We start from the raw sequence: 144,179 nt of genomic DNA, 5'->3' as shown, positions 1-144,179 counted from the left end.
TGGCTTATATTTTAAGTGGGAGTGGTAGCCAATCTGGGTTTCAGCTCCCTCTGATCTGGATCAGGTGGGATTAATACTAAATGCAGCTGAGGAAGGAGCACTGAGGGACACTGCAGCAAAAGTGACTGGTCAAGGTCCATTCCATCACCTGGTCCAAGCAGTTCACAAGCTGACTGTGATTTTTTGGTATTACACAGGGAACTGAAGCTTCTAAGTGATAAAAATCTGTATTTCTGTGCAATGAATATGTTGGCTACAGCACCTGCAGCCTGTTCTTTTTGGTAAAAGCCAAGCTCTGTGATATTTCTCTTAGTTATTGATAATAGTTTCTGCTTTCTGTCCCTGCACAGCAGTGAGATTTTCACATCCTGCCTGTATTTGATCCCATTTTATTTTTCTGGATGTAGCAGGGTTATGCAAGACAGGTTTCTCTAAAGGAAAAGAGTTCTGGTAAATGCATTACTTAAGGTACTGATCTAAAAAAAACAGGTGAATAAACGGTGTTTTGGTTTTGGCAGTGGGGATAAGGTTTTGCATATTGGTTCAGGTAGAATCGAACTCAAACGTTTTAATAATGGCACATTAACATAACTGTCTTTGGCAAAATATTTCTGGCTACTTTTAATGAAAATAAAAAGACACTGATATATCTGGATAAGTAGGAGCAGATGGTAATTTTCATTCTTCCTTTCCCCTCTCCTTTTACTAACAGCCCAGTGAGGGAGAACTAAAAGACAAAAAGTCCTCTTAAGAGAATTTGGAACAGAAACTGCAAAATAGATATCCCAACTTATGACTTAACCTTTGCCCTGTAGGGTTGTGCACTTGAATGCTCTTAATCTACTTGATTAATAAAGTCAAAAGCTTTTCATCACTGAAAAATAATGTTCAAATGTGTTTGCCAGATTTTACATGAGTTAAGGGCTGCTTTGATTTGTGAAAACTGCATTTTCGGTGAATTTCAGTTCTTATTCAGGAAAAGTTCTCCATCGTGATAATGGTTATCTGCAAGTCAATGTTAACTTGGCAGCCTTCATGGTTTGGCAGCAGATTTAACTTTACATAAGACTGAGTTATTATTAATGTACCATATTGCAGCTTTTATGAAGGAATCAAGTTTTCAAATGTTGAGGGGTTTTTTTAAGTCAGGAAATGCAACTAATAGACTTTTTAAAGGTGTATGTGACTTTATGTTCTACATATCTTGTGCATTTCATGATATTTAATTTAAAATACAAATCAGGTCAATGCACGTATCTAGTAATCAAAGATATCTATTATACCACCTGAATACAAAAAGTGTAATTTTATGCCTCAAGGTATTTTTAATTCCCCACATTCATAAAATGCCCAGTGTTAGTATTGCACTAGCATATTGTTAATATTGTGTTGGGGTTTTTTATATTTGACACACGACTGAGGATGTCTGTCTGATCTTGATTCAAGGTATCTGTCCTGTGAAGGACAGAATTTCTCTCAGTAAAGATGCTTTGTTTTAAAATCAACTGAATCAGGAAAAAATACCTGTAAAAAGCTAAAAGGTCCTTAAGGATAGTGGAGGATGCACTTGGTGACAACAGTTCATACAGAGTAAGATCTCCAGCTTACATCATTGTTCCATGGAGCTTTATACAAAGAGGGTGTTTTTGTTTAGCAAGGCTGATGAGGTCCTATAGCAAAATGATACACAGTATCAACAAGTAAACACCTAATCTGGCATAAAAGCTCAATGTCTTGATTCCTTTCTAAATATATATTGATTTTGCATAATTTTCTCATCCTTGTACTGGAATTGAAGTAGGACATCTATAAGCCCAGTAATTAAACACCTATTAAAAAAAAAAAACAAAAAACCCAAAAACAAAATAACTTTGCATGGCAGTGTTCCTACATCTGTTTTCCAAAGATGAAGTTGATTCTGCTCTAATGTGTATCATGATCCCATGTCTCTCACATACCAGCAGTAACAAGAAGATTCACCATTTGCCTTGTTAGCACAAAAATCAAATGCTTCTGTCACAGCAAAACTCATAAGTATTTCTGACATTTCTGTGATCCATCAGTATCATCAGTTTTACCACCTTTTTTGGAGGACACAAATTAAGTTTTTTTGCAGTTGGAATTGAGGGACAAGACAGCTCATTGCTACGTGCAGAGGTAGTGGAGCTTTTTAGATCAGAGATGTTTCTTACAGGCCTACATTAGAAACTTCTATTCACACACTGATGTTAGCCTGGATCTGAAAATAAAATAAATATTACCTTCCCAGTGGAGCTCAGCCAGCAAAGTTCCTGGTGTGGACACAGCTGTGCTGCCAGGAAAAGGCTGCTGCCAGATTAACCTGTTGGGTTTAGAGCCTGGTGTAGCTGCGATGGGATAAAATCTCTTTCAGCTGGCAAACACTGGACCTCTGCTGCAGAGCTCTGCTGTTGAGGCTCTGTAGTGCTCACAGGGACTGTACCTGCAGACACAGCCCTGGTGTGAGAACAAGAGGGACACAAAGATATCAAGAGTCATTGCCAGGGCTGCTAGTTGGTGTCCCTTTGGACTGTGGCAGCCCCTTTGAAGACTCCCCACTCCATAAATCCACTTTTTTTTCCCTGGAAGATACATTTCCTATGTTTGCGAGTTTCCACTGGGTGCAGAAACATCTGCTGATGTGTCTAGACTTTTGCACTTGCACTGGCAGCTAAATGCTAAAGAATCTGACCCAGGAGGATTGCTCTGTGTAGTAGAAAAGAGTTGGATCTTCAGCCAGATCCTACTGGAACTGCAAATTACTCTGGTTCTTACCAGATACTACAGGAAGACCTCTCTGCCTGCTTCACAGTCACAGCAAGAAGACTGCACAAAACTGTAACCCAGCAGTACATCAGGTTCAAAGTGTTTCTTCTGTCATCACATGCATCTGCCTTAGGTTATCAGAAAACCACAGAGAATTACAGCAGTAAGGAAATATTCAAAGGTCAGCCTAGGATCAGTCTGAGTGACAAGTGAGGATTGTGTTTTTACTAAGTTTTCTGTCTCTGATACCTGTAGATGTAGGAATGATTGAGTTCATGAGGGCCAGCAGCTTCAGGACTCTAGTGTATGTGGACTTGTTTGATTACTCTTTGTTCCTCAGGTGAATGTGAGAAAGCTTGGATAGGTTGCAGAAGTGGTAGAAAAAGAAATGTGACTGTGGTGGTCTTTGACCAAATTTAGTTGTCCAAAGCCCTTTAGCATGGAAAAAATGTCACTGGACAGTGACACAGTAAGAGTTAGTGGAGTGAAGAAGCTGAAGAGGGAGGGATTGTTCACTTTTTTCTGCAGTATGAGAAGTAGAGGGCATCAAATAGAGTTTAAATTACTCAATACTTCGAAAATATCTCTACTGCCTGAGTAAAGGTGTTTGGAGGCTGGATGAGCAAATACCAGAGCACTGATCTTAAACACTTGGCCTTTGTATGGCAGCAGTTTCTACTGTTATTTCCCCACATCAGGAAATAAAAATCTAAATGCCTTCCCTCTCTGCCCCATTTGGAAGCTGACAAAGAGCTGCTCTGAAAAGGAGGTGAGGCTGCAGATAGGGAGGATAGCAAGAATAGGAAAAGGGAAGGACTGCATCCAGAATTCTGGAGGGAAATGTAGCTGCAGCCTAGCACATGTGGTGCACTATGTGCACCCATTTTCCCTTGTATTGACATATTAAAAACATTTTTGGTTGAATATTAGGAACTAATCATACTGGTTATTATTATCAAACAGATTTGATAAGGTGGCTATTTAAAATAAAATAACTGTGAAATTCCAACATGATTGAAATGAAAGTGTTAGTGAGTCAAACACAGTAGCTTTGACAAACTGTATGCTATAGCAAGCTTCCAGTTTCCTATTCCAATTGAAGAAAAAAAAAAATAAAAGCAATCCTTGTATCAGAACTTCTAAATTAACCTTCTGAAAAATCAGTTGTTTCAAAGCAATATCTGAATCATAATATACATCAATCAAACAGAGTATTTTAGTGATTCTTTTATTGGAACCAACCCGTTTGTTGGCCAGAGACTGACACACCAGCAAATATGCCTTTCCCTCACACTGGTGTTTGGAAATGGGCAGGGAACATGGTGTAAGGCCTGCTGCTTTCCTGCCATGCAGGGAATGGCCTAGCACCAGTCTGGAGACAACAGCACGTCTTAGAAGCTCAGAGATGGAAGAATTAGCCACAACAGAACCTCAAACAGTTTTCCAAACTAGAAAAGCCTTTGCCCCAAGTATTTTTAACCCACATATTTCAGAACATGTCAGATAATTGATTAGCAGTCTGTTGCTGAAGTGATGTATTTATCTGATGCATGGTTTCACTTAGCAGCTACAACACATACAGCAAAGAGTTGGAAAAAAAAAAAGAACTGGAACTCTATACAACATCTTTTATTCAAAACAGATGTATTCCTTGGTATATGTTTAACATTCTCCTCATAATCCCAACTTGATCCTTAACCATCATGCATTAGAATGTTGCTTTTAAAGAAGATGAAAATGGGCTGCTAAAATGCTGCCCATATAATCTGAATTATTTTCAGCCCTGTTGTTAAAGCTTAGAGATAAAATTCTCTTTTGAACTAAGGTTGAAGGCATTGTGTTTGATATATTGGTATAATTCCTTCAATATAAATACTCATAAATTAAGTTAGTGGTGTGGTATGATTTCCTGTAATCTGTTTCCAGAATCAAAATTTTATTGAATGAACTTCTTATTTTAACTTCTCACTTACTGACCCAGTGGTGCAGCTGTAATGTGTGCTTGATCACTCACTCCTTTATTTTTTTTTAAAACAGACCTGACTCTGCAGCAGTGTAGATGGGGCAGGTTTTTGGAAGCATTGCACTTAATATTGTGTGGAAAGAGATTGAAAATAACACTATCATGCTCTAATGTAGAGACTCCCATTTAACATCCTGTAGTAATTTAGAAAGTGGCTAGGTAATGTTACCCCCATTCCATAGGCAGGAAGACTGAAGCCTTATTAGGCTTATTTCCTTCCTAAAGGATGCCTAACTTTAAGCACCTCCTATTATATTTACTTTCCTAAATGTGGATTTTATTTTTAAAAGTCCTTTATACATAGCAATTGTCATTTAGTTAACTACCCACAATTTATTTCAAGCTTCTGCCAATGAGGATGTGATATCATACATAGCAAAAGATTGTTTATTCTGAGCAGGTAGAACTATCTCACCTTTTGAGAATGTGCTAATGAAGATGCTCAGCAGTAGCTGTGATGGCTGTAGTCCATTGGCAGCTCAGCCTTCTGCTCTGGGTTTTAGCCCTCGTGACTTCCTGAACAAGCCAAACTTCAAGCAGTGGGATTGCCATGTGCTGCTCTGGTTTTAGCCTCTTTCACTTCACATTACAGTAGCAATGAATTATTTATTATTAGTAATCATATTAGTAGGGTTAACCCTTCTGCTGTATATTCTCCCCAGCAGGCAGTCTTTGATCTGTTCTGAGGCAGAGGTAGTGACAAAGATATATGGCAATTTGAAATTGTTCCCTTGGTTGGCTTTTGACAAAACTATGACTGCAGAGAAGCAGATTTGTGTGCTTTCTTTCCCTCCCTTGTACATAATTATACAATTCCCATATAACTCTCTTCAAGTCAACTGTTTCCTGGAGGTACCTGCCCTTTCTCAGAAAAACCCAAAGAGAGATCAGCTTTCTGGTTAAAAATATAGAGAGGAAGAGACAATGACATGCATTTCAGGAACATTTTAGAGGTTGGCTAAAACAAAATACTATAAAAATTGGAAACCCTACAACGAGCACTTGAAAAGAGCAAACAAAAATATTCAGTGTTTTTGATTCTTATGATCTTACACTTGATGATTTTCTATGAAAGAAACCTTGTTCTGAAAGCAGAATTGCAGCTTTCATCATTTAACTGCTCCTGATAGTAGCGAGAAGCTGAAAATAAGAAATTTAACATCTGAAAAAGAGAGCATAAAAAGATCCCAACACTTTAAAAAAAAACCACCTCAAAGTTTCAAATATTATTTTTCCTTACAGAAAAGCCTGTCATTTTTGTAAATTCTTAGCATTAGAAATAGTGAAATACTTATTTTTATAATATTAATCACTTATTTAATGAATTCTTATTTGACATATTTATATAAAGTAATGATACCTCGATGAGCTCAGTAGCAATGCATAGTTCCTGTGCTGTATCCTTTTCAGGAACACAAAATTTACCAGTAATCAGCATCCTTCCACACAGACCTTCAGGTACTCCAGGTCTCCTGGGAGCTTTGTGTTGCTGCAGCAAAACCTTTTGTATCTCTGAGCTGCAGAGCCAATGATTTTATGATTTCCCTCTCCCCAAACAGATTCCTTTTTCCTTTGCCGTTGCTCGTTCTGTGTCTGTGCTTTATAAGCTACACCACATTAAAGCATGCATTGATCCCACTGTGGGTTTTGGGGGTGGAGGGGGGAATGCAGTGGAAGTACTAACAGAAATTAGAAATTAGAAAACTGCTCTTTCTGTGGTGGCCAAAACAACTCTATTAGATTAAACTGCTTTTTAAAATCAGCATTTTAAAAGTATATTCTGATGTGGTAAAAACTGTTACGTAGATGGAGTTTAAGAAGGTGGAGGGTATGTGAAAGCATATATTTAAAAGGAAAACTGGATTGTTTCATAGTCAGGAGTTCTGTACCTGAAATACCTCTACAGATTAAATTTCCAATTTCTTTGTTCTAAGACATTTTGTTCCAGGTGGGCAAATTGAGAATGAACAAGGTTAAAATTGAAGCCTTCATAGAAGCAGCCTGAATACTCTGACTTGCACAGTCTGGTCTGAAGATTTATAGAGGGATAATGCTGCCATAAAACTTCAAGATAGCACAGATATTCTGCCAACCTATTTGTAATCCTGAGAAATCCTTTGTAAGCAGTGAATACTGACTTCATATGAGGAAGATATGAACCTCATTTCTAATCCCAGTTTCTTCTGTAGACTTGTCCAGCATCACTCTTGATTTTTCCAAAGAATGTAAACACCATAAAGTTTATCCAGTGGAGCTTAAAATGGCATTTGTGAGATATGATGTTCCAGAGGGCAGCTACATAGTGCCATAGCAGGAAGGAAACTGGCCTCCAAAAGATACCACTGTAATGGAAAAGCCCAGTCCAGGAAAACAAAACAGAACCAAAAAATGTGGAAGTCTGATGAAACAATGATTTAGAACTGAATAATATTATATCAGTTTTATAAGCTTTTAATAAATAGTTGGAAAGTCTTCCATGAGAAGTTTCTATTCAGTTTTATCTCAGGTATAGAAGTTGCACTTTCCCCCCATAAAGAGCTGAACTTCCTGAGCTGGCACATGTTGGAAGTTTTTTTACACTGGCATAGGAAGCTTTTTTTTTTTTTTTTTTTTTTCCCTAGTAAAACACTTCACATTTATATTCTCACTTCAAACAGAATTAAAGGCATAGGAACTTGCTCCAGAGCCCTCCAAATACACCGGGATCTGCACTCTGACCTCTACGAGTTTAAGAGCACGCTCTTTTTTAGTGTTCCTCCTTCTGTTTTAATTAGATGCCATTTATATAACAGAGTTAAAAGTTCAGAGGACTCAACACACACAAAGAATATGCAGTTCAGGATGGAAAGGGAAGGATACTGTGTCCAGCAAAACCAACCTCTGTCCTCCCTGCTATTTGCTGAGTAAGCATGAGGAGAGTTTTCCAGCTCTGCACTGACTGGGTGTGACTGACAGCTCTCTGCCAGGTTCCTGCTGCTCCTGGTACACCACTATTCATCTACTCCCCAATCTACAGAATAAAGGAACCAGATAATCAATGACACTCTGTCATATTTAAACATTTATGGGAGAGATGTTGACAGCTCATCTCACCATCTAAACTTCCTTTGTAGTTAATGGAAGGACAAAAACACTTCTGTCTCATGTTTTCCTACATGCATTTGCAAGTAAACAAACTGATATACATATTTACAAATGTAAAGGGTATTTTAAATGGTCTCATGACAAAACTTGAAGAATAGAAGTAGGTGCTCTTTCCGGCTCTTCTTTTTCTTGTCTTTTGTTTTTCCAGCACAAAGTGAAGTCAGTGGGTTTTGTGTAGCCAGAAGAATAAATCTTTTGAAACTCCAGCAAAAGTTTTGTACAGCAGATATAAATAAAATTCAGGGTAGGTGACACCTTTCTGGGATTTGTGTGACTGGATATTCTGTTTACAACAAGCATTAAGGATGTAGAAATATCTACAGTTAACAAAACTGAAACTTTGTTTTGGCCACAATAATGAGGTGTTTGATGTTCTGCTTCCCGTCTGGGCTTTTGCATTTCAAAAGCTACATCTTTGTTAATGCAGGGTGTGTCTTTTTAATCCTGTGTCCAGTTGATCAACTTTCCCACTATGCTTCATCCTGCAGTCTCCCTCTGAGGGAGAGCTCTAACTTGACAGTCATAGACCCCAAGATGTGCTTAGTTTGCTGAGAAGAGATGAAACCACTGCTCTGTTTGTACAAAACGATTTATCATAGTATAAAATCAGTATATTTTTCAACCCTAGAAACTTTTCTGACAAGGCTGTACTGAAGTCTCAGCCCTCCTTCAACACATTTGATTTTGTCCATCCTGACGGTTGCAAAAACATTTGTCCTGGCCCACAGGGATCCCTGTCTGGGATCACAAGGACACTGATTAAAAACCTGGAAGACAGACATTTCCCAGTCTGAGCTTTCTGCCATGGAAACGGGCAACATAATGCAAACCTGACTAATCTGTTGCAAAGAGAGAAGAAAAAAAAAAAAAAAAAAAAAGGAAAGTCTTTCTAGACAGTTGCTGTTCCCTGGTTGCTCCTGAACTGATGGAGTCCTCTCATGTTTCATTAATGTAATCAGTAAGTTGTCACTGTAAGGTGGCAAGGCAGGCAGAGATTTGGGGGAGTCCTTGAAGGCAGACAGCAGGAAGTGTTATGTACTTAGGAGATCTGTGTTTGTCTGATAACAGTCTAGGCCAATTTGTAGGCCTATGGCATATCTACCCAGGACTGAAGTGTCATGAAGGCTTTTATCATTGTGACCTTGATTGCTTTGGTAGGGTGAGCTCACAGAGAGGGAGAATAAGCGAGGAGGAGACCAAGCAGGGCCACCTGGCCTGCTCCTGCAGGATGCTGTGTCACTGTGGGGGCAGCTGGGCTCTGCTGCTGCCCACAGTGCTCCTCCCCTGGGCAAGGGTGATGGGACAATCTCTGCATCCCACAATTTCACTGCACAGCTCCTGGTGGCACACCAAGTTATGACTGAAAGCTAGGAATTCTCTCCTCTTCCTCATGTCATGATATGGAAAGATTTCAGCAGTTCTCTCTCAAAAAAAAATATTCATTGGTGTAATTAAAAACTACTCATTTAAAACAAAAGTCTTGTATTACAGTAAACTGGCTATTTTATCCACAAAATCTGACCATCTTTTAATTCAGCCTTTATCCTATTACTGATTTGTTCATATTTGTACTACATTTACATAAAGTTTACTGACAAAATATGTCTTTCCTCCTGCATGTTTATATGTTTCATGGTTGAGAACATCTGTGGAATTGTTTAGATATCAACAAAACTAATGCAGTATAAAAACTCTGATCTTACTTTGGTTTGTTCTCATAATATCTCTGTATATTATGCTTCAATTATTCCTAAAAGTAGGTTTCAACTCTAGGCTGTTCCCTGCTCTGCTACCTCATGGGGTGGAGGACAAACCTGATGAAGATATTTGGGATGTCTTCATCATGACAATGATGTTTGGGTGTATGGCTGTGTCCGGGTCAGCTACAGGAACCAGTGAGTTTGCAAACATGAGGTGGGCAACCTGATGAGCCCTGCAACTGACACAGTCATGGAGCTTTACCTTCACAGGGATGCAGAATCTCCCTTTGTAGAATTTGCAGGGCAGTATTGGGGGATGGCTGGCTAATTGGTATTGATCCTTAATGGGAGACAAGTGTCCCCTGTGCCTCTGAAAAGTCTGACTGGAGAAAGTCACTTTTCCATCTTAGCAGTCAGTTCTTTCATCATGCTTTTTCATGCTTTCCAGCTTGTGAGAATATCATGTTCATACATGAGGGAGGAATCTAACTCTCTGAATGGACCTGGGTTTCATTAGTTTAATGATACTGTTCAGATAAAGAAAGAAATGCTACATGATAGTGCTTATCCATGCTTGTGACAAAACTGTATCACACCAGTTGTTGTACAACCTTCCATGGAAAATTATCTACAGAGTATCTTTCATCTTCATAAACACACACAGGAGAAGTGGTTTGATTAAATTAGTGCAAGCCCTCAAAAGAAAAAAAAGTTATATCATGCAACTTATTCTTAGTTTTTAAATCTTCACAAGCAGAGAAGGCACAAATTGATCAGGACAAAGTCATGTGAAGTAGTTGAATTGGGGGGAGGTGGCTCAATATATATCAACTGATAAAAGGTGCTTGGGAGACTCTTGGGCTCAGGGCCTAGCTGGCCCAGAAAAAAATAACATCTACATTAGTAAATTCCAAGTCCCTAAACCAGGGTGTTTGCATGCAAATTGTCAGGTGTTTGAGCTGCCAAACTGTGCCCAGAATATATTTGGAAGAGTTTTAGTTGTCCCAGGCCAAGCAGTGCCAGTGGATGTGGTCATGGTGCAATCAGTCCTGACCCAGGGCACGTGAACAGTTCAGGCACTGAATTTATTCACCTGTCTGAAGGTACAAATTTCCATGGCCCCTTGGTTCTTAAACATGCCAAAGGCGTGGTCTCATGGCCCTCAGCCATTGTTTCACTGCTGGTGGCCTCTCTGGGGAGACAAACGCCCACTTCTTTACCAGAAGGAATGGAAAAGGCTGGGCTGAGAGGCCATGCAGCCTCCACACCCAGAAACTTTCAAGACCCAGCTGGGTGAAGCCCTGAGCAAGCTTGTCTGACCACATAGCTGTCCCCACACTGGGCTGTAGGCTGGTCTGGGGTCTCTTCCAACCTGAATTATTCTCTGTGGAATGGGGTCGATCCTCTGTGATTACTGAGCTACCCCCACTGAAAGACAAGTGCATGCTTGGGCCATGGTGGTGTCAGTGAGCTGATGGCTCTTTTACAGAACCATCCATAAAGAGTGGCTATGAACTGATAGGGAATACAGGCAGATTTAAAATGGAAAAACCACAAGTGTAATAAATACCTCATTTTATGTCAGTGAGTTAATACCGAGAAGGTAAAAGAGAATATCAGATGTTCTTTTTTTTATCCCCCCAAAGCCTAGTTAACTTCATAGACAGAGATTATCATAGAAGCAATTTATGAATAACCTTTTTCAACAACAGGATTTGTGGCTTGTATATCATTGTGGTAACACTGCTGCAGCTGCTCTTTCAGCTGTTTGATTTGCACCTATGACCTTCACCCAGCAATTAAAATATATGTCCTGAGTAGTATGGTGCTTCAACATGCAGAATTTCCTGGGTGGGCTGCAAATCCTTAAGTATATATTTTTGTAAGTAATTGATGTTTCTAAACCTTTTTGCATAATTTTAGTACTTACTCTCCTTTCTATCTTATAGTGTCTCAACATAGTGTATTTTTTAGAAAGCCAAGGGTGAGGTGGAGTTCCCTGAGAAAAAGACCAATTATAAAATACTTCTACTCTGTATTCATTCAGTAGCATTGTCCAACACTATATTATACAAGATTAATGATCTAATGTAGCTTGACATTTTACAAGAACATGAAGCATCAGCCAAAAACTGCCAGAAGATGTGACACCAGACCTAGAAAGCACTGTAGAGTGATAATAGGCCAATTAGATATGTCTGCTTGTGTGACTGGCAGGCAGTGAAAGCCAGCCCTTTCATCCTGCCCTCCAGATTCACCATCTGAACCTGTTGGAAATGAGTGACCAAAACTGAGAGTTATCCAGCCTGTTTGTCAACAGCAGCAAGGGTCAAATTCTGCCCCTTATCCAGTATGAGTCATTATTTATGGACTTAGTGGGAGCTTCTGGACTACTCAGAGTATTCTAATTAGGCTGATGTCTTCTGAAAATAATTGCCACTATTCCCATTTTGAGACTGTAGTACTGATGAAAGTACTCTGGAGTGGCTATATAGTTATTAAGAAGTATCCTAAACATGAAAGATAAACCCTGGCAACAAGTTGTAATCACCAACAGCCTGGGCTAAATATGAAAGATGAACATAAAAAAAAGCTGAAATACCATCCATTTCATAAGCCATCTGACTGTCTTTCCTAATTATTTAAACATTGTTTTGTACATAAGCCATCTGACTGTCTTTCCTAATTATTTAAACATTGTTTTGTACAGGCCATTCTCTTTTTTTTGGGCTTTCCATTCAATATGGACAGTTTGCTTCCTTTCCCCCACTTCTGACCTGCAGTTTCTTGAAGAGATGTGGTGTGACCCAGCTGTGCCAGGGTCCTGGAGGTGTCAGGGCTGAGGGATGAACTCTGCAGACTTTGATCATGGATTTGCTCTCCTGCAAAACTCACCTGTGATAGATTGCACATGACTCTTGCTACATGACTCTTGATTCTCTGGTTTTGGTGTAGCCACGTGCTTGAGTACAAATTGATAGGACACTTTGTCCTGATCTAGCATTTAATATTTCTACTGTTCTCCTTTTCCCATACTAAGAAATTTAAAACTACTTACTGAAGTCATGCTATGAAAGGATGCAATATAGAGGTAAGCTGACAGTGATAGCTGACAGGCCCCATCTAATTATTAAAAAAGAGGAAAAAAGCATAAAAATTCAGTATATCTTTTGTGGCTCTTCCTCATTGTTTCCATCATACATCATATTTCCTGTATCTAGCTTTTCAGTAGGAAAAAAACAGATTTATCTTCATTGACATTAACTTAATCATAGAAAAACTGGAGTGCTAAACTAGGTGTACACTTAGAATTTCTGTATCAAATCCCCCGTAATACAAAATCCTTCTCCACACATGTTGGGGGTTGAGTGTTCTTCTGTTACTGTGTCAATTGAAAGAATTTTTCCCATTATCATGCCAATGGAGCTGGCCGGGTTACACCCAGGATATCTGATGAGTCCAGACAAAGGGGTGGGTGGGAACAGCTCCCGGAGGGGCCTCTGAGGCTTCCGGGAGGGCACTCGGGTTTCCGGCGAGCCCAGAGGAGGACGCCTGGGATCGTTCAGCCACGCGGCCGAGCACAGCAGAGCCAGACCCTCTGTGATCACCTGCCCTGCATCTGCCCCGTTCCAGCCTCCTGCCTCTGCGGACACAGCTGATCACCCGGACACACACGGTGAGCGAGGAGCCGCCGTTCCCGCCCGGGACCGGTGTGGCTGCTGTGGCCCCACCCCCCTCCCTCCTGCCTCCGTTCCCGTCTGCCTTTTGGCAAATCTGGGCTGTGGACTAAGCACAGAGACAGCGTGCTTGCATCTAAAGGGACTGACACCGGGTTACCTATTTCGTTCTGTTAGCAATTTTAACTGTTATTGTTTTCTGTTGGTATAGTTAGATATATTAGTAAAAGAGCTGTTATTCCCACCCCCTTATCTCTGCCTCAGAGTCCTTGATTCAAACAATTATAATACTTGGGGGGGGAGTGGAACCAAAGTCTCTGATTCAAAGGGAAACTTCTGCCCTTACTGGCAGACACCTGTCCTTTCAAACCAGGACAACACAGGATTGTCCTTTCAAAACCAGGTACAACTCATGTAGGTACTTGATCCTTGTGTCCTTTTAGAGTACCTCCTGTATAATTAAACCAAGGCACACAGCTTTAGTTCTTCCCTCACTGAAGTCAGGAGCAAAATCTCTGCTGTCTGTAATAGAGAAGGAATCAGTGCTACTTAAAAGTACATATAAATTTTTAGTCTGATTTTAGTAGATGCTGGAATAGGCCCCTATTCTCCCTCTGAAGCACTTAGTTAGAGCTGTCACTACAGACATTTCCCTGCAAGTGGTGTTCAGTTTACACTGGTTATGAATCTTTTTTCTGATTACCCTGAGTAGCCTTGCCAGATGAAGAGGCAAAGGAAATGTGGGTGTCTAGTTTTCAGTCCTTCCTCTCAGTATTAAATTAAATATCTTCCTAGTAAAAGAAGGCTTGACTCAAACACTGCTGAAATCAGTGGAAAGGCATCCCCTGAGAAGGGCTTCTAGAAAGGTCCACCATTCTGAAGGCAACCTACTCAAACACAGCCATTCCTTCCTGATAGATACTTGCAGCTGGGGTTAATAATTGTCTTTAATGTTCTTTCTAATAAATCTCCTGTCATATATTTAGTATGTCCAGTGTTAACTTACATTTCAAGCACTAAATATGCTTATCTGTATTGGGAGTTAACAGATGTAAACACAATAAAATGCTGTGACTATTTAACCCTTGCAAACGAAGACAATTATGATGGATCCAACTATCTGGATATAATTATTTCTCATTTTAGGATCTTTTGATGGAAAGAAGTTTATACTGGCCTTTAAAAATGGTCTTTATCAGGTTGTTTAAGAGACACCATCATTCTAGTTCTTTGTTTTTGACTTTTTTTTTCTGAAGTACCTGTATATATCATATTATCTTCCAAAATCACATGTAAATGGAAGGGAGTTTTCAACATATACTATGTATTGTACAATGGAAATTTTTCCTTAAAAGTAAATTTCTGAATAAATTTTCCATCTTGCAGGCTCACTTCCTGTATTCCTCTTGTCTCTTTCTGACACAAGCAAAATCCCACTGCTGACTGAAGAACAGGCTTCAGTGAGGGACAGGACATAGAGGAGGTGGATATGACTAGAACCTCCTTCCTTGTAACGAGTCACATTTTGCAAAACTGGTATCTGCTGTGGGAGCAGAATAGGTTTTCTTTCAAAGACTCACTGAAGTTTTGGACTGAGGGAGGGGTTTAACCCTGGCCCTCTCCCAAGCAGGAATATGCTCTGAAAGTCGAACTAAAAGTCTCTGTCTGAAAAGTGCGTTAGCATTAGCGAACACTCTCCTGTCACTGTGGGATACAGCACTTTAAATCAACTATTTCATGATGGAATTTTTCTCCCCTTCCTCAGAGGCTGTGAACTGTTCAAGCTAAGTCAAGCAGAGCATTGGCAATGCTCATAGTCCACTTGGCAGGCGAGCAGCAAATGACTCTCAGCTGGGATTCTGTCCCAGAACAACTATCCCTATTGAAAACCTTAGCTAAGATGAGAAGCACCACATCTGTAATCTATACATTTATTCTGCAGACCTCCTAAAATAAGGACAGATAAATATAGAAACCTGTTGGGGCCAGCACATGGGGAAAAAGCTTTTATTTGAAGGTGGAAGAACACACAGATGGCAGTGTCCTGGGTTTGAGGTAAATCCCAGCCCTGCTGCCAGCCTGCTGTGCAAGCATAGGCAGCATGTGCACCCAGATACGTTTTCCAAGTTCCTCTGGGAGGGTTACCATAGTGGGGAAGGCATGACACTTGTGTGGCAGCAAGGAAATATGTCTGTGTCAGTGTTGTGTATTTTGGCTCATTACCACATCTCACCATTGAGGAGTCACAACACTAAGAGGGAATCTAGGCACTGGAAGTTAGTTTTCTGAAGACAGAGTGCTGCTTCTGCCACATCTCTTGTTTGTGGTTGTAGGAAAGTTGTTTCTCCATCTGGTATCTCTCCTCTGTTCACGGGCCAGTTAGGTGATGCAGGAGGGGACACACAACATGCTGCAGCAAGTTTCCACCTCTGTATTCCCATAAAATATCCTACATTAATTTGCAGGAAATGATAGGCTGGGACAGCTCTGGGCAGCATGTGCTACTCAGGATGGATCACATGTTCAGGCAGAGCTTTTGGATGCAACCTGCTTTACTGATGGAGAGAGAGATACAGGAAAGCAAATGAGAAACACACTCACTTGAAGAGCAAAGCAGCCAGGCCCCTGCTCAGGGTGCATGCACTGATGGGATAGACTTAGCAGAAAGGAAGATCCATGCTTGTCTTTTCATTCCTGTCCTAAACTGTAGCATCAGCCCTCAGATAACTCGACCACAATAGCAGTGTTAGTATCAGGAAGTAGCACAGAACTCAGCTGGCCACCTTGTTCTGAAGTATGAACAATCTGGAACACCTCCATAGCCTGGAATGTGGCATTTTACAACAGGGAAAATCACTCCAAGGGACTCCCAAAAAACCCAGTGACTCGGCATCATGCATGAATTGTCTACTTCGTCCAAACAAGTGATAGAAAAAAGATCTGCATCAGCATGAATACTTGTAACATGAGGATAAGTAATGCTTTCTGCAGGGTGAATGCATGTGTAGCTCCTTGTGAGCCCTCTGAAACTCCAAAGTACAGCACATTACCATCTGAAAAAAAACAGGAATTGAACAGATAAAATCCTGGAGACAACGGAACCCTGGGTGTGCAGTATGGCAACTCTAATCTGAGACTTGGCACTTGCAGAGATAATCACTGGAGCTGTGGCAGGGTTAAATGTTGAATTAATACACATGATAGGACATCATCCTTTCGTCTTTCCTTCTCAGAGGAAGTAAATAAATCTGTCAGCTTAATCTAGCACATTAACCTTAATCCTACAATTTACTTACTAGGGGATTTGTATAATCTACCCGATAAATAAGGACAGTAATTATTCCTGCTACAGAAGGCTGTGAGAAATATTTGCAATGAAGCTTGAAGCTGGATTTAAAAACCATTTTGCTTTTATTAGAAACACAAAACTCTGGCCAGGTTTCCTGGAAAATTCCACGGGGCCCAATGCAGGTGGAAGCTAATTTTCTGTATGTGTATGTGTTTGCTTAGCCAAAGTGTAGATTCAGGGCTGCACGTGGTCCTGAATATGGGGGAGGAAGAACCTTTAGGAATGTATTTGCAGGAGCATGCTGGAAGAGCAGCCTTGTGCTTCATGGAGGCCCAGCCACTGCACAATGCCACCGAGGAGTCTCCTGGAGAAGAGCAGCAACATAGCCCCATCCAGCCCCTGTCTGCTAACAGGCCTTATTGCCCTCTCCACACCTCCCTGGATGCCCATGTGTATCAAAGCTATTCCTTTAATTTCGCTGTTGGGAGATGAACTTAAAACATGATTTGCAGGATCAGAAATCTAATTGAGACAATTAGCAGGACTGAAAGGGGAAGTCCTGGAGAACTTTAGCACTCCCTTGAAGAGAAAGCCCTGTTCTTCTCACAGCAATGAGTGATTTTCCATTTCTTCCTGTAACAGAAAAAATGCTTTTCAGAGTTTAGCACAGTGGCCTTTGACAGCTCAGGACATCAAGAGCACCCTTTCCTTGGGGGTTGAGTGTTTTTCCATTACTGTGTCATTGAAAGAATTTTTCCCATTATCATGCCAATGAAGTTGGCTGGGTTACACCCAAGGTCTCTGATGACTCCAGAAAGGAGTAGGTGGGAATGGCTCCCGGAGGGCCCTCTGAGGCTTCCGGGAGGGGACTCGTGTCTCCGGGGAGCTCGGAGGAGGACGCCCGGGATCTTCAGCCCACGTGGCCGGAGCACAGGAGAGCCAGACCCTCTGTGATCACCTGCCCTGCATCTGCCCCGTTCCAGCCTCCTGACTCTGTGGACACAGCTGATCCCCCGGACACACACGGTGAGCGAGGAGCCGCTGCTCCAGACCGTTCCCACCCAAGACCGGCGTGGCCGCTGCCGCCCCCCCCTCCTGCGTCCGTTCCCGCCTGCCCCTCGGCAGCTCCGGGCTGTGGACTAAGCACAGAAACAGCGTGCTTGCATCTAAAGGGACTGACACCGAGTTATCTAATTCGTTCTGTTAGCAATTTTAACAACTGCTGCTGTTTTCTGCTTGTACAGTTAGATATATTAGTAAAAGAGCTGTTATTCCCACCCCCTTATCTCTGCCTCAGAGTCCTTGATTCAAACAATTATAATACTTGAGGGGAGTGGAACCAAAGTCTCTGATTCAAAGGGAAACTTCTGCCCTTACTGGCAGACACCTGTCCTTTCAAACCAGGACACCTTTGTATTCCCCAAAACTCCCATTTTCCTGGATTATATGGGAAAGGCAAACTCCCCACTCTTTCCTGAGCACTGGATATCGCGGGCATTGACCAGCAATGCCTCATTGCAAACAGAGCCAAGATTAGAAATTGAGAAAAAGAAATAGTCTACTTCCTGGAAAGGTTTTTTTTTTGCTATTTCTCATTGCCAAAGGTGTATTGGTAGGGATGAAAGCAACAGAGAAGTCTGTGATTATCCCTAAATGCACTCACACACAAAGCTTGATTTAGGCACTTGGGGTGAAGGGACATTTGGACAATTCCCATTACTGATGTTGCTCCAAGTGTCTGCATGTGCACACACACGTGGAGGGCTCCTGGCTGCCCACATCCACCTGTGCCCATCTGCTCCCATGGCAGGGTGCCCACTGGACACTCACTGGACTTTGGTCCCAGGACACATGTATTCTGCAGTAAGGGGTCACTGAGGCCACACTTTAAACAATGTTAACACCATCTCTTCAGCAGGACAACCTGCCTGGTGGGTAATTAATTGAGTTTCCAGCAGCATCTGTCAGCTGGTTGCAACATGCTGGTTTGCCTGACTAAGCAGCCATGATGATACTGCTCTTGTTTCCTCTGGGGTATAGGATGGGGGTGTTGGCTGCATGTAAGATGCAGGAACAAGGTTTTTGAGTGCTCAGTTCCCATACCTACATGTGAGGCAGACAACAAGGGGCAGCAGCTTTGAGCTGGCTTTTACAGAGACAGGACACCTGGCCTAGCTCAACTTGGAATTGAGGAAATCTTAGAACAGTAAAAAAGGTTTAAAGATCTACATTCACTCACAGTAAGGAAATTGTTGCAGCTGTTTCCAAAAGTGCATGCAGCAGGGGAATCTTTTGAGGGACTGTGGTAGTGTGTAGGAGGGTGTTCTGGTGGGTTGTCCCATATCACCCTATTCCATAGGGGTCCTTTTAGGAGGGTTCTCCTAATCCTCCTCAGCTAACTGTGGTTTCACACACTTCTATGAATAATGTGGCATTTCTCATACACAGTCCATTACATCTAGAAAGGAGGCATACACGTTTTTAATAATAACTCCTCAGAGTGTATGCTATTTTTATGTTTATTTAAAGACTTCACTAGCTTCCTTAGCCCTTACAGCACCTTAGAGACACTTTGTAATCACACCACAGAAAGAGTCCCAAGTCCAAATCCTGGAGTGCTTTCTGAAGCACAGAAGAGGGATGGCTGTCTTTGAAGGGGTGGGAAGCTGCCTGTAATACTGCTCTAAAGCAGTTCTATTGCAGACCCATTGCTTGTGTCTTTTTTTGAAGCAAGCCCAAATTTTAGTTACTCCAGCTAATTTAAAAGCCATTTCAGGACTGTTTCTGTAGCTACTTTCAACTTCAAGAGAGCCAAGCAGAAGGCTGAGACCTGGCTCTCCTTCACAAATGAATGCCCATGAAGCACACGAGGTTATTGCCTCCACCTCCACTTGTCCTGCTGTGTCAGAGCAGCTGCCTTAGCCATGCCTGGAACCAGGGGCACTGGATGCCCTGAACAGGCACACTGGGGCCTCCTCCCATGCAAACTCCACCTACTGCTCCAGGAGCCCTATTTAGGCTCAGCTTGAGAGCTTCATTTCTCTCATGTAGAAACCCACTGTGCTGTCTCTGCTCTGGCTCCTGCTGTCCCAGTTTCCTGAGTGACCTTTCTGTATGGCCCCTAAAGCTGTGCCTTGGGTACCTCTGTGCCCTGGCATGTCATTTTTCCTGGCTGGAGAAGTGTTTCCAGGCTTGTTTCACCCAGGTGCTGATGGTGCTCTCTGGAGCCCTGGCCAGCCCATCATCTCTGCTGACCTGAGACACTGTCCCAGCCCTGATCTCTGTCTGTGCTGGGGTCACCCTCAGCAGGTGACTTGCTCCCCTAACAGTCCTTCTGAGGCTGGAACCTGGGTTGCCATGACTCATGCTTCTAAGGACAGCAGGACAGTATGGAGGTGTTCTGTGTTTGGATTTTTTCGGGAGGAATGAAACATGTGACACCCTTTTGTTTCTTGCAGGGAAGAGAGAAGAGTGTTTCTTGTTAATCGTGTCAATAGACAATCACAGTTTGTGGAGAGGCACAACAGAAAAATGGACATCATTCAGCATCTCCTCTGATTTATGGACTGCCTCTGAATGAACTATTTAACAATAGTGTTTGTTCCCATAATACCCTTTAAGTGCAGATGGCTGATTTACTTCCCTGATGTTCCCACCAGGATGCAAACCCAAACTGTGCATGGCAGGGGGATTAAGGTTCTTGCTGGGTATCTGAAGTCACCAGTGCTTTGGCCTCTTGCTGCCACCTGAGGCATGTGGCAATCATCCAACAATGCACCACCTGCCAGCCCACATTGTTAAGCTGTGTGTCCTGCTCAAATGCAGTCCTGTAAAGTCACTTTGAATTATTAGCAGGAAAGCCACCCAGGACATGGGGAGTCAAACCTGGAGTGCAGGGCACAGTGTTGGTGCGGCACAGCTATGCTAATGGTGTGCTGAGCAACTCATGTGCCCTGAGAGTGATGGTGTGGCAGTCTAAAGCCTGTAAGGACTATGCACAACATCAGCTCTAGCCAGGTAAATGGCTAGAGAGAGGGTGAGGAGACCTATTTTGCCTTTCCCTGGACAAACCCTGTGAAAGTGGAGCTGCAAAGCCCTCAGTCAATTACTTGCTGTCACAGATGCTTGAGAAAAGGGAGAAAATGACCAGGTTTAATTATCATCAATTGATTTCCTAATTACAGTTAGGTGAGAGGGCCACCAGCCATTGCTCCCTTGATTTCCTCAATGAAGAGAAAGACCAGATATAGAATCACAGAATCATTTAGGTTAGAAAATACCTCCAACATCGAGTCCAGCCTGTGACTGATTCCCACCTTGTCAACCAGCCCAGAGCACTGAGTGCTTGGACACCTCCAGGGATGGGGACTCCACCACCTCCCTGGGCAGCCCCTTCCAATTACAATTGTAATCTAATCTAATCAAATTCTGAAGCCAGATACAAAAGTACCAAAAAGCCAACTTAAATTCTAGAAAACATAGTTGGCTATTTCTGCAACCTCAAAGCTTTCGACATAAAGGGAAGCGCAAGTAACAAGTTCCATAATGATCTGGGCCAGGGAGGCTGCCAGCACATTGTAATTAATGCTTAGAAATGGACAGTGTTTGTGGTCAGCCTCTGAAGTATTGCAGTTGGGGATTTCTGCCCCTCTACTGGCAGGTTAATGGCAGTGATAACTCAAGTTTCACTCTGCTTATGAATTGGTGACAAAGGAGAAAGATAAAATCGGTTGTGATATGCTAATTTGGCTCCAGCCTCTCCATGTTTGACCCCTATACCTTCCTGTTTGCTGTGGGATGAATTAATCTGAAAGTTTTAGTTTCAATGGAATAATCTTAAACTGCATACTTTAAAAAAGCCTTCTCAAAGAGACATCCTTTGTTCTGGTTTTGCATAAGATGCTGCAGACTAACACCCTAGTTTAGGGTTTAGAACATTGTTGCTATTTTATTTCAATATAAATGCCTAGATTCCTCAAAGGGAAAGGTGATAAAGGGAAGATAATTGTAGTTATATACTTTGAGACATGTGGCCTGTTCAGTTCAAATCTCATAGTGTGAAAGCAGAGGTATCCATGCAGAGGCATTGCTAAATTGCAGTAGGAAAAGTGCCTGTTGGTAGGTCTTCATGTGAAAAGAGGAAAATACTTTCCATTGGGGTCATAGTTCTGGGTGCATATATTTTACTTCTCCCTTGCACCTTTATTGTAGTGTCCAAATATTTCTCCATAAAACAGTTTTTACACACTGCAGTGTATTGCTTAGCTAAGAAAGTGCACTAACTCATGCAGCTCTTGTCCATGCACTCTCACCACTCCTGGAAAGGAAAATCCCTTGCAGATTAGAGCCTGGATTGGTTAAAAACATGATTAGAAGCAACTGTTCACAGTAAATTGAAATCTGGCCTGCTGTCTTAATCTCTTCAGAAAAAACTGACTTGGAGACAGTGCCGCAGAATTTTTTAAATAATCAACTCCACACCATCTTTAGGGGAGTTATGTGAAGTAACCTTTCATTTAGGGCTGTGTGCCTAGTGCCTGGTTTTTCTCTCATTTCTCTTCCCCTTAGCTCACAGCTAGCACATAGCTATTGACAATCCTGTATCCACATTCATCCTGTGGCTTTGGTGAAGCTTTAATGAATGAAAAGTGCCATACTGAAATATAATGTATGACGGTTGTCCTTGTGAGGAAGTTGTGAAGTATCTTATTACAGCAGAGTGTATTTCATGAAAAGCCTCTGTGAGATGGTTCCCTTAACTGCTCAAGTTCTCTCTGCTTGGAGCTCAGCTTGGAACTCAGCAAACTCAGTTTGCTGTCTCTAACAAGTAGATGTGCTTGCTGTAGGAAGGCAGCAACCTTTAGGTCCTTTCAATGTATGTCTTAATGCTCAGGTGGTGGATTTCGTTTATTGACATCTTCCATAGAGAAGTTAAATTCTTTCAGAACTTGGGAGGCCCAGATCAACTTGAAGATCAATACAATGTAAAAACAGAGCTGGTAGTACAGGAGGAAACAAATGTCTCCATTGCTCAGCAAGCTTTAATTGTGCAGTAAGTTGCCTTCAAGAATCCTTGCAGAATGGAAGGGTTGTGGTAGAAGAATGTTGTAAATAATAAGTTGGGTTTTTTTCTTTTTCAGATCTAGGCTAGTAGCTCAGTGTGCAGACTTTATTCATAACTCAGAGAATGGTGCAGCAACTAGAACATGGGTATTACTTCTGAAGTAAATGAATAGAGCTGTGAAGACTCGCCTTTTCAGTTTCTGTGGGCAGCACAGTTGGATTGGTTTAGCATTAGTGTAATTCTTTCGGATTTCCTGTTTAAGCAGTATTAGATGGCAAATGTATCTAAACTCCTCAGTCACAGACACACTTAATTAGGATGGATCAAAGCAAACTACTTTCTTAATACTTTCCCCCTCCCTGTCCTAGGTACCCCAAAGTGCAGCAGTGGGCATGTCAGGTGGCAACTTGACTGTGCATGGTGAGGAAAGCTAAGGGCAGTCTTGGCTATTTTGCCCAGAAGTTCATTTGGTGGCATGGCATCAAACTGTGAAGTATCACAGAATAAAAAAGCTTGCTGGGTGTGTTCTGGTTCAGCTGTGAGTTTCTGAGTTCTGCAAGGGTCCTTTAACAACCTGTATCCCAAGTAACTCTGGGTTCATCAGCTTGGCCTGACAGTGGGCCAGAGTAGAAAGTGAATCTGAGTCAGATGTGAGCACCTTATAACTTTTCTATGGAATTAGGCAGGCAGAAGAATGTGGAAGTTGTGCCACTTCTTGCTTCTAAGCCAGCTCTGTGCTGCTGCAGGACAGCAGGTACCAGACCCCATGTAAGATCAGGAGTGCTGCAAGCAGGTAACTGATCTGGCAGCCAAGGCTGAGTCATCATTTCGGGAACAAATTTGAGCTGGTAAGGAATTAATAGCAGAAAAATTAATGATGACATGTAGGCCCTGACACCTTTTTATCTGACAAAAGGAGCCCAAAGCCAGAATTGCTTTATTGTCAGATCCTGGTCCTGGGGCAGTGGGTAGATGGGTAGACTGAGCCTTGATCTCCCATAGTTACCACCTGGAAGATTCCTGTGAATTCTCCTTTAGTACACCTGTCCTCGTCACCAATGTTCAGGCACCAGCAGAGATTCCTTAGGTAGAAAGTCAAAATTGTAAATTGTTCTTGAGCTGTTTACTTCTGTTTGAAGAAGTACAAGTTCCACCAGAGTTGAGTCTTGGTGGTTCACAACAGAGCTTTATCCTGGAGTAGGGAGTGAGATCCAAATATCCCTAGGATGTGCATACATCCATATCTCTTTTCTGGTAGATCTTGCTGGCAAGAACAGAAGTGGAAAACAGTCTTTACTTTTCAAAGGAGTAGTCTTTTCAAAAGGAATTTTTAATTCATTTTTTTTCTCTAGCTTCTTCTGAGCTTTTCTAGTGAAGATGCTCATTGACCAGATAAGTGAATAATTCACTCTTGAGTTTTGGCCAGAAGCTATGGGAATTTGTATGATATTATTATGTTAGACTTACCACACTCTATTTTTTTTTCCACTGCTTACAGGAAGGTTTCCAATCAAAGAAGTCTGAAGTAGTAAATTTACAAATCAGGATTCATCCCGTGCTATTCTACCATATGTTTGTTCCCATAGTTCCAAACATAGTTAATATGACTATCCAATATATTTGTGTAACTGTGGATTAAAACCCAAACAGCAAAACTGGGAAGTGTTTTAACAGAAAACAAAGATTTAACAAAAAATTCTCCATTCCTGCCTCCTAGATTTCTAGTACTGTATGTGCACCCCACATGAAAGAATAGGAAGGCTTTTTTATGGATATGATTCAGATTTTAATGGACTCAGAATCATATATGTTTCAGATATACTCAGTGATTCTGACAGCTCTTCAAATCCAGGTTTGCTTAGTGGTAATTTTTTTTTTTTTTTTCAAATAGCACTTGAAACTTATATTGGTGTTAGTGGCTAGAGAGATTTAGGGGGTTTTTCAGATTTTCAGAAAATGAGAGTCCATTTTTCTAGTAAGAAACCTTCTCAATCTGATTTCTTTGAATATGTACATTTTTGTGAAAGCTCTTCTCATCAAAATATTCCCCAAAAAAAGGGAAAAAACCATTTCTTCTATTCAGAAGAGTATTGGCTGGGTGTTAGAAATTAAAGATAGAAGCTGGCACCAAAAGTTCATAACATTTTGGAATTGCTCCCTGAATACATTAATATTCTAAAAATACTGTATTTAGCTTTTTTTCCAAAATTTGTCCTTTCTTCCCCCCCCACCCTTTTTGTTGCAGAGAAGCCCCTAAAAGTTAAAGGAGAAGAAGAAGCATGCCAAATAGTGAAAAACTGAAGAGAACCTCTGTGATATTTTTGTGCCAAAAAGCCCATTACAGCTCTGGAATTTGTAGTGAAATAACAGATTATGCTGCACTATTCTCATGCAGCTACTAAAATCCCTGTTCATTTTAAGAGCTTAGCACCTGCTCCACCTTCCTGAGCTTCCAAGATGGTTTGCCAGACACGTCTGCTCAAGCAGAGGCAAGGATGGACTGAACTCTTTGGAGTCTGAAGTCTTCATGAAATACCTTTTCTGTCATTCTCCCTGTATAAACTGCTTGCCAAATAATTCCAGGTTTGTGCCAACTTGTGCTGTGTTTGTGCAGCTGGATAGATCACCACATGAAAGGTTTTTTGGAGGAGAGGGAAGGACTGAGGAGGTTCAAAGTTCACTAAGAGCAGTTCTTGTGAACATAGTTGGGCTCCTGTGTTGTATTTGATCAAATTTGGTGAATACCTGCTGAATTTATCAAAACTTGTCATTACTTAGTGTATTTTAAAAATATGCCTATGCTTTGATGTTGGTGGTTTATTTGCTACAAAAGCCTGTGCCTGTATTGCTGCCCTTCCCTGGAAGGTGTCAGTGTTACAAACAGGCTCAGGCTGCTGAAAGGAGCTTGGAGGCTCCCTGGAAACAGGGTTGGTGCTATTGTGCACATGGGAAGTGTGGAGTGTGAAATGCAGTGTCAAACTGGATTATGGGCACCTTGCAAAGAGGTAAAATCTTGACAGGAATTAAGTCACCTCTTTGACCCCACATGTATCAGAGGTGAACAGCTGCAAGGTGGTGTCCTGATAAACAGCATTAACAGAATACTGCTGCCACTGATTTTATTCAGTCTCCTGTCCAGAGCTAGATGAAACAAAATGGAAGGGAATGATTTGCAGCTGGAAACTGGATGTACATGGGGTGGTGGTGCCACAGCAGCAGTTCCTGTGATGTGAGTATCTTGGGCTGTATAGCATTGACATCTTCTGCTGTGAATTCACATTTGGCTTGACAACTATCAACAACTACACAAGGTGTCTTGACACTGTTTTTTTGGGGGAAAAAAAAGAGATAGAGTGGAGTGTAAGGTAGAGGAACTTAACTGGCTGAAATACAGAATAAGCTAATGAGTCACAGCAGTGATTTAAACAATGTACCAACACTTCTGGGAAAAGTACAGAAAGCCTTAAACAGTCGTTGGAAAATACCCAGTAGTATAAACAGACTGCTCCTATGAATCTGAAGACATGGCTGCTTTCAAACTTGGTAGCTCAAGGTGGATACTGAACTTAGCCTCCATTTAGGAATAAGAATTGCTGATCAAATGCAAGGGGAAAAATACTATTATTAAAAAGAAGTCAGGATCTTTATTTTAAGCAGACTTTGGTAGAAGGGGGTGGACAAAAGTGTTCTGTTCTGATGAGTGTTTCTTGAAATAAAATGTAGGTGGCAATCAGGCATGTTAAGGGATGGTGATATCCTGTCTTGCTCTTGAAAATTGTGAAGTGCCAATTCTGCTTAAAGATTGAAACCTCCAGTTTGCTCAAAATGAATAAATGAATCGTCATCAACACCATGCCAGAGTAATCTTAAGAACAAATCTTAACCCAGGACTGGTAATTGATTCTATTAGCTTAGGTGTGTTCTCCCCCTGCTCAAGAAAACTTCTCTGCAGGCGTCCACAATGATGCACACAAATTGTTGCAAGGTAAAATACTTCTTAAGAGGGTAACACAGAAATGACCCTCCAGTCCCACTGGTATCCTGGCTGCCTTAGGGAAGACTGTGGATGTTGTGCTCTGATGAAGTGGGGCATGAACAGTTTGAGAAGAGTACAAAACTCACTGGGTAGTTGAAAAGTTATAAAAGTGATTTATTGGAAAAATGGAGTCTCTCTTTTTTTTATTGCAAATGGATGACAAATTGCAAATGCTGACACTCATTTCAGGACAGGACCATCTTAAGGATTCTTGGTAAAATGGACAGTTAAAAGCTTTTATTCATGCTATGGGATTAATAATGGATGTACTTGACCATGTGTGCTGTAATTCTTTTAATAGCTTCATTCCATTATCAACTATTTATTAAAAAGATTTCACCACAGATATGGGCTTTATGGAGATTACTGTGCACTATACTTAATTACCAGATGTTCAGTATGTTTACAGTATATCTGGTATTCAAGTAAACTTCTCCGTGTGAAAACCATCTAAAATGAACAGTTAAAATACCACTGTAAAGCTTTGTATTATAATAACTGGAAATGGAAATTCCAGCTGGGCAGTGTTATGAAACTAAAACTACAAAATTTCAGTCCTATTCCAAAACAACACTATTAAACTCCAGTAAAAATGTGTTTTGCTGTCTGAATTTACCTTATGCGTTCTGTCCATCAGATAAACCATCACCCACGTGTTTTTCATATTCTATTAGTTAGTTTATTGCTGTCTTTCATCAAAACTATACAAACTCAACTGTATGCTCAATTTTGAAATCAAACTTCGGAGAGTTATGGTTAGGAAGTTCTCAAATTAAGACATGCCAAACTCCAGGACAAGTGCTTTACATTGTCTCAATGCAACCATGTAGCTTTCTTAAAATTCTGTTTTCCAGGCAATTTTTTAATACTCATTAACTCTGATCTCTTTAAATTTACCCCTTTTAGAAACATATAACTAGCAAAATTACCTAAGCCTGAGGCCAATCTGATATAAACTCAACTCACCCCTTAAAAGCAGAAACATTTTCCCCTTTGTGTCTCAAGAAGTCGGCTGAGCCAGAATATTTCTGATTTTGAGTCTGCTTTAATTCCTATTTTACATCACTTTGTACTGGACTGACATTGTTTTTCCACTTAAATAATCCTTCTACTTCCCTATTATTGATTTTGGGCAATTGTAGTATTTTAGACTCCCCGTTGAGTCTTATTTAATCCTAAGCTAAGTAAGTCAAGATGTTTTCCAGTCTTTCTATTCCTCTGGTAACATGTTTTCTGGTTTTCTTCTCTCTATGACCAGAACAGCACTCAGATATTCTCATGTATGAAGTTTTATGAGTATCTTTGTAATAAATTTCATAATTCTTTTTCAGGGAAACAGTAATGAATTTCAGTATATCTTTCCATAGCTGCATCCTATCAGCAATTCATAGTCAACTTGTGGTCAGTTAAAGAAACCAGATGACTCTGTCCTCCTCACTTCTACCTTAAGAACCTCTAGTTTGAATTCAAAATACTTGTCCCTACACCCTCTGTTGATGACAGCACTCTGTATTTTCACCGAACACAGCTTTGATTTCTCCCCTCCCAAACAGTGCTCCTGTGTCACACTGTTGTCAACATTAAATTAAGTATTTCTGCAGTTGCCTTTCTGTTACACTTGCACTACTTATCCAAGCCAGCTCTGAAGTTCCAGTAATTTCATGGCAAGCACTCACGCTGGGATAGCTGAAATACCTGCAGTGCTGGTGTTTCCCTTCTATTTTTACCTGCTGCAGAAAGGGCTGAAGTGACCCAACTATTAATATAACCTAATTCTATAATAACAGTGCTATGTATCACTGTTGTTGTTCAGCTCTGTGTTTCTGTCTCTGCATGCTTCTGGCAAGAGCAGAGATCCATCTTGTTGCTTCAGTGAAACTTTTCAGTCTGAACCTCTTTGCTTTTAAGCTTTTCCAAGCCCAACACATGAGCAGTGTCCAGTGCAATCTAACACCTCTTTAAATTCTGTAAACTCAGGCCTGGATCTGCTCTCAGAGGCACATAGGGAAGTTTTATTGTTGGCATTAAAGAGAAAGGAACCAGGACTCAGGTGAACAGTGACCCATGACTGATACCCCAACACAATCCCTTCAGCCCCAGATCTGATTAGTCCTTCAAGAGCTGCATAATAAGGACATGAGTGTGATTTTATCCTTTTCCTGTCAGCTTCTCATCCACAGAATAGACTTCTTCCCTTGCCACAACTTTATTAAAAGGGATATCACCCTTGACAGAGCGTCTAAAGGGATTATCACATAGTAAATGCAATTACATATTTCTCAGCATGTTGCCATTATTTGCCAGTGGAACAGGATAGGCTGAATCCCCACGCTGAGTATCCTCCACTGTGACTGCTAGAAAGTTTCAAAGGCCTCAAATCATCTGATATAAAAAGAGATAAGCAAGTCAAGGTAGAGAAGCTCAGCTAAATTCTTAGCAGCTTTTGTTTCAAATGTTTTTAGCTTAAGGATTTCTATTTGCATTGCAACAGATGTGTAAGCAGTGTAACCATGCTTTGGAGGAATTATTTGTCTATAACCCAGTAGGATAACTTCTGCTTGTATATGATTTGTACCAGAATAATTATATCAGTAGTGATACAATAAAGAAGAACAAAAGTACTATGCACTCCCACCAAAGCTGTTCTCTTCAGTTCTTGCCACTAATAAGTGCTTGAGACTAACTTGGGACTTTGATCTTTTGAAGCGGAATAATCCAAAGTTTTCACTACCCTTTTTCATAATGAAAATGGTGGATCTCATACTCACAGAAATGTTCCTCTAAACTCTGGGGCACTGTTTAACATCAATTTAAGATATGGTGCAAGAAGACAAAGATAGGTAACAGTATTGTGGTTGTCAGCAATTGTACTTATTCTGTTGGCAGAACTCAGGTTCTATCCCAACAGAATAAAAAAGCAATTTCTATTTCTGAGTTACAATATTTTTAGTTACTTTTCATAGTAGTATTGGCAATGCCAATTAACACTGTATGGAAAAAATAATTACATTTTTAATTAACAAATAATAGCATTCTTATGCTTATGTTTTAGAGAGAGGTTGAAAAATTCAAGATGAGGCTCAAGAAAACCCAGAAATAAAAAAAATAATAAAAAAAGGTTCTACAATGGCTTTTTGTTTCTTTTCTGGCAAACCCCTGTATTGCTAGCTACTATGAGGATTGCTTAATGTCTAGGGTTGGCAAGAGTTGTTTGTAAAAGGATGCAGGTGAGCTGCTTGCTGTTGAGAAATGAGGTAGTGCGCTTCTCCTGACAGGGGGGGCAGGCAGGGTGGTGTGGGTATGAAATTATTGGGATACTGGCAGGAGCAGTAAGTAGAAGCAGTGTTTTGAGATGTTAGCCTGGACATTATGAGAAATTTGGAAGCCCTTCTGGAGGGCAGGGATGGAGACTCACATATGTGCTGCAGGATGTGAGAGGAAGAAACAGGCTGGAGAACATGACAAGGCATGAAAGGAAAAGGGAAGGGAAGGAAATTGTGAAGGGGAGCTGTCAGGAGATGCATGATTGAGGAGAGAAGAGCATAAGAGAAGTGAACTGGCAGCTGCCAATTGAGACTGACCAGGAGGGGAGGGCAATCCGTGATACCCAACCCTCTGCCCCAAAGGGCTGAAGTGCAGAAGAGTTGTATTCACCCAAGTTATGTACCCAAGCTGTGTGAATTGATGTGTCACAGAAATACTTTGAGGTTTGTCTTGTAAAGCCCCTCTTTGCAGCACACTCTGTGACACGTTTTACACAGGGCAGGAGCTTTTCCAACCAAGAATCTCTGTAACTGGTTCACCTGAAAAGAGACCCCTCTGGGAAGCACCATCCTCCTCACCTCACTGAGAATTAGCGTGAGACTTGCCCACCTCTGTGGAAGCTGAGAGTGCTGTGGTGACTCATGTGACACCCCAATTCAAGTTGCCTGTGGCACAAATAGCAGCAGAACAGGCCCTGGAGTCTTTTAGGTAGGAGTTGTGAGAGCCCTGATAGTTCTATCCAAGGGTAATTCAGCCTTTGGTTGCCTTCCAAACTGTCAAGTCTGCACTTGTATCTACAACTCCCTGTTTCCCTGTTACAGTGGGGTATTTGAGTTGTAGGGCAGCAGGGAATAGCAGTTCTTGTGCCTCAATGGTCCTTTGTGGCTAGTTTTGTCCTACCTGTCTATCTTCTTTTGTCTCAGTGTGCTCTGGCTGTTGCTCTGAAGATCTGAGAATTCAGTTGTGGTGATGTAGCCCCTAAGAGGAACCATACAGGTTTTGATTCAGGTTTGTCAGCACGTGCCTTAACCTAGTTGGATGTATTAATGTGCTCATCTTGTCATGTCATAGTTCACTGTCCTTAAGCCCTCACTCAAAACCAGAGTGTCTAGGAACAAGGTTGCCCATTTCCATGCTGCTCTATTTTGCAGTCTCTTTTTGGCATGGTATCAGGGCAAACCAGCCTGAGCCACACTTGACTCTTTTTCCATCACTCCTGAGTGTGAAGGAGCTGTGAGAACACAAGGCAGTCTGCAGTGGTGTAGGTGAAAATGCAGGATACTAACCTTTTCCTAGACTTTTCTCATCTGTTTTCTGCAAAGAAAATCTTATTTTTCCATTGCTATTTCACTCCTTTGAAAACAACAAGCAAACAAGAATAGGGCCACTGCACTGTGTTTGCTGATGGTTTGACGGGTTTTTTCTTTGGAACTTTTGTCATCTTCCTGTGTTTCAAAGCACTAGCTCTCCATCACAGTGTATTTAGGAGTCTTGAATTCAAAGCTGACCTCTGCAGTGCCACCTCTGCTTGCCTGTTGGTCAGGTGACAGAGGTATTTCTGTTCTGTGCTCAGTATAATGGGGCTCAGCCAGTGCAGAGCTGCCTCTGTCGTGGCAGAGAATACAATGCTTTGTTCAGAGTTTCCCATGAAATGTCTACAGCTGAAGCCCTGCCTTACACTTGCAAAAACATTGAAAAAGTCATATATAGCTCTTATTGCTATAATCTGTTTATATTTCCTGTCAAGCACCTCATATAGTAACTTAAAAAAAAAAAAAAAAGATGAGCATTTGAGAGTAGAAATTATATGTATGAGCCCCTGAATTCACTGGAATCAATGGGAAAACTGCCTTTGACTCCTGCAGTTAGGCTCTTGCATCAAAAATGTGATAATAATTAGGAACAACAGTCCTCTGATACCTTACAGCTCTTCTTTTAAAGACAACGTCTCAAACTACTGTCTAACAAATTTCAGTCTAATGCTAGTCTAATTTAAACTGTTATTGAGTTGTACTGAGCCTTAAAAAGCCTTCAGGATCCAATTTTGTCTTGGATTTAGGTGCTAATAAACTCCATTTCTACTTTCCCCCAAGCTTCCAATCACCTTGATAGGTTTGCATATTGAGCAACTCAGTTCTTTATGTAAAGACATTTCTCTAGAAAGAAATTGTATAAGCTCTGGAACTAATTTTCCACCCTGTGTTTACAGAAATCTTCCAATTATTCAGTAACTTAAAGGTGTTATTCCTATATATAGTGCCCATAGTCTAATAAAGTGTAGCAAATAAATCTGATTTATCCAGTGACAGTCTCTTGAAATATTTTTCTTTTTTCTTTATATGGCAAGATGAAAGAAAACTATGCTAGTAGGTGCCCTGTAAACAGAATTGTTCATGAACGTAGTTTAAATGCCTCAAATCCATGCACACATTCAATTCATCAGTCAAGTGTCAAAACAGCTTAATTGCTTTTTTCACAGCTTTGATCATACTTGTGTTTTATTGGACTGTTCACATTTTCTGTTATAATCACTTGTTATCTTTCCATACAGTTCTAACAAGTACTGTCTTCATCAAGATTTTTGTTGTTCTACTTCCCTATTTCATTTTTTAATCTGCTAAATGAGCATTTCCCTTCTTTAGAAAAACAAATAAATCAAAAGGGTCAATTTGCGTTTGTATCTTGAAACAAAGCTCTTTTTGTTTTATTTCTGCTTGGTCATTTATTATCCACAGCATGTTTGATATTTGTGATAACGAATTTTACACGGAATAAATTACATGCTCATCCTGATGAATAAAACCCCTGTCACTGTGTAGTTAATAATGCTTGTTGCAAATTTTGTTAATGTCTTACAAATATTTTTGGTAATAACACATCAGGCTTTATTTATATTTCCTAGGAGAAAGCTGTCCTTTAACAAACTCAGCAATTTATAAAGGGACGTTGCTGCTATCCAAGGAGATTTTTAATCTTAAACCCTCCTGCTCTCAATTAAAAGGTATGACACAATTCTTTGTCCAGTTTGCCTCCTATTAATGGCATTTACATGAAATATGGCACATTTAAAGCAAACACTGTAATTGTGTGTGCTTCATCAGGTCAGAGCACAATAATGCATGTGCAGTGTTCAAGCCTCAATTTGCTCTCTAGATGTGTTATAACCTATTTGGTATGATTTTTTTCCCAGTGTATATAGTAATGGCCAATAATGGCTCTGATCCAAGAAAGCTTTTAAGCATGTGCCTAACCTTAAGTAGGTGATCAGATCCCTGAAACTTGCTGTTCTTTGCTGATTTGTGCTCTAAACAAACAAACACTTCACGGTCTGCTGCCTCAACCCTTCTCTTTCCTTACATGATCCTCCTCGTTGTAAGGATCAGCTCCAGGAGCGCTGGTCTTGTGTCCTGCTGTGTTGCCTTGCATCCCATCCAGGGGAGGTTTGAGCCTCTCACAAGGACCAGGGCATGTGGATGTGAAGCAGTCTGAAAATGGCTTTCCTTGACCAGGCAGACCCCAGCAAACACCCACCACCACATCTCCTGTGCTTGTCTGCCCTGTAACCCTGACTCCAAAGTTCCCACTGGCTCCTGTCCCAGGCACAGCCCCTTACATTCCTTCTGCTCTCTCGTGTCCTGAGCAGCTCCTCTTCCTCATCCTCCCAGCCTGTCCTGCACACAGAGCCTGTATCCAGCCATTGCCACTGCTGTTTGAGCCACCCCATCACGTCCCTGTGATCCCAATGAGACTGTAACCCTGCAGGGGCACAGAGGCCTCCAGTTCCTGTGCTTCATTCCCAGTGTGCTTGTGGCAGCTCACAGGCAGCAGCCACAGACTGTCAACAGATTCATTATATACGTCAATAAATTTCTATACATATAAAAACATCTATGGGGTGATTTATGAGGTGAAGCAAGGCTCCTGCTATCTGAATATGGCACTTGACAGGGTCTAGAGCCCAAACTAGAAATTTGAACTAAACTAGATCACAGAGGAAAATGAACCTGATATACAATCCCTCAGTGAAGACACTGCCACAATTGCTTACATTTGCACTGCTCCTTTCATTCTAGTTAGATAAAAATTAACCAGTTATCCAAAGTGTTCCCAGCAAATCTTGATGTCATCTTCTTTTCATATGAATATTCTCCAGCTTCCATCTTTTACATGTACCATTATAGTAAGCTCTGTATTTTCTTCAGGCCAGAAGCTGTTCTCATGATGCTGGACCTGATGATTGTTATGCATGTCTTCCAGCTTGAGAATCTGATACACCCTTTTGCATTTTGTGTTAACTGTATAAAGTCTGTTTATCCATTCAGGGCTTTAAAAGTTTTTTTAAAAAAAGATTTATGGGCCTGGTAATTTTCACCTTCCTTTTTTTACTTTTTTCTTTCCCCAAGTGCAAAATGGAGCTGTAATACCCATGGTCTTTTCACTGTGCAGCAGAGGCAAAACTTGCACCATATGATGGTCATGACCTGCTGCCTACCCCAGCTGTAGGTGACAAGGATCAACAATTAGGTGGTCACTTGACTCTTCCCACTGATTTTCCTCAGTTTGTTCTCTGTTTCCTCAAAGTTCAGAGGTCACAGCAATTTGAGGGAGCTTTTCTCGTATTTGTAATTGCCTCTGTGTGCTTCTCTGTGATGATAGTGTCACGTGGACAAAGGCGAGCACAAGCTCCATTTTGTTTTGTGTGTTACTTGGCTGCAGAGTGAGCCAAATAAGTTGCTCCATGTCAGAGAAATTATGGAAAGAGAAGACAGAAGTAGATGACCAAAGTCAGAGAATTCAGATGCAGAGTGCTCTTCTGACACAATTGTCATCAGTTTCACCTTTACACTGCTCAGATGGTCAGTGCAGGAATTCAGAGGTCAGGTTTGTAAGGTTAGGGTGATTTTAGGCTCAGTTCCCTGTCTGTCAATCAAGCTATAAAAAAAATCACCTTCCATGCTTTTAAAGTGGGGGCCATGATAAATACACTTCTAAAAATGACACTTGAATCTGATCAAATCCTACAGTTGGGTGTTTATAGCAGCACTGAAGACAGCCTCAAGACTGCAATAAAACTAAGTGCCCATTTCAACAACCAGATATGGGAGATAAACATGCACACAAGGCCTCACACTTAAAAACCTTCCACATGGCAAGTGAGAGCAGCCCATTGTTCTCTAAGGCTTTGAGGTTTTTTCCGCTCTGGGTTCCCAGCAGAAAGGCAAGTCAGATTTAGGGACTATTTTTCTTTTACATTTGCTTCATTTCATCACTCAGTCACTCTCTAGATATTAGAAATCTACAACTTCGATTCCTTCTGCTCTTGGGTCTATAGGAAATAGGAAGGGCATTCTCTCCAAGATCCTCTTCATTAGTATCCTGCCTCAGTCTGGATATTGTGTTTACACAGTACCAGCCTGGGGCACTTGAGGGCTAAAAGTCTGAATTGTTGCAAATGCAACTTCAGTGCTCCTTAGGTGATGGCTGATTTTGGTTGGCTTTTTTATTTGTTGTGGGTTTTTGGGTTTGGTGGGGTTTTTTTTCTTTTTTCTTCCTCTTCTTCTTCTTTTTTTTTTTTCTTTTTTGGTGTTTGTTTGTTTGTTTGTTTTTTAATTTTATTCTCTCTGAAAATACCTACAGCACGGTATAATTTGAGCAGTGGAACAGGGAAGAACAGCTAGAGAGCATTTATTCAAAAGTTGGCATTTCAAAAACTGGGCCTACACTTTACTTTTGGCCTTTTTTCCCAGACTGAAATAAATAGCTAAAACAAATGTGGTGGTTTTGTCTCACTTGGGTTTTTTCATGATTGAAGTGCATATAGTGGTATTTCAGCAGCATTATATAAATGACAATATAAGAATGTTACTGAGGCAAGCTTTGTGGATTAAAATGATATCTTTTATTAAATCCAAATCAATATAGTTGAAAAAAAAAAACCAACCAGAAACACTTTCATACATACAAGTGCTTTTCCAGATCTGAGGACCTCTAAGAGCCCATATACCCTAAGCAAATGAAGATGGGTAATTATCTGCTGTAAATCATCCTGCAAGGTTGTACAACCTCTCTACAGGTGAGGACATGCCCTGATTTTGGAAAAAAATCCTGTTCTCTTCTGCTGAGGCAGCCACGTGGAGGCAGCAGTGAAAATTGCTCCCTCAGATGTATGTACCAGGCCACAAAAATAGGAGCTCTGGGAATTGTGCCTTTGGTTACATTGAGCCTTCTGGTCCTGGCAGCTCCTCTGAAGCGAAGGCAGTGGCAACAGAATTAGTCAGTGTGCAAGATGATGATGTCGGTGGAACTAATCTATTTTAGTCTATTTAATTATTGTGTTTAGTAGTCATACAGCAAAGTCTTCCAGTATCAAAAATACAGATGAAGGCAGACTGACAATTATTTAAAGTCTACCTGCTTTGGAATATCACTGTACTTATTCTTAGGTTCAGCAATTAAAGAAAGTTGATACATGGACCTTATAAAATATCCGTATGCAGAAGCAAGAAGTCAAAGCCCAGGGTAAATCTGGGTTCACAAAACCCTTTGTTCCAAGTAGTGAACAGATACACTATAAAAAAACCCAAAACCAACTACTTCTCGAGGATCTCTGCAATATCTAAGCATGAAGAAAAGGAGCAAAACATAGACTTTTAATTTTGCTCTCCCTATCTCTTAGCTGTTTGCAGCCCTATTATTTACATTATTGTAAGACTGGGTCATTAAAAATTCAAGCAGAGCTAAGATGACTAGAAGTGATTTATAGTGTCAGTCCAGAAGATTGTTGGTTGTTTTTTGTTTATCCACCTGTTTTCTGACTCCTTGAATAATTTCTCTTTCTTTAATTAAAAAAAAAAAAAAAAAAAGAAAAAGGCCAGCCTGCTGCTACTGAAACAAATAGGTACTGTAGGGCACTTGAGTCCCAGGCTTTGTTTTGCTGCCTGCATTAGGTGGGTTTAGGGGCCAGATGCACTGAACTTTGCAACAGACAGTGCTGGGACCATCTGTGCAGAGTTGGGGGGTGTCAAAGAAAGGCTGTTTGTGTAAGTCGTGGGAAACGTAGTGGCCTGCCTGCCAGTGTGCTCCATGAATTGAACTAATTGAAGATTATACTCTAGAGCTTGCCGTAGCTCAGTGAGAGGATAATCCTTCATCAGCTGCAGTCGCAGCCCGTAATTGGTGCTTATTACAGGGAGGAGTTCCCCCGCAGTGCTGCAGAAACTGAGAGGCTTTAGTGTTTAATTACGGTCTTTCAATAGAGATGGGAGGAAGGGGGAAAAAAAAGGCCAGAGTAAGAAAGTCCGGGATTAAGGGGAGGGGCAGCAAGTGTAATGCAATTTCTGATAGTCTAGGCTAGACATTTAACAAGTGAGAGCGCCTTTTGTGTGAGAACACACATTCTGGCATGGATAATGAAGCTCTGTTGTTTGTAATTAACCCCCGCGTCACCACAAAGTCTTTGTCTGGAATATTGTCTTACACAGATTGTTTTCCACACCTCCAGCACAGCTGAAAAGACTTTAAAGGTCTCACTTGCCACATTCATGACAACCTCACTTTTGAAAAGGTGTTTTGGTGGGGTGGGTTTATTTGGTGGGTCTTATTTATTTAGTTAGTTAGTTATGTACAGTTTATTGCAGCCCTGACTGTAGGTGACACTCCCATTTGTCTGTGGCTCTGTATTCCCACTGGAAGCTGACAAAGAAGAACGTATGGCCATACACATATGAACCTGTGAAAAGGCAGTTGAATGATTCTGAACTTCTAGACATGAAAACGTTCATTCAGCTAAAAAGAGATGCTGCTAGGGTTTTATTTTTGAGTTTTGGATTTTCATTACATAGAATTCTACCATAGGTTACAGCTGATGTAATGTGATAGACTTAGAGTCCTCATACGTGCAATTTCTTCCTTTTCAGGCACAGTTTTCTCTTACTCCAATTCCTTCAATATTGGTGTAGAAAAGACAATTCTTACTGGGGAGCAAAGATGAGCCACTCTGGTCCATAATCATCTGAATTATGGTTTGTGTAAGAGTTTCTAAATGTTAATGGTATTGAAAAATAAGGATGTAATTTAAGCAAGGTAACCTGAACCCATTTCCCCAATTTAAAGGCTGGGGGCCCAATGGGCAGGTCACAGGCTTGTGTTGGTGATTCCCTCTTCCAGATGCTGTGAAGAGTTTGCATTGCCTCAGAGATGGGGCACAGCCTCAGCACCATCATGGCCCAGAAAGGTAAATCCTCACCAGAGAAAGGCTGGGGAAGAAAGCAAAGGGGGCCCATCCCACAAACACTGCAGTGTACTGCACAGTGCTATCATTGATGTGTTTTTGCATCCTTGGAACAGGGCAACACTGCTCACTCATTTCAGCACCACAATGGGATTTTAAAGTTAACTCCATTTGCCTTTTGCTTGTGCAAATTGCGCAAATGGAAGTTTGTTTATTTCACCTAAGTCTGCTAGGAAATAATACAACAGGCTAGCATTGTTCGAGGTTACAGAAGATAAAAAGCATGCCTGCCACTAGAAAAGTCTCACAAACTTTGTTATATATATTTGTCAAAGATTGCTCCCTTTCTGCAAATATGTAGAATGGAGGAAAGAAGAAGATATGTAGCAAATGGGTAAATTAGGAAGTAAATGCAACTCCTAAGTAAAGCAATGTATACGGTAAAATATGTACATCTTTCCAGAGATTACATCTGACACTGTTTAAGTTTGAAGCTTGTATGCTTTCTAAAATTATATTATTTCTTCTACACACAGCTATGTACTCAACTGTGCACTAAGACCTAAGACTTCATTAGAATGTAAGTATGCATTCAAATCCATTAGATCTCTACACTATCCTTTAATTATTTTACTTGTGGCATCAGATAACTAGCAAATAGCTGGGAAAAGTCACCACAACATGAAAAAAAATCCCACCTTTATTTTGTAAATAGCCACAGGGAGGTATAAAAGCTGTCAAAATAAGGAAATGGATCAAGATATCACAGAACAACATTTTGTATCAGAAGCAGAAGCACTAACAGCGACCTTTGTGAAAAGAAAGAAGCTCTTTATTTGTCTCTTGTTGCTGAATACAGGCAACAATAATGACCTAAATGAGACCTGCTGAGTGCAAACAGAAAATAAATGCGTAGTGGATTTCTAGCCCAGCCATTCTCAGATGCCTAATTGCAAGTCACTAAATGCACAGAGTTAGCAATTTATTTTAACAAAATGCCATTCACAGACTCCTACCACATTCAGCCTTGGCACCTGTTGAGTAGCTCCTGCTATCAAACAACTATTTTGGCTTTGACACTAAGTAAATATCAGGGCTCAACCCTTTTTGTTAGCCACAAATACCAAAACTCACCAGTGCTCAGTGCACGTCTGGTATCAAATGTATCTGGGAGATGCTATTCCTTTAGTAGAGTAAGGTGGAAGGAAAGGATTCCAGTACACTAGGATCGGTTTCTCTTCAATCTTTTCCCCAAAGCTCTAGGAAAAACACTGTAACAGCTGCAGTTGTTCACTGCCCAGAAGTCTCTGTAGTGGCAATAATCATATAAAGGTTGGAGGAAATGTGACTTAAAATTGATGCCACAAGGAGCCAAAGACACAAACCAGACCAAACCAGAATTTTTTCCTGAGCAATGTGAATCACTTTAACTTTAGCTTTTAACATTTTTTTTAGGGAAAAGTGAGTACACAGATAAAGCATAACGTGGCAAAATTGGCTAGAAAGGATTAGCAATCAGGAATCAGAGCTCTGCTCAAACCAAACAGGTTGGAGCAAGGATGAGCAGGAACCTGCCTGGGTGTGCTGGGCAGCTGATGGCTCAGACAATCTCTTACCAGAGACTATCTTCTTGACAGTTTATCCTCCATATTTTTTTATCTTTTTACCTTTTTGCTCGTGCCAGCCAAGAGAATCTACAAATTTATATGGATATGTCTCTGTGTGTATGTGACATTTTTGTTTACAATACATATAACTTCAATAGCTTGAGTTTTGGAAACAGTTTAATCTAATTACAGCAACAATAAAGCTTGGAGAATTAGTCTGTTCTCATACCTAAAAAGCATGAATGGTCCCTCAAAAATACCTACAGATAGGTAAAATAAAATAAGAACTTTTGCAAGCTATTTAGAGAGGGTTAGCCTTTGGGAAAACAACCTTTTTTAAAAGGTATTTATGCTGTTTAATAGAGATTTGCTCTGCGATTTTAAAATACCTAAACGCTTTTGTTCAAAATCCAGGAAACTTGCAATGGGTAAGTATTGCATAACTTGCAGTGCCTTCTTAGACTTCAAAGTTTCAGGTATAATAAGTTGCTGGATGAAAAGAAGCAATATTTCAGTTATGAATTTTATGTACAATAAAGAGTAGTAATGATTCTTGCCTTGCCTCCGGCAGGCCTGGGACCAGTCTTGTTGGAGCAGTTAAATCCACAGCAATTGCACTGTTAAGCTGAGTTACACTCAGGCAAGAGCAAACATTAAATGAAGACCATAATTACAGTTTGTTCTAGTAAAACTGACCGGAACAGGACAGAGCTAAACAGATTAGCTCATGGAAGTTGCACGTTTGTCCCAGCCCTTTCACTGAAGTGATAGAAGAGGGAAATGACACCTCTTTAAACAATGCATTTTAAATTATAATTTCTAAATTTAGATGGTTGTAGAGAAAATAAAAAGTTGAACCAAACTTTGACTTGTTTCTAAACACAGAGATAGCAACCAAAAAGCATGTAAGATGTTTATTTCTGCAAATATAACTATTTCAAAGTCATCCTATTTTGAGGACTGACTGGCACTTTTGAGCACTTGCAGTTGGTAATGCCAGAAAGCTCTGAAGCCATGTGGAGTCACTACAGCTGGTCAAAAACCTGCATGCAATGATTAATGTGTCATGCAGGATGTTCAGTGTTTGGTAAGTGTCCTCCTTGGCTTTCTCCCTCATTGTGAGCCCTCAGTATGGCCCCAGAAGCAGATTCCTTTCTGGATACACTCTCATTCCCTTGTCCATGTACTCACAACTCTTTAGCTGAGAATTGCATTAAACAGGTTAATGTTACATGACTTTCTTAATCTTTTTTCTTTAAGGCCTTAGAACTGTCTACTGCATCTCCTTTCAGTGGCACCAAACCTGATAGTCTGGGCTTTGTTCGTTCATTGTCTGTTTTCCCCCCTGCATTATGTCACACCATACCTGGCTTTGAACCACTGCTCCTTAAGGGGCTTCCACAGCACACAAAAAGAAACAGCAAATCCCTCAAACCTAGTTAGAGATTCATAAGAAGTGTAACTGCTCTTCTAAAAATCCCTCTGATTCACTTCAAAACTGCAAAAATGCAGTTTAATCTTCTACTGGCAATAGAGCCACAGTTCTGAGACATTGTCCAACAAATGTAGAGCCTTGTGTGTAAAACCCTTCTATACCAAGGAGCCATGAGTAGTGTTCATAATTTACTATTTATTCATGACCATCTCTTACTGGCCATGAGCTAATTTTCTACAAGAAGTTAGAAAACTTATAAACAGCGCTGCCTTTCATAAAATACTGATGTATATGAGGTGAATCTGTCACTAGCAGTAAAGTAGCAGTGTATAGGATCAGTCTACCCAAATTTATTAGGTGATTTTAAAAGCTTCCTTCATCCTGAAACAATTATTACAATTGCAAGGAAGTCACTGTTTTCTAATAAATATGCGTATTTTTTCATGCACACACACACAGACACACACACACACACATATATAAATATGCACATACAACTGAGACATAGCATTTTCAATTAGTCTGGCTAACTTAATTCTATAAAATTTCTTGAAACATTGTCTTAATCTTCACATTCCCTTTGGCTTACTGACCCCACAGTCAGAGATTTCTGTTTGTAGTCACTGCCCTGTTTAAACAATAGTCCAGTGACTTTTTAGCTTAATGGTATTTAACCAGCAAGGATCAGTAAACTACTTTTACTACTATAAAATATCAGCAGAAAAAAAAAAAAAAAAAAAAAAAAAAAAAAGAGAAAAGAGGTTTGCATAACAATTCAGGTAACCAGTGTTTAGAACTCAACTCTTAGCACAAATTTATCCACAGGGCAGAATTCCGAGCAGGCTGAAGTCCCTGGCCATAAAGGTTTGATTGAGCATAGATTCAGACTTTGGTTGCCGACTTCAGTCCAGCAATACAAAGGAAAGTTATACTGAACTTCAGAGGCTCACAATTTGATCTCATTGATTGTTTGGACTGGATAAAAGAATCAAGCATTTGGGATTAGAGCACTTAACTCTTTTAAGATTGGTTAAGAATTTATGGCTTATTAACCAATTAATGTTTCTTTAAGCTCCTAGTGCCTTAGTATGGCTGGGCTACTCTAAATCCCTAAGGAGACTTAAGCATCTACAGTGTCTTAGCATAGTTAAGATTTCTTCCCTCATTAAAGAGACTTAACCATGTTAAGGTTCCTTAAGCATTTAACAAATTTTATATGCTTTGTAGTTGCAAATTTCCTTCTTAATTTTTAAACAAGCAAAATCAGCGTAAAGAATTGTGCAATATGAATTTGAGAGATCAAGCTCTTACCTGAGACACTCAAGAAATGAAGTTAGCCTCAAAGTTAGCTCGGGCATGATGACTGATTGAGCATTTCCTTTGTGGAACAGAAACTTTCATCAAGTGGTTCTGGCTATGCCATCAGAGAGAATTCTTCTGCATTGATAAATCACTAGTGCATTGAATTACTGAAGTGCCTGACCATAGAGCCCCTAATTTTTAAACTAAGGATTTGTTTATATTGTGGTCCTGTATGTATCCTAAATTACTAAAGCATTTTTTAGTTTATGAACCTATAACTCTTATAGAGTTAAGCAAAAACTAACTTTTACACAGGCTAGCAAAGGCCTTGTATGAAAGAATCTAAGTCAGGACAGAGTGCTCAGTTGTACTGAGTCCTTTCTCCTCTACTTCAGTGTATTTTGTTAAGTCAATTAAAAATATTTATTTCAAATTGTTCATATGCAAAACAAAGAATATTTAATGCTTAAATTGTGTAGACCTTTCATGGACTAAAAGAAAAAAATTAGATTTTTCATTTTGAGCTAGTTGAGCAGGAAAGAAAACCACTTTTAAATATTGTTGCCTAGTTTATGCTTAGCTCTTCTTTTAAGCATCAAGATTGACATGACTAAGAATTGTGTTTGTTCAATTGAAAAAATCTAATTCTACTCCTAATGATTATAGCAGAAGTGCAATAACCTGTATGATTCACTGACAGTTCTTCCAGATGGAAAGATAGGTGCATCTATCCATAATGCAAAGGAAAATATGGATGATTTTCAAAGATGCTCTGATATATGAAACACTGTTATTGCTGTCACAAACTGAAAAATACTCCACTCTTTTCTTTTAATGCAGGATAGCTTTTGAAGGAAGTGAGGACAAATTATTTTTGGGGCAGCATTTCATGGCATATGTAGTAAAATGTTTTTTCTCCTTTCTTCAGTTTATTACTCTGGTGTGGGTTTTATGGTTGGGGGTTTGGGGTTTTTAGTGATATATGCTGTTACTGTGAGAAGATAGATTTTGAAGGTGCTTTCATTCACTCATACCCAAAGAAGTAGCAATGGATGACAGTCACAGGTAACAACAAGTATCCCCCCTTTACAACAGTCACTTTTCCATAGTCTTCCTTAAACTGGTTAGTCTGCCAAACAACTTGCTTGTCTTCCATAGAGATTACCTGAGGCTAAAAACATGCACAAATGTCAGAGGCTGAATTTAGGGTTCCTCAGCTTCAAGAGCTCATCTCTTTATTACTGCATTTTATTTGCCTAAGATGCAAATCCCAATTACTGCGGCTCCAGCTGTGACAGCTCTGCTCTCCCTCAGATGATGATCTTGAATGTCCAGTCAAAAAAGAAGCATCACATGGTTAGGCGTCTAACTGTGGAAAAGACTCTTTTCCCTCGCACCACACAGGACTTCTACAGCAGAAGCAGATATAGTCCTTTATCCTCTAATTTCCATCACTTCTCCACAGTAAGTAAACCCTGTGGCTTTGCCCTGAACTCAAGGCGTACAAACTACCTCTCTCCATTCACAGTTTTGTTTTATCACGGCACCCTAGACATCTTCCCTAGACATCTGAATATCGTCAGTGATGGCAGCCAGATATCTATGACACAGACAACAAAGGCTTTCCATCTGCACCAGAGGCCTTTGAAGGAGAACAGTAATGCTCTGGACTGTCAGAGTGATTCTGACTGTATGTTGCCCCTGTGAAGACACAAGAGGTTGCTAAGCACAAAAGGGATTGAAAAACCATAATGGCTGTGCCAGGACTTTGTGGAATATGGGAGCAAAGCCAGCTAAAACACCAAAATAGGAAGCAACTGCAACTTACACAATTCAAAAACCAAGTTCAGGTAAGCTGGGATTTTGTGCACGCTTCATGACTGACCCTGACACAAAGTTTGTCGCCCATCACGAATCTGGCAATTCTGCCCATCTTTTCTCTCATGGCTTATGAAGATGAATATCCCTGTGCATTTGAAAGACTGATGGCAGGACAGCCTTGCCTCTTGAAATCGTCCAAGTTGGAGATGCCACGTGTGTGTTATGTGGGGTTTCTGGAGCATTGCAGTCTTCCCTTGTCCCTACAAACTCAAACACTACCAGTCTAATCCAGGTTTCTCTTCCCATTGACTCCCTTTCCCTGTAGGCATTTCAGCTGCTGCTGCAGGGCTAGGTCTTGTTCTGATTCCTGAATTAATCAACCTCCTCCAGTGTGTCAGCAACAGCAGGTCACTAAAGTACTGGAGACAGACACCATGTCTTCTTTTTACAAACTCATCCTAGGAATGTCCAAGCCAGAGAAGGAAATCTCAGTGTGGATGTAATTGCCAATGAATTTGCTGCTAGAACTCCACTCCAGATTTGGGGTAAGAGGAATTCAACCTCACATCAAATTGCAAAGTGCCACTGCCTTCCCCTGCAGTTTCTCTGCTCCTTATGTCAACTTGAAATGTTATTTAATGACTCTTTTAGCAATTCCATCCCACCTCTTTCTCCGGCTTCTTCTGCTTCTTTCTTGCACTGAACCGACATAATGGGTTTCACCTCACATTTTGTGTTTTCAGTGTAACAGAGCAAGACAAGAGAGTGTCTGGGGGCCAAGGGCTTGCAGGAGCACCTGCCAGGATTGTCTGGGGAGCTTCTGGGCCTGGGCATCTACTGTACATATCAGAATTGCATGGAACTGATCTCAGCCCATCAGGCAGCTCTTTCTCATCCAATGTTGCAGTAAATTCACATAGGCAGCAATTTTTCAAAGCCTTATAAGTAGTCCATACTCAGTTGATTTTCACAGCGAAAGCAAAAAATATTGTAATTCTAAACAAAATTATCCCTTCCTGCCAATTTCAGGGCAGGGAATCAGAGCAAGTGGGCTCTGCAGTAAAAATATCTCTTGAATTTTTCCCCATTCTCTCCCTTCCCACCCCATCCCCCACCCCAGCAAAATAGAATGTTTTTCTCCAACAGTCATTTTTGGAAAACATTCTATTTATTTTAGATTAATTTTTCCAACACATCTCAGATTGAGACACAGAAATGGCATGGAAAATTTCAACCCAAGCATTTAGTGTTTGGCAAAGTTATAAGCAACTGGGACTTAAAATGGGAAGAGTTTGGCAACCTAGGATGCAATATTAGCCTTCCTTCTAATGAACATTCTTGTTCAAAGGTTATTAATAGACTCAACAACAAGTATGAAATTCAGAATAGACCAAAAATGCTGGTGCCCTGTCTGAACTTTCTAGTCTTTATGGGAAAGTGCTTTGAAAAATCATTGGAAAGCAAAGCTGTGTGACTAAAGCCAGTATAAATCTATCTATAATTTTTTGGTAGGCTTAAGAGTTGAAATATTGTCTTCAGCTTCAGTGGTGATATTAGCAAAATGCAGTGTAGTGCTAGAAAAGCTACAGAAAAGGAAATTGAGAACAATCTCCAGAGATAAAGGAATGTGCAGGATGGAGTAAAGTAATTTGCATAAAAATTGCCAGATTGTTATTTAATTGAATTATATTAGGTCTTACATTTTCTAGATAATATCAGTTTGAGTTACTATTGTAGGTTACTATAGAGTATTGTATTATTAGAAAATATACATTCTTGAAACAAGTTTTGACAATGTGCTTACCTGCTAAAGTCACCTGTTTAAAGCACTTGTGTTTTCTAAAGTAGTGAAATATGATAGCACTAAATAAAACCTATTAAATTGGTGTTTTCCATCATTCTCACTATGGATCTCTCCCACAGGTACCTGGATTACATTTGCAGAAGATTCAGCCTTGTGAGCAGGCCAAGAAGGGTACAATTTGGTGGGTAATGTTGATTGATGCTGTATCATTAAAGTACAGTCAGCCCTTTCTTTCCATGTCCCCTCCTTGTTGTTCAGCCTTTAAAATAATACTTCCAGGTTAAGAATACCACGTTTTTAAACTTATTGCATGCGAATAACACTGTTGTGGCACGTTAAAATACCACAATGTTAAGAGGAGTGCTAAATAATTGAATAAATATGGCTGTGTTTAGATTGTTCCTGTTTGTGGAGACAACTTAAAACCTGAAAGTACATTATTTGCTCCAACATTTGCCACATGATGAAGAATGGGCTCTAGCAAATAAAAAATACTGCTGACAGCTCCTGTGATGACTGGTTTAAGTCATGGTGTAGAAGCCAAACTGCCATTTTAATACCTATACATGCATGTTTTTAATGTAAAATTTAAGCAACATTCAATCTTTTAAATCTATCTGATATATTTGATGTTCGATTCTCTAAACAGTGATTTCCTCATTTTCCTGTTCATTGGTGTTTTCCTCAAGAGCTGGAACTTGTACTTTAGTTGGACCTGTGAGGTATTATATTAACAATTAAGATATTGAAATATGTGTGTGATGAACAACTACTGGCCAATGGTCACTATATTACTGTCCTCTTGCATTAAAAACAAACCTGAAGAATGTCTGTATGATTTCAGTCATACTCGTGCTTGGTTTTAATCTGGCTCCCCTTGTTTCCATAGCAGACTGATGAAAATCATGCAGCTCTTTCTAACTTACGCAGCAGTTAGAAAATCTGTTGCTTTTGGTGTATTTTTAATCTCAGAACTCCCAAATAGCACATCACAATATTCTAGTCCCTCCCATAACATGTGGAATGTTGAAGTGTATCCCATTATCCTCACTTTAGTACTGACTGTTGTGAGTCAAGCCAGATATGTAAAAGTTGATGACTGCAGCAGCCTAGAACACTGATGCTTCTAATTTTTGTAGAGATCAAGTTTATGGTAAATTCTATTTAATGTTACTATTTACTCATTTGCAATGGTAGGTGGCTTTTAAGAAAATAAAATTAAGTTCTCATTTTTTCTCTTGATATATTGTGGACTTTACTGATATATTTTCCACACTGCCAACTTGGACCAAGGATTAAAAAATAGGGTTAATTATAAAGCTCTCAAGATCTCAGATGGAGATTTGCTGTTACTTGCATTTCAAAGTGATGCAAGCCTGTGAGGATGAATGAAAGCAGTGCTGGGCAAATCTAGGTAGTCAGGCTGGAGCTGTGACCCTGGTCATGAAGACCTTCACAGCCTGCTGGAGCCCCTTGGTATCCATAGGTTTTCTTCAGAGTGACAAAAATCCACCTGCTTGGCTCAGCTTGCCAATGGCCCTAAGGGAGAAGCAAAGTGTACACATAACTGCAGGAACTCTGAGGAAAGTTAAGAAATTGTATAAATAGGCTGCATTCTGTTCTGCTTGATAATTTTGGGGATTAGGAACTGAACCTTTCCAAAAATTGTAGGTGAGGATTCTGTTACTACTCCAGAAATTGACAGAAACTCAGGAAAAAGGAGGCAGAAACCCAAAGAATTTTCTAGGCCATTTTGCAGTGTTGGGTGACATCAGATCAAGTTCAGTGCATATGCAGAATTTGCCCTGATTGCTGCTTCAGGAATTTGCAGCATTCTGCTTGCCTAGTTTCCTTGGAAATGCTGGCAGGTATGTAGGGAATCAGGGGCTGTCTGGAGCAGAGACAGAAAACCCAAGACTGAGAATGACCTCTTAACATGATGTTTAGGGATCAGAGAGGGAACTCTATATTCTAGTTGGTGGCCAGAGAGCAACTTTTTTTATTTTAAAGGAACATATGATAAAATAATTTTTTTGCAGGATGGAGTTAAAAAGGTAAAACCTGTTTTTCTCTTGGCTTGGTCCACGACATTTTATTTTTTCTTTGAAAGACAACATTGCAGCCTGGACTCAAAACCAGTTTGGGACTTTCCTGCTGCCAGCTGTCAGGTGTCTAAGTCCTTGGTATATGCACCTTTCTAGTTAGTGTTTCTAAGAGCAGCCAGGTAAACAAGTTCCTGTTCCCTCTGAACCTGTTTCCTTGTTCCATTCCAAGTATTCCTGAATTGTGTATAAACTAAGTTACTCACCTACAGTCAGTGACTCTTGTGCAGTGGGGTGTCAGAAAAAGTACAAATGAGCAGCAAATAGACCAGAACTGCAATAAATGATGCCCTGGTTGCCAGCTCCTAATTGCAATGGGAGGTGCTGATGTCTGCTTCCACACATTTGCTTTTAATCAACAAAAACTATGTGTCTGTGATGAGAAGTTAATCCTGTATGACATGGGGTGTCAGATCTCATTGCCATTATCTGTTTTAGCTTTAGATCTGTTGTTTGTATCTGAATTTTTTGTTTTAATTTGAAGGGAAAAAATGGAAAGTTATTATAACCTACTATGTTCACCTACGTAATTCTCGTTGCCTAAATTACTGCTTTTCAATAGCAAGCTTTCTTTAGGTATGGCAATACAGTTTTGGCATGACACAATACATAATTCTTATGTTTCTCCTTGTAAAATTCCACTATGGTCATCATTTCCAGTTGATCCTCCAAAAATTTTGCTCTTGGCTCCTATTTTATAAATACAATGAAGGCAGTGCCAATAGCTCATGCTTATCTAGCTTGGTTACAACAGTTACAGTCTGGTTTTCCAGCCTTAGGAAACAACTGAAACAATATTGATTTGGTCCAAGCCTGCCAGTTTAATTGATACCATAGTCAAGATTCCATTAGCTTTCCAATTTTGGGGTTTTTTCCTCAGCGTATCTGCCATGTATGCAACTTCATTAAAAATAAGGAAAAAGTATGCTGGTTTAAATTTTTTTACATGGTTTCAGAATGGAAGATTTGCTTCTGTCAGTGTCATGAATTTTTTAAATTAATTTTTTAAGTAATGCTGTCACATAAGTTCTTGGTGGGAAACTGAACACTCCAGCATTGGTTAGGAAGCTACATTTAACTCCAAAAATTCTTAGCTAAATTAAGGTAGCATTTTCTTTCTTACTACAGGTTGAAAACATGTTGTGTTTGTTGATATAACTTTGAGATATAAAAATGCAAACCACTCATGTGCATGATTCAACTAAAGCTATCCTGAACTTATTCTTACATTAAAAAAAAATCACAAATAAATCCTTTATGTGGGATATAAACACATAAAAGGTCCAGACTAAAGAAACCTTAAAAAGTAGTGACGAAATGAGAGGACTGAAATTTCATTTTAACCATATGGTTTTCTATTTGATGTAATGCATGGATAACATGTAAAAACTGGTATAAAAAACTAGCAAGAATGTGTGCTCACAGCTTAATATTTTACTATGAAATTCCAACTACACAATCTGTGTATAAGTAAGCAATTACTCAGCTAAGCCAAGTTTTAACGCTTCAGCCAATTCTTGCTAAATTAGATCGCATCTCAGTATTGGAAGGGTGTTAGCAGAATTTTGTTGTTTACCATATTAATTTCTTCAAGCAAATGCCTAATATCCCATTTCTCCAGTCATGAAAAGCCATCCAGAGGCTTATACACATACTATTTTCAACAGGCAAAAAGAGGTGGAGGCAAACTGAGTATATGAAAAAAGACACTTTTAAGAGTGACGATGAACATGACTTTAAAAGATCAGGCCTTTACACAACACGTGGCAGAGCAAACATGGTTGGTTAAAAAGAGGTGGTGTGGAAATCATACTTATTTGACACTAATGCTTTCAATCTTCTTCTTTGGCATGATAAGAGAGTCCTAAAATGTAACAATTGAGTATCATAGGTTTTCATATTGATATGTAAGTGGTGACTAATTTTTACTTTTATTTTTACACCTAATGAACACAAGCTAATCAGCTAAAAGTAAACACTAGTATCTTTAACACAAAACATTTCCAACACATTTATGATGCCTATAATATTTCTATTATATTTCTATTCAAAAATTGCCTCATTTTTTCAGAAGTGAAAGCTTTGCTTATACAGTTCTGCCCATATGTAGATAACCTAAACCCACTTGAACACTTTAGCCTTGTTAATTGGGAATGAAATTTCCCCTGTACATGGAAGGGTTTTACTCCTAGCATTTGACCACTCCAACATAGCTACTGAGAAGTTGAATTAAATACTTACTTAATACAATAAGTAGGAAATAACGTAATTTAACTGAAAACAGAGACTGAAGTTTAATTACTGGAGGCACAAGCTACATTTCACCCAAACCAGAATGGTTTGGAATACTGCAGGGAGTTATAAGGATGACAATCTGCAACTGGGCCCCAATTCATGAAATGTAACTTCCACAGACTTTTTTTAAAGTTTGTTTTTCCTTTACTTTCAGGTAAGTTCCTTTAGAAGTTCAATGTTTGTGAAAGATCTCTAAAAAATCCCCAATTGCTGTTTTAATACTTTTTTTCTCCTAGATCACAAAATTGGTATTTTGAAAAATACCCCCTTTTTTTTTTTTTTTTTTTTTTTTTTTTTTTTAATTACTTTTAACAATTGCTATCTGGGTTTCATTCCAAATCCAAAGATTTGCAAAAACTCACGTTTTTACAGTTTGAGGGGAAATTATTGATAGATGTGTAGGATTGAAGATGCAAGGTGTATTGTTTCATCTCCTTGGGACTGAATGCAAAAGGTGATTGAAATGCACAGCAAAACGCTATCACTCGACATCTTTATGGAGCTTTGAGTAATTTCCTTAATCCTTTAACATGAGGCACTGAGAACTGAGGTGTCAAGTAGTTTCTTGTATTTCCTATTTAATCCTGGGGTTTTTTCCCCCTAAATTGGGTCAGGGCTGCGGAACAAACAGCTGCACTGCACCTGGGCAAGGAGCGCGTGTCCCGGCCGGGGCTGTTCCAGGGGGGACGCGCTGAGCCACTGCGAGCACCTGGATCCGGGAAATTCCGGGAGTCCGGGAGCGGTACCGCAGGACACAGCGCCCGAAGCCAGGGCCGCGCACGGTGAACCGCTCTGCGAATAAGGCTGTGCAAAAACACACGGGTTAGTCAGACGAGTGCCTTTCTTTAGTAGGAAATACATTAAAGAGGCTTCGGTAGCCCCTTCAGCGTGCAAGATACAAAGCAAAACAAAAAACACAAAGCAAAACACCCAAACTATCATGAAATGAAATGAAATGAAATGAAATGAAATGAAATGAAATGAAATGAAATGAAATGAAATGAAATGAAATGGCACCCTCGCGGAGGAGTGCTGCGCGGCGGTGACTCTGCCCGTCCCGGCTGGCTGCCCGAGGCCGCGCTGCGGAGCCGCTGCCCGCGCTCGGGCGGCCTCTGCCCGCCGCTCTCTCCCTCCCGCCCGAGGCGGCCGCAGGTGCCCGGCGCCGTTCGCTGCCGCCTGCCGGGGTCGGGCTCAGCCCTGCCCGGGCACAAGCGCCCGCCCTCCGGGCCGGACGGCGCGGAGCCCTCGGCGCTCCCCTGGGCGGCCGGCGCTGCCAAGGGGAAAGCGGTGAGGGGGGTCCGGAGCCGGGCGTGAGGGAAGCGCCGTGTCCTGGGGGATCCGCAGGCGGACCGGCGGGTCCCCGGCGGCGGCAGGGGGTGAGGCGGCCGCCAAGGCGGGGAAGGGCCGCCCTGTCCGGCTGCAGCCGCCTGAGGCGAGGGATGTCGGCGGAGCCGGGCTGGAGGGATCTCGGAGAGCCTTCTCCAAACCACAAACACAAAAATGCCCCCTCGATCAGGACCCCGGAAAAGCGCAGCGGCAGGTGGGTTTTGCCCAGCCCGTGCTCGGGCTCTGTGCCTGTGTGCCGCTCTCCCGGGAAGACGCCAGGTGCCGGGAAGGTGTGTGGGGAAGGAAGGCTTTGCTGGTGGTGCTGGGAGCGTGAAGGGGCTGGCTGTGATGGTGTGTGGGTGACTGAGCCAGATTTGATGGGATAGATGTATGTTAGCATCCTTTACTGTGGAATTAGGGAGGGATAAGGTTGACAGGCAGCATCCATTCTTTCCTTCTGGATGTACTAGTTAGCTGCTTTGTGAGTAAGTTAAGGTTATAAGTTGATCAGAAGTAGGGCTTTCTTTCTGAGATTTAACTTGGCTGGGACAGGGAGTAGAGGGAACAAAGAGATGAAGTAATTGTCAGTGGTATTTCACTTTTTTTCATAGTCTCTCCCTCTTCAGGCAGCCCTTTGAATTAATACATCCGAATATGTTTGTAACTCTCTCAAGTATAGCTGCCAGCAGTGTAGGAGTGATTACTTTTTGAATAATTAATTCTTCTTTCCTTTTTTTTTAAATTTCTTTACTAGGATTTCACCTTCCTTTTTGGTGGCTGATTTTGGTCTGCTCTCATAGAATAGGTTTGACAATAAAAGATACTCACTGGGGCTCAGTAGTGATCTCTCCCTGGCTCCTGCTGACACCTGTTGCTGAATTGGACTTTATGGTTTCTATCCCTCTGTTTGACCAGTCTTTATTTACTCGTGTAATGGAGAAGTGGATGTGAAATTAAGGCAGCTTAGTAGTTTGTAAAACTTCATAAACTTCTGGATATTTGATTCCTGTGTAGAGTGCTGGTGAACCTCTGTTCATATTTACAGTAGTAGTAGTGATGTATATGGCATGTACATACAGCTTTAAAATGGTTTGGCTATAGTGCTAAATATTTAAAGGCCTTAAATGTGAGTTGGAAGTAAGCTGAGGCTGCTTTGCACATGTTTTCTGAATCTCATGGTCAAACATTGCTAGTTCAGTTAATTTAAATTTGTACATAATCTTTAACTTGGTCACATATAAGCATGATACTGTCTATAAAGACTTTAATTTGAATTGACTGGCTCTGCTGGAGCTGCTTCAGCAAAGCCCACCTCAGCTCTCCTTTCACAAAACCCCCAGCACAGGACAGTGTGAATGCTGACCCTCTACTTGTGGGGAGGTAGTTAAATGAAATCTTGTCTCCATGTAGGATTTTTTTTACAAAATGACTTTAAAAGGTCGTGCCTCCTTCTCCCATGGCAGCTTGGAGAGCAGGGCTGCCTGTTTTGAAACCTACATTTCAAAATACATTATATATACTTTCCAAAAGCAATAGATAACATTGTAAAATTAAATGACTTCAAAATAGATGGTGGCTTTTAAAAATAAACTTGCATGGTCATTATGCTTTTGACTAGACTTTCACAATTTTCATGATCATAGCTGATGCTTACTTTTAAATGCTCTGGTGTCCAGTGTATAAGGAATGTAAAGTTCACAGAAGAAGTGGAAATCATCAGACTGATGCTATGTTTCTTTGTTCATAGAAAAAACAAAAATCCATATACACAGGGTATGCTATATACCTTTGCCCACTACATGGTTAAGAGATTCCCTGAAAAAAAAGGGGTGTGGGGGGGAGTTTGTTTTGTTTGGATTGTTTTGTTTTGTTTTTGGTTTTCTTTTTCTGATTTTTTTTTTGTTTTTTTGTTTGTTTCTGTTTTTGTACTTGTTGTTGTTGTTGTTGATTTTTTTGTTTTTTTTCTTTTTGCAAGAATGCACGGTAAGGATGGGATTGGGAGAAAATTGCTTTCAGAAGAGGTGGGGGATAAAATACAGGCTAATAAGAGAGTATAGTTAACTTCATATTCTGCATCAGAAATACATATTTAAAGTTTTTTACAAAGTAAATGCGAGTCTCAAAGAAGGAAATTAGAGTGGGCAGAGGCAAAGAAGAATCTGCCTCTGTATAGAGTGAAAGAAACCTTGACAAACGCACAGTATTAAAAAAAAGACCTAGAGTGTAACTAGACAGCATAAACTGCCCACTGCCTGAGAAGGGGCTTACTGCTGCATATACTGTTATTCTGTTAAGGTGGGGATATTATCATTTACCAAAGGGAAGGATTCCCCATTACATAACCAGACATCTGAAAACGTACAACTCTGCACGGGAAACCTGGCACAGCCAGCCAGAACCTTTTTTCCATTTCAATATACTAAACCAGATTTTAGCATGGGTGGAGAGGACATTTTCAAATGCTTAATGGTTTTTCTAATCCTGTGACCTGTGTGCCTTAGGGAAATCTTCCAGGAGTGCCCCATGAACCTACTGTATGGCTGTGTTATGCCACCTTTGGGATTTGGATGTTTACTTGGAAACAGCAGTGGCTGGAGGAGAGAGACATGATGTTTTCCCTTGATCAGGGCAGAGCAAAGTAAAGCAGTTTGAAGCTTAAGTCTTCTGTAACTAGGTTTGAATTTAGTGTTTGAATGAATATTATGTGATTTCTGGCCCTGACTTATTTTATGCCTCTGTAATGTCTAGGTAGGAAAGTTTTTTAATAAACTTTGAAAATATCCCGGCCCTAGTGTCAGGCCAATCAAATTGTCTGAATTAACACAGATGAAGTAGTGGATAGGGTAGATGAGTGTTTCTCAGACTTCCTGCAAATGTGAGCACTGGTTGAGCTTATCCTTCTCTTTTTATGCACTTCCTAAATTAAAAGTTTATTCTGTACTACTTTAATTGCTAAGTAGCTAAGTTCCTCAGGGTGCTGGGTGGAAAAGGTATGAAAATCAGCTGCAGTGATCAGCTGTAGGTGTAAACACTCTGTGCATTGGCCAGGAGCAGCAGAGTGCTGCTAGAAGCTGAAGGGAGTGGTAGTTCCCCAGCCAGCTTAAATCCATGCAGCAGGTAATTACAGCTGCTGCTGACTCCCCTGGAGGAAATGAGCTGCTTCCAGCTGTAAATCAGGGCCATTTGGTTTTATTGTTTTTCTTGTTTTTTTTTAATAGCCTAATATTTTAATTAAGTTTTTTCCTACCTGTTTATGACTCCCACCCTTTGAATCTTCCTGTTAGTTCATTGAGAGGTGCAGCTCAGGTAAGAGAAACAGTGATTGGTTTGTGTCCTTATTTTTTTAGAAAAAGTCACTTGTTGTCAGATAACAGCATTACCAGAACCTCCATTGTGGCTTGTTCCTATAATTCTACCAAATAATATTTTGTTTTTCATCAAACAACCGATTCACAAGTCCATTTATTTGGCTGAAATTAGATTAAGTGTATTGCTACTAGCATAAGTTATTTCTGCTAGGGTAGGGAGAAACTGTGTGCAGCTGAGCAAGATTGGAGGATTCTTTTATTCTAGTCTGCTAATACTTCTAGTAAAATAAACCTTAAATTTTTGTCCAAGATACTTTAAAGTGACAAGGGAAGAGGGAAACTTATGTCTTAAAAATTAAATTTCAAAATGCGAACAGCTCACATAGTTGCTTCTCTTTTTATTCCTTAATATTTGCTGTTATTTTAACATAATACAGAGGAACTTAAGAGAAAAAAAGCGGTCTCTATAGAATATTGGTTGACTTGTAACTAAAAGGAAGTCACCAAGTGCTGTGTGTGAGCGAAGCACAGCAGCAGTCTGCCTCCTGTCAGTGCCACCTGGACCTGCATGCCTGTGACATGAACATGGGTTTGGAGCAGGTTGAGACAATGGAATGTGATCAGAGATCCAGCTGCTGTTTTGCTGGTCTGTTTATTAGTCACATGCATCCCTTTGGTTCTAAAGAAAGTGTCTGTCTTTGCTTTGCTTCCTCTAATAAATGAGGGAAAATCAGGCAAGTGTTGATTTTTCTGTGCAGTACTTGTTGGTACCTTTGTTCAGAATTTAGCTGGATACCAGCTTGTGTATTGGTGCAAATGTAAAAGTTTTCTTTTAAAATCCACGGAGTTTCCACTAAACATTCTCCATAGTGGAGGAAGGAAGGCTCTCCAGTGGAGCTTACCTTTGTGACATAGGGTATGGTCAAGCGTGCTCTTGGCCACAGCCATTTGGAGTTCCCTGCTTACTGACTGACCTCACTGTCAGTTTTGCTCTAGTTTGGTTTGGGTTTGACTTTACTGAATGCCCCCACGCTTGTACTTTGCAAACACAACTTCTGTGTGGCTGCTGCAGCCTGGTTGAATCAAAATTGTCTTGACGAGCTTAAATGTTTTCAGTAAGGCATTTTAAAAGAGAGACATAGTTTGCTGAGTCTTACCATTATGAAGACTCAGTATACTCCTTTTGCAATATTTTGATTGTGAATGGTATTTTAATGTATATTTAAGCCTAAGTCCTGTCATTTGTTAATTTATCACTGGTTTTCTTGTGCAACAACAAAATTATCCTGAAAGTGGAATGTAAATATGGATGTATTGACACTTTTCAGGAGCTAGTTCAGCAAGCAAGCCTTGGCTGCACAAGTTTGCAATCTGGAGTCTATGTGTGGCCATGGTATTGCATCACTATTAGCTCAGCCCCCCTACATGCAGATGCAAACAACAAACACTGCTTGGTTCCACACAGTACACAAAAGATGTTCCACATTTCAGGATTAAGACATGAAAAAATATTCATAACTTTTTGGAATTATGACTCTGATAGGTTTAAAGTAGTTGCTTTCATTGTATATCATGGCTCCACCATCTTTGCCCCATCGTTCTCAGCACAAGTTGACTCCAGTTTCATTGTTTTGACTCATTTGCTGTAGTACCCTTAAATTAAACTTTAAAAAATCCTTTCAATAAAAATGTCATACCTGACAATGAACGATTGCTATAAAATGTATACTGATAATGTTCTGCTGTAATCCAGCTCTCAGTTGTCTTGTTTGTATAACATTCTTCACTTTGGAGAAGTGAGACAGCTTATGGAAGTTATAAAAACATCATATTTGAGTACTGTGCCAAGAGTGAAGGCTGCCCTCTGCTTGCATAGTTTGGATAGAAATTGAGTTATCTATACCCTTCTGGTGATAATGGGGAGAAGCATATGAAGAGAGATAAAGTAGGTACAGCTACTCCATTCCCCTTTTTTGCATTGGAACCACAGAAGTGTTGAAGTGTTGAAATGGATATAGAAGCTGAGGGTGTGTTGCCTTCTTAGGAATACACTATGAATACCAAAATACGGCTTCTTTGAATTTGCTCTCATTCTGTAACCTTTCAGAAGTGTTAAAACAACTTTAAGAGGCTGAAGTAGCAGATGGCACTGTTACTTATTTTGCTGGCACGTAAGAAAAGTTAAAAGTGTGTTTGCTCTAACTGGTCTCTACCCACATTATTAATAATTACTAATAATTTTTATTTATTCTATCAACAGTTAAAGATACGCAAAAGTTCCTGGAGTTGGCAAGAATGTCTTTGAGGAGCATGTGCTGGGCACCAAATGCTGCATCAAAACATGCACTGTAGCTGTATGGAATAATGGCTACATGTAAACTTGTTTGTCCACTTCCATTTAATAGTGAAGTGTGAAGGACAAAGGCAGTAAAATGTGGGACACTTTGAGTGGCCACTAATAAACATTTCACAGGCTTTCATTACAAACTGCACACATTGCAATTCTAACTGTAGTGTTTCTCAGCATCTTCTATGGTGTGTTTTTTCAATGTCTGGAAAAGTGAGGGAGAGTTGAGATTTCTTTTTTTTCTCTTTAGTGAAAAACATGCTGAAATGCTATACTTTTAATTCCAGACACATGATTCTTGTAAGCTGCATTTAATGGCTTTGCCTTCTGAGCTGTGCGCTGGACATTCCCCTGCATTCAGCTCTTTTCCTATGAAATACTTGTATGTCAGTCCTAATTTTTTGCTTCTCCAGGAATGATGTTTGCAATGTATTGTACTTCTCCTAAAATAAACGAGGGGAAAATCATATGGCTATTTTTCCAATTGGAATGACCATCAGTTATAAAACTGAATGAATTGGTTTCTCATTTGACCTCTGTATTGTTCAAATTTAATTTTTTTTTTATTATTCCCATAAGATTAGTGCTGTATGTGAAATGCTAGAAGTTGAGAAGACTGAAAAACTTGGGTTTTTACCTAGGGGAAGATATTAGGTCTTTGTAGGTTTTGCTAGAACATTTGTTATTTTTATGAGGTATGAAACAGAGTTACTACCTAGTCTTCTAATTCTCCAGTTTCTGCACAGTTTTAGTTGTATACCTGTTATATGATGCAGAACTGATGCCTTAAGGAATCTTCTGCTGTGCAGGATGGCATTCATCTTCATTAGTAGATATGGAGTCAAAAAGATGCTTAATTCTTTTTCTTCCACTAGAAGTGAGTTGCTCATGCATCCCCGTTAGTATTCAACTGCAAATTTGGAAAACCACAGATGGGTTTTGTGGGACAGAAAAGGCATTTGGAAAAGTTTCCTGACTATGGAGCCAGTGTGGTTATCCATTTTTAATTATACATAACGCATATTGCCCTGAATAGGTACTACTCACTGGCCCTCTAGGTTCTGGTTTCTGTAGCACAGCCAAGCAGACCTGATTGTATGAATTCTTTTGAAATTAATCAGTGCTGTCTCGCAGAACAAGATTGCAGTCTTAAAAGGAATCCAATCAAGGCATTGTGACTACATATAATAGCACAAAACTATTGACTCAATATCAAAAGTTTCTTAAAAGACTGCACTGCTGTGGCTAACTAGCAGAATTAATGTTATAATCCAAATATCAGGCACATTGCACAGGTTCAGTCACTGTTCTGCACTTGTTACTGTGACCAGACTTGCTGATTTGTAAGTTTGGGGAAGGAAGAGAGAAAAAGAAAAATCTTTACACTCTCTGTGTATAAAGAGAAATTATGTGTAACAGATAGAAAGTGCATATTATTAATGTAGTTCTTAGCTTAATCTTAGGAATCTATTGATCAGTGTCTTGAAAGCATTCTCCATGGGAGAATTTGAATCTAAATATTTGTAATTATCCAGGTTCTTTAACATTTAAAGACAGCTTATTTCATTAAAAATGTAAAAAAATAGATACCCATTGCTTTAAAAACTTTGTTGTTGAATTTAACATGGCCTGCTTCATATTTACCTTGAATCTTGCTGTATTTATGTTAAAAGTTTAAAAGAAAATAAATTCTTTGCATGTAGATTTCCTAGGTACTGATTTTCTTTATCAAGTCTAAAGCAATTTGCTTGTTTCTAAGTTATTTTACTAATTTTGTTATGAAAGTGTTTGTGGAGGGCTTCAATTATGAGACAGGTTTTTTTCAGTGATTTATCACTTTTGCCATTAACACGTAGTCCTGATTATAGATTGGTCCTGTGGTTTCTCTCTGGGAGCACTTGTTCCCTGATGAAATAGTGAAAAGTAGGCTTTTAAAAATTACACAAAGAAGCTTTTCAGGCTAGAAGTCCTTAATTTAAACCGTATTAACTTTTTAAAAATTAATATTATTTTAGTATAATCTATTCAAACAGAAAGGTCAGGGGCTAGTGCTGCAGGTCCACAAGTCTTAAGGATCCCTAGCTCTGATCAAGGTCAGGATCGACTGTGATCTCATGTGATCAGTATTTTCCTTCGAGTTCTACTTAAAGGAAAACTAAAACTGCAAAAAAGAATGGTTCAGTCCTCTGAAATCTAAAATGTACCAGAATTGTGGAATCTAAAGGGATTCCCTGCATGGAAACGCCTGACAAAAGAGGTCTCACACAAAAAGTTTCCCACCAAAGAGAATTGCAGCTTTAAAATTAAAAACTGAAAACTTCAGGTTTTCATTGTAAAAATAAGCTTACTTGCTTCAGGGTCCCAGTTTCTTAGCTGGATTGCTAAGAATCTCAGGAAAGCATCCAAAAGCAGATACTTTTCACCAAAAGAGAAGAAAGGGCTTTATTGAAAACCTGCTTCATTGCTAACGAACAGCATTCCTGGAAATATTTTGACTAGGTCTGTCTCAAGCATAGTAGAATACAAATTTATTCTTGTTTATTCCTGGGGCATCCAGAATTAGGCATTCTGATATTTCTGAAATCAGCAATATCCTTAAGTTGAAAGCAGGCAGTATAATAGATTTCTTGTACAGAGTCCAGTTGCTGTATGTTACTCTTGGATCTGTTGGATAACACAAAGTGTGCTTAATAGTAAACCCTGCCAGTTCTCTTCCCTCTGCTCTTCCCTTCTTGACAGATTACCAGATTTATGTTTGATTTCTTGGATCTTTTTGTTATCTTTTTTTGCCAAAGAATTTGCTCTGACTGAACTTGCTGGAAAGGAGAAAAAGCTGAAGAATGAGTTTCTTGCTCCTCTTTGTCATTAACAGTTCTGGTATTCTCTGCTGACAGCAGTAACCAGTCTGCACCATTGCTTTACTCTTTTGGAACACTGGCTATTCCAGAGAGGGTGCAGTGTTCATGGAATTCTGAGGGACCTGCCAGGATCATTGAGTTCAACTCTTGGCCCTGCACACACACCCCTCAATCTCACCCTGTGCATCCCGGAGAGCATTGTCCAAACTCTCCTGGAGCTCTGGCAGCCTTGGGGCTGTGACCATCCCCTGGGGAGCCTGTTCAGTGCCCAGCACCCTCTGGGGGAAGAACGTTTTCCTGATAACCAACCTAAACCTCCTAAGTATTCTAGAGACCAATACCAAGAGACCAGGTATGGATGACACAGAACATTGGGTTGTAGCATGTTCCAATTGCAGCAGGATCTTCTTCCTGTCTCCTTATCACGGTTAATTCCAAGTCAAGCATGGTGGTAATACATTCTCTTAGGACAGAATTGGAATATGCCCTTTCAGGTGAAGGGTGAGTTATTGAAGAGAAAAATGGTGCAGTTGTTGCACAGGTGTCAGAGTCAGAGATAGTGGGGTGCTTACCATTCAGTTTTGAAGCTTGTTCCAGACTTCCAAACATAAATGGAATTTTACATATAATAATTAAAAAAAAAAAAAGTTAAAAGTTTGTACTGTATGCCTGAGACTGGAAAAAGCAAGTGAGATTGCAGACACAGTAGCTTCTCTGCAAGTGTGAAAAAGAAGTGTCAGTGTGCCTCGAATGCTGTTTTCCTTTCCCAGTTACACATGGTTACCTCTACTGATCTCTGGAGGTTTTTCCTCCTGTTTTTTCAACCTGTGGGCACTGTAACTTCACTGCTGTGCTTGGGGACAGCTCTGGCCAGGCCATTGAAATGCTGCAGGAGGTTCCCCAGTCCCCCCTGCTTTACTTCCTTGAATAGAAACCTTTTCTTGTAAACCTAGCAACAACAACAGCAGCAAAGCCCAGACAAAAGAGAGCTTTTGGGTCGCTCAGCAGTCCCAGGAGGGGCACTGCCAGCTGCGGGTCACTCCTTTGTGCTGCCTCCAAGCGGGTGCACGGGCTCTGCTCCGCCAGCTTCAGGTTGGGGAGCCACAGGGTGATCTGTGCCCCAAGAAGAGCTTGTTTGTCTCTCTTTCCTGTTATGAATAGCAATGGGTGAGCATGTTTTGCATGACTTCAAATCCACTTAAAGTTCATGGGTTTGAAATCAAAACCAGAACTCAAATCTTACGAGGTTTGTGTTCTGTTGGAAGCTGGCCTTCTGCCAGAATGTGTCTGTTCATTTAACTTTTAACTCTGGAATCAAATACATACCAGTTTGCTAAAACCAGGTCACTTTGTATTGCTTTGTATCTTCTTCCTTATTTTTTTAATATCTGTTCCATTGCATGCATTTATGGATATCAGAAGGTTGCTAGCATAGGTGTTTGTTCTCTCATGAGCATACGAATTTTGTCTTCCATCATCATCGTGTTTCACAGTTTCAGGGCTCACAGCATGTGCCTTCTGCCTGTTTCTCTGTATATCTAAGGCAGTAAAGAAAGGCTGAAATCTGTACTCTTTGAGGGCTGTATTTTAGATCCTATATGCTTTGATTATGGACTGAAATTGGTGCCCTGTAGTGGTTTGGTTTACCCACCATTGTCTGTTTTGAGGGGTGACAGTCACTGCAGCACTGCAGGGCACTGAGGAACATGATCTTGCCTGTGATCGTGCAAATATAGGATTTTAATTTTTAAATTTTTTTACACTAAGCATGTCTTGCCTCTAGTGCTGTTCTGCGGTGTGCTGGTGTGCTTTTATGCAAATGCATGGAACCCCAAGCAACCCTGATATGGAAGATATTAGAAAGCTTGCAGATTGACTGAAAATAATCTGCAGTGTTGTATTTTGTAGGTGGATCCAGTAGTAGTTTATTGATTCCATATAGGTTCACTTGCTGATTCTTCTCAGGTTTTTTTCATCTTTAAATAGTTGCACCTGTTAAAAAAAATTAAATTGTGGGTGTTTCTGTGTATCTATAAAGAAGAGATATATGTGTTTGTTGTTATGGGCATATTGTAGTTATGTGTTAGCAGACGTTTTTAAGAGGTAATTTGTTGACTTAATAAATTATATCCATGCTTTCCTTTGGTGAGCAGGAAAGTGTTTATTTTTCAGTATTTTATACTGTGAGGTGATTATGGGAACCTGCTGTGATCATAGCCATTCACTTAAATATAATCTCTTTGATCATGATTATCTGCAAATCAGATGCAATTTTTTGGAGTTTGTTAGGTTTTTTACAGACATGATCAAAAGCTTATAAATAACTTGGTCTGTCACTTCTGACATCATGTGAAATAGGGGTTATTTAAACTGCAGTGTGAATTTTATGGTGTGTATATGTTCTCTGAGTCTAAGTGCAGGAGATAGGATTTTTAACATCAGTGGTTGTGATTATGAACTTTGAATATGTTTTCTGTGTATATTCTGCATTTTAACTATTGCTGTTGAAATGAATAAGCTTGCTGGAACTCACTGGAGTGTCTCAGAAAGCACTGCCCAGCATATCCATGGGAGTACTCTTTTTAGTCTAAATATATTTTACATTTATTCTAAATATATTTTAGTGATTTTGTTTTAGATTAAAAGAACTATAAAGCTTTTAACTTTTTACAGTATCCTCATACTGGATGTTCATTGAAACCATTCTGTTTTTAAAAAGGGTCATAATACATTATTTTACTTCAAGCTGAGAAAGTAATATAAAGTAATTCGACCTTTTCTTTAAAAAAAAACCAAAACCCAAATCAAAGAGAGTTACTACTTTCACAAGGTTGACTATTTCAGCATTAAATATTTAATTTGATACTTTTAAAATTAGATTTAACCAACACTTTGTCAATTCTGTATACAATTGCTTGAAAGTTATTTTTGGTGCCATAAGCAATGTAATCAAAGTATGTAAGGAGCAGAAACTTTAAGCACCAGTATTGGTTAATATTCAGATGTTCATTAAAATTTCCACCTGGATTTTCAGTGACTGTGTTACTGATTAAAAATGACTGGAGATAATCTTACTAACTCATTTTGCTTTTTCTCAAATCTCAGTCATTTAAGACAGAATGGTGGTGAGAAGTGCAACTTAAGAAATTACATTAACACCATTTTGGGATTGATAGTTTTCTGTTTAAGTTGTGAATGTTTCTAATGTTCTTTTTTTTTTCTATTTTCTATCCCAGTGGTGATGTACTGCATGAGGTCTGTAACCACAAATTCCACCCTTAATTTCGGAGCAAGGTTAAATTGGGTGTTAAGACTTAGAGATTTCTATGCCACTAAAGGAAGATTTCTCCCCATGCCTGTCCCCCACCTCCCCTAACGCTTTAGCATTTCACTATGTTTCCTCTTAAGGGCTTTGGATCAAATTTTGGATATAGTTACTGGGTTTAAATAGCAGATTTCTAATAAGAACTATTGTTTACTATCCTGCCAGCTGGTTCTGTACCACAGTCTGGGCAATGGGTTCTAGTCAGTAGATGTTATAAATCATGTTATTTGTCCTTTGCCAACTTTACCCCTTCTCAAGAAAGAAGCTGACAGTCTCAATCTTGAAAGACCCTCTGTGAAGAGCAGAAAACTTATGGTGGCTTGAAAAAGGGCTTCTTTTTCTCTTGTAAAGGCAAGTGAGGGGATGAGCGAAAGAGGCTGTAAAGATACAGAGAGTGCAGAGCCACTGCTGAAGCTGGAGGCTTTCACCAGCTGCTGTTAATTGTGAAGATGGCTCTTGGTTTATGTGCACATATAAGAATGATGGATATGGAACTGGGATAAGTTCATCTCTTTTAAAATTATGATTAAACAAGCAATTTCAATCACAAATTATGTGTCACCCTGTCTCTAATCTGCCCATTCACTTTACAAAGTAAAGGAGGCAGCTGATTAAATTTAGCCAGCATGTTTTTTTGCCTGCTGTCTAGACAATTGGCTTGGTTCCCGTTCCTCTGGTCTTAGCTCTCTTTCTTGGTTTTAGGCCGACTAGGCCACTTAACCATTCCGCTGTTGTTGGAACAGTGTGTTCCTGAGGCTGATAAAGAGCATGTGGGGATGGGCTTTTTGCTTCTTGGGTCATTAACAGAGAACATGGTACCAGTAAATAAACACACACAGGATCTCTGTTAATGCTGAGTGAGTCCTGTTAGACTGAAAATTATTCAGCTCTAAAATCAACTCCCTTTGTACTTTGATGCTCCTGGAATTGAGATGAGCCCATCCACCCGACGTCACTGCAGAAGCAGTGGACAAATTCCAATGTGCTGTCTTTCCCACTTGAGTTTGTACATACATAAGGAACCAGCAAAACAAAGAAAAAGAATCTGAAAATAAAGCCTAAAGCAAACACTGTCACCCAGCTCACCTGCAGTCAACACCAAACCCGTACTACGAACAGCCCTGACTTTGAATGCCCATCTCCAGGTTCTTTGGATGTAATCATCGTTTGCACTTACAGACCCAAATGATATTGATGTCCTTGGAGCATATTTCAACAATATTGTTCCACTCCCTCCAAAATACCCCAGTGCATCTGCTGTGGGTTTGTAGTGTCCTGAGGAGTCACACTGATTTTATTGTACAAATGGTTGTTGTTTCTGGTGTATGATTTCAGGCTACAACTGCAGACTGACTTTTTTAGCTGTGGGGTAAAGCGGAGTTCAGTTTTGAGTGAAGTTTGGAATGTAAATTGACAATCTAAAAAAAAATTTCGCACAGAAAGTGCTTGAAAATTTAAACTGCTCTTATGTGCTCTCTTTTGTGCAAGGGGTCAGCCTTGGAGACAAATGGATGCAAGCCAGTTGGGAATAGCCTCAGATCAGTGCAGGTTGATCAGTGCAGCACTGAGCCCAAGGGGTGTCCAGGTGTCACAGCACCCAGCCAGACTGGGGGGCAGAGAGAGATGCTGGACCAGTTGGAAATTGTGCTGCTTAGTGCATTTTCCAAATACACCCCTACAAGTTCCTTCAACCAGCCAGCAAGCTGGACATTCTGTGTAGAATGGATAAAAAATGGACTGGAAATTGAATTTTCGCAAGAGATATAGAGATTCAGATGAAGTTGAGCTTTCTGTCCAGGCCATCCATAATCAAAAACCTAATTTTTCCACTAGAAACATAGGCATCCTAATGTATATATTTGTAGCAGCTATATTGTTATCTTCCACTGTGTTTTTTTTTCCTTTTTTTTTTTTTTTTTTTTTTTTTTCTTTTTTTTTTTTTTTTTTTTTTTCTTTTAGGAGCCCGCATTAGTCCAAAATGCTGTGTTGGTGTTTGCTTTAGTAATATCATACAGTTTTTGCTGTGGCAATAAGCAAGATACATCTCTCATGAAAGTACTTGTTTATTGGAGCATTCAAATAGGCAAGCTATCATTCATAATTTTAAAATTGCAGGGATTTGGTAAAGAATATCTGTAGCAGCCAATGGCTTAATTCTTTCTGGGTCTATTTTCCTGATTGTCTGCATGAGGTGTGAAGTTTCTGAGGGGTTTTGTTTTGTGTTGCCTTTTCCTGTTTCCAGGCTCAGCAGAAGTTTGTGCAGAGGCCATCTGTTTTGTATTTAAATTTACTGTACCTAGTGAATTTTCTTCTCTGAATGGGGCAACCTGAAATGCCACAGCTGTGAAACGTAATTCAGAAGTTGGATTTTTTCCCCCTTTTGCCCCCCACTGTGGATTGTGCTATGCTCCTCCTAATCCTGCTGGGAGAACTGTCTTTTCCCTAGCTCAGTTTGCTGTGCCATTTTGCCTCAGCTGTTTCAAAGTGATCTCATAGCACAGTTCCTTGGAAAACCATCTGTTTAAATTCTTGGTGATTTGATGGTCTTTTCTGTCTTTTTCCGTACAGTTACACACATTTCTAGTGTTCGGTCTCACAGATCCTTTCAAAAAGACTTTGGACCCTGCCAGAAAGTTTACCCTTTTGTCTTCAACTAACAGTTTAATTGTTTTTAATGCACATGTCATAGTTATTTTTTCTTTCCTCTCTTTAGAATGAAAAAGTAAATATTTTTCAGGTGCACTTTGCACTTCTTATTTAAAGAAGCTGGCCTCTGCCATTTTTGGTTTCCAAGTTAGGTACAAGCTTCCACAGAGGTAGTTCTTTGATTCTTTTTAATAAATAGAAGTCATTGTGTGGCTTCTGGATATTTTCTGCAAATTATATAGGTTCAATTTTATACGATGGAAAGGAAGCACTGAATACTTAGCTTCTAATTCCAAACAATGATTAATGCAGTAAGGAAGACAATATCCTCTTTAAAATCTATTTTTGTCTTTCCCTCCACTTTTGCTATACAGTTTCCAGACCTTCCCCTGTACTCATCCTGCCTAGCTTCCTGTTGAAAACGTGAGGAAACATTTGCACATATCCTCATGATGAAGCTTTACTTATTTATTGGTTGTTGCATATTATTTTCGTAGCATTATTTGCAGCTTAGACCCTCTCAAAAAAAAAAAAAATTTCTGCTGCAGCAAGTGAGATTTTTTAATTAATTGGGACTGGTTTGGCTTAGAGGCTAACACAGGCATGCTTCTAGTGAGAATAATGTCTAAAAATGCATATCATGAGCAAGGAGGGAAAAAAAAAAGAGGCTACTCTTGTACCAAATTTCATATTGTGTTGTGTGAGAGGTTCCACATGTTGTTACTCATACAAATGTTTTCTCCCAAGAAGGAGAACAAAGTAGGATATTCAAAAGGACATAACAATAAAACATATGGATTTAAAAAAAAATCTGTCATCTTAAATGAGGAATATCATTCTTTAGCTTGCCTCCAGTGGGTCTGAGATGTTTGTAGGCTGTTGAAATATGAGTTCATTCTAGGACAAAGAAGGTTTTCTGTTTTTTACGTTTTCCTCTGTAAATCATTGGTGGGGGGAACAGAAAAAAGGGTGGAATTATGCTCTGGACGCTGCTGCCTTTGCATTTTTGGCATTGTGCCTTCTTACTGTTTTATTGTCTATTTTGGCTGAACTTGAAGTTCCAACCATGCTCCCTGCCAAAAAGAAAAAAAAAAAAAGTCAGGTCCTTTAAGGATACTGGAAAATGAAGCCAGTTTTTGAATCCGCCACATCCTGTAAGCAAATAAAAATGAATCTCTATGGAGCTCAGACGTTACTTCCTGTTCTCCTTTGGATTCCAAGCAGGAATGGAGCAATTTTTCTCTGAATCCAAAAAAAAAACAAGGAGGGGGGAGGGGGAGAATAGATGGCTTCATAGCAGCACAGGAGAAATCTTCGAGAGTCTATGTGGCTAACTAAAAATATAGGTAAAATGTTTTACACCTTAAGTAATATATGTCTGAACTTGGAAAAATGTGCAGCTGCTTTCCCCTGCTACTCCAGCACTCATATTTTGTAAGAGAGCGAACATATTAAAAATACAATTTTTTTTTTGTTTGATGTTTCCTTTTCTACTGGTTTCGTAGCTTGTAATCTAAGCTTGCAAATGTTTGGGTCTTGATAGCATGTACTGATTCTTTAAGGCATATGAAATTGATCAGGAAGATCCTACTTGTGGTTTCCCGAGGAGACCAACATTAGAGGGAGTGGGGGATGAAGGAGAGAGAGAGAGAAATGCTTTTCCAGATAAGATAATTGGGATTTTGTTATGGTAATCTGTGTATTGTGATAACTCCATCAGTAAAGATCTCAGTTTTTAGGTGCTGATACTTTCCCAACTTTTGAATGACTGGAGAATGTATTCTGACAAAAAAGATAAACTGCTAGCATAAAGTAGACTTCTGGATTTTTGCCACTGTAAAATTAGGAGTAACTGTAACCCAAGCAGACTAGCCAAGCTTGAAATTCACTGTGGACAAATGTTCTTTGTGCATAATTCTAGAGGAAACTATTTTTGGTAGTGAACGAATATATGTAATCATTAACACATGACGGGGCTGCTGTAAAGGCATCAGGCTGAAGCATGAACACTTCCAGCACCCAAGAGGTGCTGCTGTATTTTATTTAATAAACTGTCTGGAATGTTCTATTACTTTGACTTTTTATTTTCTTATTTCTGAAGTTTACATCAACACAGCAACTTTAAAATTATTTGTAGGAGAAAATACTTTATTTCTTTTCTTCAAAAGAGGCAAAGCGGTGTAGCTCAAAAAAAGTCAGTTATGCTGTTGCAAGGAACAGGGAAGAACACAAAGAAGATTCTTCCAAGATCTCTGAACATACTTACACAGGCAGTTTGTAGTGTGTGTAAGTATTTGTCTTGGAAAGGTAAATTACCTGAGAGGCACTGGATTCCTGGATATAAGTAGAAGTTATTTCTGTTTTTGCAGAAAGTTAAGAGATCCCATTATGGCTTCTTGCCAATGTTGAAAGGGTTTGTTTGATTTCTTATCTTAGCATGCAGTGGAACACAGGAGTGCTGTCAGCATCATAGACCTGATTGCAGGAGTTTTCTGAAAGTAGCTTTTAGCATTTCCATGTCTTGCTGGGCTCTAGCCTGAGTTCCAAGGAGGGTTAAGAAGTGGTAGGAAAACCTGGAGTCACTAAGTCGATGTCCCAAAGGCTGCTAGATGGTTCGGGAAGGGATCAGCTGTGCCCTGCGCAGCGAGGGCCGGGTGTGTCAGGCAGTGCTGGGCTGCTACAGGGAGAGGACTTGCTCTCCTTTGTCTTGTGGCCTGGGTATTTGAGTAACAGCTTCTTTCTGTCCCATTGGAGTGTCTTGAGTGGTAGGTGATGCCCTGTGGAAGCTGTGCTATTTCTCAGAGCAGTGGGAAAGGTCAGGAGATTGTCACTGTCTGTTCCACACTCTCCTTCCTAGGTGGTTCTGAGTCTGGTTGGCAATGACCGGGGGGAGGTCCTGTCTTCCATGGAAATCTGTGGGAATTTTATCTTGCTAAAATGGTTGATCTTGATTGATGGCCTATGTCTGTGTTCCCTTCACTTTGACAGGGTATAAGGAAGTTGTTAACTTTCCAATGGATATGGACTTATATTTTACTTCCCCCTCCCCTTTTACTTTAAGGCTAAACTCTGAAGGGTTATACAAACAGTAAGTAGTGGGAATAAGATTTACTTCTAGGTGGAGTACTAAATACAAGCCTTACATCTGGAAACATTTACTGGATCAGATCCTATCTGGGACTGCAAGTCAACCAAGAAACACAACAAAATACAAAGAAAATGGTACTAGTAACTCAGATTTATATATATTTTTTTAAACTAGTAATTCTACATTTCATTCATGCAAATTAGTATTTATGATTTTGCCTAAAATGCATACTTTTCCACATTAGGATTGGTCTAGTAAAGTTTTCACCTGTAATGTTCAGTTTAGCCATCCCATTGTTTAAACATGTCTTTTATATTTAGAACCTTTTTGGCCAGTAATTCCTGACTGCTTTCATAAATGCATAAAAAGAGTTTTACCATGTTTCACCTTCCACGCACCACAGAAACTTTGTGGTAGCTCTCTCTCAGACTTTCGGACTAAAGATTGCTGTGCTGTTGTGTTAGACTTCAGACTTAGATTTTTCAGAGAAAAATTTTAATAGTATCCCAAACTTTTGCTTCAGCTGTATTTCCTAAGGAGATAAGAATTACTCAGTTGTCCCATGTCTGTCTTTCATGACCCAGCTAATAACCTCTGAACTGTTGCCAGGTTTGACAGGGGGTGCCCAGTTAGATACTGTAGTTTTTTTACACAAGGCCTTCTCTATAGGCTGTCCCAGGCCCTGTGCAGCCCTGAGGCATCAGAAGTGCAGACAAACATAACGGGTGAGGGTGAGAATCATAGGGATTGTTGGAAGGATTTGTGGGGGAAGGAGAAGCTTGGTCTGTCCCTGATAAAATGAAATTGGAGAATTGTCCACACTCAGCAAGTTTTTTAAAGAGGAAGTGTTTGAATAAAGGAAAGAGCTGCCTTATCTTTGTTAGAGACAATACGGCCCTCCCCTAGGAGGGTTTACATTGTCCTGCTCTTGCCTCTGCTGAGGTGATTAAGTCCTGTTTTGCAGAGGCAGAGGTTGTGTCATCGCTGTGCTGTTGTGGGTGTTCAGTCTGGAGAGAATTAAAAAAAAAAAAAAGTGATCCAAAGACAGAGGAAATGTTGCAGGATCTAGGGGCTGCTCTAAATCACTGTGGCAGATCCTGTGGAAAAAGGTCTTTTAGATGTACCTGTTGGAAGAGCTGTTTTTTCTCTGCTGAGGCTGGATGTTTGATGGCAAGCTGAGAGAAAGCGAGGCATGTTTCTGAGTCTGGCCTTCAAAACAGCTAATGATTTATGGCTTCAGCTATGTCTTACACCTTTCAATATGAGAGATCACATTTCTTATTGGTATCCCCGGTACAAACTCCCTGCTTTCCATGGAAGAGGTATATTCCTTAAACCACCTAGTGGAGCAGCAGCCAAAACACCCTGATCGTTTGGACTGCCGGCTCGGACTTGCATCTGAAAAGATTAATTCTGTACTTAAAATAATCTGAATCTTACATGAAGTAAATGTGTGATGTAATCCAGGAAACAAGTGTTGCATAAGATCATGGGGCTTTGCTCAGATCTAATCGAGTGGCTGGAATTCCAGACGTCACTGTTGCAAGCCATCTGAAAACTCAGCTATTCCTGCTTTCATCTCTTGGCTGTAAAGGAAATGCAGCAGTGGTGAAACCATGTGGGGATGTGGAGAATTCAGGCAGTGAATTTAGCATTTTTTTTTCTGTATTTTAGCTAAGAGTGGGCACATTGTGTTCAATATTCTTTCAATGCTGGATGCTTTGTACAAACTGAAATTATTTCTTTTTTCTATAATGTCTTGCATTTCAAATTTAATTTAAAGTTTGGCTGATACAGTTGTGCTGCATACCTACTGGAACAGTAATGTAGGATTCATTGGAATTTTTATTGTGGTTAGACAGCAGGTTTGCCATGTTATCTGTTCCACTAAGGAACAAATTAAGGGAAGGAAATTTTGTTAATTTACATAGAAGGAATTTTAAGTTCCTACTCTGGCAGCAATGTGTATGTGCTGGCTGCCATTGACACAATGAACATTTGGGTCCGTTGTAAAGTCTTGAGTGTTCTTTGTTTTGCAGAATAATTAATGCAATCTGTTAATATGATATTCCTTATATTCAGTTCTAGTATCTCTTATTACCTAGGTGGGGACAGAATAAAACAAGAAATCAATTTATTCAGGAGAGCTGCAGCTCTGAGTTCGAAGCTTTTTGTTGAAACAGTAAATTGGTATGTTCATGTGTGAAGGCTTTTAATGGCTGGGATTTTGTGTTATTAGAGTTTAAGATCTTCAGTGAAACACTGGATGGTGCCTTTTGGAATGGTGTTAGGGGTGATGTTCAGTATTCTGCTTTCTCTTGTGCCCAAGTGGGAATGTGATACTCTTATAAATCAGGTTAACTACATCAAGAGGTTTGGAATTAACAGTGATGCCATAGTGTCTAAAAAGAGTTAAGCTAGAACAAATTATGCATAAGCCCTTATCACAAATCCTACTCAATCCTTTTTATATTGCTTGTTATAAACAGACATGTATCACCATATACACAGATTATACATAATATTTTATTATGTTTATTCCCCTACAGTGAAAGATTGGTCAGTGGGGGATTCAGTGTGGCCTTTGCCACAGGTATTTCTAATTACAATCAGGTGACTATGACCTGAAGAATCAGCTGGCATTTGCCTAAGTAAAAACTGAGAATTTGCTTTGATGTTTGTGACCATTTATATTCGTTTTCTGAATATGTCTATAAAATCACTGTTCTGATGATGGAAACACCAATGACCTGAAGGAGTAATTTCAATTGGGTTGGCCTGTGTTTTACGCAAAATTTTTTGTCTGAAAAGTTTGAGATCACTAAAAGATATTTTCTCTTGTGTTAAATTGCTTTACTTCTTAATTGAAATTTGACATAAAATTAAAAAAAATAGAAAATATGGTATATTGGAGGTGATCAACAACATATAAACAATATAAAAGCATAATCAAGACCAACAGTTAACAAAACTCAAACCCCAGAAACCTAAGGTGAAGCAAGGGAAAAGAGCTGTCAATTTTCCTGTTTAGAAAACAAGATCTTTAGCAATTTTGGATTGATAAACCAAAATTGCCAACATAGACTTTCAGTATTTTGCTTTCTAAAACCTACAATCCTAACTGTATTCTCTTACCAAGGCATGACTTTACAGGATGCCTTTTCCACTAGCAAGTGTCTAATTGACCTTTCTGAGCCAGGAGAGTTGTGAAGAGCAGAATTCTTTGTCTCTGCCTACATTCTGCAAACAGCTTGGAACCTTCCCATCTCAGTGTCACATTCTAAGTATTTACACTCTAAGTTAGGACAAAAAGGACACAATAGTTACTATTGAAATGGCGTCTTGGTGGGTAGTATATTTAATTTAATTTTCCTAAGTAATAATAGATACTAACTCCTGGTGCGCAAGAGTCATGCAAAACAGGAAGAGCTCAGTCCATGCAGTGTGGATTTCAGGAGTTAACTTTTTCAGCTTGTTTGTTTGTTTCAGTGTGTGAGCTGTATTAAGGTTTAAAACCAGGTCCAGTCTACAAGTTGTTTGGTTTATTTTATGCAGTAACCGTGCTGGAATCTGCATATTTTTGCATATTTTGCAACTCCAAAAAAATGAATTTTAATTTTTACTTTTGGAAAATTGGCCAAAGTGCTCAATAACAGTCCCATTTATGTTAATATTGGGCATAAATGTTTAATATTTCCCACACAAATATTTCTGTGCATTTCCCTAAAACTAAATGACAGATATTGCCTCATTTACTATCTCCTACACCCCTTGCTCCTGCCCTGTGCATGGTAAGGTGATTGTGTGTGGCTTGTGACAAGAAGAGGATGCATTTTCACATGACCACTCAAAACTACTGATACTGGTCCAAAGAAGCTGCAGTACAGCTAGATCATCAATTTGATTGTCTTTGCTCCACTTTGGGCACATAAATTGCTAAGTTAGAAATACATTTGCTGCTAAGAACTGAGGAAAGCATTAATTTATTTTTTTGTCATTCTTTAGTTAAAAGCACAGTCGTTCTTTGCAACCCTGCTGGTTTAAGATCAGAAACCAGTATTTTAACAGATGCTATTTTGCGTTTGCTATGTCAGTAGCAGGTTTTCATGCCCCTCTTCTCCAAGAAAGCAGACAATCAGCATGGGATTCCAGTGGCTAAATTGCTTTCTGTAGTTGCAGCCAAATGGTTTATGTGCTTCACATGTTACTCTGGTGCAGTCCTGTCAATGTAAGTTCTGCCTTCCGCCATCCCCTAATATGTTATTTAATGGTATCGAAAAGCTGTCCTTTCAAGATGCATTTATTTCAATTATGGCATTTTGTACACTGACAAAAGCAAAGTCAGTTGATCATTTAATGTTACTCTGAAATAAAAAAATCAGGTGAAAATTGTCTCAGTTTCCCTAAAAAAATAAATATTTAAATCTTGCATATGAGGCAGCAAGCAGCATCAATGCTTATCTGTCATCCTGAATGAAAATCTGGCACGGGACCTCTGCTCACCAGATCTAATTCCCTGGATACCTTTTCTGCACCCTTTGCCACTTCTTTTTCTCTATGTCTGTGTTGAGATGCCTCTGTCTCTTTTCTTTGCATTATTGTTCTCCAGGTGCCTGTGTTTTTTCTTTTGCCTTTCCATTTAATTTCTTCTTCCTTGTGCTCTCTGACTTTCCTCCTTGGTATAGTCACAGTAACTATATCAAGCATGTTATTTTCTCTCACTATCAGACTAATTATTCTCTGTACTTCTCAATCTACTGCATAAATGAAGCTATTTTTTTCCCACTGTAATGGTATAGAATCATAATATCTCTTTGCTAGGGATGTACTCAGTTTGCCATCTTTCCCTTTGCATTTCTTGAAGGCAAATTTCTTCTTCTAGAAGTACAGAGAGACTCATTTCTGAGAGACTATTAACAGGTTTTTTGTAGCAGTCTTTATGACTCATTTCAGAGACTCTGTTAAAAGAATCCTCATTTAAGAGATTTGTATGTAAAGGCAGGCTCTATGCTTGTAGGCAAAGACAGATTTTGTATGAAAATTACAGAAATAACAGTGAATGCCTATAATCACTTACTGCTGCAATAAGTAAGTTATAAAGTCAGCTGTAAAGCATAGAGCTTTGTATCCACCCATATCTGAATATATGTGGAAACTAAAGGACTACAAGAAGCAAAATTTGCGTTTCTGTCCTCCTGCCTTTTCTTTTTTTTTTTTAATAAGAAGTGGATTTGCTAAGACTCCTTGAAAGAGTTGGTAAATTGTGTATCACATCCTGAATTTACCATGATTGAAGCAATAAGGGGAGTTAATGCAGGTAGATAGGTAGGAAAATCAGAAAATAGCTTTCAGATCCCATTTAACTTCTGGCTCATTGAGAACATGAATCTCTGTGAAAGACTCCTGGAGAGGAGAGGGTGTCATAATGGCTGTCTCTCTTCAGGCAGTGAAATGTCCCATTATGCTCTTTGGAATTAGAGCAGTATCACAAAAGGCAAGTTTAACTTCTATGGTGGAAGGAGTTGTTATTAAGATAAAGTAAAGCCTTTGTCTAATCTGATGTCAGATTACACAGATAGGTGTCCTATCTGCAATGGATACATGGGCATTCCAAGCAAAGCTCTCTGTATGCATGTACACTCTGTGCATCTCATTGGCCGTGGGGTTTTTTTGACTTTTCTGAGTTTTGAGCAACCATGTGCTTTTTTAAGGCATGCTTGAGCTAATTGCCATCCAACTACATGTGTAACAGTGATTATTTTCTCTGCCTTAAATGCATCTAAAAATGAACATTCACTGTTATGTTCTGAAATTGTGTGAAATTTGCTTCAGACTGTGCAAGTTTCTCCCCCTTTGATAGCTAGTACGTCTGTTGTTTTCATGCTGCAGAGAGAAAAGGTTTCATGTTTGTGGTTGGTGTCATCCCCACTCAAGGCTGTCTATGACAGGATCCTTCTGTATAGGCCTGCAGGTGAATTTTTAATCTGTGTGCCCCGGTCACTGGGGCTGTAGGAGCTGCAGAGAGTCTCCTGTTTTCCCTGGATGGGGCGAGTGTCAGAGCTCTGGGGAGCTGGAGTTGTTGTTTATGTTGAACACAAGTTGAATGATGACGCTGAATTCTTCCTCTTGGAGCTGCTCTGGTACACCTGATAAATAGAACAGTGCTACACTTCCTTTGGTTAGCTGGCGTGAGTTTAAGTAACTTCTGGTAACTCACAGTGTCTGAGCAAGGCTTGGGAGAACCATAAGGTAGATATTGGGCAGTTCAGCAGTCCAGGTTTTGTCAGAGGTGTGAGGCTAAAGCAGAATCAAGTCACTTTGCTTTGTAGAGCCTTTCCATTGTGTGTGGCTAAAGATGAAATCAAAGATGTACTGGATATTGAGGTTTATGTACATAGAGGAAGAAAATGTATCATGTATTTATTTTGTGATGATTTATAAGCCTCAATTTTAAAAAATGTAAGTGTGAAGCTAACAATGTAATTATCAGAACTAATGATTCTTATTTCAACTTTATTGCATTCACTGTTTTTTAACAGAGGTGTTTGCAAAGAGCATATTTGTTCTCCTCCAGTTTGGTATTTCAGGTCAGATTCAGGTCTAGAGTGGGAACGTTCAGCACCACTAAGTTGGTGCCTGTATGTGGCCTCCCCCTTTAAATAGCTGTCAGTCTTTCAAATTGGAATGGAGTCACTATTCCCCCCTTTATGTGTATGGAAGAATGGCACTAAAACAGCACTTAATGAGTCATACCATGTTATTAGTAGTTGAAAAGCCTATTGATGCTGTATTTTACCACTGCATAGGAAAGCCAGGATTATTACTTTGATCACAAAGTGATTAACATGTCCAAACATGCTACAGGGAGTTAACAAGTCTTCCTAGCCACACACAGACCAAGCAGAGCAAAAGTGTATCTTTACAGCTAATTGGAGGTTAGCTGAGCTCTTTCTACTTTGGGCTTTCCCACTTACAGCCACCAGCAAGATCTGCCATTCCCAGTGTTTCCTCTACAATGTTACTGCTCTCTGCTTGGAGATTCTGTTCTGCCCATATCTCTCTGGCTTCCTTCAATACCATCTTTCCATTGTGTCAGTGAACTTCAAGTTCCTCTTTGTCCCTAAAGAGGACTGACAAAACATATTTGCATATGTTGCAGGTGGGTTTTGATATAAGAGAAATGCAGAGTAATGGTGGGAATCTCTTCAAATTGTCATGAGGAATGCTGTTGTAACTAGATTCATAATTTGGTTTTATTTAGATCATCACCTTGTATTTAAGACTCATAAAAACATGAGATGAAAAGTAAAGAAAACAAGCTAACACTGATACCTGATTCTTTGTCCTAGTAGTCAATACAAAGTGAAAGCAAATGTGTGAATTATTTTATGATGGAAAATGCTTTTTTTTCTGTAGATATTATGTTGATTAATGACATAATTCTGAACTTCTTAGATAAGTTGCAAACACTTGTCACAAAATTTGAGTACAGAAACTTGTAGCAAATGACATTGAAGAAACTTTTATTTCCTTAACTGCAGCATCACAATGTTGGAGTCTGGGGAAGAAAGGGGAAGAGATGGTTTGAACAACTTTAAGACTTATGGAAAAAGAAGAATAAAAATAATTTAGTAGTTTGGTTCTCTGCACACTGAAAAACAGTCCTATTCCGTATGCTGATTTTTGTAAAACATATTTTCTTGTCACTTCCATCTAGGCCTGTTACATTTTTGGGATCTCTGCTTCTGTCTGCAGTAGGTCCTGGAATTGACTATTTCCAGCTGTTGCTTCTCACTGAGGTATTTGTTGGCTTGTTGCAGCTGGTCACTGTGTGGGCTTGGGTTTTCTGTTTTGGGTTGAGTGTGTTTTCCCCACCCCCCATCCTCTCTCCATATATTTATGCCATTTTCCAGCATGTCTGGCACACAGATTTTGGATCCGCTCTTTCTTTTGTCCTCATCAGACAATATTTTTCCATGTGTGAAAAAACACTTCTGGTACTTCAGATGCATGTATATAATTTGGTGCAGCCTTCTTGCACCAAAGTTTGTCCTTAATCAAAATCTGGTGTGGCAGAATTTCTGGTTTCACAAAGGTTATTAGGTGTGTTGTCATGATCGTGCAGAGGAACTGTCAGAAAGTTACCTGGCAATATCCCTGGCGGTATTTTCCAAGCCTTTATTAGACCTGGTGTTAGTAACCACAGAATGGAGGTGCGGATGTCTGTAGAGTGTTTGTGCTTCCCATCAGTGGTACATGAAATAATGTTTGCCAGCTGGCCCCAGGAAAAGCACTGATTTTCAGTATCAATCAAGTCTCAGTCTTTTACTCTGTCCCTGTGTACTGCCCACATCTGTACTAATGTATTCATTTTCTCCTTTTTGTCCTGGGTGTGACTGGCCAAATGAGCCACATAAAATCTCAAACCCAGGTCATCTCTTACACAGGTTTGCAATCACATTTCTGAGAAATGCAGTTCCATTTCAGAACCCCTTTCACAGCTCCTCTATCAGTGAAATATAATGCAACTTCAGCACATGTGGAGGGAAGAAGTGCGGCATGGAAATAAACCTATGTACAGGCTTGACTTACTGTTAGGTTTACATTAATGAACTTGATTGAACTGGATTGATCTCAAGGGCACAGATTTTATTCTGCCAGTTTGGCAGAGTTCTTTTTATGGTGGACTTCACATGAGTCTCACCACAATGGTATTTTTCATATGTTTTAATTTGTAGTCTTTAAATTATTCTGTATCTGTTTGTGCCTTCATTCCACATTAAGGAAGAATCCTACAGAATAGTCAAAAGCCTCTCATGTGAAAGGATAGTATTTATTTATATAACTGTTAGAAGTAATTATTATAGTTGGCCACTTTAAGGCTTATCTAAAATCAATGTAAGTTTTCTAGAGACACATCATGTTTCTCTGCCTTATGTTTTTAGCTGGAATGAGTTTTGTTTGGTTTTATTTTTGAATTGTTCAATCAATGGAATTGTTCTTCTGTAAATTTTCCATTGATTTTTTCTTTTACTATACATCATCTTATTATCATGAACTGCAGTAGAAGTTCTTAACTTAAAATAACTACATGTAAAGAGGTACCAGGAGAAAATATTGCTGTTCACGTGCAGTCTTTTGTGTGCAGGAGATGAGAATAGGATTTGATGTGGAAGTGCTTTGAATTTGGTCAATATGTTCAGATCCCCTAATAAAAATACAAGTTTTCAAGAAACCCAGGTCCCTGAGACCCAGAGGGAAGTATGAAGCAACAGACTCACTCTTGGTGGAGGAGGATAAGGTAAGGAACACTTGAACAAACTGGACCATCTGTAAGTCCATGGGGCCCAAGGGATCACATCCATGAGTTCTGTGGGAGCTGGCTGGTGTCATGGCAAGGCTGATCTCGATTATCTCTGAAAGGTTCCTGTATTCAGGATAGGTTTATGAAGACTGGTAAATCAGATGTCTTTGAGAAGGAAAACTGTGGGCTGGTCAGCCTCACCTCAGGAGGTGAGTTACTGGAGTAATTAATCCTAGAAACGATTTCCAGAAGTGTAAAGGACAAGAAGATCATGAGAAATTTTCATCCTGGTTTTATGAAAAGGAAATCATGCTTAAGAAGTCTGATGGCTTTCTATAATGAGGTGACTAGTTTGGTGGATGAGAGCAGTGTATTCTGCTTAGTTTGGCTTCAGTAAGGCTTTCAATGCTACCTGTAATAAACCAGCTGAGGAAATAAGGGTTGGGTAAATGGGCACTGAGGGGGATTGAGAATGGCTGGGCCCAGGCAGTTGTGATGAGTGGCAGAAGTCGCTGATGCGGTGTCTCAGGGATCTGTAGCAAACACAGTAATTAATATCTTCATTAATGATCTGGTGGGACAGTGCACACCCTCAATAAGTTTGTAAATTATACAAGGCTGTGAGGAATGGCTGTGCCAGTTGCTTGTGCCACCACCCAGAGGAACCTGGACATGCTGGGGAAATGGCAGAGAAGAACCTCTAGCCTCTCTGTGAGGGGAAATAAAAAGTCCTGTACCTGGGGAGGAGCAATCACATGGACCAGTATATGCTTGAAAGCAGCTCTGCAGAGAAGGACCTTGGGATCCTGGTGGTCACCAAGCTGATCATGAGTCAGGAAGACACAGTTGCAGTAGGGAGGCCAAAGCAACTTGGTCTGCCTTAGGAAGAACATGGATAGCAGGTTGAGCCCTGGTGAGACTGCTCTAGGGTGCTGGGTCTTGTCCTGGGGTTTCAAGTACAAGAGAAGCTTGGACATACTGTCATGAATCCAGTGAGGAGCCATGGAAATGACTAAGGCACTGGAGTATCTTTCCTCTGGACAATCTCTGGATGAGATTGAGAGCTGGGACTCTTTAGCCTAGGGAAGGTCTGGAATTCAGAAGGCTCTGGTCTTATCAATGTGTATAAGTACCAGAGGTGTTTATCCAGGAGATGAAGATGAGGAAGCCAGGCTCTTCTTGATGGTGCACTTCTTCTTGGTAGTGTCCAGTGACAGGCAAGAAGCACACATACACCCCCCCGCCGCCAAAAAAAAAAAAAAAAAACCAAACAAAAATGTACAAAACCATAAAAAAACCCCCATGAAATTCTATCTAAACACAAGAAAGAAAAAGAAGTTTGTTCTTTCAAGGGTAGTCAAAAAATGAAAGCAAGCTTCCCAGAGAGGTTGTGGAGAGATTGTGCCTAGGACAAGACTTGACATAGTTGTGGTTAGCCTGGCTTAGATGACCCTGCTTAAGCAGGGAATCCCAAACGTCCCTTCCAACTCAGAGATTCTGTGATATGCGCTTAAAAAGAAAACAGTCACCCCTGAATTGGTCCTTGCTTTGCACTTCTCTTACAGTATACACAGATAGAGTGCAACATGGCATCTGCTTGGTAGTGTTATTCTGCAATTTAGATTGGTTTTGCCTTCCTCTATCACATCCTCTGGCATTGCTGCACTCTTGGTCAGAATTTTTATGTCACCTCCTAATGCCCCGTCGTACTTGCACTGTTTTTTCCAAGTATTTTTAACCAAGGCACTGTCTGATCCAAATTTTGTTTCAGAAAAGCTGCATAAAATGTGATCTTACCAAATACATAATGCTGTGGTATTTCAGTGACTTAGGAGGAGTCAGTCTTGCTCCTAATAGATAGTCAGGTACATGAGCTGAAATAGATTTCTTGGCGAGCTTGACAAGACATCTTTTTCTGAGGAAGGTAATGTCATCTTTGGTATGTGGAAAATATGTTATTTTCTTAGGGTAAAATAAATGCCTTCAGAATAACAGGCTGATTTGTTTTCTCAGGTCAAAGCTATGAGCACATTCAGTAACTTCCTCTTCTTTTCCTGCACTTATGATAAGCTTAGCATAGTCCCACTGGCATGTGCTTTCTTATTAGAGGTGAGAAGGAAAACAAAGAAAGGAGGTGAATTTGGTATTTTTGCATTTCTCCTATCATCAAGAGTAGTGTCTTCTGGTTTGGTTAAAGAACTATGCATCGATTTTGCTCTTTAGCAAAATGTCACTTTGATCTCAGCACTGTGCCAAGTGGCTTTAAGGAGGTGTTAAATAGGAATGATAAATAAAGCAATTTAAAGTATATTTGGTCAAAATTCTTCATCACAGATATCTATAATTTCACTTCCTATGCATCCTTGTAACTAAAATCCACTGGGAACACGTTCATGGCTAACCTAATCAAATCTGCTTTCTCTTAGCGTCATTTTGGTAACAGATGTGGTCCAGAGACTGAACTTTGCATATTGTGTATTGGAATTGAGATGTTTCAGCTTAATTCAATGAATGTTAGCAACAGTTAACTAACTGCAAAAAAACATACCCCCAAATTGTAAGGAAATAAAGTTACTATTTATGGTTCTACATTTTTATCATTTTTGACCTGGACCATCTTGGCATTGTTCATATTTTGAAAGAGAAGGTGATGCCATTTGACTTTAATTTTGTTTTTTTGAAATCCAGTTCTTCTAAATCTTGCTGGTTAGAAAAAAAGGCAGTGTATGTATTTGAAGACAGAAATTTTTGTTGAATAGGCTCAGGTGATAACTTATTTTTTCACAACTGCAGCATTTGAAAAAACAAGTTTAAAAATTCATGTAGCATTGCTCCAGGGTGAGGTAAATTATATATCCATCGCTTTAGCACTTACCCTTTTCTCATTGACCTTGATAGCAATTACAGAGGCTGTATTTCTCTATAGTAATCTGAATTCTGAGCAGTTTATCCACTATAAGAGACAAAGGCCCCTACATGCACACAGCTGTGACTTTTTGGAGCAAAACTTTCTGTGGCCGTTGCAAATAAAACCAGTTTTCATTTATATTGAGCTCTTCCAAGCCTCATGAAAGAAAATGCCAAAGCCGAGTTTGAATGTTTTTGTTTTGTCTTTTAACACCACGAATGTGAATCCTGTTGAAGGCTCACAGTTTTATTTTGTAGATATTAGAGAGCCTTGGGGTTGGGCATTTTTAGGGATTTTTTAAAGTTAGCATGTAGGAGTAACTGCATTCTGTCATGTGCCGTGTGAGAAAGGTGAAACAGGTAGACAGGTCATGGTGTGACTGGGCAGAGTATTCCTACAGGGAATATGAGTACCCAGCCACTCTGGGTGTTACATGGCTGCTTTTGGGCAAGTCTGGGGGTAGCTTGGGAAATGTTTCCTTCATGCTTAGATACTGTAAAACAAAGGCAGGACCAGCCAGGTTTCTGTGTGTTAGCTATGTATCCATTTTGTGCTGCTGAACATGCTTTTGTATATACAGGTGGCTTTAACTGTTAATAATCTGATTAACTGATTTAACTGTCCAATAAACTGATACCAGTGCCCCAAACTCAGTAATTAAACAGGCCACATAAATAGCCTCTTATTAAGCTATCTTGCAGTACTATGTTTTTGATAATATTCATTCTCTCCTTTCACTTTTCCCTGTATCACATTTGAAGTAACTTCCTTAATTTTGTGTTTTTCACACTTAAAATATGAGGAAATGGTGACAAGGTTTACAGAGGATTCTTGAAGGTCATTTTTGTGGAATTATAGTGATGGATTGTTTTGAGTGCCAGAGCAAGACTTCTCTTTAGATCAGGTGAAAACAAGTAGAATTTAACTTTTCCTTTATCTTTTATAATCAGAGCTGCCCAGTGCAGTTTTCATGGCAGCAGGGTGAACCAGTAGTGGTTTGTTTTTTTTACAGTGTGGTGTTTCTTCAGTGTAGAAGTAGAAACTCAAAATGCATGAAGAGGACTTCCTTCCCTTTCTTTTGAGGCCTTTGTGCAGTTTATTCTTGACAAAACTCCAGGCTTTTTCTTCCAAATGGTTTGCATTCTGTAGGCACTTCTCTGAGACCCTTGGGAGATATTTGAGAATTCTAGCAAAAGGCTTTTGGGTAGTATTGAATATCTTTCACCTGTCCTTTGCACAAGTCAGGATTTTTTCTATAATTGCTTTCAACAATTCCTTTACACTTTGTTTTTTAGTAAAAAAACAAATAAGAGAAATGAGAAATGAGCTAGGCTTTTTTGTCCTGGAGAAGAGACAAATGAGAGACGATCTTATGAATGCATAAAAGTATCTGAAAAGTGGGTGTCAAGAGGATGGGACCAGATTCTCTTCAGCCTCAAGACAGGACAAGGAGCAGTGGGCATATAAACTGAAATGTGAGATGTTGCATCTGAATATGAGCTGTCAACTGACTCAAGGTTTTTCTTTTCAGATTTATACAGCTTGTGTAGCATGAGCAACCTAGAATGGATTTCTGCTGATATGTCTTTGTTTGTATCACATGGATATCAGAGGGGGGTGTTTGCCATTTACAAAGTGTTTTTGCTTGACAGGTTAAACTATAATAGCTGTTAACTTTAGGATTTTCTTTTGTGTTGACCTACCTAGGAAATATAATTTATTTTCTTTAATTAAAAATAAGTGAAATGTAAGCTAACACTTTCTAATTAACTTTGTGGTGGAGAATGGCTGCAAGTGGCAATGAAAGATTCTTAGAGACTTTCAGGAGAGTGAAAATGTATTCTACAACTCCTGTTTGGTATGGTTTGGCATCCAGAAGAGAGAATTAGTCTCCTGCATTTTAGTAGTTCACACTGAAAAGAACTCATTATCCTGCAAATATCTCAGTGGTCTGTACAAAGTTAATACAGGGCATGTATTTTTTATTACTTATAATAATACAAGTATTTACAGAGGATTTCATTCAGATGTAGTATCATTTTAGCATTAACAGTTAAGTTCTTCTTATATAAGATCAATATTTAAGAATTGGATTTAGATATTTAATTTTGCAAGACACATATCTTTACCAAATATAAAAATATTCCTTCAGTGTGTATTTTTCACCTGTAAATTGACTACAAGTTCATTGTCCCTTGGAAGGTAAAGTAACACCTTTACTTGGGTTCACAGGTGAGGTCTAAGTGCTTTTTGACGATTCAAGTGTGTCTTCTGCAATCAAAACATTTTGATTTAGAGCTTGAATTCAGTAAAATAAGTAAAAAAGCTTCAAGCAAATTCAGCAATCTTAAGTGTTCACCCCATAAATTCGAGTAGTCTTCCATTGTTTTTATTTAAAATTATTTAAATATTGGTTGCATATTGTTTAAATTTCCAGGATTTTGAGGCCCAAGTTAAACAGTGACCACTATGTTCAGCAGCAGAGGAAGGAAGGTGTTTGTAGCAAATGGGTTCTGTGGCTGTCTTGAGCAGATTGTCCAGGCCCCAGCCAGTGCCTTTCATTCCACTCCATTGTCTGAGAACATCTCTGACTTTGGATCTGAAAGTTTGCCACCACAGATAAATTTTGTGGCAATAGCTTTTCATCTCCTAGGTCAGGATTAAAGTGTAATGCGTAGTATAATTATAATACATAGCAGGCTTTTTCAAATTCTGTGTTTTTGTATTTAGGACTGTTTTTCTTTTTAAATAACTACTTTCAACATATCTTCATTTTAAAACATCTTTAATTTGCTCTAATCTTTAGAGAGAATTATGATTTTTTGCAACAACTGCTCATTAAATATTTAACCTCACTTGATAATGCATAACAAAAAGTTATTTTTAGTTTAAATATCATAGTTACAGAACCCCAAATTTATTATTGCTTTTGAAGCATATTTTGCTTGTCTATTTGTATGGGATTATTTTCCCTTCCATGACAGATGGATATATTGGCTAGAAACTCTTTATTGAGTATTATACAAAAATACATGGCAACATGCAGTGCCAGGGTGATAGATGGTGTTTGGCAGGATGCTTCAGTCACACGGAGGCTTCATTCCTGTTCCCAGATCTCACTGTTGCACTGGACAGGCCTGGGGCAGGTCTGCAGCCTCCTGCCCTTCCTGCCATGGAACAGCCCGTGACAAAGAGCCCTTAGGGGCAGGTGATTGCAGGGTGATAGGGAAAAGGCTCTTTGTGTTCAAACATTGCAGATGTGGATGCTGATGGTAGTTTTTGCTGTTTGCTTGTGTATCTTAGGCCATGAATGAGGACTGGTCAGTGCCATGTGAATGCCCGGAAGCTGTGCCTGGATTTCACCGTGATGACAGGTACGTTCCTTATCCCACACATCTGTCTCAGAGCCTCTTGTCCCCTTAGAGCAGGGGCAGTGTGACACCACCATTTCTGTCAGAAAGATGTGTCCAGCCCTTGCTGGATGTAGCAGTCCTGGAGCAGTGTTATCCAGGGCTTGTCCCTAACCTGACACTGAATGGCCTGTCCAAGAGTTGATGTGTAAACCTGCTTGTATGCAGAATATACTTGCTATAGTTTTATAATTTGGCTTTGGAAAGAGTTAATGACTTAGAAAGCTAGATGAGAACCTGAATTTTATTTAAAAAAATAATCTATTACAATTTAATTCAGTGGATACAGGAAATAAAAAAGGAGAGAAAGGTGCCTCAAACATTTGTTTTATTTGTAGAGAGAAAAGGCTCTGCAAATTCATGCAGATACAAATTTGAGCTAGCTGGAAGAATTGGCCAACATTCACACACATGCCTACAGACTTTTTCATTGCATTATTTTTTTCTTTTGCCATGAAATTCATGTCTTGTGCCTTTTCTCTAATTATGCATCAGCTTTTGATGGAGTGGCAGTGAAGTATTATCTCTTTTTTATTTTTCTATTTTTTTTAATGCTTCATTTAACAGAACTATTTTGCATGCAGTGTATTAAAAAATAGAATGTAATATAGCATTTTTGTCTTTCTTATGCTTTGTTTCCCTTGTAATGAAGATGTGAAACATCTTTTTCACAAACTACATTTTTCTCAGAACTTTTAAAGTCATGTTTCTCTCCTAGTTGATTTTTTCCCATGAATGTCCCTTTCTAAAATTATGTGCCTGAACAACTAACCAACAATTTTGATTATCATCCTAGAATATGTGCAGAGGTTGTGTTATAGACTCTCATACACCCTTTTGGTCTTCATTTTTAACCCAAATGAAGAGGATAAGATATTTTTAATGTTAAACCAGAATAAAGGATACATTAATTAATTAAACTTCACTCTCATTTTGTTAAAAAAATGGTCAGTTGCTTTCATAGTCCTAGAGCTCTGCAAAGAGTAATAATAGTAAAAACATATTTTCTGTATTTTTTAGTGTAAGATTTTTGAGAAAGGCTGGGTCTGGTGATCAGCAAGTCAGAGTTTGGAATCTGGCTACCCCAGATGCCTTTGGACTGGCTGTGGGTTTTCTCTGGGTCCTTGCAGTCGTGGAAAATCAGGAGAGCCATAGCAATAGCAACCTTCAGGTTCCTGTTGTGTAGTTTTAGTCCTCTGAGAGTTTGGTTCTTCCATGGGCCATCCTAAAGCAGGTACTGTCCATAGGCATAGTGAACTTGTCTTTGGAATGGCTGGCTCGGAATAGGTGCCTAAGTATAAAGGAGAATTTATGTGCTCAGCTTTGGCTGATCCACATAATGAATCCTACTTTCATAATTTTTAGGTTCAGACTCTCAGTTACACTTCCACTTGGTAGTTTTAATAACATGTAAATCTCAGTAAAATTGCTTGTACTTATATGATATAATCCAAAACTATGTTTTCTCTCCTATTTTTTTCTCTGTATTCTCATATTTTTCCTGGTTTATCCTAAGTCATTTTCCCCAGCTGGAAGAATAGCAGCAGTGCAAAATACAGATTTTGCTTGTACTTGAAATCTACATATATATGCTTATAAGATCAGGTAAATGTTTGGACATGTTTCACATTTCAAGAGTGCCTGGTTTCTGTGGTGATGGAATTCATATTGGTTGTATATCCATCTCAGTGGCATGTATTCAGCCTTGAAGTGGAGGCATCCCTTTTGTATTCCAAACTGTACTGCCATCCATGACTGATTTTTGAAGTATCCTTAGGGTGGTGTAGCATTTGCACTGGCAGTCACTGTCTGGTAGGAAGGATTTCTGGAAGGGCTCAGGTGGTCATAGACTGACTCCATTGTCAAGGATACTGTGCTGTTCTTAGTCCAGGAGAAGACCAAAGCCTTTTCCAAAAGCATGATGAGTGTTGTCTTGATGGATAAGTGATCCCCTGGATAATGAATTTGGTAATGATGGTTCCTATTGAATTGAGTAACTCAGGGCACTCTGAACCCTGAGGTCACAAAGTTGGGCTGTTTGGGATTCCAGCTCAGTAGCCAGGAATTGACATGGGTTTAGAATACACCACACACCTGTTTGCATTTGCCTGATTTTCATCATGTATTTCTGGAAGAGTTGCCATAACATCAAGAATTGTGAGAAGATGACAAGGTGATTAGAATTTCCAGCTAGCCTTCTCTTACTCTGTTTTCTTTTGAACTCATGCAATTGCTTGCATTGAGGTCAGCTGTTTTAAAGTACTTACAGGAACACAGTTTTTGGGTTATAAGAGTCTTTTGTATGCCTCTAAATGCCACTAACTCAATTACTTAGCATTAGATGGACAACATATACAGACATTACCAGGCTAGCTGACTAGAACACAGAAATGGATTAGCTCTTGTGACTGCAGAACAAATAATGTAACAACCAGACACTATTAATTACACATTTCAACACAAGAAATTTGAAGAGATGCAGCTAATGGGTTGCAAGACTGATTATTCGCTCAATAAACATATCAGAAATGTTGATACCTAGAGACCAGTGAACTGGTAAATTGAAGATGACCTGGTTTTTCCCAATCTCTGGTCATTCTCTCAGCCACATAAAATTTAATGGGCTGCTGCTGCTGCTGTTGGTAGGTTTTGCCTTTTTAGGACAAGTGCTGGTTTTCATTTGTTTGGTTTTTAGCAAGTCAAAAGAAAGACATGGTAAAGGCTTTTTTAAGCTGTTGATAGAGTACGATCATAAGCTGTGATATTGATCCTGTAATTGCTGGGAGATTCTCCCTCCTATTTACTCTATGTCACGTCATAGTGGCAGACTCAAAGAACTTCAAGAATTCTTTTGCAGCCAATGAGAAAATATTAAAATGTTAATAGTAGAAGGACTAGAATATTCATCTAAGAGGGATAGCTCTAAACTTTTATTATGTTTTTTCTTTGCTGTGCTTTTTCAGAAGTCTTTTCCAGTGTTTTTTGCCACTGTGTTCCTTTCTTCCTCCCCTGTTCTCACTCTCACATAACCTTCCCCTTCCTGAGGTGCTTTGTATTTTTCAGAACATTCATAATAATTTCCTTGTCTCATTCCTGTCTCTTTGCTTATATTCTTTTCCTGCTCCTGAGACCTTTGAACTCTTTATTTTATCAAAATTAGCTCCCTATTTTTTTTCCATTTCAAGTGAACTCCAAGCCATTCATCAGCTGAAGCCCACAGCTGTGTGCTCACCCACGGTCATTGGTGGCAAGTCTTGGGCTGGTGGAGGGACTTAGTAAAAAGCAAAAACTGGAACTTCTTTGTTGGAGAAGAAGGAATGTGAGAAAGGCCTCCTTTATGTTCTTTGTTCACTCAGGTGCTGCAGACTTCGTATTTTGACATCTTATTATTATTTTGACATCTTATCTGTGAAAAAGTTACCATGGACTGTTACCTTGACAGGCTAGGTAAACACATGGAGAAGAATTCAGCAGTTACCCAACTACTGTATTGTGATAGAGACCTTAATGAATATGAGAAAGGAATTTTCCTTGTTAAATGATAGAGATCTGTGAGTCCTCTCAGAATATGTATTGCATAAACTCCTGTAATACTTAACCAGTAAAAAAGGGAAACGTGGGGTAACATCTTCCCAACTGTTGTCTTTCAAAGCGTATCAGACAGTAAGCCTTATCCCAGACTAACTCATGGAAAAGCAGGAGCTGATTTAAAGTAAAAATCTAAGAGGCTATGTGTAGTGGCAGAAGATGTATTAGAATCTGCTGTAGCATACATTTATGAACTTAATGTGAATGAAATTGCAGGCTCAGAGTGAAGTCATGTATAGAAGGATGCATTAAAATAGTAGATGGCAAAAACAAAGGGTATGTTCATTATTCTGTCTTGCCTTGCAGTGTCAAAATTTCCTAAAGGGCCTGCCTGAACCTAAGCATAAAGGAGATAAATGACACCAACATTGGTTGCTTTACCCTTCAGTGTAGTTTTTTAAATGACTACATTTGTTAGCCAAGGGTTCTTATTTTTAGGTAAGTTACTTTGTGCTATTCTGAAAGCATTGTCCCTGTTGTTTAGGGAGTTCCAGCTAATTGCATTTTTTGCCATCTGTGTTGAGCTGTAAGCTTTGATAAATCTCTGTGTGTGATTTCCCTCCAGACATGGTGCACCTTCCTAGCAGTGCCTCACTGCACAGGAAAGGTTTTATGCAGCCAGATAATGATAGTTTATGTCCATTTTTGCCTGGTTTTTAACTTTGTTCTGTACTAGCTGAATGACTTCCATTAGCATTTTTGGGTTTGGTAAAAGTAAATTTCTTATCTGGGGCTTTAGAAAGAAGCTTCCAAGAGCTGCATTTTGATCAGCCTAGAAAAGTAAGAAGTTTAGTTGGGCTTCATACTGCATTACAGGTTCACAAGGTCTGAGGAGAAGAGTCCTTGTCAAAGAGTGCTTATCATAGGGAAAGGACTGACTGCTTCCATTTTTGTCATAATCTCTCTAAAAGAAGAAATTGCACCTAGATCTTGTGGACTGTGTGACTCTTGTGAGTCCATTAGGATAAAGTTCACAGTGAGCAAAGAAACGAAACACAATAGGAATTTTCAAAAGACAAAATTATGTTACTGGTGCCTCAGAGTGAGCACCTGTAAAGGTGCTGTCTTCAATGAATAGAACCTGTTGCATGCATTAGTCTTCATAGCAATGCTATTTCATGCTCTCATGAGTTTTTATCTTACATTAACACTCCCACCGAGTGAAAGGTGAACTCTGGAAAAGTCAGGGAAATGGACCACAGTACTAATCTGCACCAAAAATCTGGGTTTTTTCAGTGGGATTCCTTTCACTGCTAGGCCCAGTTTGATGCCACCACAGTAGAATCTTCCGGCTCTCTCCTGTTCCTAACCATCCATGTTTCAAAATGTGGTTTTAGGGAATGCTAAGTGTGCATTGCAGTCACATGTTATCTACATTTAATTGTAGAGAATTGCTGGCTGAAAGCCAGCTGCATAAATCTAAGTCTCAGTGGAGAAGATGTGACTATTTTATACCTCAAAGCAGAATTTCAGTTCTCTACATCAGATCTGCTATCTGATCTGTCTGGCTGTTGTTAGTTACTCACAGTTCTTTTGTGGAATCTGCACTTTATGGTGTACTGTGTTGAAGAAGGCATGTTTGACATGAAGTATCTTATACAGCAGCAGGGGAAAGAGGGAATTACATAATTTAGAATTTGCATAAATAATATTACTTAATAATTACTTTCTCTATTAGTAAATAAAGCACAGTTTTAAGAGCATGAGACTCTTTTTCTTGGAGCTGATCTTCATTCTTAATATCCTGCAGTATTTGTGGGCTTTGTCTCTCCAGGTAAGAGCTGGTTTTATAGGTTGCTGGAAAAGAAACCAGAGCTACCTCTTTTTGGCACTAACTCTTAAAGAAGTGCCACTTATTTTGCCAAACTTTTCCTTCCTGCCTGCTTGACCAGACAGACTGTGACTGAATGAAACCACCACAGCTGTAGAAAAAAAACTTTCTGATGACTAAATTATTGTATGGTATTCTTAAATAACTACTGAGCAACTCCACATCTGCTACACACCCCAAAGAATAAGGAGTTCAGGATGATGCCTGCCATGCCTGGTGTCCTGTCTGTCTCTGGTAGCAATATCCTGTGTGTACTGCCCCAGTGCCTTCTGTCACCAGCTGCCATTTCTGAGAATCGGTCTCACAGGGTTATTAGCTTGATTTAATGCTCAATTCAGCCACTGAATGGCCAGAATGGGAAATGAGAACAACATGGAACTTGTTCACAACCTTGAAGCTTCTTATGTATCTCTGGAATTGTGGCATTACAATGCCAGATCTCCATTTTGGTATTTCATTTCCATCTTTGCTGTCAATGCTCAGATCACAATGCTGGGACTAAATATCCCACCCTACTGCCCTCTCTGTGGGAACATGCAGGCTGGCAGAATTATACTTGTTTTCATGTTTAGCTGTAATTATCTTAAATGAATGTTTTGCTTAGTCTAAGACAAAGAACAATCAATTGCTGTCTTAGAAATGTCTCTGACAGTGAGACCCATGCACTGGCTGTCATCTTTCTTTGACAAGTTGTCAAGGAAAACTTGTGTCAGTCAGGGCTGCAGAGTGTATCTTTCTGCATCTTTCTTTTAAAATATGCTCACAGTGATGCAAACTGCATCCCAAATTCAGTATCATTTGGAGACAACCTAAAACCTAAGTTGTTTTCATACAAAGCCATGAAACTGTTGAGGTCTCCAGGTTGAGAATGGATATAAAGAAATGGTTTGGAAAGACATTTCCCCTTCATTTAGGATGTCAGTGAAAGTCTCCTGCCTCCAATTCTTGTCCATTCAGCAACTTCCAATGGCTGTCTGGGTTATTATGATTTTGACATGACCATGAAGGGTCGTCAGAGAAAAGTCAGACTTTCCCTCACACCTGGGGCCTGGAATTCCTGTTTCTTTTTATGCTGTGGTCTGTCTGCATGCTGTGTTTGTCATTCTCCCTCCTGTTTCTACACCTGCACTCTACAGCATTTCATCCATTAAACAGTCTGTGTGACTTGGAAAAGGAGAGATTGCTGTACCTTACACCTTTCCCCAGAGTATCCATCTGACTCAAATTGTAGTACTTGGGTGCAAAGCTAAGAGGCATTTTTATCACTGCCAGCTGAAACTCCCAGAAAAATGTAATATTCAACAATGAACAGTGTATAGTGAACAAATGAAGCAGACACCTCTGTCATCAGCAGCTCATTGTAGGAGCAATGGTGGTTTTTATAGTTCATGGAAAGTTGTTCATTTTATTCCTATCAGAAATTAAAAGCTTACTGAGTGTAAGACATCTTTGCTATTCTCAAAAACTCAATAAGCAAAAATATTTTCCATCATATCCTGCTCAGCATGATGGAAATATGCAGTATTCCAAGGTCTCTATGACCATTCAACACCTGTCTGAGACTCTGTGTGAAGTCTGCCTTGGCCAATCATGAAATAACTTTAGGTGGTTGCACACAGAAACTTAATGACAAAAAAGCAAGTACAGGAGCAATCCACAAAGTCCTCCCTCCCTCTGCACTGTGGAGGCTGTAGCAGAACAATAGCAGAATATTGTGAGTGCATCTGGGCACCCGCTGCCTGGCCACTGCTCTCCTGCTTTAAAGCTCATGTTCCAGGCTGGTTTCTGGAAATCCTGTGAGAGGGAAACGTGCTGTGTGACAGACAGACGTGTCCTTTTCAGTACAAGGGTAGATAAGGGGAACTGGAAAAATCATTTAACATCAAACTTCGTTGTTGTGATGTCTGCTTCACAGTTTGTGATGTTCTAAATCATGAAGCAGAAAGAAAAAATCAGACAGCTCTATGAGAGATTGCACAGACTTAGTCTGGCCTGTGTTTTATTCTTTACACACAATTCTCTGCCACATTTTGGTTGCTCCTGTTCAAGAGAATTTTTAAAAAAATTTTAGTCTGTCAGCACTGTCAGTTCAAAAACCAATCTAACAGTAAATCAAGGTGCTCTGTATTTGAGTGTTCTGCTGTCTTAGAGCCAGGAAGACTTCTCTCTGTCACTTCTCTTATCTTACAAAGAATATCCTGCTCCTTCTGGAGTGACTCCAGTCAAAAGGAGTCTCTGTACAGACTGACTTTGGTCAGGACTCTGTTGTCTGATCAAAAAATAGAGGTGCCAACTCAACTGAGCCCTGCTGATTTGCAGGTGATGGAAAAAGAGACATGCCAAGCAGGTAACAAGCGCAGCTGGGTTTTATACCTTCTAGAAACAAAATATCATCAGATAAAAATCTATGTAAAGGTGACTCATACAACACAGGGAGATGCTTTATGTCTTTGCTCTGAGCTCAGATACAGGTGGCGTGCAAGCAGATTTGTGTGACATGGCAGTGCTGGGTGGAGGCAGCAGTTTTGAGGCAGGAACGCCCAGGAGTTGTCTCCCTAAGGAAAAGGAGATCGTGTTTACCTGTGTGTACACGTAAACAGCAGAGCAAGTGCCCCTGCAGTGACTACATGCTTCAATAAGCCCTCTTCTCGTAGCAAGAGGGAGGCCTGCCCCAGTGTCATTGGGGCATTTGCCTTGGTACTTTCTCTAGCTCCTTAAGAGATTTCTCTCACACTTGGTATTCTCCTCTGGTAGTGTGAGTGATCCAGTAAATAAGAGGACTGGATGTCTTGCCTGTACTGTGATGCTCTTGGAGAGACAGGTGTTGGTTGCTGAGATGTGGCTTGAAGGAGATGATGATAGGAGTTGTGTCTGATGAGAAATCTAAAAGTGGACGTATGTAACTCCAGGTAAAAGTGTCAGGCTCTGAGGTCACCTGAAAGGTCTTGGCAATTAGGCTAATCCTTTAACATGTCCTAAGGCGCAGGCCAAGAATTGACCCAGATGGCCCTGCATGGGGCAGCAATATCTGTTTGTAAGGCTGTTTGTAAGCTGCAGAGGAAAGAGCTGGATAAATCAGAGGCATTGTTCCAGTGTTACCAGCTTGCAAAGTTTTGGAGAAAAAGGGTCTTGTCATGAGACCTAATGAAAAGTTCCCTAGGATAACAGTAGCTTTATGTCTTAGATGGGAATCCCTTTTACAAGGGCTTAGGTGGAATAGCCATGGAGCTTATCTTTTGGATAAGAGAACTGTTTTGAAAAGCTTAATATCCATAACACTTAAAAGGCACAGAAAAAAAAAGCTGTCGTAGTATCTCTCTCTGATGTTGTTTTCTTATCCAAACATGCACATCAAATAAAGCCCAAGTATTATGGTCTGACAACAGAAACCTGCAATGGCTGTCCTCTGTGAGAGCATTGCTTTTCTTTCTTACTAGCATTATTTTAATAGATTAGATTGTGATTGTGAAGTTCAAAAGAAGACACCTGCATATTTTAAATGGCTGTTGAAACTGATTGACCTGTAACTTGTTAATCTAAACTTAAACTGAATGGAAAAATCCTTATTCATTGGTAATAGGCATTCAGTATTAATGTTAGCTTTTATTCAATACTAAAAGGCAGCATTACATTATCTTGTTCATTTCAGTGTCTGGTTTGTGATGGAAGAAATCCAGCATGGTGCCTCCTTACCTCCACAGGGATCAGTTTGAAGTGCAGAGACTTAGCTTGCCCAGCAGAAGGGAGAATGTTGCCAGCTCTAGCAAGTGTGTGGCACCAAGGAGAACTGTGCACTGCAGCCAGTGGATTTTGTGTCATGGCACCTGGTGTAGCACAATAAGAGTTAGTTCACATAGGAAACTCAACTGTCATTTAGTCCAACTGATTCTTGTTTGATGACACTGAACATTCTATAGAAGCTATGAAGCAAACCAAAGTGGGAAACACGTGCTATCGATTTTATTTTTGAAGTGACATAAATATAGATCTGATATGATTTGTGAATGTACACTGTCCTGAAAAAGTAGAATAAGTATTAGCCTTATAATATTTCATTTTGATTTGGGAAGTTTGAAATATTAATGTTTCTAGGTTCATTTAAGGTACCCATTTGACAATTCCTCTCCATGCAGCACTGGCACTGAGAGCTGTTTTGCAAATGTTTCTAACCCATTTAATTCTACATAGCACCCAATTTTGTAGCTATATAGACATACTGTTTGTGGTGTGCAGCCTAATGCAGCTGACCATTTATTTTTAACTTCATATAAAGACAGAATATAAAAGGATTAAATAAGAAATATTTAACTGAGAGTGAAATGAAAGTAGATATTTGCTTGTCCTAGGCTGGAGCATTATGAGCTAGAAGTTCAGAATGAAATCAGAAACTATAATATAACAGAAGTAGTATGTGGTTAAGAGATAAAGGCCAGGAGCTAAACTGTCTGAATTACAGTATTTAATATACTGTCTTTTGGCATAGGTCCAATGCCTGTTATGTGTTTTGGTGCAAATTGTTCATACCTGTTCACTTTAAGTCTATTCCCTTCAGTTTTGGAATATTCTCCTCTTCTCCCATTTAGCTAAAGTTACACATAAGTACCAAATATGAAACTCAGGACAGCTGTAATGATGTTCCTCGTGATTCAAGAGATAGCAAAGCTTTCAAACACTGATGCCCAAGGCTAGAATTTGCAACTAAATTGCTAATTAGGTTAAGAGCTAAATACCAGTAGGTGCCTATCTGCATCCTTAGGCACCTAAGTGCCTTTAAAATATAGCCCCATAGCCACTCTTTTATTTGCAGAACAGCAATGATAATCATTCCTTACTTTGCAATTATCCTAGGAAGAGAAGACCATGAAGTGTCTCAGCAGCACTATAAAAGGGGCCAGAAATGAGAGGTTCCTTCCTGTCTCAATCTCTTTTGCTCCTGGTTAAGGCAGCCTGTCATGCTGACTTTCTGCTATCTGCGCTAAGGCTCTGCTCCTGGCAAAGCACCACTTCAGCTCGTTCAGGGTGTGACACATAGAGCAAGCCATAGTATCAAGGTTCGGGGCAGCTTATGGAAGGACCGTGCTGTATTTAGCTTTGCATGTTTTAAATGGTCAGTATTTCTTACTGTCTTATAAGCCACCATTTTTGCATGAGTTGAGGTGGAAAAATTACAAATCTAACTATTGCTCTAAACCAGCTGTGGATAGAGATGGGTTTGTACCGTGCTGGTTGTATGGACAGGCGTTGGGATCTCCTTATGCTCTTACTGATTCCATGACCCTGACTATGACCAGTACTGTGCTTCCTGTCCCATTCCTGTTTCGCTGTCCAGAGACACAGGTTCTGTGTGTTTAATCACTCTTGGCAGGGGGAAAACTGAGGAATATCTGCTTTTCAGTGGACTCTTTCAGAACCAGAAGGATCTAGCCCAGCAATTCACTTTATGAAAGAAGGAGTGCTTAAAGTGAAGCTAAATGGGTAATGTCACCTACACAAACAAAAAGTAAAAGTGTTTTAAAAAGAGGTCGTGAAGGATTTATAAATGTCTCCCTGTCCATGGCTCATATGGGAGCATTGGCTTTATAAAGAAAATACATTTAGATTGCAGATTTTTATGTTGACTGTATGAAACTAATAGGTTATTTTAAAGAGAAATGAAACTAAATTTTTCTTAGTATTCTGTTATAGATCTAGAAGTACTGTTTTTAAGATTTTATTTGCCTCAGATTAATTTTAGCATGATTTAATATGTGTCTGGAAACAGAATATTTTTAATAGCCCAGCTGAAAAGCAGTTGTGTTTAAACTATGGGAAATAAATTCTTTATCTTCCCTAGTCATGAGGTCTTTTTTTAAAAAATGTTATTTTGGTGATGCTACATTTAAGTTTTCAACATTTAATCAAACCATTTGAAGTTGGTTGTTAGGTCACTGGCCTTCTTTTATATATGGAAGGAACCAGTACAGGTTAAGATAACTTTATGAAAGATTTTGTAATTATTTTAATTACAACAGCTGTGTTATAAGTTGCAGTGAAGGGGTGGTGCACATTTCCTACGAATTCACATGCCCACATCTGCCTTTTAGAGCATCCTTCTGCACTTGAGTACTTTGATTATTACCATTAATAAAAAATCATATTCAAGATTTTTAAAACCTGATTTTAAACTTCAAAGTAGGAGTAAGTTTTTTCAAAGTTTTCCAGCAGCAGCTCTATAGTTGAAATAAATACAAAGATTTTTAGTTTGTGAGGTCCAAATGAAATTCATCATTAAAAAAAGAATACTATGTGAAAAGATGACCAAGATGACTATTGTCTTCCCATACACCCAGGTAGAAAACTATTTTCCAGTGATTTGCAGATTGAAAAGTATTTAGTACAGATGATGAACGTGAAAAGTAGGACGGGTTCCTGCATGACAGGCTCTGCCTTTGAAATATGAGATGACAGATCATTTTGTTAAACTGATTAGCTGGCAAAACCTAGGAAATAAGTTTAAAAGGGCATATAAAAAATGCAACCTAGAAGTTAGCCAAGTAGGTTCCTAACTGGGGGGCTTTGAGAAAGGGGGGTAGGTAGGTGCAGTAGGACTTGAGAGATGATGATATTATTCCCAAGCACTGAAATGGGAGACAGCAGTGGAGGGTTGGAGCTGAGGTGAAAATAAGAAAAGAAACCTCTTTTTTATATTATTATTATTATTTTTAATAAGGATTTAAAAAATACTCTAATGTTTTTATGTCCTTAATTTGCATTATATAGTACGTGACCTACTCTGTCATAGTAGATACTTTGTCAGAAGAGTTACCTGGAAAAAGAACACTTTTATTTTAAACATAATAATTAATTGGAAGTGCGGAGAAGCTCCTAAATAAGGACATACAGGAATGAAAGAGATTAATTATATGACACAATATAGGATATAAATAAGGACAGACATAATAAAAAAATACATAAATTATTAGTGGTGTACAGAAGGTGAACTGCGAGGGTTTTTTCGCTTTCTTCAGTATAAGAATTTAGCAAAATTCCCAATGCAGTGAAATCTTACAAAGAAAAAAAAAATTTCCTTTCAAACAATGTCTGCACATTACCTAAAGATGTTAATAAAGTCAGTGTTCAGGGAATATTGTTGAAGCACAGTTTAGAAAATGCAGGTGACTGGTGGTTCACTGGTGTTTGGTGCCTTTGCTCAGTTTTCTGCAGCTCAGGATATGTCTCCTCATGCTTAACTATGTAGTTACTTGAGCAAACAAAGGAAACCACACGAGACACGTGCAGTATAAGGGCTCTCTACTGCAAGTTTAGATCAGATTTAAAATCTCAAGGAATAAATCTCATTATAGTAGACTGTCACTTGTTTACATACTGCTTTTGCTCCAGAGTGCCGGGTGTCCCATTTGGAGGTGACTCCAGCGGTGCTGCCCCTGGGTGCCAAGGTGGCAAGGGCAGTGGCCATCTCTGACTGAGGGCTATGAGGCAAGGCTGTGGCCAGTCCAAGGGATGATGTGGCTCTGGACCATCCTGCTGTGCCCATGGCAGAAGGGAGAGCAGGGCTCATGCCCCGTTCCCTGTGCAGCTGCACATGGCTAGATGGAAGCCTTTGGATGCATCATATGGCTATGCATCCATTCATTCAGACTCTGAGCTGCTTCCAGGGCTGGATTCTGGGAGAAGTTTGGCCCTTCTGTTTTCACATTCAGTGTTTCACAGCAAGTTCAGCTTTGGCTAATTTCAGGCCTCTAAAATATGGCTGGAGTTTGGCAACGACCCTGAAAATCCCTGTCTGCCTGCTCTCTGCTCGGCTCTGTGTTGCATGAGCCTGACCGGTTCCACCCCACCTCTGAGTCTGCACATGAGCTTGGGTCTTATTCTCACTAAACAGAGGGGAACCGGGCTTAAAGTAACAATTTCCAGAAAGATAGGTCAGAATCAGGGTCAGGGGCAGCCTTCATGTAAATGACTACAGCTCCATCAATTCCAGCGAGAAAGTGCCTCTCCTGAGTGGATCCCCTCATTTTGCTGTGATGTTAGGCACATTTGCTATGATCTCTCTTTCTCCCCAGAGAGGGTTTTCCCACACATACACATATGTGTGTTCACATAAATAAAATTAGGATTGATACCTTGAATATCAAGTGACAGTATGTATCCACTCAGTTCAATATGTAACTACTTAGAGCAGTCATTAAAGATTAGTTTGTCAGGAGTATTACCTGACTGTAACAAATTTGTTTGGGGAGATTTACAGGGTGATATCTGGTGGGGAACAGATCAGGGCAGGGTTGATACACTATTTTGAAATATGTGCTTGCCTCTGTGTATCCTTAAAGAGAATAAAGGAATTTCCTTTCCAGGGAAAAGGAAAAAGAAAAGAATAAAAGAAAAACCATAGCTTCCAGGAAATTCAGAGTAGGAAACTTTTAAATCTGTCAGCAGTGGTCATATTTGGATATTTCTCAAGCAATGCATGAAATAATATTCACTGAGCTATAGAATAGCAGTATCAGGTAAAGAACATCCAGTTTGGACCTTCCAAGCTTTCAGTGCCCTGTTCTCCTTTTCAAAGCACTGTTGCAAGAATTGAGTACTGTTTGGAAAGTGTTTTTCCATTCTCCATTTGCAGAGTATAGCATCACAGAAAGAAGGATTCAAAGAGCCCCCCAGATGTTATGTTGGCCACTCCTTTGCCTGGAGAGAGGATAAACTGTACTCGCTTCATTCCCAACAGATGCCTGTCTAACCTATTCATAAAACCTTCTAATGAGTGAGATCCCACAGTCTCCTGGGAAAATCCATGGCAATTCTTCACGCTATTAATCCTTAATTTTTTCTCCCCCCTGCCCAAGTAGCCAAAACCTCCCCACATCATTCATTTTACATGATGATCTGGAATGCAATTCTGTTTGCTTTTAGAAAACTGCGTGAGCCGCTTGGCTGCTAGGTGATTCAGTTCCTTTGGCAGTCTCACACTTCAATCCTGCACTAGGAAATTCTTGCCAGTTCTTTGTGATTTTCTTGTCTGTCTCATGATACTTGGTGGTTTTCCTGAAGCTACAGTTACTTATTGAGACACAGATCTTCACTTTTATTGCAGAAAAGGAAAAAAAAAAAAAAAAAAAAAAAAAAAAGAAATTAAGTGTTCCCCACTCAGGAAAATGATTGCAAAGACTTATTAAAAAAAAACCAAAAACACCAAAAACAAAAACAAAAAAACCCAAACAGAAACAAAGGATCTGGCAACGAATTTTTTCAAGCTTTCTGTATAATTTTTAAGGTTTTTTAAATGTTTGGACTGCAAAGAAATAGAGGTTTTGATCCACGTGTGCATGAAGGTGTGCTAATTTGCCTGAATCTGTGCAAGCATAGCAATCACCTCAGAGAATTGAATCCTAAACTTGATAATCTATAACTGCAAAAATATCTTTCTGCTGCTTTCAAAACCAGTATTAGAATTGATTACTACAATTGTCCTGTAGAGTAGTGGTTAATAAACTTTATAAGCCCATGATATTTGCAATCACAGCATCATACCAGTATCAAACCATAGTAAGGAATGTAGTGTTTGCCTTGAAGGAACTGAAGTGTTCAGAAAGTTGGGTAAACAGGGAACTGCATTCCTGGAAAAAGGAAAATACTGAGGTAAAATGTTTAGATGTGGCAGATCATTTTCAGAAGGAATATCAGAGGCATTTTCTTGGTTTGTCACATTTGTATAGTTATATGTGCGATATATATGTATGTAGATATATATACACAAAAATATCTGTTTCTTAATTTTCAGACTTCTTCACATAGATACTACTTTTTATGACCAACAAATGACCTCATATATATGTAAAAAATACTAAGTTATAAGGACCTATGTCTTAAAAAAATGTTTAGGATTTTATAGATTTGCATTAAAATGGATTTACTTGTTTGGAAGAGTTTTGCAAATTTCTTCAGAAAATAGCATTAAAGAAGGAATTGAGGGGAGAAAAATGGCAGCTGCCCTTATTTTATATATTAATACATACCAGATGTATCTTTTACAGAGTAGATTATGAGATGTGACTGAGTGAGTTTTAGTAACAGACCTGTAACTTTTCAAGTCAGTGAAACATTAAATGCTCAGTGTATTTTGTCTTGTAGATTGCTACAATGCTGAAAACAGGTTTTGAGGTTTTTTCTCCTCCTTGTGCCCCAAATCAGAATACATCTGGTGTTTGTTGTCTTTCTGTAAATGATGGCTGGACTTAGTGGTTTTGACCCTGGTTCATTTTGATTAAGCTTGTTAATATTTTATGGGTTTAGTATCTGTTTTACAACATTTCCATTACTGTGTATTTTATTAAGGTTCAAGTGGTTTGTATTTTTATGGTTGCATCTGGTCTGCATAAACTCTGCTTCAGTTTAAAAAGCTGCTTCTCTCAACACTGGGTACGGGGAATTTTGAAGTATAGTGGGATGCGTGTGTGTTAATCACATGTTGGCACCTACAAAACTCTTGCTCCTGGAGTAGGTCACAATAATCTTACTGCCTGAAATAGGGAAAAGGCTGTGTGTCCCTGTTCATTCCTTTGTGTTTGTTCATGCTTGCATGTGTATGTTTCACATTGCCATACCTTCAGTATTTTACCATGTTTGCCTTCAAAACAAGAGTAGTTTCTCTTGAAAGGTGGTTCAGAATGCTGTTGGGATAAGTTACATGATTCAAGGAAATTATTGGACTACTGTGTATTTTATTAAGTCTTTAAGAAGAAATCCTGTGTCAGAGTCAAGGACTCTTGAGCTGAAGTACCCATGAAGTCAATATGGTGTTGTTCTCTTGATAATCAAGTTACTAACTTGCTTTGGTGTTCAGCTGGCTACATGTCATATAAGCTTCTCCTGTGTCTATTGTTTGATTTATGTTTAAAAAGGGAAAAAAAAAAAAAAGGATGTTTTCTTATTTTAGTCCCGTAGATTATTATATTTCTGTAAAATAAAACAAGCAAACATCAAAGCAAATTTAAAAAGTACTGTATTTAATAACTAGTTTCTGAGACTATAAATGCACCAAAAATAATGTTTCCCAAGTCTTTCTTGATTTTATTGTCATACCCCTTTTCAAGTGTTTGTTCTGGAGCCCTGAGAATTTGATGGAGTCCTCACCTGACTTTCTTTAAAGGTGTTTGCTTTGTAAAGCATTTGCTGAAGGACTGAAATATTAATGCAGTAGGATGAGTTTGCAGGAGTGCACAGTCATTGAACACAATGAAACATTCAGCAAACCCTTTTTCAATTCTTTTCCCTGAAATCTGATCATATACCTGAGGATTCAGTCATGATTCTGCTGTGAGTTGGGATGTAGACTCCTCATGAACTGCTGTGTCTGAACTTTGCATCCTTTGCTTGGCTCTATCATGGCTCCTGTGCATCAATACCAGCTGTTCTGCTCCAGCATGTCAAAGAGATTATTGTGCATATCTTGTTCCTGCTAAAGCGCTCTTGAAAATTATGTCTTACTCTTGGTGTACCTCACAACTCCACTGTAATTCTAGGTTTTTATTTCATGTTTTTTTTCCTTCTGCTCCTCCAGCACTGATTGCCTGTCTGTACCATTAGTGCTGCTCACTTTCTCCTACAGGATGAATTTTAATGACTTGGGAGTATTACAGTATACCAGAGGTATATGAGAAGATACATGAACATATGTATTTTGTGTATACAAAGTTTTCACAAACTGTAAGATGGGTCTAAAACATATTCATTGGTGCTGATAAAGAAATTGGGCTAATAGGGCTGGCTCTCTGGTGGGTTTTACTTTCCACTTTATTTCTTTCCTCACAGCAGTCAGTGATTTAAAGACAGTCTGTCAGCAAAACTCTATCAGCCTCACAACTCAAAAAAAGGACAAAAATACAGATTAATTTCCTGGTGTCTGTCTGTGGTCTGTGGAGTTTTAGAGAACTGTTTCTCATGTGCTTAGCCAGAGCAGTGAGACTGTGAGGGGACTGCAAAAGTATTTTTGCAGCCCAAGGCACGGCAGTTCATTTATGTGCACCTGTGCTTTGAAAAAATAAGTTAATGTCTGCAAAGTTTCAGTCTTATTGCTACAGAACAGCCCTGCCAATGAAAAGGCAAAAAGAAAGCTAAATAAATACATGCTCCTTGAAGAGCTCTGTCAGTGTAATTCAGCCCCAGCTGGATGTACCTCCATTCCCCACCATTCTCTGGGCCCAGATGTCCAGCCAGTCTTTTACCCAGTGAACAGTGTGTGTCCCTGTCCAAGCCATGAGGAAAATGCTGTAGAAAAGTGTCAAAGGCTTTCCTAAAGTCCAGGCAAACACATCCACTGAGGGGGTCACTCTGTCCAGGAGACCAGGTGGGTCAAGAAGGACCTGCCTGTCACAAGCCCTGGCTGGCTGTGCTGATGCCCTGGCTGTCCAACATGTGCTCATGATGGCACTCAAGAGGATTTGCTCCATGACTTTTTTCCTAGCACCAAGGTCAGGCTGACAGGCCTGGAGTTTCCTGGATCCTCTTTCCAGCCCTTCTTACAGCAGTGTCACACTTGCCTTCACCTGGGACGTCACCAGGGAGCCAGCACACAGCTGGGAAATGATAGAAAGTGGCTGCATGAGCACTGCCACCAGCTCCCTCAATACCCTTGGGTGGATCCCATCCGGTCCCATGGACCTGTGTAGCACTGATCAAATATTCCCCTCTGGATTATTTGAGCTTCATTCTGCTCCCTGTCCCTGTTTTCCAGCTCAGGTCGCTGAGTGCCCAGAGAACAACTGGTCTTACTATTCTGAGGCAGAAAAGACATTTTCCTCATTCTTGTCACTATGACAAAAAAGGATGAAGATTCTCCTCGTCCCTCCTTTTGTTCCTAATGCGTTAATAGAAATAGTTTTTTGTTGTCTGTGGAAATAAGACATTAAGTTCTACCTGGGCTTTGGCCCTTCTAGTTTCCTCCCTTCATGACCTCACGACATCTTTGCGGTTCCTGAGCTGCCTCTCTCTTCTTGCAAAGGCCATACATTTTCTTCTTGCGCCCTGAGTTCCAGACAAAGCTCTCTGTTAACCAGGCTGGTCTTCACTGCTGGCTTGTCTTTGGGCACATGGGGACAGCTTGCTTTAGGATTTCTTCCATGAAAAGTGTCCACCCTTCCTGGACGCCTTTGTCTTTCAGGTCTGCCTACCCAGTAAAGCTGTTGGCCCACCTCCTAAGCTGGCCAAAATCTGCCCTTCAGCCATCTAAAATGGCAATTCTGCTAATCTCTTTCCTTCCTTCTCTGAGAATAACTCCAGGAATCTCCTGGACTGTTTCCCTTTGTGTTGAATTTCCAGCTTCTGGTAAGTTTAAGGTCTCTATGAGAGCAATGATAGTGAACGTGAGACTTCTTCTCCCAGAGAATGTTTTTATTCTAATGTTATAATATAATAGAATATTTCATCAAGCTCTTTCTCCTGGTTAGGTGTAGCAGACTCCCACCAGGATACCTGCCTTGTTGGCATTGGCTGACAAAACCATAAACACTCACCTCTGTCACTGCCATCAGTAAAGTCCAAACAATCCAAACTCCCAGTCACACAGGGCTACCCCACTGCCTCCCCTTCCTTGCCTGAACCCCATGAAGAGTTTGTAGCCTCCCATTGCAGTTCTCCTGGTGTGCCAGTCACCCCACCATGTCTCTGGGAGGGTAGTCATGTCAGTTTGTCTCCTGCACAGTGACTTCCAGCTCCTTCTGGTTGTTGCTCCTTGCTGTTTGTGTTGGTATAAATGCACTCCAGACAGGCTGTCCATCCCACCAGGTTTTTGGGGTGGAGAAACCCCTTGAAGTAGAATGTAGCATTAAAGTAAAATGTTAATTAAAAACTAGTTTGAGTAAAAATATTGCATACTAAGCTTGCTTTGAACTAAGTTACATTGCATTTTATTTATTATACTCTTAGGTCATGGGATAACATTCTATTGCCATTCTGAGTTTTATCAGGAAATGCAGAAAAACTTCATGCAGAAGTGGTTGCATATAAACTTCAAGGCACAGTGTTCTTTGACAAGAATGAATAACAGATTCAGAAACCTTTACTGGTGCTGGAGAACGGTTTTTCAGCTTCAAGGATCTGGAAAAAAAATTTGCAATGTAAAAAGAAAGACACAGCTATGAATTGCCATGTAGCCATGGACAGCATCTCGAGGCACAGTTTTTCCAGGTCAAGAAAAGTCATGTTGATCTCTAAGTGGGTTGAGCAGGACCCGGGAGTCGGAGTTCCTGCCAGAGCCGAGGTTCCTGCGGGAGCCGCGATTTTTGCGGGAGCCGGAGTTCCTGCGGGAGCGGGCGCTGCAGGGAAAGGCGCAGCCGGCAGGTGGCAGCACAGGGAAACAAGGCCCGCGGGCACGGCTGGACCGCGCCGAGGATCCGGGGGAATCTGAGGGGATCCGGGGGAATCTGAGGGGATCCGGGGGTGAGAGGGGGGGACCCAGGGCTGATCTAAGGGGTGGTTCAGGTGTGAAACAAGTGTGAGAGACCCAGGGGCTGATCCGGGTGCGAGTCAGGGGTAAGGCAGGTGTGATTCAGGGAGTGATGTAGGGATGAGCCAGGCTGTGAGACAGGGGTGGCACAGTGAGGGGAGGGATGGCCCGGAGCCTGCCTGTCCTGCCGATCCTGCCTTCTAGACACAGCCTCGGGCTCCAAAATCTTCACTGTGTTACTGTAAACACCGCCTTCTGTGGAGCTTTACAGAACGTTTATGTCTGAGTATATTTGCACTAGTGTTTGCAAAACTTGCAGTGTTCTGGTAATTGTATGGTATGAAGAACTGTGAATTCTGATGTCCTGCTGAAAGAAATCACTACAACAAATTGGAGAAATATTAATTGTAATTGGGGCTGTCAGTTTATATGTGATTCAGAAAAGAAGTGAAACCTTGCAGCTGGGTCTCCCTGTATAGATCTTTGCTAATATTTGGTCATCCAGAGTAAGAAATTGCAAATAACTTATATGCTGTGAACATATTTGGTGTTGCTTTTCCTTAGTGTTGTGTGCCATGGGAGGGTGTGTGTGTGTGTTCCCAGAAGAGGAGCAAGGAGGAATGACTTTAGGAGGTTTAATTTTCATCTTTATCTTAAAATCTGCTTTAGTACCATCTGCAGCTTAGGGAGCATCTGCAGCACTGTCCTTGTTCCACATACTTATGGTGTTGTTCTGCATACTTTAGGGTGTTCTCTCCCTCAAACTTTTGTTCTTATTGAAGAAGACACAGGATTGAAACCATGAGTGTGTGCCTTTTTATGGGGTGTACATATGCAGTTATTTATACTGCACTGGTGATTTATGCTGTTGCCAGACATGCAGTTTCACAGTTCCATTTAAAAATTGTGAACAGGATTTGAGGCATAGACAAAAAAATTACCAATGACCCATCAAGATGAAAAAGTTAAGGGAGAACATCATAGCTTCTATGATTTTGTTTTCTATTTTAATTTGTCTTTAATTTTATTTTTACATGGATATTTTAAAAAGAAGTAGTATGTGTTTGAAATTAAAAGAACTCTACCAGAGGTGAACCAAATACTCAGTAATTTATTTAAACCTTAGTCTGCATGTCTAGCCTTCTGCTACTTGGCTGGTGATTTTTCTGTATTGCTTTTTAAAAAAATGAAAAAAAGAAAACCAGTAGGAAACTGGTTTATATTATAATTACATTATATCTATACAACTATAGATATCTGTAGAGCTCTGTGAGTTTTTTATGGATATTTGATGATATTTGATTGGTGTGGCACAAGTTTATGCCCTGGTGAATTCTTGCTTACTGAGAGTTTAGTGTTAGAAGATTTTAGAAACGTAACCAATGTATTTGTGGGGTAAATGGATTGAGACAGGAGCCAAACCCCCTCTGTCTCACTTAACACACACTCAGCTTCTGTATGTATTAATTAACACTTGCATTGATTGTGCCAGTGTTATTCCAGAGATTTTTAAATGCATGGGATTCTTTTTGACAGGTTAAATCATATAGAAAATATTTTTTCACAACTTCATTAAGTTCTAAGGACATAGAATGAAGTTGCTTGATTTTAATTGATCTCCATTTAAAAATGTGTTTATTGAGTCGATTTTTAAAAGTGATTATCCTGTGCTTCAGACAGAGCCTATTGTTAAAGCACTTTTAAAAAGGAGTGTCCCTTGGTAATTAAAACCCTCCCCTGCAGCTGGGTGGCCGTGTTCTTGCTGTGGTGGCACAGGCAGGGCTTGGCCTTGCCCTCACACAGTACAGTCTCATCCTGCAGTGCATGGTGTGGGTGAGCAGCACAAATCTGTGCTCCTTGCAGGCCAGTGCTTTCATGGTGTTAATTTGAAATACCATATCTTAGTTTATTATCCATATGGAACTGGCACTCTTGAAATCTAGAAGCGAAGAAACCAGAAGTGGAAGTTGAGAAATTCCATTGACCCAGTTAACTGTAATTGCAGGGTTGGAACTGGGGCCAAGAAGTTTGAGTTCTGCATGTAACATTTCAGTGCACAGCCCCGTTTGAATGGCATTACCTCATCTCACATCCATTTGGGAAAAGAGTTCCAAATCCCACAACAGCTCTAAGTTATCCAAGGTCATTGTATGACCAGAATAGGGGGAATTCTTTTGACGTTTTTAGTTACAAGGGGATGCTTAGAACTCTGTTTGATGCAGCACTGCATCTGATACGGTTAGTTTGGTTGGGGTAAAATGTGTTTGTCAGACAATTCTTCTGCTTTGCCTTTCCCAAGTGTTCCATGTGTCAGCTGGAAGTGAGTGATCACAGTGTCAGGAAGAAGGAAAGTATAAATATTCTAAGGTGCTTTGTAAAATACTGGTTTTCTGTGAGCAAATGGCATCAATTGGAACAAATGACATACTGCTTCCAATGATGTAATCCAGAAAGTCTGAATTGCTTTTAATGCTTCCAACCCGAATAAATTCCTTTTCTCTTGAGTTCTGCCCAGTAATCAGCTTTAATATTGCAAGCAGCAGGCTTGATCTGTGCTTATTCCTCCATTTTGAAAATTTTATGACAGAAAAGGCAGGTGGAAAAAGACCTAAACACATTGTATGGCAATATTAGTATATCAGAAGTATCTAAAGGTAGGGACTTTTTTATAACATTGCCAAGTGAGCTGCAGCAGTGTTCTTTTTTGGGGGGCATGTTTTTATTATGCTGTAAATAGTGAAAAGAATAATAAGCTAAGTTATACAGTTGAAAAATTTAAGCTGGGAGTGAGTTTTGGGGTTTTTTAATCCATATCCATTTTTGTATATGTAGACATAAATGTCCATGCCATGAAATGAGGCAGTGAAATAATATATTGAGTAAAATACATATGAATATGCAGATGCAGATTTTTAGTATATGTAACAGGTGACAATGTGATTAGAAATAGAAAGATTTTTCAAGTGCTTGCTAAAGCACTAGCTTAATTTTCTGGGATATTTTTTAGATCTTGAAATAATTCTCATTGCAATTAAGAAAATGTCATAGTTGTGAGATCAGAATTTGGAAGGATTTTTGTTTCATTTAAGACTTTTCTGAAAATTATGTTACGTTCTGTTGATTATTTAATAAATTTCTCCCAGTCTCTGGCACAAGGTCCATGTCTTTTGAAATGAATCTGTCCAGCAAAGGCTTTGAATGTCTGTGTTGATTAACATATGTAATTTCTTGATACACACAATGGAGTATTGCTGAATTGTATCTGATTGTTTCTTGAAATTAACTATCCAGTTAATTATTGAAATTAACAATAAAATTTCCTATAAAGACTGCTGTTAACACTCCAAGGGCCTTTCTCCCACCTCAAGAGAATCAGGTAATTTCCACGTGCCCATCCTGAGTCCTGTGACCCCTCAGAATGCCACTGACTGCACTAGAATATTCTGTGAAGATAATATGTGATTACATATGACTGAAGGCAGCAGGATACAGCTGGCAAAGTATTTACTGATTCAGAGAGAATGTGTATTTTTTGAAACTTGAAAGCAGAAGCTACCATAAACTCTTCTGTTATTTAATCTGAATTAGGAGAGTTAGGTGGTTTTTTTCCTCCAATTGAACTGTGTCATTTTTAAGGGCTCAGTCTATTGTTTTATTACTGGGGTATTTTTGGGGGGGGGGGGATGTTTGTGGTTGTTTTTTTTTTTTTTTATTTCCTTTTTTTCGGGGTTTTTTTTAATGTAATAGTCTCTAGTAGCTTTTTCCAAAATTTGCTGTTATTTTTACAAGTGTTACTGTTTGTTGAAATACGAAAGCATTATGAAAAGTTTGAAGTAAACTTCCCATGTCACATATACATCTACTGTACATTCTCAATGGCTTCATTGTTCCTTAAGTGTGCTTAAGTTACTTTCTCATTATTTTTATCAAAACAAAATGAAGAACTAATATTGTTTATTTCTCCGTGTTTATCTTGAAGGCATTTGGTGGTAAAAATATGTAAGTAATAATACAAAAAATGCTTATAATTCTGCAGGTGTTATGAAATGTATTTCTGAAATTGGACCAGTAGATACTGCTTTTGGAAATACTTTCTTTTGGTGTATCTTATGAAGAAATTTATCTCAAACCTTTCTGTTTGCAGAGTATAGAAAAGCCTTCCAGTGCTCAACTTTTCAATATTTAGACAAGCTGACTAACGGAAAAAGGACTGATTGATTAGACACATCATATGATGCCATTTTAATTTCCAATACAATGCATTTTGTTGTACAAGAGATAAAGTGGTTTGCTCTAAGGCAAAATATAGGAAAGCTGTTATGTTCTTACAAGAAAAAAGAGCCTTGCCTTATATTCTAAAGAATACAAAGTGAGAATATAATCTTTGAAAATCAGTCCAGGGGAAAAATCATGGAATTGAATGCTTTAATCATATTTTTTCCTGAGCAGTTCCTTTTGCAGGAGCCAGGTGTCTCAATGCAGTGGTGTCACTCACTCCAGCTGTTGGTATCCTGAGAAGGGCAGGCACTGGGAACGTGCTGCCTGTTGTGCTGGCAAGGCCAGAGCTTGGTGAATCTCTGCTTTTTTTATGATTTTTTTTTTTTTTTTTTTTTACCTACCCATACATGTATGTCAAATCAGTTTGATAAGAGTTCACTATCTCGTTCCCTCTCAATTGGCATTTCTCCCTGACATTTCCTCTAACATTACAAATAGGAGTTTCACATAGCTGGCCCTACAGCAGAAAGGGGAGAAAGGGAAAAAAAATTACTGAAAAGTTTTATCCTCCCTTAGTGGAATATGGAATTTCCTGCATTGTTCTCTGGGTGTCTGGGATAGGCCAAAGTCCTATGTAGTTCACTAACACATTTTGCGTAAATATTTGTGACAGATTTTTAAAACCTCTCTTTCCCCCTTCCTCTCCCCCGCTCCCATTTCCTAGCTAGAAACAACCAGGGGCTTTGTATCAGGGCCAAAGCATTGCTCAGCTCCCTTTGGTTGCAAATCCCACTATATTATGCTTTTAAATGAAGAGTTTTTCAGCATAAAGCTTTACATTGGGTGTCTCTGCATAACTTGTTTTGCATGTTCTTAACTTGAATGTTTTTTCCCTTTTGATCTGTGTTTGATTAAATCAGTTGTGCAAATGGCTCTGCTGGTGTCAGCAGAACTACTGGTGTGGAGTGTAATTGCGGCCCAAATGGTGAACTCATGTGACCTTGGAGCTTGTAGCTCTAAACTATATAAAAATGGACACTCCTAAAACATGAATTATGCCCTTTAAGTGCCTGTGTGGCACTTGGTCTGTGACCCAGCCATTAGCTGTGCAGGGATGGACGGGAGGTGTGTCAGTAAAGCCTCTGGCTGCTTATTGGAATACCATCCTCTGCTCTGAGCTGCACATGACTCTCTCAAATACTCTGTGAGGAGGGGTTGGTTTCATCGTTGCGAACTTTTTTGTACACTCCTGCTTCGTAGGAGTAGAGGAAGCAGTACATGGAGGAAGTTGGCTGTAGTTAGTATCTTCTTGCTGTTAAGTCTCTGTGACTGAGGCAACTGGCAATCGCTGTTGACTATTAGAAAAAAAGGCTCTTAAAACTATATAGACAAGACAGTTTTCCGAAAACAAAGCATCCTTGAATTAAACTTAGACCATGTTGCACTTCTGAGTTCATGTTTTGAAGCAAAAGACCAGATTTAAGAGAAAAATTGAAGATCTTTCAAGGTATTTCTTCTCTTTATTGCTCCCTCAATTCTCTTCTTCCTCTCAAGAAATATTGATCTCCTACCTGTCTCTGCTGCTTTGTTTCAGAGTGACTCATATACTTCCCCAAAGCTAGTAGCCAGTTACCATGAGCATGAAGCTTTATTTTAACATAGTATTTGGAATTCAGTGTTACCTAATTTTTAACTGGGGTTCTTCTCCTCCCTGTCAGTCTCCTAAGAGGTGCTGCAGAAAAATGCCTCATTGCTAAGTAATCGATGCACACAAAGGCAATTGGCATTTGGATACAACTGAGAAGCCCTTACTTGTGTGAAGCTGCTGTAATGTGTCACGTTAATTTGTCACATAAAGTGATGATGTATTTGTAATGTGGTGGAATCAAGCTTATTTGATCTGTAGGTGGTATTTTGGTTTTATATTCCTGCATAGAAAGAAATTTAGGCTTTAAAAGTAGTCTGTGGCACTAGCAGGTTTGTGCTCTTGCTAAACCTCCAGTCATCTGTTCTTATTTGCCGCTGTGGTGTCTCTATTTCGGGTCCTTTGCAGTTCCATAACAGGCAGGCAAAGCAGATGACCAGGTTCTCTTCCTGGCATTGTTGCTACCTGGTTGGGGAAATATCAAGTCAGTTCTCTGTTATTCCTTTTCATCTTCCTTGTAAAGGGCATAATGACAATGACTTCTTCTACTGTCTGTAAGTGAAATACCTGTAGGTAAACATTTCTTCCATAAGAAGATTTCTTCCATAAAGAATTTGTACCCTTGAAAACAAAATATTTCAAAACACCAAAAATAAACTCTGTAAAACCCTGTTTTAAGCATGTGTGTCTGGTCATCTGGCAGCCTGTGTCATTTGCCAGCCAAATATGATTTTGGGTGATGAGCCCCAGTGTCCGACACAGAAATGTTTTGCCTGGATCTGTTCAGTCTACAGATGTTTGCACTGCCCTTCTGCCTCAGTGTCTCCAGTCTGGATGTAATCAGTGATCTCATTTGCACTCCAAGTCTCCAGAGAAGCGATAAACGGTACATTGCGTCCTCATCCATCTGTGTCCTCAGTGATGTAATCGAATTATTGGTCCAGTGCAGTTCAGTCCCACTGCTTGACTTGCATGGCATCAGTGTCAGGGCTGAGTACACTTCATTGCCACTGCCACGCTGGTGTACCCCCACGGAAATGTTTTGCAATGTGTTCTGCATAGGTCAGCTGTGTCACAGACCGAGCTGCTCTGTTTTCCTTCAGTTCCTGTAACATTCATGGTTCTGTTTCCTGGGCCATCTGATCTCTCTGAGCAGTACTGACGATGGGATTTTGACATGCCAGAGTGTAGCTCTTGGTGGCTGGAGTCTTGAGTAACCAGTAACTTCCATAACTAATGACTTGGGCAGCTAGTAAATGCAAAGTTCCTGAAAGGCTGATCCGTTTCCCTGAAACATCTTTTCAGTGTCTGAATAGTCAGTATTGACATCAGCCAACAGCCTGATGGATTTTTGAGACAAAATTCTGCAGTGCAAACAGTACACCTGTTGCTTCATAGTCCCGATCTATGAAGGTGATGTTTCATAGCCTTTCCCTTGTACCATGTGGGAGAATGAAATGCTATAGCAGATCCATAACAGTGAAACCTAGTACTGTTTAATGCTTTTATGGAGTTAAAGGGTGGGAGATCATTCAGACAGTGAACTGCTCAAAACTCACCTGAGCCCTGTTTGCCCTGTTCAGGATTTATCTTAAGATCACAGGTATTTCAGTGTCAACTATCTGATGGTGTTGTGAAACAGCTAATAGATAATTAAGAACAAAATGTGGTCCTTCATTATACCATCCCCTCTGCTGCCCTACCTGATAAGGATTTCTGACGGAGATATGCTGTTCTAGAAACACTCTCCAGCTTGGGAGCAGATGCATTATATCTGCAGAATGATAGTTACTGCAGACATTGTGGCCAATGAGGCAGGCATGGTACAATCATGGGGAAATGTCCCTGTGGTCTTGACCTTCTTTGCTCACCCCCTGAAATAGTTATTTCAGTCTGCAAATGGAGAAGGCTGGAACAGACAGGAGTGTACTGGAAAATGCAGTTAGACAGTGTCTGTTGAGTGTTTGTTTCAGACAAATATCAGTGTAAAAGGACACTGGAAGGAACATTCTGGGAGGGATCAGTATTCTGTATCTCTAGATCTTGGTAGATCTCAGAAAGGTGGCCATGGGCTGTGGGCTGGCAGAATTGACAGGCAAAAGCATAAATACTAAGTTCACCCTTCCTTTGCTTAAGTGGATCATGCCTGTGATTCCTAAATGTGAATCAGAAACCTTGCCAAAATTTGGGAGTGTCTGAATGCACTATGTAACAGCATAATACCTTATACATTATACCATAAAATACCTTCAGTAGTAACATTGCAAAATATAATTTACTTTCTTATGGGTTCATGCAAATTGCAAAGACCAGCTGGGCGTGGAACACTTTGAAGCTGTGCTGCATTCCCCACACCCATAAGACAGGTTTAGTAAAACTCCAGGCTGGGTAAAGTTCCAAGGCAGCAGCAGTTAACACCCTCTGTCCTAATCTCTTGTTATAATCTGATATGGGGAGACAACTCTCAGCTCACTTGACTTGACTGATTCATGTTGACATGGAAGATCCATAATGTTCTAATGAAAAAGAAACTACAGAACTGGCACACTGACTTCTCTGATCAGAAGAAACAGAACAGAGAAAATTTCCATTCAGATAATACCCTAAATTACCCACTTGACAAAAAGTATGGAGAACAAAAGATGCTGATATTGGTAGCTCCCACTCCTCCCTTGGAGAAAAACTTTTTATTTTTAACACATGCAACAGTTAATTAACTATTTTAAAAGTGCCTTTAAAAATATTAAACTGTTAAGTTTTGTGTGTTGGGAGGGAATGTTGTGGATTTTTAGTGGAGGGAAGTTGGTGAAATTTTGCCTTTGGAAAGATTACCAATGCTTTCTCTTTATAGAAGAATAACAGAAATTATAGTTGTATCCAACGCTGAGTAAAAGCTTGCCAAGGGCAGGAATAGCCATTTTAGGATGGGAACATTCATGTGACACAACATACCTTCTGCTTTATGGCATAGCCCTGGTGCAGAAATATGTAAAGAGATATAAAGGTTTTATCAGCAGTGGTTTGGAATAACCTGTGTGACTGCCTATCGTTTTATCATTTGTGGATAATACAGAAAGCCTGTCCTCCTGCCAGGAAAACTTGCAGGGCACCACACAATGTCTTTTCTTCCCTGTGCCTCATTTCTGGAAAAGTTGTATTTAATATATATATATTAAAAATATATATACTGAAATTCAGCTAGATAACCTGAGAGGGTGAATCTCTGATGAGTACGGTTGGTTTTCCTCCAAATACAGCAATCTGTGAAAATCTGATTAAGCCAAAAGTTCCTCACTTTTCTAGGGAAATAGCCTCTTCTTTCAAAAACAGAAGGTATTTTAGAGGTTTTTCTGTGCCTCCCCCTCCCCCCATCATCCTCACCTTCTGTGTAAGGGCACAGAACCACATGAGAAGTGTGGGTGGGGAAGGTAAGGAACTGTGTGGAGAATATGTCCACGTGCATATGTCAGCAAGCTTTCAAATTCTAGTGAGGGTGAGGCATGTTTTCATTTAAATATGCATAGGGGGTGGCGTGGAATTGAGTTAGATTAGGTAGAAAGTAGTGTACTTCCTACCCGGCCTGAGATACCTAAGCTAGAACTCAGAATTTTACAGCAATTTTAATTTAATTTTTTTTTTTTATTTTTAATTTTGCTTCTAAATGAAGTGAGTTAATCCAGTCCTTGTCTGTCTCAGACAGTAAACTGCTTTGTGTTCTATTAGTATGGATTAAATACAAACTAATGCCATTAAATACATCAGAGCAGAGCAGAGGACAAAAATTAACTGTAATTTTTAGGGGGTTTTCTCAGTCTTCCTGACTTGCCTGAGTTTTACTGTCTTCTTACATGTAAATTTGTCATTGTCTGTACTACAAAATACTGGTGGGACAAAGCTCAGCAGCTGTAGGTTTGAAAATGTGCGAAGCAGTTTTAGGTTTGGTGAATTTCTATAATATAGAAATATTTCTATACTGGCAGGTTTTCAGTATGTCCTTGTACAAAGTTGTGATCCAGAAGGCAAACCAGGCTTTTCTGGCATGCTTCTACAACTTCTTGAACAGAAAGGGTATTGCTTGACTTTGTTCTTTGAATCTTGCATTGGCTACAAGCGAGTGACACCAGGATTCCAGGAGCACAGTGTAGGACCCAGAGAATGTCTTCTCAAAGGTTTTCCAGTGACTGCACAGGATTCCTGTGCTTATTTCAAACTCACAGCAAGGATATTGTAAATATATAGGACATGCAATATTAATACATATTACTTTTCTATCTTTGAGGAGAAAGAACTTAATGTATTTGCCAAAACCTCTTGTCATTGTTTTCAGAAAGCTGGAGTGGAGTAGTATAGTAGAAACATATAAATATCATATCATAAGCATATTTATATCACATATAAATGCAATATATAAATATATATATCACTTGCAGGTGCTCTGAGACTGGGGTGCACCATGTCTGTGCCCTGCCCCTGCAGTACCACCCTGCAGGGATGTGCAGCAGCTGTTGGAAATGCCCCTCAGCCTGGAGAAGCTGGGACAGACCCCAATGAGTGCAGCATCTGGCTGAAGTCCAGGGAGGGTTTTATGCTGCATGAAACACACTGGCTCCAAGAGGAACAGAGTGCTCTGTATTATCCAGCATATGAGGTTTCTAGGTAGAAAGCTGTGACCACTCCTTGGGGACTCTCTGAGAAGGAAAGCAGTCCAGTGTTATTACCTGAGGCCAAGCACAGCATTTCCCCTGAAGTGATTTTTGTAATAGTTTTTAATTGTGCTGGTCAATATTCTTGGTAAAATCCACATTTAAAGAGAATTAAAGACGAGAACAGTTATCAGTGACTCCAGGCCACAAAAGTTACAGAGTTATTTTAAGTACTGCAATGAATAGGATTTGTAGTACTGAAGGATTTTGGAATTGCAGTGAAACTCCTCAGAAATATGAACAACCCGAAAGGTATATAAAGGTCAATGAGAGTCTTCTGTCTCATGTTGTTCTTTGTGTGTTCCTCTGAACACTGCACCACAAGTTTTACAGGATACATACTCAGAACTTTGTCTTCCCACTTCTCTTGTTGCATCTATCAGTGTTCTTCCTCTGTAGCATCAATTATTGTTCCATTTGTTGGCCATATCCTCTTCTCTTTTATTCTTCTTCAGTGCTAGGTGATCATATGTTTGAAGAATTGTTTTTCTCATTACAGACCTCAAGGTTGTTGACTCTATTTTTTTCTCTTAACTGGATTTTTTTTCAAGAAGCTTCTTCACATTTTCTTCACATGAAGTGCCTTTTTCAGGAGGTTTTCCATTGTCTTCTGTGGAAACAGTACTGCTGTTTGCCTTTGCTTAAAGTGAAATTCTTGAGGTGGTAAATTCCTGAAACTTTATGTACTAACATTGGCTCTTGAACATTGTCCATGTAGATTGAGGTGACACAGGGAGGGACAAGTGCTTGTGTTTGTTTGTGATCAGTCTACATCCCATTTCTGTTGTGACTAGAGAACTTTGGTTCTTAGCATAATAATTTAATTGTAGGTAATGTCTTGATATTCTGGAAGTCCATAGAAATAATAGCCATTTCTGTAGCTGACAGTTTGGAATTAAAATCTCTAGGGAAGAACAATTCAGCTAAATGAGGAAAAGAAACATTTATTTTTAAAGAATAGTATCAAACCCACAAAGCCTACATATGCAGTTTGAGTAAAGCTGGTATGTAAGACTTCAGTGAGTTTTAACTCTGTGATAAGTCTAATGAGCCTGCTTTCTTCAGCTGGGGGTCTTAGGAATAAAACTGTTGGATTTCTTCAAGGACCAATTTTACATTTAATTTAGTTTGTAGCCAAATTAATTTATGTCTGAGAGGAAAAAAATAACTTTACATATGACCTTCCTGTTCTAAGAGGGAAATTTCTTTTGGCCACAGTCAGTATTTTAAATTCCTGAACTGTAAAAAAAACTTTAGAAGAAGAAGGGAAAAAAAAAAACCCAAAAAAACCCCCAACAAACCTTTAAAAGGAAATAAAGCATGTAGAAATAATAACAACCATACTTTATAATCTTGACTCTTCCTGCTCTGACTGAACATGAATGCCCAATACATATGTTATTCCTGAGAGATGCTTCTTACCCTGATTAATAAAAATCCCCATAATGTGCATTCACAGGCTGATTAGATAACTGCATATTCTCCCTTGTGCTTAGCAAGCTTCTGCAAGGCCATGCCAAGCAAATGTTTCCTTCACAAAAGTTAATCCCCAAGCCCCACTGGGAGAGCCCCACCGTGCCCTCATGTGTGGCGTGGCAAAATTGTGAGTGGCACCCCATTAGCACCCATCTTCAACTGGATATGCAGGTGTAAGGATGCCTCCTCAGTCTTCTCCCCATAGGCTAAAGATGCCCAAGTCCCTGATTTCTCTTCCTTGACCATGTTTTGTGAGGAGCTCATCATTCCATTCACCTCCTGCATTCTCTGCTTAACTCCATCCGTCCTGTGAGTGTGATCAGGCTCAGCATTCCGGCTGAGTTTCACCAGCCTGGACAAAAGAACCGTCCTGCTTTGGTGAGGACAAAGTCAGCTCAAGTTGGTGCTTTAAGAAACAGAGCAGCAGCTCTCAGTGTGGTTACTTAATTGCATCCATGTTCTATGTGATGAATAACATTTCCCACTTACAGAGAAAAATTAGTAGACAAATGCCCTTCTTCCTCCCAAGCTGGGAGCAGGGGAGGGCGTATGAAGATGTTGTATCTGTAAAAACAGATGTGTTATTTAAATGTTGCAAGCTAAACAAGGAATAATTAAGGTTAACGTGCTGCCATTTGAGTTCTTAAAACCACATATAAGAATAATGTCTTAGACAGAAGGATCTGATTTAAGTTCAGTTGTTACTTGCTAAACTTCCCTGACTGAATGGAAAATAATTTGGTTGGTTGTTCTTTGAGGTGGCAGGTTTAAATATCAATCTCTTCTGTGCCATTTGGGTCTTGCTTTCAGTGCAATTCCTTCAAAATACAGAATCTTGACTGTCTAAATACTGAAGACTTCTACTAGAATTTTGTTTAAACCATCTGAAACTTTGGCACCTTGGCTGCCTTTTGTCGAAGAATCTCATAAGTTTTAAGTCTTAATGCTAAATTTTCTTCCTGGAAGTTAGAGTTTTTTAATGTCCACAGTGGCTCTATAAAGTGAACTCCTTGTGGATGCAGTGCACTTGTAAATGCTAAAACTAGAGTTCCTTGAGCTGCTTTTCATTGGGCCAAAAATGGACTGATGACTATGACAAGTAAAGCTAAAAACTGATACTGATCTGTCAATCTTTGAGGCATCCCCTCTTTTTCAAAGGAGTTTATGAAAGCTGATTTTACATTTTCCCCTCTGTTTAGCATAGGAGGAGATCAAATATGACAAGTGTGTGGGCCATTTTTTGTTTTCAGTTCTACTTCATTCATGAAATGTAAATAGATATTTTTATTACAATACAGTAAAATAGTTTATTCCAATACAGTAGTATGGAAAAAATTAAAAATATACATGGGGAAAATCCACCACCAGAGACAGCTTACAAAAGGTTCTAAAAAGTGAGAAATGTTTAAAAATAAAAATACAAAATAAAGTTGCAAATATATATATATAGATATATATATATATAGATATATAGATATATATATATGCGTTAGTTGTGTGATAATTGATGCATTTTGTCAAACAGCTTTAGATGTTCACAATTTTGCAGAAGTAGAAAAAACCTCCCACAAGCTGTAGTAAAAAAGTTAATATTTGTAATTGTGCATTTGATTTCCAGATTGCAAAGACCCTTAAATACCCACATTTTCAATTTATTTCCCTGGCAAAATTTTAATCTATTTTACACTGACTCTTTGCTGTATAACAAAGACCAAATTAAGTATCGGATGGGGCTTGGAGCAGCCTGATCTAGTGGAAGTTTTTGTTGCCCATGGCAGGGCACATGAGCTTTAAGTTCCCTTCCAACCCAAAGTATTCTGTTATTCTAGGAAATACTGATAATATTGGTGTACACTTGTATAGCCAGTGTCTATATTCATGTGGTGGATACATAGTTCTCCATTTTCACTAGAAATACCTGTATATTGTGTTTGCTATTCTCTCTGTAAAAGATGAGCTTGAAAACATAAACCTAATAAAACTAATTTTTATAGGTGTAGTAGTATACTCCTGCTGTATATCTGCTGAGACAGAAATTCTGAGAGCTGTGAACTCAGGTGCATTTATTTGGAACCATGTGCCATGTAATAAAAGCAAAGGGTTTTAGCCCATCTGGTCATGCTCTGATGGACAAAGGAACCTGAAGATCCTTCTCACTTTTTTCTTTTCATGGATGGGGAAAAAGCAAGGTAAGTGGGGAATTTCTGGCCTCAACCTTGAAGAGGTGCAAGAGGATGTTCTATCCACAAGGTCAAAGGAGAAAAAAACACATGTCACTGTTGTTCCAAGTGGGTTTATAGAGCTGTGCAAATTTGCTGGGAAAAAATGCATGATGTGCTGAAGATTTGAGACTTCCTAGCAGTTTGTGTTCTGTCTTGAATTAGGTCCTTGAAAGTGAGATTGCATGGCATTGCTATTCCAAGGCAGTGGTGCTGTGTTTGGTATGGCACTGGGCTGCATTTGTGATCAAAATAAGCTCAAGTTCTGTCTCTTGAATTGTTTGAATATCAGTGTGTAAGAAGGAACTTCTGAAGATTTTTGGCAGGATGAGAAAAGAAAGTAGGATCTATCCATAAAGAGCTTGTTGGTCAGGTATTCAGGCACTGGAAGTCTTTCTGGAGAATGGGACTGAAGGGAGACTTTCACCTAGGACTCCTGCTTCCTAAGGAAGTGTCCAAATATCAGCCTGTGGAAATGCAGATCGATGAGCATGAAAGTAACCAATGAGTGATAAAGTATGCAAACTATAGCATTAACAGAATCTCATGGTCATGGATTCACTTGCTGGAACTGGTTTGCTTTTTAAGGCAAACTTCTGCTTTTAATAGTTGTTATTTCTGGCTTTCCAACTGGCTCTTTTTTTGGTAACTGTAATCTTACTATGTGCATATTCCCTTCTCTCCTCATCTCCTGTGTTGTGCCAGGGGCCAGAGCATTTTTCTAATGGAACAATCATGCATTTGCCTTGATATCACACTGGTATCCTTGAACCCTGTTTTCTGTCAGGCAAAGAGAAAGGGATATTACTTAGTCTTTCAGGATAAGAGCCAGAGCTGAAATACCTGCCAAATAAGCCAGTCAACTGAAATGCTTCCTTCCTTTGTACTGCCCAAGAAGACAGAAATAAAAAGGAAGTGGAAATGGGAAATAGAAGATTGGCAGTAGCCTTCAGTAGCTCATAAGGACTGTTTTTGCCCTTAGAATTGTTTGTAGGTGAAGAGCAGAAGCTGTTCTCTTTTAATTAATACTGGCTTTGGCGGTGGAAATGGTCAAGGAGAAAGAGAACGAGGACAGAAAATTAGGGGGATTTAAGACTGCAGAAGAGCATGATGATAGTATGTAAAATGACCATCACATCTGGAGAATCTTGGTACGCTTTTCAATATAAGTCTGAATGTGTATCATCTAATTAAATATTCATCAAAGTTTTCATCAGAACTAATTTACTCATGTCTGTCTCCCGCCCAAATTAAGACAATGAAACCAAACAGCTAATTGAAAGTCTTCTATAACTGAAGTGCTTAAAAACATTCCACATGTAGTTTTTTCATCCAAAAAATACAACAAAGAAATACTTTGCTAGAGTAACTTTATGTCAGCTAATCTCATGTGACAACAAAAGCTGTTATTACTGCAAGGTTGCTGTGAAGGAGAGGTTATGGCTGCAGTAGACAAGACATCAGCATTGCATGGGGGCTGCTGGGTAGACAGAAGCCCTATTTATATGGCAGGCAGAGGATGGGAGAAAACAAAAGCATTCAGGGATTCCAATGGCAAAATAGATCACCAAAGCAGTAAATAGCTAAACTGTCTAACTCCTGAACAATTACAGTGATTCAGTAAGCTTGGAAGCTTTTGGTTTTGCTTTGCAGGAAGCAGAAGTCAGTAGAGGATGAACAAACTTTGAGTCAAGAGGAAGAAATTGAGCAAGAAGTTTTTGTCTGTGTTCCTGAAAATAGTTTGGGAGGTTCCTTCCCTGATGACTAATATCAAAATGATCTGCTTACAAATCTGAGAATAAAAAGTATGCCAGACTTAAAAGAGAAATAAAAAAAAACATGTGTGCCTATTATGCCAGGGTTTTTATTTGAGTGTAAAATTTCATTTCAGTGCCCCTTGTACCGTTCGACAAGGAGCAAGGGATAGCAGGAAGCTGAATAAGATTTAAACTATGAGTCTGAAAAAAAAATGCAAAAAATTTAGTCTCTTAAATCTTGACTTTACCTTACTCTATGTGATAGCTTGTCTGGGTATCGATCCTGGTTTTCAAGAGTGCAGAGTGGAGTCTCACACATTGATTAAATGTGTATGTGTATGTATCAAGATAATAAAAACCACAAAACAATGGAGCATTTCTGCACAAAGATTTAATTTCTCCCTCTTTTTGAATATTAAACTTGGTAAGTCAGATGAGCTTTGTAACTACATTGTCTTCTGCTCCTTTCACACCTTGGCCTTTCTTCCAGAGGCAAGTACTGCAGTATTCTAGATGCTTTAACATATGGGCTGATAGTCACAGTTTGAAGTTTGCTTTCAGAGCAGTGGCATTTCTGTTAAAATGTAATTGCTCTATTGCCTGTACTCTGTTCCCCGAGAAGGATTTTTCCTTCCCAGACTGGTGAAGGTTTCAAGGTTGTTTCTTTCATTTCCATTATTATTCTTCAGCAGGAACTTGTATGAGAATCAAATCCTTTGTACTAGGAATAAGAAAAGTGTTGCATTGCTGTTAGCTGGTAATTGTTCTGGTCTTCACTTTCAAACAATTTCTAATTTGCTGAATCATTCTGACTTCAATTTTTTTCAGTAATTGTTGAAGTGACATCAAAATGGTTTGGTCAAGCCTCGTGTGGTGTTGAGAAACACTGGTCTCTCAGTTTCCAACTGACCGCATTTGCTTTGGTCTAGAAGGGATTCTAAGACCTTGTCCATAAAAGAGTGTTTGTCAAAATTGCTATTCCAGGGTAATTACATGACAAAGAGAAACAAATAGGTTAATTCTCTGGGGGTTTGATCTCACGTTAATGGGGGGTTTTTGTTCAGTGTAGCTTAGTTAATTTAGTTGATATAAGCTAAACACAATAAACGTAGTTTTAACCTCAGCAAAACTATTTGGGCAGGCATTTGCAGAAATTTTGCTGAAATTGTTCCAAAGACACCTTAAATGATTGGTACAACCAAGAGCATAGACAAGTCTGCTTTCATCCTAGTCCCTAGGAACAGAAAGGCAAATTGCTCACTGACATTGACAGGAGCTGGATTGGGCTTTACATGTTTATTTACTGTGAATACTTGGGAAAACATTTTTGTTATGCTTCTGTCACTAAAATCTAATATTTAAGTACATGGATTGAAAAAACCCATCATATGTAATTATTTAAAGCTCTCTGATTTTTCCATGTGCTAATACTCATTTTCTGTGAAATAATATTTAGATTGTAGTGTAGCAGTGAAAAATGTGCACACATAAAGAAGTGAAGATGTGGGGACACGCTGTCTCCAGCATCTAAGAGTTAGATCTGATGTCCATGTTACTTTGTCTGCTTTCCTATGCTTCCTGTAAATATCTGCTATATTTACAGCCTTGAACTGCCATTAAATTTCTTGTTGAAGAAATGACACCCTTCTTAGGCGAACCACTTGCATCTTCTGTCCCTTTCAATAGCAGGAACCTGTTGGAATTAGAGACTGAAAATTACAGAAGTGTTTCTATCATGTAATTAAATAATTTAATGACAACCCCTCAAATAAGTTTCATTATGAGTCAAGCAATAATGATCATTTGAACACATTTAATCATTTGGCTTTTGGTAAGCCACCATGAATGGCAGATCTAGTGTTACTCATGTTTTAAATTCTTTAAGAGCAGAACTGAAGTTGCAGTTCTGTGCATTAAATTTGGTACTAAATTATTTAGGTTTGGCATTTTCTTTGTGTGTGTGTGTTTCTTTCTTTTTTTTTCTTTTCTTTTTTTTTTTTTTTTTTTTTTTTTTTGGTTGTTGTTTGAGTTTTTTTGTGTTGTTTTTTTATTTTCCTTTTGGAAAGACAAGGATAAAACTCCACCTGTTTTTATCCCTTCGAAAGGGCCAAAAAGAAAAAAAAAATCTCAACTAGTATGGATATTTTATTTTGCATAGGCAAAATGTCACTGTATTCCAAAGAGAGCAGTGAGAACCATGGTAAACCCTCTCTCTCCCCATTGGATTAGGGAGTCTTGTGACTCTGTAGCTGCTGAAGGCAGTGGTTACCTGTGATTCCTTCCAGGGCTGCATGACTCTGATCCCTGGTTGTGGCAATACTACTGCCACATAAATTGTAACCCAAAAACTTCTGCCACAGTCTGTCTGTGATTATTTTCTTTCCTGGGTAAAAATTCTGGTCAGATTATTCATGGGCATTAGAACTTCCCATTCTAAAATCAGTATGGGTATGTAGCATTTTGCTTCAGTCATGGTCCTAAGGAAACTTTTGTACCACTTGGTAGCCTTAGAAATCCGCAATTGTAGTCAGCAGTCTGGTTATTCAGTGCAGTCCCTGTACCACTTCAGTTTGTGACTATTTCTCCTTTTAGTAAAATATCAGCTCAAGAGCTGAGGCTATTCCTTTTTCTGCAACCCCAGCTGCTGTTCTGAAGAAAGGTAGTAACTACAAGGCTGTTTCTCTACCATACAGGAGAATACCAATTCTTTCCAAGGTGTTTTAATAGTGTGAAGAATGGCTAAACAGGGCATCCTGGGAACTGTGTGTTTAGTTCATTCCTTTCCCTATGTCTATCTGTTTTTCTTTCTCTGAAAGACTTACAGATTGTCTTCCTTACAGGTCAGAAAAGAGTTCAATGTGAGAACCACTGCATGTGCTTTCAGCACTGCACTCACCATAAAAATTCCCAGCTTGCTGTTTGTGGCTGATGTGCCCAGAAGGACACAGTTCATTTTTTCACAGCCTTACTGTTGAAATTCTGGTAAGTCTTTGAACTTTCAACTTTGGGAAGTTTTTTATTGTTTTAGAACAAGCAGGTGTGACTCACAATGCTTTAGGATCCAAAGTGCTGATTACAAAGAGATTTATTTTTATATGCTCACCTGTTCTTTGATACTCAGCCATCACATCTGGACAGACTCGGGTAGATACTTTACACAGAGATGGGTAGGAGGCTCTTCTTTCCTGCCTCACTGATCAGCAGTATCCATTAGGCTTTTCTTGAAGGTGATAGATGTCCTAATTTCTCATCAACCACTCATTCAAATCACTTTTTTAATGCAGACAGGAGAACGCACGTTTACAGTATCAGGTGGCCTTAGGTTTGTCTCAGTTTTTTGGAGGTGGCACAGGTGACTTCACTGAAGTTCTGTGTTGCTTCAGTAACCTGTCTTACCTTTGCACTATCCTCATGGCTGTGGAGAGAGATGGTATCTGCCCTGAACAAGGCACTTGTATGTCCCTGTAAGCCCTTCACCTTCTGAATAAGTAAAACAAGCTCTGTTTTCACCTAAGAAAACTCACGGGGTATTTTGTGCATCTCAGAACATTTACCTCAGGCAAGAACAGAGTAGCAGCCATGCCCAAGTAGTCATTTTCTCTTGAAATCAGGTGTACATGCACATACTGTCTACTGAATTGCTTTGAGATTCCCTAAAACAAAAAACTTTGCTTTTCCTTTTTTCACTTCTTCTCTGAGATTGTATGGAGACTGTAACCTGTATTGGGACTTGACAGAGGCTGTATATGATTTTCTGAGGGGTTTGTTTGCATTCTGTTGGTTGGCTGAAACTGAACTCCTTCACTGCTGATTCTCCACATCAGCCTTCTCTCTTCTGCTGAGGATCCAGGCACCAACATCCAAATGTATCTGGAAAACAATGCTTTTATTTATCCTAGTGAACTAAGTGGGGCCATGATTCGGGCGACCGAGACAATGGATCCCCCATCCCATGTCTTTAAATTTTAAGTGTGCACTCTAGCATAATTTGACTCCATGCAATCTGTCTCCTAAACCACACTTGAGAATATTTATTCTGCCAAAGTTCAAGCTTGTGGGGTTTAAGACCATCTGTCCTGTATGTAGGAACTTACTGAAACTCTTTTGCTCACTGTTTTGCCAAGTTCAGATCTGAAGCACACCTTTGTTTTCCTCACCCAGCTGCCCCTGTTGGCACAGACCTGAGCCTGCTTTCAATGAATTTTAAAACCAGTGGAAGATGGTGTCAGGAAGGGACTATTCCTCCCACCTCTGGTAACTTACGCCAGTCCAAGTTCTGCCTAGCTGCTAATTGCAAAACTTACATTTAAGAAAAAAAAAATCAGTACTGTTTAAATATTTGGATTTAGCCCTATTTATCTTTTGAATAACATAAGAAAGGATTTAGAAGTTTAGAAAATGCTGCATCTTTGAAACATGCCTAGCAGGTGTCCTGATAGGGATAGTCCCATCAGCAAGCAGCGGTACCACCTCTCCCTAATAAAGATTCCACAGCAAATGTGTTACCTGACAAAACCAAGGGACCTGGCTGTTCCCTGGCACTTTAAAAGTATTATGAAATGTATAGGGGAGAAAATAAGTGTTGCTCATTTTCATTCTGCAGGACTATTGCTTTACTAAATGTGGTGGGCTTTTTTGTTGTCTCTGTCTGGCTAAGGACCAGGATTAGTCACTGGACCTAACTTTGCTTTTGTACTACATTCATACAGGCTTCTTTAGGGTCAAGCTGACTCTGTAGTCATGCTTTTCGTCATGGGCCTTTGGGGAAAAGAAGTTTGCAGGAGTGTTAATTAAATCTGTGCTTCCAGGCCACCTATGTGCTGATGTGTTTGTCTTTTCTAAAGTTTAGAAATTTGTTCTTTGTAGAAGGCTTGTAAGTTTTCCTGTATGTTTTCCTTTAGTTTGCATTTAGTCTAGTCACCTTATGACAGTAAATCCTATTCTGTATTTGCTGAAATATTGGAAGAAATGAGTGGTTTTGGCAAGGCAGAACAGTTTCTGTACCACTGCCTTCACAGTTTTGCAGCATTAAAACTTCAGTCTGTGATTTCCAGGGCTACAACTGGACTTAAAAAGGTAATACAAAAGGCAGTATATAACAGGTGCTTTACAGATGTTTCTGTCTTTATCATCCCCTTCCTCTTTCTTATATGCTACCCTGGAAATAATAGAAACAGTTCTGGAAGGAGTTGTCTGCATGTTGGATTCAGGGAATTGCCTCAATGTTAAACATGTTGAAATTGGGTTAAATCTTATGAAGGACATCAGAGTCTCAATAAAGTTCTGTAGTATTAGTGCAAATCATACAAATCTCTTATAAAGGCACATATCCCCCAGACAGATGTGTGAAGTTCAGCTGCCTACAGAGCTTTGGGAACTTGTTTCAAACTCGTAATTCCAAATAGGATGTATGCTAAATAAACCATAACTTGAACCAAATATATAACATTTATCATACCATGAACCTAAACATTATTCCAGCCAGTGTTGTTAAAGCTCTCTAGAAATATTAGTAAACTTAAAATTCAGATCCAGATTTTAGTTGAGAAAAATGCCAGAACCTATGACCACTGCAATTTATCAGGTAATTTAAGAAACAAACCCATACTGATATTTTGAAAGCAGTGGTGTTCATTGTTTAGTATTTGCATAGCCAGTATCTTTCTATTGTGACCCCCTAGCACAGGATAGGCATATTGTGATTGGGCAAGTGTAGGAATTCTAATCAGCATCTCTCAGCGTGGTTTTCAGGGTGGTGTTGGGCATTTTCCCATATCTTTAACCAGTGGCTCTGTATCACATAGGCACAGTCATGGGGCACCTTGTTGTGCATGGAACTCCTTGGTATTTCTGTGGTTGGAGACCATGTGGATAAAGCTCACAAAGCAAGGCTACTGCTCCTGCAGTAATCAGCCTATTCTGGCTTTCTGCTTTTCCTGACAGTCGAACATGAATGTTTCTGTGACATTAACTGTCTAATGCCAAAGCAGGTGTTACATTTCCCTTTAGAAGTGAGCAGCATGAACACGGAGATCCCATGCAAACACCACTTCTTACAGCACAAGCAGTGCTAAAAGAGAGCATAGATCCTCATGCAGTTGGCATGGCTGTGTATGGCTCACATGCACTGACTCCTGAAGATGCGCATTTGTTACTTTGGACCCCATCTAAAAGGTTTTCTTTGGTCTTAGCTGGACTTTTGCTGGTGGTTTTCAATAATCAGTGCAGATATTTGGTTAAAGCAAATCTGTAAGAGGGAGTCCATGGTAAAATACTTCTTCAGATAAGGTCAAACTGCCTTGTTTTCCAAACCAATCAAATCAGTCACAGACTCCATCAAATCTTCTGCTTGGGCTCTGTTTTATGTCCATGAGAATGTGTAGAGGCTGAACACCTCTGTGACTCCTTTCACACAGAGACTGTATGAACCATTATTTCTGTATATAGGTACAAGATTTGTAAAGGCTTAAACTCCAGGCTAGCACAGTAATGCCTGCAGTGCCAGTTCAGAGGGAGAGTGCTGCAGAAGTAGAGGAACAGTGATACCCTGGGGTTAGTAGAAGGATGAGATTGCTCAGAGATGTGTTGAATGCTAATGTTATATAAACACTGATAACCACACCTTGCTAGGGGCAAAATAATTCGCTCAGCTGAAGGAAAAAGTTTCTGAATACAGCCTCTAAAGCTGCAAGAGTAATTTGTTCAGGGACAGGTTCATTTTCATTTGGTAGATTTTTTCAGTGCTCAGATTGAGGAGCAAGAGAAGCTAGGAGAATCAGCAATTAGAAAAACAAAAAATAAAAGTACATAAAAAATATAAATCGTAATGGTCTTGTAGAGAAACAAATAGCAATGGGTTTGTTAGAGCTGCAAGTAGGCATGCCAATAAATAGGGTATCTTACAAATGAATGTAGGAACAGGAACATTGCTGGGGGGAAAAAACGAGGCATAGTTTTGTTTTCCATTTTACATGGATATATAATAAAAGACAAGTAGAAAATTCAAGGTTGTAGTTTTAAGAATTAAGACTTTGGTTGGTCTTTACCCTATGGTGAATTTATTCAGTTGCTTGAACTGAACACAAAATGTACTTTGGGCCAGAAGATGAAACAGGAAGGACTGAAATCTGGGTTGTGGGTGGGAAAGGAAAGAAACCCTTTAGCTGCCATGTGCAAAGGGATTGTGGTGCAGGAGCTGAGACACACTACCATGATGTCCTAAAGAGCACCTTGACCAAATGCAGACCTGCATTTTAGCTGGTAAAATATAAATTTAAATCTGGAAACACGTGGAAAAGCCTAAAAAAGAAACCAGATTACTGAGATCCATTATATGTAGGGAGAAGAAAGAAAGTATCAAATGTTGGATTGGAATGGCAATTTGGAGGCATCCCTGGAAGAGAGGAACATTCCTGCCCATGAACTGGGAAGAGAGTTATTCTTTGCCATGGAGAGTTACATGAGCAGCCAGGTGATGCATGAGACAGGCCCTAAGTGATGTATGATAATATGGAACTGAAGGAAGACTGCAGGGAAAGCATAGAAAGCTACAGCTGTGAGCCATTAATATAAAGATAAACAGAAATTGGGGCAGTAGATGTGGGTGCCTACGTGTACATGAGGAATAATGAAGCTGAGGATGTTGTTCAATTACACCATTACCAGAAAAGAGATTTTGATGCAGAAATACAGGCAGAACAATATTTTTGGGCATTTAAATAAAAAAAATCTAACAGATACTAATTTAGAAATTTTTAAATTTTAGGAACATTTTTTTTATTGATTTTACTCTATTTGAAATCAGCCTTCAATTACAGTTACAGAAACCAGTGTAAGATGTTTTTCATATAAATACTGGTTCATCAAATTTCCCTCACTTTTCAGGTGAAGACTGTCTTTGCCTCTTTGACTCCAATTAGTTTAGTTTTTAAAGTAGTTTCTGAGGCATAAGCAGTAAAGTTTTTTCCCAAATTAATACATTCCTTCTTTTTACCTGATATTTAATATTTATTTAAAGAGCTATAGGCAGCACTTTCCTTGAATTAAATATAATTTATTGACTAGCTTGAAGAAAAAGTACAACTTGTCCCATGAAATGTGTTATTTGCCAGTTGCTGTCCATTAAATACTCTGGCTTGTTTCATGGTAGCTCTTTGCTGCTGAACTTTTGAAAAATAACATGAAACATAACAGGAAGCAAGAATTTGCCTTTTTTTCTTTTTTTCTCCCCTCAGAAGTGGAATCTGTATTCTGTTGGTCTAGTAAAGCAGTGTTTGTGTAGGGTATTTATAATTTAACCAACATAAAATTTTATCCAGCTCCTCATCCAATGTGGCCTACATGACAAATAATTACTCGGTTAAAGACCATATTTAAAGATAAGAGAAAAATGAGTTGTGATTTTGCAATACCTCATCAAGTGGGCTATATTTTTAAGAACAAAATGTCTTTCATTTATTCCATGGTTATTTTACTCTGTTCAGTGCAGGAAATGAAAAGGTAATCTTAAGGTTCATGTTTGTCACAGAGTTCTAGGGCTCATCCTTTGCATTCTGCAATACCCAAATTGTTTCATATTTCCTTTTCTCCAGTAAGTCTTTGAGTGAATATTCATTGTGAGTGAATATTCATCTTATTCATCGAGATGTGAGGGAAACATCATACTGAAAGTATGATAATAAAGGGTGAAAGAAAATATTGTTCAGTTCTACTCTCATATTTGTGTAGATATATATGATTCTGTGATACTAAGAAAAAATTAGAATGCATTTCTGAGACATCAAATTGCTTGCAATGTGGGATAGCATTCAAAATACCCACTGGTGGAGTTCCTTATATGTATTGTGCCTGACAAGGTTTGAATACAGAGCAGCTGGGAAGCAAGCACACATGTTTAGGTACCTTTTTGTGCAGATATACAGGGTGTAGGAAACCAGCAAGGAAATTTTAAGTTAAACAGAGCTGTAGGATTCCAAACTTTCCTGTGCTTTCAAAGGCTGTGATTGTAAATGTGTGTATTACAGAACTCTTCAGTTTGATTCAGGCTGATGATGTATGTCACTACCTGATACATATTTGCAGTAAGAGGAAGCTTAAATTCAGAATAGTGAGAAACCAGTTGACCTCTCTATACTTACACACTTTTTCTCCCAAACTGAAAATTTTACAGTTTTCAAAAACATCCAGTGAGTTCTTTGTGGTAGCCATAATCAGAGGAGAGGCACTAAGCAAAGCCGGTATTTGAGCTGTCTCAAAAGGGTAGAGGGTTTTTTAATAACTAGTTTATACTCATTGGAACCTCATGGCTAGAAGTTCTCAGGCAATTTAGGATGAAATTACGTTCTTACATGATGCCTCCTCATGTAAAAATGACTGTCACTAGACCTGCACTCAACATTTGCTCTAACAAGTGTTTCTAGGTATACACCAGCAGTTACCAGGATTTCCAAATCAACTTTCCTTGTGTTTGTAGGTGGTTTCATCCTATTTAATTTAATCTATCCACACCTTTTGTGGACACTAAAGCATCTATTAGCACTTGAGGGGAAAGTATAACAGCCATTGTTGTGCTAGAAATTAACATGTGAGTTAGCTTCAGCAGTTGTAGTTGGAAGAGTAGAGACAGGCTGTGAGGTGTTGGATTTTTAAACAGCACTGGTAATTAATAATAGCACAAAGCAAATTACTGCATGTGATAAACATCAGTGATTGTGAGAACAGTGCCCATGCTCAGTTGAAGTGAACATGGCCTGGATGGTTCTCTTTTTAGTGTGGATGACTTGGGGGGACAAACCTTTTAACTGAGAGTCACTGGGAAGCTTACTTGAAGTGCTAAGCATCTTATGGTTAAAAGTGATGTCTTAGGGCTATATAGAGATTATGATTTGTTCTCCTCATTTACTTCAGTCTGTGAGGCTGAAGCAATGTCTCCATATAAAATCACTGCCAAGCTGAAACTGTAGTCCTTTCAGTTGTTTCATGCAGTTTTCTTGAAGGATGTGGCCTTGCCAGACAAGCAGGGGCTGCTGAAGTGTCCTAGGAGTAAAACAGTGTCTTGGCTTTTCCTGTGTGTGAAAGACATTGTATAGCAATGGGTGAAAGCTGAAAACTCAATTCAGTGTGTTTCCCACTCAGTGCTGTGAGTGTGGTCAGAAGCATTTACAGTCCCTGAGATGGAGCTGATGGCATCTCACAGCAATGGGGCATCACTTCAGTTGGCAGTGGAGCAACTCTGTTTTAGGGAAGAATTCTTTTATGTGCCAGTAGGTAGGAACAAAGATCTGCACATCAGTAGGAGAAATTGTGGTCCTGGGAGAGGCACAACTTGTTTCTTAATCTTGCACTATGTAACTACTTACTAGTGGGTAGGGGTTTGATTGCACCTGTAGCATTGCTTCCAGCCTTCCTGCTGTTTCTCCTGCACACTGCTCTGCTGTGTGGCTGCTGTCCTACTGCTGGAGGGAGGTTTGCACTTTCACTTGCCTGTTTTCCCATGGCCATTTTCTGACCAGATTATTTTGGCTTTACAAAGGAGTAAAAATGCCAGTTGCTCATGACCAGTTCTGCAAACAGGAGATGTGCCTACAGTTAGAGGAGTTTAAGCAATGTTTGACTTCAGAACTGTTGTCTGCAATAAACCCTTTGCAGTAGCACTAAACTTTGGACATGGATAGTGGTCTTTAATGCACAGCAAACTTAAGTAGAATAGTCTCTTTCTAAGCTGGTGTCTTGCACTCTGGTTTAAGTTGTCTTCCTTCTCAGCAGAGGCTGGGAGATGTTACTGCAGTTTTCTGTGAAATTTTGATCAGAGGGACTGTCTATGGAGATATTTGAGCAATTTAGGTTCTCAGAAACTTTCTCCATATTGAAATGGGGTGTGTGTTTGTGTGTGTAGAAAAAATCTTTGTGGCTGAAATCCTCTGATTTTATGAAAATAGAAAGGCTTCTATTAAACTGGGTTTGTTCTTGGTTTGTTTGAACTATTCTTTTTTAAATTGCCTAAATCCGTCCATTCTTTATTAATCAGATGCTTTTATTTCCTATTTTCCTTTCCCATTTGGAAGTTTCTCAGACAGTAAACACATGTTTTCAGCACTTACAACTTGAAATGTTTGATATTATTTATGAAATTTTTTTTTCATGGAGTCTAACAGTCAAGCTTTGGAAAGGCATTCCTGTCAAATAGCAGTGTTAAAAATTTTGCTTAAATTGATAGACAGATAATACTGTCTTATTCTAGTTTATTTCCAGATCTTCCTATAGCAAATTTTTATGATGGGAATGTAAACACACCTACAAGTACATCAGAGGAGGACTTCTGATAATACATTTAAATAGTACACATTTTTCTGACCATGATTTTGTCTGAATTTGACTTGTCACTGATGTAAGTGGAATTTAATAAAACTTCTGTTTTAAAAAAAGCTTCTGGAAAAACAGGGTGTATACAGCAGCATATACTGCTATATCTCAGTTAAATTCTGTAGTAATTCTTTCACTCATCATAAAACCCCTTTATGTTATTTATCAACCATGCACTATTTTTTTCTTTCAAGTAGAAGTGCAGTCCAAAATTGTAAACTCAAACCATAGCTATTGATCACAATGCAGCTAGTGTCCCCAGTGTATTTTAAAATAAGGTTATACATAGGAGAAAAAGAAGATAAGGTAGAAAGCTATAATTAGGTTCATGTCAGTCTTTTGTAGGTTTGCAGCATCAAAATTAATCTTTGCCTGTTTGTAAATAATTGCATTACTCTGACTGTAATTTAAAATGAGACTTCAAGACAATTTCTCCCAGATACAGTTTCTGTCAAGTCAGGAGAGCAGACACAACAGTGAATGTTCCAAAAAATAGTCCTTCTAATTTCCCCATTACTTAAGGGTGAGCCAGGTTGGAGAATGAAATATTTTCATTTTTTGTTTATCAATGCAACAGTGATTTTGTAAATTTAAACTGGAAAAAAGGAAACTTAGAGCCTACTGATAGTGTCAGACATTTGGAAAAGTTTTGTGTGTTTAGTAAAGACAGCTTTCTCTGGCTTTATACTGCATTGCCCATGGTATGGTCAGTTCGTCCTTTCTGGCAGCAGCTTTTATCCTGGTCAGATGTGCTGCAGGAGCCTGTGGAATTTCATGCTTCTGAAAGTTTCATTATGTTGTGCTGTCTCTAGATACTTCACTGTACTGAGCAAGGGTTTCAATTACCATCTTCATGCCATGACATCCAGATGCTGAGAATTTATTTCTGTTCACATGGAAGAAGCAGTCTTGGAAAATGCTTATCAGATGGTCTCTATTACAAATTTATACAGAACCTACGAGGAGAGATAAGAATTCAATCTCAAGAATATGCAGGTATTAGCCTTGCTAAATTAGGGTTCAATGTGTTGTTTTTCATCTGAGGTAATATCCCTTTGTGGAAAAGGGTTGTAGAAATCATTTTGGATTAAATAAATGCATGATTTTGTATAGAAATAATCCTAAAATCACATACATTTTGTTGCCATGCATTTTTGTTTTGAGATTTCATTATTCATCAGTTATTCTGTAGCAGGATCACCACATTCACATTGGTGGTTCATATCATATATAATGGAATATTTTCCTCAGAGTTGCAGTGTATGTTGTAGTCCTTAGTATATACATGTTAGGCTCAGTTAATATTTAGTGTTTTGGAAGCAACAGGAAATAATTTCTTTTTCTTACTTTTTTTCCCCCCAATTAAATTCATAGAACAGTAGTATCTTTAAAATACCTCAGCCAAACAGAATTGCATACAGTCTGAAAGGCTCATTTGTGAATACTGAATTTTGACAAGTGAGGGTGAAGAGAAACTGGCTGGTTTATCTTTATGTACACATCTGTCCATATAGGCACACACTTTCCTTTGTGGCTGGGGCTGAATGTTGTGGCAAGTGCAGAGCAGCAGAGCTTTGCACAGTGCAGGTGATCAGACTCTGCTTGAGAATTGAGAGTATTTTGTGATGCAGCCTCTGTGGTGGTTCAGTGGAAAAGCCTGAGCTGCTACCTTCTTCATACACCCAACTTGTGGATATGGGCCACTGAGTAAATAATAAACATAATGACACCATTTGGAGGGAGGAAATGATGACTGGAAATGATCAGTATGTATTTACCAAGGTTATACTCATTGCCTTCTAGGATAAAACAGCTGGATGAGGCTGTGGATGAGAAACAGCAGTAGATGTCATTTATCTTAACTTCAGCAAGAGTTTTTGGGCAAGATCTACAAATATTCTTGTGTCCAATTTAGAATTTGGATGTGTGGACAAATAAATGCATAATTAGTGGTTGCCTGGTCTGTCTTAGAGGGTTGTGATTAATGGCTCAGGCTCTAGCTGAGGTCTGTGGCAGGAGGAGCACTACAGAGCTTTTTTTATCCTGTGTGACACTTTCAGCAGTGCCCTGGAGGAGGTGATAGAGGTATGCTCGTGAAGTTTAGATGACACTATATTGGAGACATCAACTGATAGACTGAGGGCAGGGTTTCTGCCCGGAAGGACCCAGAGAGGATGGAGGGATAGGTCACTGGAAACCCTAAAAATTCTGTAGGAATAAATACAGTGTCATGTGCTTGAGAGGGAAGAATCCTTCTACAGTGATGGAGGCTGGGGAGCAGCTGTGCAGGGACAGCCCAGGGGTGTTGGCAGAGAACTGAGCTGGAGCCAGCCCTGTGCCATGGCAGTGACCATGGCCAGCAGCATCCTGGGCTGCTGTGACACAGACTGCACTGACAGGAGCACAGTCAGGAGGCTGAGGCAGGAGATTATTCCTCTTACAGTTCTTCACACTCCACCTAGAGCGTTCCAGGCAGCTTGGGACCCTTCAGTGTGAGAAAGGCTTTGATAAACTAGAGTGTTCAGCAAAGGGCCACCACAGTGGTCAGGGGAGCTACAGGTTTTTTAGGAGGGGAGGATGAGGGAGCTGGTTCTGTTAACCCCTTTTTTAAGAAAAAACTTTGGAAGAAAGGGGGGTTTAATGACAGCCTTCCAGTTTCCCAAGGAGGTTATTGAGATGATGGAGTCCCGGCAGTGTTAAATGAGAGCATACAGAGACAATGAACATAAATTGAAACAAGATGTAAGGAAGAAATCTTTCATGTATTCATTCAAGCAAGCAATGGAATAGGCTGCCCAGAGTGGCTGTGGAATCCCCACATTTGAAGGATTTCAAGACCCACCCAGATGAAGCTGTGGGCAACCTCATCTAAACCAATAGCTGTGCCTGCATTAAGCAGGAGGTGGGAGTTGAGACCTCCCGAGGTCCCTTCCAAAGTCAGTAATACTTTGATTCTGTAATTACTGGTTGAAATGTGCACAGCTGTACACAGCTGGAAAGGAATTCTACTTTATCATTCTTTCTCTGTGCTGGGGACATGTTGCCTGAAACCTCCTGAGTTGTTCTGTAATACATGAGCTTGCAAAGAATGCTGTAACAAAAAGGTTCATATGGCAGAGAGTTTAAACCTGGAGCCAGTTTCTACACCACAAGGCATGTTCAACATAAATACATGCCTTGGGCAAAGCTTCAGCAACTTTCTCACAGGGAGGGGAAAATGGATCCTGTCTTATGATGAGGCCAAAGAGCATACTGCCCTTCCTCTCTTCTTCCCTCCCTGAATTGCTCTCTTGATTTATATATTTTAACCTGTGCTTCTTTTTCAAAATCTGCATATTTTAGTAATTTTATGTATTTCCAAATTTAAAAATTCTTTTTTTTTAAAAAAAAACCTTGAATATGTATATGAAATATGTAGCAAAAAGTGCCCTTTTGCCAATGTAGAATGGAAAATACCAATGTTTTGTGTGTGGGATTGCTGTGATGATTCTAAAATTTAGTAACATGTATAGAATTTTGGTTTAGTTCAGATGGGCTTTCCTTAATTTTAGGTGTATTTTTTTTCTCTATCTTTAAAAAGAAAGGAGAACACCTCTTCTGGAATTCAGCTCCCATCTCTTTATCTGTTCAAGTGCATTGCTAAGTGGCTTTCTGTAACTAAAAGCTGGCAGTGTGTTATTTAACTCTCAACTTATCTTTTTTACAAGAAAAATTGCCCCTCATATATTTCTGGTTTGATATGCTACCTTAGGAGGTCTCTTTGCCTGATTGTGCACTCACTGAAACATGCAATTTGGGGTTTTTTCCTGTTGCTTCACTGAGCACAATCTCAGCAATCCAGAATTAGGCACCTTCAATTTTCCTTATCTGGGAAGCAACACAAAATACTTTTTCAACCTAAATCAGGATAGCCTTGATTTTTTCTGTCCAAGAAGATGAAAGCAGCAGAAAGCAAACTGCTCAGGTTACCTGGGCTAGTGTTGCTAAATTCTTAGCAGCTTGTACTAGAAGATGGGAGTGAACCATGTCCAGGTGACTCATCACAGGCTCATCACAAGCTCCAGGAGGGTTGTCCAAGAAATCATCAAATTGACACTTTGGCAACACCAACAGACTGCTAAGCCAATTTCACTTTTCTCCATGTGTCTGTGATTAAGAAAAAGCAGTGATCCTGCCACAGTGTCCATGTCATGTTTTCATCTCTGTGAGTCAGCCATTTAGAGGAGAATGGGAAGTGTGAAGAAGCCTGGCAGCCCAGATTTCCATCTAAGAGGGGATGGCAGAGAGAGCTTACATGTGGCTGCATCAACCGCTGAGGTGGAGACACTTGCTTTCACTGTGGATCATCCCTGTGCAAAAACTGAGACTCAAAATGTACTCAAACCCCTCTTGTATTCATAGAAGGCAGAGGATTGCCAAGCAGAATGCTGAAAATGCCCTTGGTACATCTGGCTGCCCAGGTGACTCTTCTGTGAGCACTTCTTATCTGAGCAGCAGATTGAATCAAGGCATCTCTGAAATGGGTGAGTCACCTTTGTGTAAAACTCAAATCCTTCACATAACCAGCTGCACTGGAGAGATTTAAGGGAATGCTGCAGTTTTTAGATTTTCTTTCCACCATTCTATATGAAAAATGTTTCTGTGAAGTCAGGGTGAAAGAATAAAATGCCTACAATTATGAATTTTGAAAATAATAATTTAGTAATACACCTTTTGAGATTTTCATTATTAAAAGCTCACAGAGCTCTGATTGGCAAGATCCACCATGCAATTTTATCATCTGCTGGCAGAGCTGGCTATGTAAAACTGGTCCAAGAATCTCCGTCAGTGTATCTTTACACAGCAATGCCCTGTACAAATTCTGAGATCACAAACGACATGCATTGTGAAGGCATAGGCAAAGGCTGGCTCAGGGACTGGGGTATCTCAGAAGCCCAAAAGGTTCCTACCGAAGTCAGTAGGAATCCTGGACCTTTTTTACTTGGATGAAAATGCTTTTTTTGTAGTTTTATGAACTTAGGAATTCAGCTCTTAATCCTGTTCCCTTGCAGGTTTAGAGGTAGGATGTGTTGCAGTTGCTAAACACAGCAGGTGAAGTAATGAATCTGAATCTGTAGAGAAGTAGAGCTTTTGCAGTTTGATTTAGTTTCTTGTAAGAAAAATGTGCTCAGAAGGAGTCTTGGGCTGAGGTTCAGAAAGAAGTTGTAATATATACCTTTTGCAAAAAGCTGTTCTGCAGAAGGAGAGGATAAGTGTGCTCCCTCCTTTTTAATGCTTCCCGTGTGAATCAAAATGGGGAGAGAATCCTATATAAACTTTTGCATTAGACCTACTGATTAAAAAGCACAGCTTTAGCTCAAAATTGCAATTTGGTTCAGTTTTCTCTACATTTTGTAATATTTAGACATTTGTGGTAATTTATTCTGCTGCAATTTGCATCTGCTTTCAGATAGCTAAGGAAAAACTTAGTTTGGCATCTGGAGGTCCATTTGGAAAAGGAATGTCCTTACCAGAGTAATTACTGGTGCAGAGTGTGGGAGTAAATCATCTTCCTTTATTTTTAGTCCCAGTGTTAACAATGAGCTGATGAGTTCAGAGCTACACAGGCAGGTTTGGTCTCTGCTGGTAGAGTTGCAGTCCTATGTGTATGTCAGACCATCTTATTTTGCATTAATTTCCAAGCTTTTCTCGTAGGAGTTCCAGGGAGTTCCAATATGGAACTTTTGTACAGGGTGAAACAGGAGCTCTGGTAACTGATCTCTTCCAAGGTTAGTTGGCTCTCTCACTGCTTATGTTGGCACTGCTTGGTTTTAAAGCTTACAGTTACAAAATTTTGTCTTATTGCCTGAAGAATTGAAGTTCATTTTGAGGTTAATTGGATCTGTATTACAATGGTAGATATTTCACCTGTTGTTACATTAAACTGTGTGCCAGCTTGTGTTTGGTCTCAGTACCCTGTACCATGTCCCTTTCATACTAATTGAGATGTATGACACTCTAGTGAGAGTTTTAATACAAAGAAATGAGTACAACAAAGGCTGTTTAATATAGTAAAAACTCCAGAATGTCTTCTAATATTACAGAAGACTCAGAAACGTTGATTTTGGTAGAGTCTAACCTTATATAATTGTACTTTCTTGAAAAAGTACTTTAATCCTGCTCTCCTCTGTTTCAAATGGCCACCTTTTGTCAGTGCAAGAATTAAGGACTGTTTTTATAATGTCTGACTTTAGTGCTCAAAACATTAAAGATTATATCTCTTGCAGAAGGGGGTGGGGCTTTCTTTGTCTCAGTAGTAAAATACTTTGCTTAGAACAGTGGAGTCTGAGGAATTTTTTTTTTAACATGTCGATATAAATTTTTTCCTTTATCTTTCAAATTAAAAAAATTACTAAGTATCTGGGTTTTTTCTTTGTCACAGTCATAAACTTACTATTTCATTTCGGACATGTAACTTTCTCCAACTGTTTAATTTGATGTTTGAGAGTTTTCTGAAGCCTTTCAAGATTTTAAGAGGATTTTTATACCATTTTGCTTTCCAAAATGTTGTAATTTTTGTCTTTAAACATTGGTAGCTCTGCCTAGCCCCTCCTTGTCACCCTCCTGGTACACTTTGTAATATTTCAGCCTTTGGTAAATTTGTCGGCGAGGAGAGCAGGGGGCCGGTTCTGTGACTTTGGAAATGCTGACAAGTCTGTCCACACTGGATGTGCGATTGTCCCTCAGAGCTTACATCCAAGTGTGTTGTACCGAGCGGAGAATAGAATGTGGGAGAAGTTATTCTGAGTGTGTGTGCATGTGATTGCAGTTTCCAAGGAGACCACCTTCTTTGTCTGAACATGTCCAAAATGATTGCCTAATTGATCTCATCATGTGGGACACTCTGTCTGTCTTTCTGTCTGCTTCTCTCATGCATTCTTTCCTCCACATTGTTAATCAGAAAGTAAAAAATGAAAAGTTATGTCCTCGCAAAGAGCCAAACAAAGCCATTAGCCTGTCCAAACGACAAGCTGGGGCTGTCCCTTAGTCAGAACCAATGGCCAGTGTGTCACCAGTGTGGATGTGAGACATGTTGTTGCTACTATTTCTCCCCAGTCTGTGCTCTAACTTCTGCATAGATGACGCTGAGCGTGTCTTTGAAAGAGACAGCTGTTAATGCTCCTACTGAATTTCCACTAATTATAAAATGAAAGGACTGGCTCTCTTTTCCTTCCCAAAGCTCAATAGCCTAGTTTCACTGATTAAAGAACCAACAACAAAAAATCCTCCAAAACACAAAAAGCTCAGGGAAGGAGGAGACATCAGCCAGTGCCTATGTTGAAAAGCATGCTGATGTGCTTTTTTCGTTGCTTGTGGTTTTGTTAGTACTGATGATTTGCTAATGAAGGCCAAAGCTCTTTCAAATTTATTCCCTCGACACTGGAACTGGAAATGAAGAGCTAAAGTTTAAAAACATTCCTGCTAAAGGGAGGAGAAGATTGCACAGGGCAGTAAGAATGAGGTGCTGCAGCAGAGCTGGAGGTCACTGCGTACTGCAGTTCTTAGGACTTTGCTTAGCAAGGAAAAGGGGATTGGCCAAAGATTCCAGTTAAGCTCAAGCAAAATTTAACCTGAACTATGGAAACACAATATTATTAGACAGAATTAGACAGAAACTGAAATTACATCACATTTCAGTATGTAAAAAAAGCTTATTAGAAACAAAGTATTGAATGAATATACCAACTACTGAAATATTTTTAACCACCTTTGTGGTTTTATTTATTTATTTATAATTTTTATTACAGTCCTCTTCTAGAAGAGAGAGCTGTCGAGAGTAGAAATGCAGTGCTTAAAGAAGAGGAACACCACTTGCATAGCATGATTTTGTTTGTTTATTTGCGATAAGTGTTTGTAATCTGTGTGAAAGTGGGGAGAGGGCATAGTCTGTGTCAGTTTATCTACACAGTGTGTCACACAGGGGGTAAATACCAGCTGGCACATGAAAAAGGTCCAGGCGCACGTAAGCCAATGGAATGGCTGTGTGGACAGCTTGAGGAAAAGAGTCTGAGAGAATACATGGAGTTTGCAGCACCCACAGCTCCCAGCTTCCCTGGTGGCATTTACTGGAGAGACTATCATTAACCTGTCTCTTTATGAAAATGTTTCCATGACTGTTAGAATCCAGTCCCTCTCTGCTTTTCTTGCAAACTGGAAAGAAGAGAATAATTGCAGAGGCTTGGATCTTGCCTCCCTACTTTCTTGAGAGCAGAGCTGTTGAGCTGCTGGGTTTAATCCAGCAGAGAATCTTTGCAATTGGACGTGACCTGAGCATGGAGGGGTTACAGACTGGTCATTTATTGCATTCACACATCTTACTGACAAAGAATATTTTCTCCATGTTTCATAAAAATCAACATTTAGGCAATAAGCAGCTTGAGGACAACTTAAATGACTGAGAAGTTTGGGGCAGAGCTTAGATAATGTTATAGACTGAGTCCATTAGGTGGGACAGAGCAGGCTGATGCAAACTGAGGTGAAGCAACAGTTGTTTTCAGCACCTGGGGGTTAATTTAGGGGGCTCTTTAGGGAATGCTGTGCTGATAAAAAGATACAGTACTGTGGCTGTGAATCCTAAATGTCCATAACAAGCACTCTGGTCCACCCTATACAACTCTGGGGAAATTCCTGAGCTGTATTTAATTAAAGCATGATAAATGGTGTATTTGAACAAATAAATTTCTTTCCCCCTTCTGTTGCTCCCTTCTGGCCAAAGCCTGAGGCCATTTCATTTCTCTCCTGTTCTGGAAAAGTGATATGAAGAGGAGCTCATGACCTTTTAATTTGAATGTCTTATGTTTCAGCTAAGAGGGAAATCAAATTTGTAGATACACTGGATTGTTTTGGTTTTTTTTTAATAAAAACTGTTTGAACCTACTTGCAATTCCATTGCAAACAGGGTACTGTTGAACAGGATTCATCTATGACAGACTAGCTGTGAGGCAGCACTTTACAAAGTTTCCCAGAGAGACCTGTTCCCTCTGGGAATCTGACAATAGTCAGCACAAAGGCAATAAGGAGCATGCTTGCTGAGCAGCAGAGGTGCTGCTCCCGTGTTGTAGCAAAGCAAAGAAGTAGCTCTCACCTCCAGTGTCTGCACCTGCACCTCCCTGGCCTGAATGATAGAGGCTCCCAAGTGATATGTGCCTGTATTTGCATTATGGCATGTTTGGAGTACTGCACAAACAGAACTCCTTCTGTTTATCATTAAGGTCATGAAATAAACATTGTAATAGACTTTTCTGGCCTGCTTGACAAAGTACTTCTTTCTGAGCAAAAGGTTGAGATGTGACAATTTGCTTTAGCATGCATAGGAAAAAATATCTATATACTCTGTAGGAAATTCAATGCTTTTGAAACATTGGGCCAGGTATTAGACCACTAAATCAGAAGTGACAGCAGTGTATGACACAACTGCCCTTTCACATGTGCACTGAACACTGACCCTCTGCAGACCACCTACCTGCTAACTGCCAGAGAGGACTGTCTTAAACATTTCTCCCTCCTGTTCCCTCACCTGCCAATCACTATCTTCCGTTTTCTCAGCTCTTTCCACAGCATATTATCAAAAGATGTTGGACAAAATCATGCTCTCTAAGGGGGCTCTTGACTCACAGAAACTGTATTTTTTATTATTATTATTATTATTATTATTATTATTATTATTATTATTATTACTATATTAATTATTATTCAGCCAGAGTCCCAAATACAAACTTCTTATTTGGTGTTTCTACACTTGCTATCTTTAAATTCTTTAGTACAATATTCTGTGCTAAACTTGGGCGGATCCAGACCAGCAGAGCCTTCCTTGTGGGGGCACTTATTAAACTGAAGTTAATGAACAGTAACCATGTAAGAGCTTTCACCTAAGGCAAATTCTTTTTATTGCCGTTTTTAAAGTATATTCTATAGTACTTTGAGAAAATATGTTTTTAGTAGTCTTTTTAAACTAAAAAATTGATTAGAAGTGGTCCTTTTTTCCAACTTTATATATGCCTTTGGCCCATACCCTTTCCATAACATGACTTCTGTTGTGGTGATAATCAAGAAGACTCAACATATTTTTTCATTATTAGGAAATACTTTTAAATTTGGTTAGGACTGGAGAACAGTTACCACAATAACAGACTAGTCAGGAAATCCCAGCATTTGCTTTTCACAGGGTCTGATATCCCCCATAAGTAAAGCAAGCTGAGTGGAAGCATGCTACACACATGAGGCAGGAAGGTACAGATGGGATTGTTGTTCCTCCTCACTGGAAATGGGAAAGATTATGAGAAGGTGGATTTGAATTAGGTAACTCTATACTTTTTATATTTTAAATTTTGATTTCACCTGAAATCTTTTGTGATTCTTTCTGCAACTGATTTAATTGGTCCTTTCTGACTCTTTATTTTCTTCCATGACAGAGAGGTCTATTTTGTTTCAGTGGGTGGTTCTAAGGGTATGTGGAGCAGAGAACACAGCAAATATATTTGCCAGTTTACTCAATTTGTGCATTTTGTCAACTCTTTCTCACCCACTGTTTTGAGTAGAACATGGCTGTTTCCTTGCATTTCAGTGTCAAAGAACTGCATTTTCTGACTGGAATAATATCTCAGATGTGTGTTAAGACCCTTTAGGCCCCTCTTAAACCTGTTTCCCAGTCTTCTGAGAGCGTAAGTGCTAGGGACAGGTTGTTGTGATAGCCACACTGCTCCATGGACAGGAATCAGTGCATTAGGGCAGCCTTTTCTCACTCTCTATTTTATTATCTAAATGTTTCCAGTCTCACAGTGGAGTCAAAGGGTATAACTGTTGGAAAATCAAAATAATACAAGATTTTTATCAGCCTCACAGAATGTTGGGAGCCAGAGATGTTGAGAGCCAGAGACTGTGTTTCAGAGACCCCCTTGCAGTGAGGTATTGGCACAATAAGATCTGCCCATCTAACAGAAACTACCATCCCTGATGGTACTGGTAATTAATTTAATTATATCAGCTGTGACACCACTTAGATTGCCTTTGAAAACAATGGTGCCAGAATAGTAGTACTTCAGGGACATTTAGAAAATTGAAATTAAAAATTATTCTTAAACTATCCCTTCCATTTCCCTTACATTTTTCTAATTTAAATATTTCTAAATAAAATCGGAACAAAACCATTCTTCTCTTCTGTGTATTCTGGTTTTGCTACTCTCCCACAACAGTACAGCCTAATGTGCAGAAGCATAACTTTCCATCTTAATCTAGAAGGGATTTTCTATTTCTCTATTTGTCATAGATTTGTCCATGATTAGGAGGCATTATTTTATTGCGCTAGGTACTCCATAAACAGAAAAAAGAATGATCACAGCTTTAAAACTTTTCCATCTTTTTTTTCTGAGTTTTGTGATTAATAGAAGTGCATATGGCAAATTCCCATGGTATTCCCTAGTGGTCATGATTTTGCCTGAATCTTCCTCTTAGGTGAATAGAAGAAGAAACTCATCAGGTTTGGCTGACCAGTGACCAGCTCACTTGTAGTAGTAGATGGTGTGGGCATGGAGTTGGTAGGAGTTAATTAAGAAATACAGTTTGGTGATGTCTGGCTCAGGCCCTTAAAAGTACCACTCACTGAATATTATCAGGCTTTGTCCCCAAGGCAAGGTTTCAGTGACAGGAGAAGGGAACACATATTTCTTGAGCCTCAGTAACAGGATCATCCTGTTTTTTCAGTAGTTCTGCAATGCCAGTTCATTCTGAGGTGTGGGCATGTAGTGTCCTCATGTGTATGTGTGCACACCAATATCCATAAATAAAACATAATTGGCCATGGAC

General features: G+C 39.5%; 1 long non-coding RNA gene across 1 annotated transcript; it reads left to right on the top strand.

Moving 5' to 3' along the window:
• Window positions 1–51,769: 51,769 nt before the first annotated feature.
• On the top strand, window positions 51,770–123,953 carry LOC306801738. The gene is made up of 3 exons (XR_013774179.1): window positions 51,770–52,117; window positions 84,991–85,065; window positions 123,823–123,953. It is a non-coding gene; the product is annotated as an uncharacterized lncRNA (long non-coding RNA).
• The last annotated feature ends 20,226 nt before the right edge of the window (window positions 123,954–144,179 follow it).

This window comes from Erithacus rubecula (assembly GCF_903797595.1).
Source record: "Erithacus rubecula genome assembly, chromosome: 4".
In the NCBI taxonomy this organism is placed as follows: domain Eukaryota; kingdom Metazoa; phylum Chordata; class Aves; order Passeriformes; family Muscicapidae; genus Erithacus; species Erithacus rubecula.
This window is presented reverse-complemented; position numbering and strand designations above follow the sequence as displayed.